We start from the raw sequence: 121,896 nt of genomic DNA on the forward strand, positions 1-121,896 counted from the left end.
AGTTAGAGTGTAATATATTTCTCCACTGAATACCCGTTTATCGTCTGCATTTCTTCTTGGTGTAACAATTTTAATGGCCAGTAGTGTAGTTCTACGAGGGTTGGATCTGTTATGTCCTTGGTACGTTTCAGGAAGTAGTGTCACCAAAGACCAATTCACAGGTTACGCAATTCCCGTAAGTTCGCCAGAAGATGATGGGTACGAAACTCGTCAAAACGTTGCGACAAGACGACGCCATCACTCAGCTGATAACCCGAGAAGAATTCATCAGCTGGAGTATGTCATCACCATCGGGGAAGACATTAAGCATGAAGCAGATGGTCTTCAGTAAACCTCAGGTAGTTCATAGCAGTCACTTTGCCTTCGATTACTGCCACAAGCTTCTTGGAAGCTCAGGGCAGTGTCCATCACAGCATAATCCTGCTCCCACCGACTTGTACCTGCGACGAGTTGCAAGATTAGTGACATCCGATCAGGCGATACTTTTCCATTGATTCTCTGTCCAATCTAGATGATCCTGTGCCCTCTGCAATCACAACTGACGATGTAGTTGGATCGACATATAAAGTAGCGGTCGTCTGCAACGGAGGTCCAAGTTCAACAATTTGCGCTGAACGCTGTGCTCCAAAACAGTTGTGCCTGCTCCTGCCTTGTACTCTGACGTCAGTTGTGACACAGATCTCGGCCTAAGCTACGAGGGCAGTTCAATAAGTAATGCAACACATTTTTTTTCTGAAACAGGGGTTGTTTTATTCAGCATTGAAATACACCAGGTTATTCCCCAATCTTTTAGCTACACAACACTATTTTTCAACCTAATCTCCATTCAATACTACGGCCTTACGCCACCTTGAAATGAGGGCCTGTATGCCTGCACGGTACCATTCCACTGGTCGATGTCGGAGCCAACGTCGTATTGCATCAATAACTTCTTCATCATCCGCGTAGTGCCTCCCACGGAGTGCGTCCTTCATTGGGCCAAACATATGGAAATCCGACGGTGCGAGATCGGGGCTGTAGGGTGCATGAGGAAGAACAGTCCACTGAAGTTTTGTGAGCTCCTTTCGGGTGCGAAGACTTGTGTGAGGTCTTGCGTTGTCATGAAGAAGGAGAAGTTCGTTCAGATTTTTGTGCCTACGAACACGCTGAAGTCGTTTCTTCAATTTCTGAAGAGTAGCACAATACACTTCAGAGTTGATCGTTTGACCATGGGGAAGGACGTCGAACAGAATAACCCCTTCAGCGTCCCAGAAGACTGTAACCATGACTTTACCGGCTGAGGGTATGACTTTAAACTTTTTCTTGGTAGGGGAGTGGGTGTGGCGCCATTCCATTGATTGCCGTTTTGTTTCAGGTTCGAAGTGATGAACCCATGTTTCATCGCCTGTAACAATCTTTGACAAGAAATTGTCACCCTCAGCCACATGACGAGCAAGCAATTCCGCACAGATGGTTCTCCTTTGCTCTTTATGGTGTTCGGTTAGACAACGAGAGACCCAGCGGGAACAAACCTTTGAATATCCCAACTGGTGAACAATTGTGACAGCACTACCAACAGAGATGTCAAGTTGAGCACTGAGTTGTTTGATGGTGATCCGTCGATCATCTCGAACGAGTGTGTTCGCACGCTCCGCCATTGCAGGAGTCACAGCCGCCCCGCACGCGGGAGATCAGACAGTCTTGCTTGACCTTGCGGCGATGATGACACACGCTTTGCCCAACGACTCACCGTGCTTTTGTCCACTGCCAGATCACCGTAGACATTCTGCAAGCGCCTATGAATATCTGAGATGCCCTGGTTTTCCGCCAAAAATAACTCGATCACTGCCCGTTGTTTGCAACGCACATCCGTTACAGACGCCATTTTAACAGCTCCGTACAGCGCTGCCACCTGTCGGAAGTCAATGAAACTATACGAGACGAAGCGGGAATGTTTGAAAATATTCCACAAGAAATTTCCGGTTTTTTCAACCAAAATTGGCCGAGAAAAAAAATGTGTTGCATTACTTATTGAACTGCCCTCATACTATATAAAACGCCCAAGCCTCCGATCTCCACGTTCTCTGATGAGGCATGGACCGCCAACATATTGTCGCCTACTCGTTGATTCACCGTTCTTCTTTTTATTTCGTATGGCATCAAGGATACATTACTCAGATTGAGGAGCAATGATGTTAGTGGTAATACAATATTAATAAAGTACAGACAGAATAAATTACATTCATCTTGATTAGAAAAGTTTTAAATTAATCGATAAGAAAATATTATCCATGCGAACACAAAAAATTAAAAATCACTTGGATTAATGTCATATGACAGAAACAAAGGAGATATTTATAATCAGACTAGATATCCCAAGTTTAAGATTGTAATGGATAGGAAAGTTGTTAAAATACTTGTAAGCTATTGGTTATTGGTGGATACATAAAGTTTCCATCAAGGAGACTACATCCTCTGATACCTCGTGTATGTTGGACAGAGTTCCAGCATATTTCTGCGGAGGACATTCGGTGACTATGTGGTGTGTTGTTTTTTGCACAGTGATTCCCTACTTGTGCTTAAAGTCCTGGCATCTTGCGTACTAGGTGCGTGTGCGGTTTAGGGTGGTCCGCAACCCCCTAGGAAAGTGGAATCCAGGAGGGGCTTGTTTAGGATCGACAATGAGACCTTCAGTGTCAGGGTGACTGCGAACCACTCATCACTCCGTGCTCTTCCTGGCTGGAATCCTTCAGAAGCGAGCTTTCTGCCAAGTCTCCATGTCGGTTTCTCAGACTTAAGTCATTGCCTTTGAGTGGCATCGCAGTTCTGGAATAGCGGCAGGTCGGAATTTCTGGAAAGTTTTTGCTACTCCCTTCTCATCGCAGCTTGACGTTGCATCTTCAGTGGTTCGATATTAGGCAGAACTGGTAGCAATTTGGTGGGCGTGAATTTTATTGTGCCAAATATACCTCTCATGGTCACATTCGGGCTGCGTATCATTCATGTCTGTATGTGCACTTCCTCGACTATGGAAAGTGGTTTTCCGGTGGCGGTGGCCGTGCGGTTCTAGGCGCTGCTGTCCGGAACCGCGGGACTGCTATGGTCGCAGGTTCGAATCCTGCCTCGGGTACCGATGTGTGCGATGTCCTTAGGTTAGTTAGGTTTAAGTAGTTCTAAGTTCTAGGGGACTGATGACCTAAGATATTAAGTCCCATAGTGCTCAGAGCCATTTGAACCATTTTTGAAAGTGGTTGGAAGCCCTGCGAAACCACGAATGGGTGGTAAGGTGTTGAATCTGAAGTCGGAGGCTTGCTTGCTCGCTCTGTGGCAGATCATACGAGTACAGTGCGGGTCAAGTATTTTGGAATACACCATTCAGCGAATATTGTCAAGTATGAGAATCCGCAGCAGACGACCCCTTAGTGTTTCCACGCAGTGGGCACAGGAGACTGAACGTGGGAGGAATGGAAACGTGTCGCTTGGTTGAATGAATGACGTTTCTTGTTACATCAGGCAGATGGTTGGGCCCAAATGTTCCGTCATCCAGGTGAATCGTTGCTCAAAACTGTTGGTAATGCAGGAGGATGGCGCAGGTTATCATCAATCAGAATGATTGCCAACAATCAAGAATTAAATTATATTTATTAAATATGAATAAATAGTCAACTTAAATGATGCTTCTTTTTGTGAAACATCCAGCAAAATTATATGTTTTAAATTATTACTAGTCCTCTAAAATATTAAAGTCAGTTCACTGCGCCTCTGAGTGATGCCTACGCAGAGTCCAGAGCTGGCCTACGATGCCTACGGAGGCTGTCTCGGAGACGATGAACGAACACTGCACCTTGTAGACTCGACGGTAACTGGAGACTGTACACGACGCAGCTCCCTGAAGAGAACTGTCCACCGTAGGTCAGCGCTCTGGTATATAACGAGGCATCAACTAGTCGCTATCCACACACATGATGCCCATGGATTGGCAACTGTGGCCCCTGGCGGACGTCGGTACACTTCGTACTGCCAACCTATACACCTACTGCGCTACGAGCGTTTCGAGCGCGGCTTGTCGACTGTGGTGAGGTACTCTCTGGAGTCGTGAGTGCCGTCACCCCGAAAACGTTCACCGTGACACGGACGCAGGCTAGTTTTATGTTATGCGAGACATTAAACGAGGTTCCCGTGGGACCTGATGCACTTATCGAGGGTACCGTCACAACTGTGGACAATGTGAACGTTATTGTGAACCATCTGCATCCCTTCATGCTTGATGCCTTCCTCACTGCCGATGGCATCTTCCAGCAGGATAATTTTCCGTGTCACAAGGCTAGAAATGTGTAATAGTGATTTGAGAAGCATAACGATGAACTGACAGTAATATCTTGACCGTATGGTTCACGTAATCTGAACCCAGTGAAGCACATTTAGCACCAGCTCCACGCCTATAAACCACCGGCCAGGAATTAAAGGGAATTGCGTGACGTTTGCATTGTCACGGGCTGATTAGTACAGGTATTCACAAACCATATACGCACCTGGTTGCTGTTCCGCCACTTGGGTACAAGTGTCAGGTATGTAATACCTATTCCGAAGTCGTATACATTGATGACTTTACCATTCTTATCTGTGTATGACATATGATAGCTGTTTTCTAATGCTCACAAGGATGAAATACCCGTATACACTTTGCACTTAAAAATGACCACTCATAGGAAATTGACTAGTTATGCTGAGTAAACTACTAATGTAAAATATCAACCAGGTGGATACAATGTCATTCTTTAAATTTGTCCAGTTGCCCTCCCAGATGAAGTCAAAGTGGTACGATGTTTAAAATTATTCGGAATACAAAACTTGGCTGTTAGTCACATCCTCTTACATCGCATGCTAGGTGGTTTTCACCGTATCCATACTTGCTGAAGTTATACGACCTGGAGTTCTTGAGTCACTCCCCTTCCTTGGATCCCATTAAACAGCCCAGCACCAAATCAGGCTGATATCCGTAATGGTCGACGGAATTTTGATACATTTAACTGCCAAATTCCCCTTCAGCTCCCATAAATCTGCTGGTGTCATTAGTAAAATTTTAATAAGATAATGTCGTGCGTTTTCCTACCGTGGGCCACGGCACCCATAACTTAAACTTAGTGTTTCCTACAACAAATATTTTAGCCATGGGTTTTCCAGCCGCCATGGGCAGCCTACTCAGTGGGGCAGGCTCTGCCGACCGTTTTATAATAAGAACGTACCTTTATATTTTATCTAGGCTGCGGACTGGCTATGCACATTTGTACAACATTTGCACATTCAAGTGATTTTTATTTTTACCTTGTTATCCTCCTACGACATTAATTCAGCAAGTGGTTAATCTTTTTGTCTCATTTTATGAATTTTAATTTCTCACTCAGTTTTTTGTAAGAAAGCCAGACATGTTTAATGTCTTCTTCGACCTTCCGAGTCGTTGTACGTGCTTATAATGTCTTTTAATCTTTGGCAAGATCTGTGTATCTTTTCCTCATTTTTGAAGAGCCGTGCGAATTGAATCTTTTATGATTTCAAATATAGTACTTTCTGCTTTCTCGTTCAGCTTTTCATCAAAAAGTGTGCGTTCGGAAATTTTTTATTTATTGGGGAGTTTAGCTTCCTTTGCCGACCTTTCGACAGCACTCGTGATCCTGCGCCATTGGTTAAAAACATTGAACATTGCAACTGGTGTACTGGGATTTTCCGTTCACTGCTTGATCATATAGTCAGCGAATTTCATGACCTTACATCTCCATTCAGCATTCCGTCTATTATTGCCAGCGACGCTTTAACACTGTTTGGCTGAAGCTAAGGTACTGCTGCGCACATGTGGCACAACACTCGTACTTCTTCTGCATTCCTGTGTTCCTCCGTTAATACCACTGATTGTATTTACTTCGACAGGCATAGGTCGGCGTGAAAATTGCAACCGGAAAGGTATATTTTCGGAAACACTGTTTTCATAACTTTAATCACAGCTGTTTCAAATACTAGCACTGCAATTTTCGGTGACCACACAGGACTCTTCTTTTTCAATCCATAAGAAAGCCTTTCATACATATTTTGACTTTTGTCTGGGAACAACGCAAGTAAAACAGAAAATACTCTGGTCTGTTCTCCTGTGCTTCCACTGTCAACGCGTATGGTCTACAGTTGCTTTAATTGTTTATAATAACTGTGAAGTGTCCCATCCACAAGAACAGTTCCATTTTCACACACGATTTTCTCCGTCTCTTCACAACTGAACCCCAGGATCCTTTTGCTAGAAAAAGGCCCATCGCCAGTTTTAAAAGAACTATTATGTTCACTTAATTTCAAAAGTCTTCGCCAAGCAGAATCTCTGATCTGCCAAGATTCTGGGTCATCCATCTACCTTTCCTTCTTGCTTTACACGGTGAAGCAGCCTTGGAGTTCTCATAATTAGGAATATTTGGGAACAAATATAAACCTTTAGCTTTCAGATCTTGAAATTCATCTTTAAAAATTTGTAAAACAGACTCTTCGTTTTCTTCGTGGACTCTTATACTACAGTTACGCATTATTTTCTTAACATGCACATCTGCTTCATCAGGTGGGCAAGAATATTGCTGTTCAGGCAAAATTCTGTCATTTGTAATTTTTAAATTGCCTCTACACTTACTTCGTTACGAGTTCACACACAACAAGTTCAAACACTCATTACATTTCCCTTGCACACGGTAGCGATGACCACTCTTGAGGAGACAAGGCTTCCCTTTCGTTGTAATTATTTTCATTGCTCACAGTGTATTGAAGTCAAGTAGCTTATATCAATGAAACTACAACATGGAAACTGAGGCTGTCAGCGAGGTCACTGACTGATCGATGGCGACAACACATCAGCTGCCGGTGAGCGAATGGCGTAAGTCAGCGGTGGAGGAGGCTTTAGTGGGAAAACCCAAGGTGTAGAACTGCTTGAATGGAAGTCTGACGATACGTGGAGCAATTGCAAAAGGGTCGAAGAGATCACAGTCGGAAAGCCAACGTAACCGCTGAGAGAGTGATCCACTGGCGTACGCCTGGACCTCTAAGTCCGAAGGCGAACAACAGAGTGATTAAAGAAAAAAAGAAGATTTCTCCGGCTTCACATTACATCTTCAACGATAATGAAGATGGAAACTTGGGCAAACCTGAGTTTCACTTAAGAATAAAAAATTGTTATTTTCAAAAGAACCATCCGACTTTAAAGGGTACGTCTTTTACATGTGTGTATATACAGCCACAGGATACGTTTTAAAATAAGTTAAGGTTCAAAATTTTTATTTGACTTTCACAGATGTTCCGTCGAACGACAACCGTGCAAACGATACTCAAACTCTTCCCGTAATTCTGCGAGCATTTCTGGAGTTACCGCACTGCCACGCACTGCAGTTAACGAGAAGTTATTGGAAAGAGAACAGGCGACTAGCAGGCTAATTGGTGCCAACACCCGTACGCTCCTTCCGGCCGACCCATCGTTGGGATACCTCATCGAATCACATACTCCCACATCTCCAACATACGTAGGTACGTAATACCTATAACCGCATTTTCCGTAAGACTGAATTGGCTCAAAATCTTTTGTCGGGAAACGGGCTTAAAGCATAACAGACATTGTAGAGTGTTTGTCGTGTTATACTGCAGTATGTGCCCAATACCCTGACGTTGTGGCGTTTCGTTTTCTCACATAAATGGAACGTAGCCTCATCACTGAATACTAAAAGCGAAAGGAAAATGTTGTCTTCAGTGTCCATTCCCGAAAAAGGATGCACAAAACTCTACACGTTGTAGGTTTTCCGTCAATAGTTTGTAACTACTGAAACGTGTATGGTTGGAAATACGAATTTCGCAGCAGAACACGTTAGACAGACACATGTGAAATAACTAATAATCGGCTAGCACGTCGAGTTTATGAACAACGTGAAGAAGCTCAGTCGAACACACTCTACGCCTTTAACGAGTTCTCAGGGACGATTTATGGATTATATAATGAAGGCTTTCACGACCGCATGTTTCAGCTGCTGAGACTTGTTCCGAGTTGTATGGCCGTGGTCCATGGAACTCTTCAATCCCTGACGTTTCGTCCGAGGCTACGTTGTACATCTTCGGACTCAGCACAACCAGGAGCACCACCGAAGATGTCAAATGTAGCCTTGGACGAAACGCCAGGGATTGAAGAGTTCCATGGACCACGGCCATACAACCAGGAAAAATTCTCAGCAGCTGGTATATGGATTCTCTCTTACGCAAACAAATAGTGCCTTGAAGCTGCTGACGCTGTCATGGATTAGTGACGTGAAGCTCAGAACTCACAACGAAAATGACGCTGCGCAGTTGTAACAAGAGTGTACCTGTTGAAAAGCAGAACACAAAACGTCGTTTGCTGCTGTGTTATCGCCATCTCGACTCTTCGCACATTTGGTAATGACTGAGCCGAGCGAGTGAGCGAGTTAGCTGCACCATGGACACGCGTACGGGCACCAGGAAGACTCATCAACTCATTAATACGCCAGCGTGAACTTTTAGTTTCGATGTGTAAGTTATAAACTTACACCTACTTTCAAACCGTTTTGAAACAACTTGTACTTCCACACCGATCAATGTTGCCATCATATGCAACTTGTAAGCTACGCCATGGAGACCCTTACAGGCAGCAAGAAGACTCGGAAATTACAATTGGCGCCAGGGTGAACCTTTAGTTTCGATGCGTAAGTCAGAAACTTACCACAGGTTTCAGTCATTTTTGTAACACCATATAATTCGGCAAGGATTCATGTTGCTGTCAAATGGATCGCCGATGAACTGACTGCCGGCAGGTGATTTCGGGGACTTCGTCTGGGATTGCTTTCCCCATCCACCTACCTCCAGTGGTCTATGGTGAACTCTCTGCCGTCCAGCCTGAAGTTCTCCTCGAGGGATGCGTCCATAGCGTGGCGATACCATGCATTACAACCGCAGAAAGGATTTGGTGCAGACTTCAAACTATCGCAAATGTGTGAACGAAGAATCGTTCTCTGAATGTGCAAGGTGATATTTAATCTACTAAGGTAGACTCCAATACCTACTTTGCAATAATTTGTCCTTTGTGAACTGAAGATTAAAACTGAAGAAATTATAAAATATAGGAAATTAAAGACATAGGACCTGGATACAGTGAAAGAAACAGTTAGCTGAGAGTTTCACGCGGAGTATTAGGCGAAGATTGACTGTAAGAGGGGGAAGTAATAAAATAGAAGACGTAGCTTTGAGACATAAAATGATGAAGGCAACAGAGGACGTTCTGTAGAAATCCTTGGACAAGACAGTAGACAATGAATTTACCTAACGAAGGAAGGTAATATAAAAATTCAGCGAATGAAACAAACGAAAGCAAATACAGACCCTTAGAAAATGAGATTCCCAGAAAGTGCCAAATGTCTAAGCAGGAATAGTTAGAGGCAAAAAATACTAGGCTGTAGAAGCTTGCATAAGTAGGAGAAAGATAGATGGTGTCTATAAGGAAATTAAAGAGCCCACTGAAAAAAAAAAGGAAGCAGTTGTATGAATATCAAGAGCTCACAAAGCAAGCCAGTTCTAAACAAAGAAAAGAAAGACGAAAGATGATAGGAATATACAGAAGGGCTATAGCCCTACAAGGGAAATGAAGACAATATTATGGAAAGTCCCGAGAAAGTGTATATTCAGAATGTATGAGACGGGCGAAATGCCCACAGACTTTGTGACTAACTTAATAATTAATATTCCAAAGAAGGCAGGCGTTGACCGGTGTGAATATTACCGAACTGCCTAATAAGCAATGGTTCCAAAAGGCTGGCACGAATTATGTACAGGAGAATGTTAAAACTGGTAGAAGTTGGCCATGTGGAAGGTTAGTCTCGGTTATTCAGAAATGTCGGAATACGGGTACTGACCCTACGACTTACCTTTGAAGAGAGCTTAAAGAAAGGCAAGTCTACGTTTACAGCACAAGTGGATTTACCAGAAGATTTAAGAGTGTTGGCTAGAATACTCTCTTCGAAATTATAAAGCTGGCAGGAATAAAATACATGCGGAAAAAGTTTATTTAAAATTTATACAGTGAGCAAACTGAAATTACAGAGTTGAATGACATGAAAGGGAAGCCGCAGCTACAAAGGAAGTGAGACATCGTTACAGACTGTCCTCAGCGATATTCGATCTGTGCATCGATTGAGCAGTAAGGCAAATCAAGGAGAAATTTGGATATTGAATTAAGGCTCATGGAGGACTAATAAAAAATTTTCGAGATTTGCCAACTATATTATAATTATGACAGAGGCAGCAAAGGACTTGGAAGAGTATCTGAATGGAACAGACAGAATCTTGAAAGGAGAATATAAGACAAAGAAGAGCAATAGAACGTAGAGGAATTAAAACAGGCGATGCTGAGGGACTTAGATTAGGAAATGAGTCACTAAAAGTAACAGGTGAGTTTGCTATTTGGTGGTGAGAGAAGTACAGAGGATATAAAATGGAGACAGGCAACAGCAAGAAATGAATTTCTGAAAAACAGAAATTTCTTAACTTCAGTACATTGTGGAGCATAGTAACTGATGATGTGCGAAGTAGAGAGGATATAAACAGCAGATAGACAACAACAAGAAAGAATATCTGAAAAAGAGGCATTTTTAAACATCAGTACACATTATAAAGTCCCCACCATGTTTCTCTGTCTGTATGCGTAGCTAATCGAAAGATCTTCTGTAGAAATTACGATACGGTTTTACTAATGAATAGAGGAATTCACAAGTTGGGTTAGTGCATACAATTAGTAATTATAGGAATAACGAGAGTAATATACACTCCCGGAAATTGAAATAAGAACACCGTGAATTCATTGTCCCAGGAAGGGGAAACTTTATTGACACATTCCTGGGGTCAGATACATCACATGATCACACTGACAGAACCACAGGCACATAGACACAGGCAACAGAGCATGCACAATGTCGGCACTAGTACAGTGTATATCCACCTTTCGCAGCAATGCAGGCTGCTATTCTCCCATGGAGACGATCGTAGAGATGCTGGATGCAGTCCTGTGGAACGGCTTGCCATGCCATTTCCACCTGGCGCCTCAGTTGGACCAGCGTTCGTGCTGGACGTGCAGACCGCGTGAGACGACGCATCATCCAGTCCCAAACATGCTCAATGGGGGACAGATCCGGAGATCCTGCTGGCCAGGGTAGTTGACTTACACCTTCTAGAGCACGTTGGGTGGCACGGGATACATGCGGACGTGCATTGTCCTGTTGGAACAGCAAGTTCCCTTGCCGGTCTAGGAATGGTAGAACGATGGGTTCGATGACGGTTTGGATGTACCGTGCACTATTCAGTGTCCCCTCGACGATCACCAGTGGTGTACGGCCAGTGTAGGAGATCGCTCCCCACACCGTGATGCCGGGTGTTGGCCCTGTGTGCCTCGGTCGTATGCAGTCCTGATTGTGGCGCTCACCTGCACGGCGCCAAACACGCATACGACCATCATTGGCACCAAGGCAGAAGCGACTCTCATCGCTGAAGACGACACGTCTCCATTCGTCCCTCCATTCACGCCTGTCGCGACACCACTGGAGGCGGGCTGCACGATGTTGGGGCGCGAGCGGAAGACGGCCTAACGGTGTGCGGGACCGTAGCCCAGCTTCATGGAGACGGTTGCGAATGGTCCTCGCCGATACCCCAGGAGCAACAGTGTCCCTAATTTGCTGGGAAGTGGCGGTGCGGTCCCCTACGGCACTGCGTAGGATCCTACGGTCTTGGCGTGCATCCGTGGGTCGCTGCGGTCCGGTCCCAGGTCGACGGGCACGTGCACCTTCCGCCGACCACTGGCGACAACATCGATGTACTGTGGAGACCTCACGCCCCACGTGTTGAGCAATTCGGCGGTACGTCCACCCGGCCTCCCGCATGCCCACTATACGCCCTCGCTCAAAGTCCGTCAACTGCACATACGGTTCACGTCCACGCTGTCGCGGCATGCTACCAGTGTTAAAGACTGCGATGGAGCTCCGTATGCCACGGCAAACTGGCTGACACTGACGGCGGCGGTGCACAAATGCTGCGCAGCTAGCGCCATTCGACGGCCAACACCGCGGTTCCTGGTGTGTCCGCTGTGCCGTGCGTGTGATCATTGCTTGTACAGCCCTCTCGCAGTGTCCGGAGCAAGTATGGTGGGTCTGACACACCGGTGTCAATGTGTTCTTTTTTCCATTTCCAGGAGTGTATATTTGGACATTTTTTGAAGACGATTTCCAACTGCTGTAACATTCTTCGAAATGAGTGGCAAGCAGTAGTTTTAATTGTCTTATATTTAGAACTATCGATTTTCGTATGAAACTATCATCATGATATAAAAGATGAATTAGCAGTAGCATGTCACTGCATCTGTCAATATGGGAACCTCTGTCTCTTCTGCATTGCTGAACACACACAGTAGTCCAACAGATATCTGTGCGTAAAAGGTTACGTGACCCACTAGAAATCACTGTTACTGCTCAACAACTCATCTTTTATACTGAAGTTACAAAAGTCGTGAGATACTTCCTAACATCGTGTCGGATCTCTCTTTGGCCGGCGTACTGCAGCAACTCGACGTGCTGTTAGCAAAGGCACTAGCGTTTGTCGTCTGCGCCAGATTTCGTCGCACTATCCTAGCGGATACGTTTATCGTAGGTCCCACATTGATTGCTCTGGTTCTTGTCTACTCTACACGAACCCTGCTGGTCTGGGTCATTAAGTGAAGGCCGTCGGCCACTGCGTTGCCGGTGGTGAGAGGCAATGCCTGCAATTTGGTATTCTCGGCACGCTATTCACATTGTGGATATCGGAATATTGAATTCCGTAACGATTCGCGAAATGGAATGTTCCATGTGCTTAGCTTCAACTACCATTACACGTGTTAAGTCTGTTAATTTCCGCAGTACAGCCATGATCACGTAGGTAACTTTTCACATGAATCACCTGTGAACAGCCCGAGAGAGGTGGCGCAGTGGTTAGCACACAGGACTCGCATTCGAGAGGGCAACGGTTCAATCCCGCGCCCGGCCATCCTGAGTTAGGCTTTCAGTTAAAGAGAGATAGGGCCCCTCCACGCCCGCACCAACTTGGTGACCAAACCAAAAGTTCTACTGTCACCTCCGTCAACCTGTTAGTTATCTAGTAAGTGGATCACAGGATGCTGGGCTGTGATGTTATCCATGCGTCTGGGTAAGAGTACGCATTAACACGGTCCATCAGGTGATAGAAAGTGGACGAAACGCGAGTGAGGGTAGCGATTTGAAGAGCAGAGGGAAAATGCCAAGGCTCGTGCCGTGGGAAAAAAACCTCTGCGACAGTCGGATGGGTAGTAAGAGCAGTAGTGGCTTACTAGCTGCGATAGTTTATGCAAGGTTGGATTTGTTAGTATGGGTATCATGCATCATTACCGTGGCAAGCGATGGCGATGTATCCCAGTTGCTGCAGCCGCTACATTCCTGGAACAATCAAGATCGTTATAGAATAGTGGGAGATCGGCCATAGATCATATCACTGTGTGGGGATGTGTGGAGCTTGTCTGCATGCAGTGTACGGTACGGCTTCCCTGCGTGGTGCCAGTTATTCGGCAGTGTATTCCAGCTGGATATCCAGTAATGGCGTCTGATTAACAGGGGCTCACCTGTAGTGATTTTCCTAAATCGCTTCAGGCAAATGCTGGGATGGTTCCTTTGAAAGGGCACGGCCGACTTCCTTCCCCACTCTTCACTAATCCGATGAGACCTTTTTTTTTCCTTTATTGAGTTTCGATTCCCCCTAAAGGGGGCGGGCTGGCGGCAGCTTATTACGCCGCTCTTCAGCCTACAGAATTTGTTTTAAAAAGATGAAGGTAATAAAAAAATAATAACAGTTGGCGATAAAATCGGTGACTTAAAGGTAAAATGGCAGAAAATTCTGGAGCGTAAAACATAAAACACAGGGTGGATGATGCTAATAAAATACACAGGAAGCAGAAAAATAATAGACAGACAATTAAAAAACACGGCGACAGTCTGGGTTCTGTTCGCAAGAGATATAAAAAGCACACCCAGCGACAGCATGATATCTGTTCGCAACACTGTGGAAGGACGCACAACACTGAACACTCACTTAAACACTGCGCTAAAAGTTGGCACAAATATGACATACTACACCCGAGAGCAGGTGGGGGGAAACTGGTCAGATGACGGGAAAAAGGAGGGGGGGAAAGGAGAGGAAAAGTGAAGGGGGAGGGGGGGAAAGGATCCAATGGAAGAGGAGGATCCATAAGAGGGGTGGGGGGTGCTGAGCAGACGTGCCAGGGAGTGGGGAAGGCAGAGGAGGGGAGTACAAAAGGACTCGGGGGGGGGGGGGGGGAGAAAGAGGGAGAGGATAGGCGGGGAGAAAACACAGGATGGAAGGGGGGAGGAAGAGGGAGCCCAGGGAAAGGACGGAGGAAAGGAGGGGGGTGAGGATCAGATTTTATAGGAAGGATAAATGGAGGGAGAGAGGCCATCATCCGGGAGGGGGAGTTGATGGAAGCCACCTTGGGAAAGGAAATGTAGGGTGTAGAGATGGAGGGTAGGGGGGACACAACGGTGAAGACGTAGCAGCGGGTGGGGATGGGAGAGGAGAGGAGCAACTAGGGGGTGAGGGGGTTCAAGACGGCGGGAGGTGTAGAGGATGGGGATATGTTCAAGGAATAGGAGCAGATGGGGGAAAGGAATGAGATCATAGAGGATCCGCGTGGGGGACGGGAGGGGTATACGGAAGGCGAGGTGGAGTGCATGACGCTCAAGGATCTGGAGGGACTTATAGAATTTGGGGGGGGGGGGGGGGGCAAGATATCCAGGCAGGACTGGCATAACAGAGGATGGGACAGATTAAGGATTTGTAGGTGTGGAGGATGGTAGAGGGGTGCAACCCCCTCCGATGAGACCGATGACCTCGCAGTTTGGTCTCCTCCCCAAATCAACCCATCCTGACGACATATGACAGCTCCGCCAATGCACTGATTTTCTTACGCGATACTGCAGACTTCTGTATACCTTGTCACATGACTTTTGTCATCTCGGTGTATACCGAAACAGGTAGTTGTAAATAAAAGTTTAGGAAAACAGCTGTGTGTCACGTACTTCAAATGGAAGTTCCATGCTTGATTAGCGTTTGGAGTGTCATCTCGTGACAATGACGGGAGCTACGAACTTGTAAGCTACAGAGGAGGCGCTATCTGGCGGGAGAAAGCAGCAAACTTTGACCACAACTCGAGAGAGCAGCGAATCTTGACCAGAAACTGTATATATGTAATCATAGGTGTTATAAACTGAAGTGCCCAGCTGCGTGCTTCTGTCCGTTTGTGACGGCTAATCTCAGGAATACTATGGGATTTTGATACAGTTTTCTCTAACAGATTGATTCATGGGGAAGACTTGTGTTTACAGTGTGTCCCAGGAAGAACGGTGAATATCAGCAGTAGGACAGGAATCATATTTGAAAAGAAAAAGGTGCAGTAAACATGGTCTCTAACGTGAATACTTTAGGAGCTATAAGCAGCTCTTCATATTTGATACTGTGACACCAAGCTCTTTGCTTTCCGTATCTTGAGAAGAGGTAGTATGGACGAAAAAGAAGAAAAAAATGTGAAATAGACGTGGGCTCTAAAGTGCATACCTTAAGAGCTGAGAGCACTTGTTCAAAAAAAAGTTGTCCGGCCGTAGACACATGGTGATATCCGTGTGAAGCCGGATGGTCGCTAATGTAATACAAATTTAAATGTTAGGAAATTGTTTTCCGAGTGTAGCCTTGTACAGAAGTAAAACATGAACGACAGGAAGAGTAAAGAAGTTGTACTGCTGAAGAACACCAATGTTTGAGTGTTTGATTGTGTAACTAATGGGGAGATACTGCATCAAATTGAGAGAAAATGAAATTTGTGGCACATAAGGGGTCGACTGATAGAACACATCCTGAGGCATTAAGGAATCGGCACTTTAGTAATGGTGGGCAGTGAACAGGGTAGGGGAGGTTAAAAATGTAGAAGGAACTGAGGGGTGAATACGATAAGGAGATTCTAATGGATGTATGTTGCAGTGGCTACGCTGAGGTGAAGAGAGTTACACAGGATCGATAAGCGTGGTGTTCAGCATCAAACCAGTCTTCAGATTGATGACCGAAACAGGAACAGACTACCAACCCCAGACGGACTCTGAGCGGACCCGCCACTGAGCACCTGTGACTGACAGGTGGAACGATGGGTGAAGGGAGGTAGCGGGGGAGCTCGAGGGCACGTCGAAACAAAAACTCCGATCTCACCTGTTTCCAGTGAGTGCATCAGCATACCTGATGATGGCAATATAGTGGGCCTTGCTAAAATACTGTTCCCGTTGGTCAGAGGGACATGACCATTTTCCTTCATCATCAACGTCGGGGGAAGCTACAGAGCCATTAACAAGTATACTATATGGTAACTCGCGTAGATGATATGTTGACTGATAATGAGCAGCCGGCCGGGGTGGCTGAACGGTTCTAGGCGCTACAGTGTGGAACCGCGCGACCGCTACGGTCGCAGGTTCGAATCCTCCCTCGGGCATGGACGTGTGTGATGATAGTTTTAAGTAGTTCTAAGTTCTAACCTCAGAAGTTAAGTCCCATAGCGCTCAGAGCCATTTAAACCATTTTTGACAATGAGCACAGGCCAGAGGTAGCGTTATTTTCGCTTCTCTTTGACCACAGAGTGTGTCTCAACAATGGTAATCAAATTAAACTTTAATTTTTACAGCTTATGGTAAGTTGTGTGTACTGGTTTAGTTGATACAGTTGTCTGCTGCATATACAGGGCTATTGCAAGTGATTGAAGCGATTTCATAAATTCACTGTAGCTCCATTCATTGACATATGGCCACGACACACTACAGATACGTAGAAAAACTCATAAAGTTTTGTTCGGCTGAAGCCGCACTTCAGGTTTCTGCCGCCAGAACGCTCGAGAGCGCAGTGAGACAAAATGGCGACAGGAGCCGAGAAGGCGTACGTCGTGCTTGAAATGCACTCACATCCGTCAGTCATAACAGTGCAACGACACTTCAGGACGAAGTTCGACAAAGATCCACCAACTGCTAACTCCATTCGGCGATGGTATGCGTTTAAAGCTTCTGGATGCCTCTGTAAGGGGAAATCAACGGGCCGGCCTGCAGTGAGTGAAGAAACGGTTGAACGCGTGCGGGCAAGTTTCACGCGTAGCCCGCGGAAGTCGACGAATAAAGCAAGCAGGGAGCTAAACGTACCACAGCCGACGGTTTGGAAAATCTTACGGAAAAGGCTAAAGCAGAAGCCTTACCGTTTACAATTGCTACAAGCCCTGACACCCGATGACAAAGTCAAACGCTTTGAATTTTCAGCGCGGTTGCAACAGCTCATGGAAGAGGATACGTTCAGTGCGAAACTTGTTTTCAGTGATGAAGCAACATTTTTTCTTAATGGTGAAGTGAACAGGCACAGTGTTCAAATCTGGGCGGTGGAGAATCCTCACGCATTCGCGCAGCAAATTCGCAATTCACCAAAAGTTACCGTGTTTTGTGCAATCTCACGGTTTAAAGTTTACAGGCGCATTTTTCTTCTGCGAAAAAAAAAGCGTTACAGGACACGTGCATCTGGACACGCTGGAAAATTGGCTCATGCCACAACTGGAGACCGACAGCGCCGACTTCATCCTTCAACAGGATGGTGCTCCACCGCACTTCCATCATGATGTTCGGCATTTCTTAAACAGGAGATTGGAAAACCGATGGATCGGTCGTGGTGGAGAACCTGATCAGCAATTCATGTCATGGCCTCCACGCTCTCCCGACTTAACCCCATGCGATTTCTTTCTGTGGGGTTATGTGAAAGATTCAGTGTTTAAACCTCCTCTACCAAGAAACGTGCCAGAACTGCGAGCTCGCATCAACGATGCTTTCGAACTCATTGATGGGGACATGCTGCGCCGAGTGTGGGAGGAACTTGATTATCGGCTTGATGTCTGCCGAATCACTAAAGCGGCACGTATCGAACATTTGTGAATGCCTAAAAAAACTTTTTGAGTTTTTGTACGTGTGTGTGCAAAGCATTGTGAAAATATCTCAAATAATAAAGTTATTGTAGAGCTGTGAAATCGCTTCAATCATTTGTAATAACCCTGTACTTCCTCAGGTGGTGTATCAACCAAAGCCTTAAATACTTAGTCACCGACTGCTAATGACTGTTGTACTTGTTTAAAAAGCGGGTATTAACGAGTCATGGCCTGATAATGCAGCATGAACATGTCAAATGCTCGTGTAGATTGTGGATGGCCGCAGCTTACCGCTCTCTATACTGCACGATAAGTGACTTTACCTGTACGTCTGATACGGCATTGTATTGGAAAACGTTGTTTTTCACAGCTGTTAGAAACTACATAACATTTTAATGCTGCAATATTCTGCGGCCGGCTGCTGTGGCCGAGCGGCTCTAGGCGCTTCAGTCCGGAACCGCGCTGCTGCTACGGTCGCAGATTCGAATCCTGCCTCGGGCATGGATCTGGGTGATATCCTTAGGTTAGTTAGGTTTAAGTAGTTCTAAGTCTATGGGGTAGAAGACCTCAGATGTTAAGTCCCATAGTGCTTAGAGCCATTTGAACCAATATTCTGCCATTTGAACATACTTATTCCACATTTCATTTACGGTTTCGACATTTTTTCATTTTGAAACATACTGAAAGGAAGCATTGCCACCAAATTATGTATGCTTCAGTTAAAAACAAGGTAAGAGAAGTCTAACACTGAAAACATAAGGCTACCTATGTGGGACAACGTAAACCTACTACTTAAAGTCATGAAATGCTAGAACATAGTTCACAGCAGTCTTAATTCACATACATATGGTGGTATAAGTACACATTACCTGCGCTTTCACACACCGTGTGAGGACTGCCATGTGGCAAGGATAATAACGGCAATCAGTTTGCATATAAAACTCTGTCATTTATTCCAAACAAAAGCACAATCTTTAACAGACACACATCTGCAAATCAGATGGTTAGACATAGTGCAGATAAGTAACAAATCATAGTGCACATCCGTGATGTATAATTCTCTGACTGGTTGAGGAACGTTAAGGCAATATTCGATAAATTGGATTGGCTGTTCAGTTATTCTTCCGACTACGTTTGCACTAAGCGAGTCAGTTACATGTAAGTTCATTTCCATTTATTCAACTTTTGTTTGCTATTTTTACGAACTTTTCATTCACCGCACTAGTCCACAGTAGAGATCGAATTTTTCCAACCACATTCCAGTACACTACGACTGGGGCAGTGGGATTACTAAGATGGAAAAGATTTATAGTTTCACTGTTTGTCTTAGTACAAAGGAAACACACTCTAAAACTTGTTTTAACCAGCAGATTGCAACTATTTTAATTTATTTCTATGGTAGTATTGCCTCAGTCGAAAATACGTAAGCCTTTTCTGTGTTCGCGTAGTTGTACTAAATTCTAAGTCGATCGCTTATTCAATATGTATCGAAGCATACTCACCAGATAATGTGATCATTTCAGTTCTTCAAAGTACGTTTCATTTTCTATCCGACTGCATGAGACTGGTGTTTAGGCTCGACCCATTATTGGGAGGAATTCCATTTCTGGAAGTTGGCTGCTTCCTGTTTCACAACAGTCCGTTATATAATCGAAGACTTGAGTTTTACATTTTAATTTAATGAAATTTCTTCAGGTAAGGGAATGATTCATTATTCTGACATTTTAGTCTCCATTCTGAAGAGCGTTTGAAGCTGTTCTCCTTGAAACTGCTCATTCTGCTAGGTAAATTATTTTACTGCATTCAAGTCTCGCTCTTCCTGTACGTCCACCTGGTTAGCTAAGTGGTGACGTATTTGCATACCATGCAGCGGGCCTGGGTTTGATTCACGAAGGGGTTGGAGATTTATCCACTCGTGGACTAGATCTTGTGTCGCCCTCACCGTCATCTCATCGTCAGCGACTCACAGGTCTCCCAATGTGGCGTCACCTGGATGAAGACTTGCAACCTGGCAGCCGAACTTCCCTGGATGGGACCTCACGGCCAACAGTGCCACACGATCATTTCGTTTCTCCCCACAGTTCTCTCCTTTACTTATTTACCTCTTTAATGAGGCCTCAGGACGTATATAACCAACGTATCCCTTCTTTCAGTGAAATTGAGCCAAGAAGACTTATCTTCCGGATCTGATTTAATACCTCTTCAAACGGTTCAAATGGCTCTGAGCACTATTGGACTTAACATCTGTCATCAGTCCCCTAGAACATAGAACCACTTAAAACTTAACTAACCTAAGGACATCACACACATCCATGCCCGAGGGTAGATTCGATCCTGGAACCGTAGCGGTCGCGCGGTTCCAGACTGAAGCGCCTAGAACCGCTCGGCCACACTTGCCGGCAATGCCTCTTCAATAGTTGCATCTTCCCTCTGATGTTTTGCATACTTCACTGTCACCATATTTCAAAAGTTTCCATTTTCTCGTTTCTAAGCTGTTTATGTTCTAAGTATCACTTTCATGTAAGTCTACAAAATAGTTTCAGAACAGACTAATACTTAAATGTACACTGTGAAAGAAAATAACGACGCTCCACGAAGGAATAATACGAATGGAACGGAAATCGCTAGATGTGATGTACATGTATAAACAAATGATTACAATTACAGAAAATTTTGAAGATATATTCAAGTGAAAGAGCTTCACAAACTTAGCAACGATTCATTGGTACATCTCTGACCTTTGTTCAAACAGTTACTTGGGTTGGCATTGACTGATAGAGATTCTGGATGTTCTCCCGAGGGATATCGGGCCACATTGTGTGCAACTGGCGCGTTACATCGTCAAAATCTCGAGCTAGTTTTAGGGTTATGGTCATAATGCTCCAAACGTTCTCAATTGGGGAGAGGTCCGGCGACCTTGCTGACCAACATAGTGTTTGATACACACAAAGGCAAGCCATAGAAACCCTTACATGTGCGGGCGGGCATTATCTTGCTGAGATGCAAGCCCAGGATTGTTTGCCAGGAAGGGCAACAAAACTGGGCGTCTTATCGTCGAGGTACCGCTGTGCTGTATAGGTGCCGCGGAAGACCAACAAAGAGTTTCTGCTGCGAAAAGAAGTGGGACTCAAATCAATCACTCCTGCTTGTCGCACCATATGGTGGGCGACAGCCACGTTGGTATCCTACCACTGACTGGGGCGTCGCCAGACAGATCTTCGGCCTGAATTCTCATTCACTGGAGTACAATAGTCTTCAGCGATCAATGCCTCTTCGAAATGAGCCCTGATGACCAACGAAAACGATGATACGAAAACCTGGCTTAAGCAGGTGTTGGCAAAGCTTTAGGAGGTGTCTCGCTGAGGGCGCGGGAATCATCAAAGGAGCCCGCTGCTAGCGCCACCGGTCTCGACGAGCTAGTAACCGAGACAAATGTGGGCAGGAGGGGGCGGAACAAGTGCTATAGTTGAAGCAATGACAGAGAGAGGCGCTTGCCGGCTAGAAGCTCAGCGGGAGAACGACACGGAGGTAACATTGCCGACTGCACGAAAGACGGACCGGTCGGGTTGTCCAGTTGCTTCACGAATGTGACTGGAATGCACGGGCAGTGTCGGTGCCTTGTGTTGTGCACGCCGGACTCAAAGACTCGCCAAGTGAAACTCTCAGATTTGACAGTCCTCTGCTTTATTGCTTTGACATTGAACTGCGTGAATGTTTCACCCGGAATTGTATGTACAATGCTGTGAACCATATGTAGTGTATTGCAGTGCATTTGTAGTTCAGTACAGGTTCCTGTTCAACTTACTGCTTCCACCATTTTTGTTTGAGGGTTTCTTTGCCTGTCGGCATACCTTTGAAAGGGTACAGTACCGCCCGACATTGAAAATAGGTACAACATACTTCATTATTTTTGTCAGAACAACACATTTTTTTGTAAAATAACTCAATTTCAATTAATACAGCGAAGCCGGATACCAGTGTGGGAAAGAATGACCATTTATTTATTTAATTGATCACATGTGCACTCCCACAAAATAAATCCCTACATCCAGTTTGGTGAGATCTGTGAAATGAATGAATGTATGGTCGTCTGCTAACCGCAGATAGTGAATGTGAATATATGATCATCTTTGAGACGATCCTTTGGCCACCTTTGGTGGGACCAAAGAGATGAAATTTACCTGAGCTTTGAGCGCCTGAAATGTGGCTGACCAATACGGTAGCAAGGTGCTCCCCCACTTCGGCAGAGGTGCGAGAGGACCTGAAGAACGGCCATGTTTCAGCACTCTGCCGCTGGATTTTGTGCTGTTAAGAATTGTGTTAGGTGTGCTCTGTAAAGACAAAAGAGTGGAGACATGGTATGCATGTGGAATACTTAAGAGTAGTTTGAAACAATAATTTCTCTATTTCAGGAACTTTTGTGGGGGGAATTAAATGTCAGGCAGGTAATATTAATGGGATCGTAGTAATCTTCGGAAGTGACCAACGGTCACAATGAAACCACGTGTAGCAATAAGTTGAAATACTTCCGTGTGCTTAAGTTAAGCTGAATTACTAGCGTGTGTACTATAAGTTGAAATATTTAAGAAATAGCGTGTGCAGGACTTGAAATTAGAGGCGAGTACTTCCACGTGGTGAGTACTGTGTGAGTCTCAATCTGTGAATGAGACAAAGGATAAAGAGAAGTACTCGTCCATGGTATCAGTTGAGGACTCGTGTGTGTGATGAATATGTTCTTAATATTACTTTGCGTGATATGTTTCCGTGTGACGCTTGATTCAAACTATAACACTCTGAGAGAGAAACAAGGTGAGTCAGCCGTCTATCCAGCAACGCCATTTGTCTTGCACTGCACAGGAAGACGTGCATATATCTCCAGAGCTCATAGTAGGAAAGTAGAATTACGAAGTGGGGCAGTGTCTTGTGAAACTGGGATAAATATTAATTGAAGTGGGAAAGCTGCAAGTGATAATGTTGTGACTATTCCCTGTGTTGTATTTCATGTTGTAGTGTGGTGTATGTCATGTAATTTAAGTATGTGTGGTTTGCATTGGAGAGTAGCAAGGTAGTTTCAGAGGTAGTGGGTTATGCGTGTTCCTTTTGTACCGCTCGGTCTGGAGGAAAGTTTCGTGATGATGGTTGTGAGAGTCGAAGTGTGAGATATATATAAAAAAAAAGATCCACCATCCTATCCAGAAAGTGCACGGTAGCGTTAAATAATTACGAGACCATAAGATAGAGGATCGCCAATGTAAAGCCATGCCCACTGGGCGGAATTTCTCATGTGTTATTGTTTTAGGTTATAGAAATTGTGTGTTTAGGTTATAGAATTTATCGGAATAAATAAGATAGTGAAAAGAAAAAGATTGGTGGCCTTTTCCTTCGAATTGTATGTTGTCATGATGTCCAGAATTTATAATGTGTGCGCCATTCATATTCAGTGCGATGGCCACGTGTTGATAAAAGCCGTTAAATAAGAGAAAAAAGAAAATGTGGTATTGCCAGTGCGTAGTGAACAATCTGAGTTCTGTAAATTACTGATAGTCAGGCATGCGTTTCCGTTGCGTATTATTCATACAGGAGGATAATTTGTAACTTAATTGTGAGTACGAGAGTTCATGTTACTCGATAAATAAGAATGAATCCACTCGCTTGGCAGACCACTCATCTTACAGGCCTGACTGCTTGATGCCACAGTATGAGCAAGGCATGTGGGTGCCTCTCACCTTGTCAATTTATTGTTGTTAGTTATTTATTTGTATTGCTGTTTATTACTTCATTGTTCTTTTATTGTCTTCCAGCAGCATTTCTTGAGCTACAGATCAGAGTTCTTGCTCCGCTATAGCCAATAGCCACTTACATTCCGCAGCTATTGCTGGTTCAAAATTTAGCGTTTCAGTAAGTGACCATGAAAATCAAACAGAAGATACTGCGCATGCTCCAAGTGTCTCCGCAGCGGCGAGCTTCGCCTGTCTCGCCTTGTAGGACGCGTAAGTTTGGCAGCACATTCAAGTCTCGCCAGTATGTGTTCCGTGGACCTGCAGTTGTAGGGCGGGGGTAGTTGTGATGCTTGTGCATTGCAGCTGTTACTTGTGTTATTGTCTAGTTCTTGTGTACGCTGGGTATATTGAGAATTCTTATTGTTGCAGAGAGAGCGTCTTTAGCGGAAGAGGTTTTACGTGCAGGTGGAAACCTTACGGAGGCTGTGAGGTGGGAATTTAGATTGAGTTTTCCTGCTTACAGTTGTCCACATCGTGTAACTGTATGTGATTTAATTAGCAAATTCCAGATAACAGGTTCAGTTCATGATGCACTTCGAACTGGTAGGATCACAATTTCAACAGAACAGAAGCTTGGCGACATCTCTGACATCATATTGCAGAGTCTAACAAAACCAGTGAGGAGATTATCAAAAGAGGCTGAAGTCCCTCGTACGACAGCACATAATTCCGTGATCAAATAACTGGGGATGTATCCGTATAAAATCACTGCTGTGCCACAGTTACATTCTACACTGACCTTGCCGGCCGCGGTGGCCGTGCGGTTCTAGGCGCTCCAGTCCGGAGCCGCGCTGTTGCTACGGTCGCAGGTTCCAATCCTGCCTCGGGCATGGGTGTATGTGATGTCCTTAGGTTAGTTAGGTTTAAGTAGTTCTAAGTTCTAGGGGACTGATGACCACAGCAGTTGAGTCCCATAGTGCTCAGAGCCATTAGACCCATTACACTGACGTTGCGAAATGAATAACGTATTGCGAATGGTTTCAGCAGTTTGTTAACCGACATGGAGTTGATGTTTTACAGTGAATATTTTTCAGTGATAAGGCTTGGTTTCACCTGTCTGGCTACATTAATTCACAAAATTCATGAATTTGGTCATCAGAAAATCCTAGCGCCGTAAAAGAAACGCCATTGAACATAGAGAAAAATCGGAGTGTGGATTGCAATAATGCGAGTGCGAGTTATAGGACCAATCTTTTTCGATACTACTGTCACTTCCAGTGTCTATTGTTCCCACCAAGTAATTTATCCATTTATTGCCAAACTGAATCAAAATGAGATCAGTCATTCATTTTTACAGAAAAATGAAATCTTTGGAGACAGTCTAATTACATAAGGTCTCTGGCCCCCACACCCACCGGATCTGTCTGCGCCCGACTATTTCCTTTCGAGTGCGGCTACAATACATTTATGTATCAAAATAACGCAAAGACAATAGATCAGCTGAAGAGACCGGTAATTGATTATCTGCATATCTTATACAGTGACATGAGTGTTCTGCCAACCTTACACACCCCCAAGGTAAGACACGCGGAGCTCGCCACTTGGGACTTCACGGACGCACTTTTCTTTAACCACTGATTTTACATGAACGAGCTTTTTGCTTAACCTGAACACATTATTGTTCATTGTAAAACTTTATTTGTATTTGTTGGAAGATGACGTAACTCTCAGTGTATCGCAAGTGTTATAACTTCTCGCAGAAAGAACCCTTATTATCCACATTGATGGTAGCTACGGTAGATACTGATTACAAAGCGTGCTTCCTCAGCACAGTTCCTCTTCTTACTGACACTTGCTTCAGTCACACCCTGTAACCCTTGTATTACAACAACAAAAGATAAAATTTAGATATAAAGGCACGTACCTACTTATACACACATCAAAAAAAGGTTTGCATCACCTCGGTTCTGAGAGTTCCGAATCCCGTACAGAAAATTGGAACAGAGTTCAACATAAACGTAATTTCTTCCCTTTTTATTATTCATGAAAACCACACATACAGCGAGACCTTCAGATGTGGTGGTTCAGATTGCTGTACACACCGGTGCTTCTAATACCCAGTAGCACGTCCTCTTGTATTGATGCATGCCTGTAGTCATCGTGGCATACTATCCACAAGTTCATCAAGGCACTGTTGGTCCAGGTTGTCCCACTACTCAACGGCGATTCGGCGTAGATCCGTCAGAGTGATTGGTGGGTCACGTTGTCCACAAACATCCCTTTTAGTTCTAGCCCAGGCATGTTCGATAGGGTTCATGTCTGGAGAACATGCTGGCCACTCTAGTCGAGAGATGTCATTATCCTGAAGGAAGTCATTCACAATATGTGCACGATGGGGGCGCGAATTGTCGTCCATGAAGACGAATGACTCGCCAATATGCTGCTTCACCGCGGGAATAAGGCACATGTGAAATCAATTACATTTCAAATTAAATTCTGGTTATTGTGTTTCTTTGCAGACCACAGCACAGAAACTTTGTCACACATTTTTTAAAATTTTCTTCGCTGTAGCTAATGCTTTCTTAAGTGCAATAAAGTCTGTATCGTTAGAGAGAATCGATTTCAGTTTGTCTTCCAGCAGTCTTTCCGTGTAGGTTCCAACTGACTTTGTTTATGTTCCATTTCCGGTTGACTGCGTTTTTCACAGTCTCCCTAGGTTATTCGTTTATTATAATTTGCAATGGAAAATCATCCAGATCTAAAGTATCCAGTATCACTTCCCATGTAGTTCCGGTAGACAGTGCTGAGGATGTTATGCTCAAATCTACTGTCGTTGGGACTTCACTTGGTGGGACTATTCGTATTGGTGACCCATCATTTAGTACTAGATGTTTTTTCGGATCTAGTATATCAACTAGTATTTTTCCCATTGTGTTGACATTTCTGCAGCCCGACAATGCAAGGTGTCCGTTAACAGCTGAAGAGTGGATATCTTCTTTTACCACCAGAGCTGAACCTCCGAAGCCATCATCTCTGTCTTCTCTAATGACAGAGTATACCAGGAATGTGAACAGTTCGTTCCGTTTTAACTATGTTTCGGTGATGGCACAGATTAGTTTCCAGCAGCAAGTGCCGCAGGCTTTCTTTGTTGACCTCGAACGATCTTGCATTCCATTCGACGATTTTATACACCATTTTGGGCTGTAAGGAGTGGACGAAACATATTTTGGATTTACATCCAAATCGAATCGGTTTGTAGTACTGAATTGGGCGCATTTGTATCCCGCTGGTACGATATTTAATTCACCACAGCTATTATAATACTTGAAATGTAATTCATGAGGTAGTTCCCAACATTGTTATTTCAGTCTGTGAAATTGTGGTGGATGAAAGTTGCGACCTATTGGAGCAAGAAGAAGGCAGAGTTCTGGTTGGTACAATTCGTACACACATGCATTTTTACATATACGTCCTCTGGACGGCAAACTCCGTGAATACAAACAAACTGTGGGAGCCGATGAGATCTAAATGTCACAACACTAACAGCACACGGCGTTGTTACCATTTGTCTGTTCAGAATTATAATTTTGTTAAATCTCCTGATGGTAATAAAGTCGCAGCAACACGCCAGTTCTGTTAGCAATTCATCTTCTGTGAAGGATATTGCAGCTTTGTTGGTGACGCTTTGTTTAGTACTGAATAACTTCGGAACATAGGCCTCCAAATTTGAATTCTCTAATTCAAGGCATTGGCCATTAATAATGGCACAGTCTTAATTTTCACACAGTTTTACCCTGCCGCAGTAACACTGATCTTATGTTTGAATGATGACTCACATTCCCGTCTAATCAGTTTGCCTAGCGCCATAGGACGAAGCCCGCCTATGTTTCTGGCTCAAATTTAAACAGATAACTTGAAAGCATTGCAGCTTACATGTTGGTAGGCAATGATGCCTTCTCGGGTGGCGTCCATGCGTAACACTTTCTCCATTTTGTTTCGTTGGTCGTCGTGTCCTTCCTACTCCGTGCGGTCCTGTGGACGTTCGTGCATGGGCTACAGCTGCTTTGACAGGAGGAACATAATAGTGTGTGTCTGCGTTGTGGAGAACGATATTTGCGTCACTAATCGCTTCGCTGATTGATACATGATGTGCATCGGTATCCACTGCGACAATGTGCAGCTGGATTGACGAAGTTTATGGAGCAAGGGGGCTGGGAGCTGCAATCCCCACCGTCCATGATGATGACCGCAGTTTTAACGATATGGTAGTGCTTATGGAAGTATACCGAATATAGGTTCGAACTATCACTGTTTACACAACTCCAACACTAGCAGAAAAGGAATTGTTTACACTGTCGTAGCTTGCTAATGTTTTCCCTTTCATCTCTTGGAAAGAACTGATGAGGAATGGTTGCCAAGTTTCGACGGAGTCCTATCCAGAGAGATTCACCCTATGATACACGAATTGCAAAGCATCCACATCACTTCCTGTAGAGTGATTGTCTGCGAGTAAAGGTATCCAGTTCCTTTTCAGAAGGTACAGGCACATTCGGAGTTGGACTTTTCCAGCATGTGGAATTTTTGTAGGTGTTGCATTAGTGTTATGCCACGGAAACGTGTTACTATTTGTTTGTACCTCTGACGGACCAGACATTCTCGAACCGTGAAGGTTTGTCCAACTCTCGCAACGACCGTACGTAAGTTGACGCAAAACGCCACGCCACCTACGAACAATGTGATAGGGATATATGGACAGCAAATTTATAGAATGTCATGGTGCGCTTGATAAAGAGAACGGACACGCCAGCGTCAGTGAAAGTAAAGAAGTATTAAAGGACCTGCTGCCTAAAATCACTCTGTAGTTCATGTGAACCTAACCTACATTAGCTTTATGTAAGAGGACAACCGCATTCCGTCGCGTTATCGGTTGTCTCATTGATCAAAGATAATTACCAAATGAGGCATTTCAAAGCACATCCCGTGTGATAACAACAAATTTTGCTTCTGGCGACAAAGTGAGCAGAGTCGTCGGAGTGGAGTGGCGTCTCGAGGGTCCAGGCTGATTTAGTCCACCTGAACATTTACTTCTAGGTAAGTCAGTAAGAATTAATCGTGGTAACTATCATGTTCTTGCTGTTCCGTTCGTGTGGCACTATACGGTCTTCTCTTGAGGTATGTGGGTCACGGATTAGAGGTAAGAAATGATACTGGTAGGCAAGAAATTTTCTAGTCTTCTCTAAAAAACTTTGAGTCAGTCGTTAACCAGACCGCGGTTACCTACATAAAATTTTTACATTTTCTCAGCATCCCGAAATGTTTCTACCATGCAGCATATGACGCATCCCTCGAACTGCTTTTGAGGGGTTTTGTTCAAATACCTGCTGTAACATTATGATTAAAATATCACTTAATTTCTCGCAGCCACTACAACCGAATGCTGGAATGGTTTCTTCAACGTCATGACCAGTTTTGTTGCCTTCTTCTATGTCCAAAAGACCTGTGGCACCTTGTGTAAGGATTTGGATTGAATTCAATTTTTTTCTTCTTGCTAATTCAGAGTACGCATGCTTTAGAACGGTATAGCCAAATTTAGTGTCTAATGCTTATCAATTTCAATCTGTTTTTTATTACTCGCTATCGAATCGTCACGAAGAAAGGTTCCCATTGTGCTATGAAACTAGAGCTATTGCAGTGTTCTAAGAAAGCGAGACTAAATATACTATCAACATGAAGCACATTGTCGGAAGTTCATTGGCTCTGTTCATCGGTGATGTACGCAGGGATGTCGCGAAGCGTACACAGGGTGTGCTCTTTCGGACGTATCTGAAAGACCAGGCATAATTTTGATCCTGCAGTCACCATGAATAAAGGTTCACCGTGACTACTGGGTTCTAATGCTGTCTGTTTTTTCAAACATATCCGAAAGAACAAACTGCACTTACATAATTAAGGCGATGACTATCAATGATCCCTTCGCCGGAGATGCACACCAAGTTCCAGCTCTTAAGGGAATCACCGAGAAGCAGCGAGTAGTGAGAGTAATGAAGAGGGACACTACATCAGTAATGTGTGCCGGAAGTTGAGAATGTTGGTGTGCCTGGGGTGTGCTAGGCTACTCTGCGCGGTTGTGGTGACCAGTGTGGTCGGTTGGCGTAATGATCAGCGCATCTGCCTAGTAAGCAGGGGACCTGACTTCGAATCACCATCTTGCATAAATTTTGAACTTGCCCCCCTGATATACACTGAGGTAACGAAAGTCATCGGATACCTTCTTTGGGTGGTAGTAGTGCAGAAACTCGACGTGGCATGGACTCGAAAAGACTGTGAGAGTCCACTGTAAAAAAAATTATGAGTTATGCTGCCTCTATAGCCGTCCATAAATGGAAACGTATTGCTGGCGCAGGATGTTGCGCACGAACTGACATCTAAATTATGTCTCATGAATGTTCTATGGGATTCATGTCAGCGATATGGGTCGCCAAATCATTCGTCCGAATTGTCCAGGATGTTCTGCAATTGTGGTCCAGTGACACGACACTGGGGAACATGAAGTCGATGAATCGCGGCAAATGGTCTCCAAGTAGCCAAACATAACTATTTACAGTCAATGATAAGTTCAGCTGGACCAGAGGAACCAGTCCATTCCATGTAAACACCACCACAACAGAACCACCATCATCTTGCACAGCGCCTTGTTGATAACCTGGGTCCATGGCTTCGTGGTGTCAGCGCCACACTCGAAACCTACCATCAGCTCTTACCAATTGAAATTGGCCAGGCAACGGATTTCCAGTTCTCTAGGGTCCAACCGATACGGTCACGAGCCTACAAAGGCAGTCGTGTTGGTCGTCTGGTGCCTTAGCCCATTAACGTCAGATTTCGCCGCTCTGTCCTAACGGACACGTTCGTAGTAAGTCCCACATTGATTGCTGTCGTTATTTCACGCAGTGTTGCTGGCAACTCCACAGCAAAGCCGCTGGTCTTGGTCGATAAGGGGACATTTTATGTCTTAAGCCGCCAACGTTAAATTATCGAATTTTGTGACCAATTACTTTTCAAGATAGGAACTTACAATTTTCCATAATTATTGAATGCACCTTTCTAGATACATTGAACTAGAATTATTACTAAAATTGTATTGTGAGGCATGTTATCTTTCTTTTTCAGACAATTTTTGACAGAATTTTGTAAATAAGTGAACATAAAAACAAACCAACTCCGGATATTTTAATTATTCTGGTTCCATATGTGTTGAATCTCACTCTTGGCATGCTGTGAACATTTCATGTATCTACCATAAGTACTTTTTTAGAAAACGGATCATTTATTGCAAGAAATTTAGTTCAGAGATATTGAGGTTGAAAATATTTTTATTACAAATTCTTATACAGACTTACATATTTGCATCTTTTATGCACTAGAATTGCCCTGGCCCATTGTCTGCGTCTTCTTCAGCGTCACAACAGCCCAGTGCTTGCCTCCTCCTTTACTTTCTTGCTCCTTTTGTCATTTGCTGAGTAGCTAACTCTGCTTGACGTACGCGAAGCTTATTCAGTTCCCACAGTCCTTTAGCTGTGTTCCGTCAAAATCTTACCCCTTACTTCCTCATAACCTTAAGTCTTTCGTAGTTCCCACCATTAAAAGCTTTTACAGCATCAGACAATGCTAACTTTAGAGTCATACGGCCAACACATATTTATCCACATGGCACCACAGAACATTATTGAAGGACTCATTCACTTCCTGGGTCTTCCCATGTAAACAATTCTTTAGCAGCTGAGAATTTGCCTAATCTCGGTAAATGCATTGCCTCCATTACTGCCAAAGGATGAGAATTTTTATGTGTTATTTCATGAAGGGTGCCAGAAAAATCAGCTTCCCTATATTTACACCAAGTAATGGTGGACACAATGCATGACATGGCTTTTCATTGGTTGATGTTCGATGAAAGAAAGTGCTCCACACAGCTCTTCTCATCTTCTCTAAATTGTCACAGTTATCTCTAAAGGACTTCCGATAATATTCCTGTAGTTCAATTACTTTGTGCGTTAGTCTTCCAGCACATTTTATTGTCTTACTGTCAGACAGTTTTGTGTTACCCAGCTTGGTTTTGCAGATCAATAATGACGTTGTCCATAATATTATTACTTTTCCCACTGTCACTGCACTAGGGGCTAGTCGCTTCTGAAATATTATCGTGGTTTCCTTCACTGCTAGCACACGTATTTCAAGTACTTTAGAAGAAAATGCAGGTCTCACATATCTGTTACCCGCAAATTTACGATTCTTGAAGTTCCTTTTCGCTTAGTCATTTTATTTATGTATAAAAAGCATTAGAAGTTAGCTTACTACAAAAGTAGCCAATAATCACTCTACTTTCAACCACAACTAGTTTCAGAAACAAAGGACTGATTTGTTTATTCGTAATGCCAGCTTCTGAGACGTAGCAGTCGGCTCAAAACAAAGCAATTCACAGCCTTCTAGACTGTGTAGTTGCAAGATATGACTGCTCATCTGTGGCAGTATATGCATAGCCGCGAAATTTCAGTCACACATCAACATTCAAAATATTATTTGAAGGTCTCACAATTGTCTGCTTTTAATGTATTATATACCAAAATGTTCAGGAAAGTCCAAAGTACATTATGGAGTAGAAAACAGAAAATGTCAAATTTCAATGAACTTCACTTATAATTAGATTAGTTTTTCGTTCCATAGATCCGTTCTGTGGAGATCCTCGTGAATTTGGAACATGTCATTTTTTTAAAGCTGAAATAACAGTACTGATAGTATGAATATGTACAATACATCGTTTGATTCTATTAAAAAATTCGTCAATGGAGTAGAAGGAGTTGGCCACTAGTAAGTCTTTCAGGCTCCTTTTAAACTGATCTTTATTTGTAACTAAATTTTTTATGTTTGCTGGCAAATGATTGAAGATGAGTGTTCCTGAGTAGTGGACCCCTTTTTGAACTAAAGTGCTTTTAAGTCATTGTGCGGATAATTTTTGTTCCTGGTATTGTACGTATGAACTGAGCTGTTTGTTGGAAAAAGAGATATATTATTTACGACAAATTTCATTAAGGAGTAAATATCCTGAGAGGCAGTATTTAGTATACCCAGTTCTTTGAAGAGATTTCTACAGGACGTCTGTGAATTTACTCCACAAATAATACATATTACACGCTTTTGAACTCTGAAAACTTTTGTTTGACTTGAAGAGTTACCCCAAAATATTATACCATATGACATGGAATGAAAGTAGGCAAAGTATGCAATCTTCTTCATTTTTATGTCGCCTATGTCTGCTAACACTCGAATTGCAAATACAGATTTGTTAAGGCATTTCTGCAGTTCTGCGGTGTGCTCCTCCCAACTGAATTTATTATCAAGTTGTAATCCCAGGAGTTTAAGACTGTCAGCCTCTTCTATCTGCTCTTCTTCATACTTTATGCATATGCTGGGTGGAAACCTCTTACAGGTTCTGAATTGCATATAGTGAGTCTTTTCAAAGTTTAATGTCAGTGAGTTGGCCTTAAACCATGTCTTAATATCCATGAAAATATCATTAGGAGAGCTTTCTAGAACTACACTCGATGTACTATTTATTGCAATACTTGTTTCATCTGCAAACAAAACGAACTCTGCTTCTGGCAGTGTAACTGATGAGAGATCATTAATGTACACAAGAAAAAGCAATGGTCCTAAGATGGATCCTTGTGGGACACCAAAATGTAATTTCTTCCCATTCTGATAATGACTGATGACTTAATTCACTAGTCCCTTGCACTGACACCCTTTGTTTCCTGTTACTGAGGTACGACTTGAACCATTTTGCAGCACTGCCCATGACACCATAGAACTCTAATTTATTTAAAAGGATGTTGTGGTTCACACAATCGAATGCCTTTGACAAATCACAGATAATACCTGCTGCTTGTAACTTGTTATTTAATGAATTAAGTACATTTTCACTGTAGGTGTAAATAGCCTTCTCAATATGAGAACCCTTTAGAAATCCAAACTGTGTTATTGATAATATGTAATTTGTGGTCAGATGGTTGAGAAGCTGCCTGTACATTAATTTTTCTAAAATTTTTGAAAACGCTGGGAAAAGTGAAATCGGTCTGCAGTTTGATGGCATCTCTTTATCCTCCTTTCTTGAATAGAGGCTTAACATCTGTATATTTTAACCAGTCAGGAAATGCCCCAGTTATAATTGACTGGTTACACAAGTAACTTAGAAAACTCACAAGAACATGCCTTAATTAACTTTGTTGATATTTCATCATAGCCACTAGAATGCTTTGTTTAAAAAATTTTATTATGGAAGTTATTTCTTTAGGTGAAGTGAGTGACATATTCATGTACATAAAGCTATTTGTAAAGGCTAGTTTCAGATATTCAAGGGCATTATTTACTGATCCTGACAATCCCATTCTATCAGTAACGGGTATAAAGTACTTGTTAAATAGATTTGCCACACTGCTTTGTCTGTGAGAGATAATGTCTGAAATTCGGTATTCTTGGCACACTGTTGACATTGTGGATCTCGGAAATAGAGTTCCATAATGATTTCCGAAATGGACTGTCCCGTACATGTAGCTCCAACTTCCATTCCGCTTTCATAGTCCCGTCATGCGGCCATAATCATTTCGGAAACCTTTCGACATGAGTGATCTGAGTAGAAATGACAGCTCCGCCAATGCGCTGCACTTTTACACATCCCATTGTATACACGATACTACCGCCAACTGCGTATCGCGAGTCCATGACTTTTGTTACCTCAGTGTAAATCAGTGCCCACTGGCTAATAATGTCTTTAATTCCTTTGTGTGTCTATATAATCGTGTTGAATTATAGGAAATCCTAACAGGATCGGCGCTTAATTCAGGGGAATTGACCATCGGTCTAGACATATGTGACACATTGTGCATAAAACGCTAGAAAGCTCATTATTATTATAGTAATTATATTACTACTGTTCGTTTCCAGATACCATAAGCTGCGTAGAACTATGCATAGGAAGTGAGCGGTACGACAACATATAGTTATGGGAAAGGCAGATGCCTGACTGAGCTAATATCTCTATTTATTTACGTATTTACGCGTCTAGTTCCGTAGGACCAAATAAAGGTGCAAATCTTTAAGGTCATGGAACGTGTCAGTACATGAGATTACAACATGAAAGTAATAACGGGTAAAATAAATTGTTTGTGAACCTAAAAGATTTCAAACCATAAGTTTAAGTAAACGCTATCAACGACATAAGATAGGAATCAGCTTAATGTTTCAAAGAAGGAGTGACCCATGAGGAAATTCTTCATTTTCGAATTGAAAACGCGTAGATTAACGTTAAGATTTTTGAATTCTTGTGGTAGCTTATTGAAAATGGATGCAGCAGTATACCGCACACCTTTCTGCACAAGAGTTAAGGAAGTGCGATCCAAATGCATTTTGGATTGCTGCCTGGTGTAACTGAGTGAAAGCTGCTAATTCTTGGGAATAAACTGATATTGTCATCAAGAAACGACAGTAAAGAATATACCAGGGTCGTTCAATAATTAATGTCCCACATTTGTTTCTCAAAACATATTTATTGTTAAAAGTCAGAATTTGGTGACAATATATATCAACATTTATGTTCATGGTCTATTTTTGTACGTAGTATCCATCACGTTCTATGGCCGTACGCCAACGTTGTGGAAGAGCAAATATTCGCTGCTGGTAAAAGCTCTTGTCCTGTAGGGGTAGCCATGTTTTCATTGCATGGTTGATACTCTTCTCATCTTCAAAGTGAGTTCCCCGTTGAGAATGTTTAAGCGGCTCAGAGAGATGTAAGTACGTAGACACCAGGTCTGGACTGTAGGGTGGATGAGGCAATTACGTCAAAACCAATTTGGCGATGTGTTCCCGGGCTCTCAGACTTGTGTGTGGGTGTGCATTACCTTGTTGGAGCAAGATTACTGCTGGCCACTTGTCCGAACGAACACGTCGGAAACAGTTCTAGAGTTTTCACGTATGCCTCTGAATTGATAGTTGGTTCTCTTGGCATCACATCCGCGAGACTGACGCCATCACAATCCCAGAAGATTGTTACCATGACTTTTCAGACAGAGGTGGTTGTCTTGAATTTCTTCTTTTGTGGTGAATGAGGAAGATGCCACTCTATGGATTGCCTATTTGTTTCCGGGGCAAAGTAGTGCACTCAGCTTTCATCCTCCTGTACGTTCCATGACAGAAGGGCCTCTCCGTCGGTCTCAAAACGTTCCAACAATTCAGATGAAATGGCCTTTCTTTGAGTCTTGGGCCCACTGTGAGCATTCATCGAACCCATCGTGAGCACCTTTTTGATTATCCGATAGTCTCGATCATTGCAGACACACTTACAATGCTGACTGACAACTGAAGAGCCGATTGTCCAGTTGTGATGCGCCGGTCGGCACGAATAATGGTATCCGCACGATTCAGCGTGTCTGGAGCAGTGGCTGTGACAGGACGTCCCGAGCGTGGCTGATCATGGAGCTCTGTTTCTGCATTTCCTGAGGCTCTAACTTACTTTATCGATCGCCGAACTGTGCTCTCTTCAACTGCAGCATCGCCATACACTACACACAAACGTTTATGGATGTTCACACCGGTTTCATTTTCTGCACACAAGAACTCGATAACAGCACGCTGATTGTAACGTGAGTCGTATGTAGACGCCATTTTGACGCTGTATTACGGCTCTGCGATCAGCCAGAAAAGTTCGAAACTTTACCAGCGCACACAAGAAACATCAAATGTGGGGCACCAACAAGGACGTTTGTCTATGTATATTAACAGCTTCTTAAAAAAAAATGCGGGGCATTACTTATTGAACGACCCTCATATATATTGAGAGGCCAATGTCAGAATATCCAGACTAGTGAACAGGAGTCAACACGAGGGTCGCTAAATTACACCACTTATTGCCCCAACTTTCCGTTTCTGAGCCTAAAATATTCTTTGAGAGTGGGAAGAGTTACCGCAAAATATAATACCAAACGACATAAGCAAATGAAAATAAGGAAAGTAAAATAATTTTCGTGTCGAACGATCACTTACCGTTGCGTGTTAGAAGCTGCCAAAACTGAGTCTTACTGTGATTTAGCGTTAGTTTATTTTTATGCCACGAACTGCACTATTTGAAACAGACCCAATGTTGCACAGAATATAGTTTACTACCTAGCTAGTGTTATCAGCAAACAGAAGGGCCGGCCGAAGTGGCCGTGCGGTTAAAGGCGCTGCAGTCTGGAACCGCAAGACCGCTACGGTCGCAGGTTCGAATCCTGCCTCGGGCATGGGTGTTTGTGATGTCCTTAGGTTAGTTAGGTTTAACTAGTTCTAAGTTCTAGGGGACTAATGACCTCAGCAGTTGAGTCCCATAGTGCTCAGAGCCATTTGAACCATTTTAAAATAAACAGAAGGAATTGTAATCCACCGATGAAGCAGGTAACTTCCTTCTACCGATCCTGGTCTGCTATTTGGGATTCTTACCAAACTGGATTAACGCAAAATTCACAAAAGATCACAGGCGAGTTTTCTCGTGCTTACGACTTTCACTTCAATTTGAACATTGCTTCTGGCCAGCCACCCACTTTGTGAACTCTACCATCAGGCGTCAAATTGGAAGACTTGCACCCTTGTGAACGGTCTACCTGACGGGAAGCCTAGTCACACAACATTTTCATTTACACATGAATCACCTATTTGTTCCAGCGGTCTCTATGCCGTTTAGGGAAGACAAATGGACACAATCAAAAGATTAAACTGTGACGGGATCAAGGTAGTGACCAACAGTTAATATTTCTTGAACATATTAACAGGCATTAATACATGTTCTTTGCTGTGTATTATGATACATCTGGTGTAGACCAACACTGTATAAATACCACACCTTAGAAGAACAATTCAAATGAATGAAAACTTAGCGTGTAGAACATTTGTCCGCAATAGTTCATTAAAATTATTGATAGAAGGCATACATACATTCCTTGCAGCAGCTAGGATGATAGCATAGGAAATAATAAGATCCAAATAACAACAGCATATTTTGTCAGTGTTTGGTTTAGTAAGAGAGGAGGCGCAATTGTCATCCAATTCACTTTTCCGACGCTGAAGAGTTGTATTGCTCGAAACGGAGTTGTTTATTGTTACGATTCTGAGACAGTACGTTCCAATAAGAAAAGCAACATGTTACACTCTCACACACAGCTTGTGAAATGACCACGACAGGAAAATCGGACAGTGCGAGCTTATTCGGAGCCTTATAACACTTTCGTCTCATTAGTAAATGGGACAGGACAGTGACCCGGTCATAGCAGCAGACGAAGCACTCTCAGTAACACATACTATGCCAGTGTGTGGTCTAGGTCAGCATTCATTGCTGGGCTCTGTGACCTTATACATGTAATATTGCTGACATAATACTGCGGCAGAAATGTAGGAGGCAAGCACGCATTTACTCATACCAGATAAATACAACAGAAAAGTCACACATAGTTAGTAAAAATGCCAGCGGTGTAATGTTTATTCGACAAATGACGGAGACCACCAGTGTGTAGACCTCGCTGCAGACAAATTATCTGAAACTGGAAGGTATTACGAATTTATCATCGTCCGTAATCGTGTGTAAAGTAAACTGCTACTTGTTTCTGATCACCTTAAGATAGGATCTTCGTCGGCCTTCGATAGCGCATCAGCGATATTTCTGAGAGCACACGTAACAGGAAGCCCGACGTAACAGTACGCACTGAGATCTAGTAATCATATAATGCGACTTTTTGATTGAAATTTCCGCCATTTGACTATAAATAACTATTCTTTCCATAAAATCGCGATTTCTACTTTCTAGCCATTTTCAAGTGCGAGATGAAATATCGCAAAATGTCTGCCATGCCGGCATGACATACCATCGTGGAAATCACGTATATACGGTCTTATAAACCAGTGGTCGTATTACAGGATAACAAAGCTGACATTGTGCACAGCCGTATTATGTATTTTTTTTACAATACTCATATGTAACACGACTGTTGGTTTGAAGCACCAGATATGCTGTTTAGACGACTCTGTGTCACGCACGCATATCAGATATTTTTAATGTTTCGCCTTGCACTTCAAAAGGGCTACAAAGACGGAATCGCGATTGTGTGAAGTACATGAATAGTAATTTACAGTCAAACAGCGGAAATTTCATTCAAAAATCCCTAAATGACTGTGGCCCTCAAGTAAGGGAGAAATCATTATTATGCTACTATTTGCAGCACAATAGCCATCATCAGCAGCCATTTCAAATCTACTGTTGAATAATGGACTGCTCAAGACTTTCCAGCATGCTTTTCAATGTCATCAACTCACCTTCCACCACACTTTTTTCTCATCTCTTGGAACCCATCAAAGAACCTTTGTACATCATGAACCATCAATTCCCTTGGTTACATATCCCTCAGACCTCATATTATTTTCATGACGACATTTCACCATACTCTTTTCTCATATCTTGCAACCCATCAAAGCGTTTGTATGTACCACCAGTTCTCTTGGTTACATATCCCTAGCACCTCCGTATTATTTTCGTTACATTCATAATGGCTTAGTCCACCACAATATGTTCGCTGAGGCACTTGTTTGTTTTCCCATTGCTGTTAGTATTTACGAACATGCAACGCTCCATTGCACAGTTTTAATGGTTTTTGTATAAAACGTTTATGGTTAACTCCCTTGATTAAAAATTGATAATACACATTCTTTATAAATTTTTCGTTTCAGATAGATCGTAAACTTCCATTCATAAACTCTGTTTTGTTGACCGAAACCTTCCAGACCAATTTTACTCTTATGTTTATGTCTCTTGCATGTCAGTCGTCTGGTTGTCTTCAGATCTAAAGCAAATTTTATGTCTACTCTGAAATCATTTCCTCTGGACGCCTTCTGATCTACATAAACATTCCATTTTTCATTTTTAAGTTCTGGCTTCTGCAAAACATAATAGATTCTTGTTTTTGTTTACACAAACTTGTTTCAACACTTCTGTGTCATTTTCTGTGGCATCGAAATTACACTGCATCTGAAAGCCCGTTTGCGGCATTGTACGGCATGTCATTTTTTTCTGTCCTGTTGTGGTCATTGATGCCTGTTGTTGACTGATTTAAGTATTCACACTTATTCAAACCTTCAGGGATTCACACTCACCTTTAATCACACGTTTCCATACACAGAACGAGATGATACACCTAATGATTTCTTGAAGGAACGTGATTGGATCACCATTGGAACGTTGTACACGTGGTGGTCGAGACGTTGACACTCAGACCTGTCCCACTCTTTGACGATGGCTCTCTGTAGTTCATTCTTTGTGTATAAAGGATTCCCATTGTGCACTTAAAGTGTCAGTCAACATTAGAAATGGTAAGTCGGGTGCATAGCAACAGCAATTGCAGGCTGTTCCATTAATCTTATTTCTGCCTCCTGGATGAATGTGTTTGCGAGTTGTACACCTAGCGCTTGAGGATTTTCGTTTTGAAAGACGAGCCTTTCGTCAACACGTTGAATGTAGAACTGAGCAGTCGGTTGGAGGATCGTACAGCATTCAACTGAATCTCGACAGACGATGTGAGACACTGGGCATAAATAAATAATGCTGCTGAACCTATGAGACTGGATGCTTGAAACATGCATTGGTATGTGACCGTCATCACACCCTTCTACGACGATCATCAAAAGCAAGGTACACCCTGCATTCGTCACTGATCCAGATTTTTCATTCAAGACTTTTGCTCATCAACATTTTTCGTGCAGAGCAGAGTAACGGATAAATCCCGTGGTTCGTAATAGACGCTTAGGTGTCAAACTGATCGCGTGGAAACCATTGTGTGTCATCTAGTTCAACACAACTCCAGCTGTCTCACCACAAGGTAGCTCTTCAGTGTGGTGAGTCTCACGGTACCAGTCGCTAGAATTTTCCGTGCTGACAACCCTTCCTGTAAAGTTACAATGCATGCATGACCTAAGCTTGAAATGACCCTTGAAGGCATGTCGACAGACTCAACAGTGTACACAAGGAAAGTTGGCCCGTTCACACTTGGTGGGAAAGATAGTCACGATAGTAAAAATACATATTTTTCAAGTCGTGGGGTAGGTGCAAAACTCTTTCCAACAGACGAAATCTTCAATCCGAATGACTTTATTGAAATTTCTTGACCTTCCAATGAGTGTCACTCTCATTATCATTTTGTGAAGCGTCGACATTACGCGGGAATCCCATATATACACCAAATCGGCGACAGCTTCTCCCTCCCCCTTCCCCCTGGTGTAGGATCGGAGCCCCGCGGCGGAGGGCGAATCGCCATTCATCGAGAGTGGAACGGCAGTCCATGTCCCAACCACGGGGCTCCGACAACGCACCAGGGGGAAGCCATCAGTATCTGGATTCCATGTATTCGTACGTGGAGTGTTTACTTTGAAGACTTGATAAGACTGTTGTCAAGTCTTCAAAGTAAACATTCCAAAAACGATTTTACGGAATCCTGATACTGATGGTCTATTTATGCAAGTAACGATATACCTAATTGTCTATACATGGAATGTATAAGGGCCTGAAGACGGGAGTAATGAGATGCCGAAACTGTCGTCTAAATAAAATAAGTTCTGAAAACATGTGGCAGATATTCGACTGGCTTCCGTCCGTGTCTGATTGGTACGTAATTACTAGACGTGATGTGAAGATGTGTTGAATGAACAAGAGACGTTCAATAGGTAATGCAACACTTTTTTCTTCTGCCAGTTTCCATTTAAAAAAATGCGAACTGTTTTGTGGAACATTCCCGCTTCAGCCCCGACAATTTCATGGAGTTCTCATAATTGGCGGAGCTATGCGTAGAAGAAGAATATCAGAATGATGTGTGTAATACAGATGCATTCCAAGCACAGATCTGTTTTTGAATTTCTCTTGGCGGAAAACCAGAACATTGCAGATATTCATAGGCGCTTGCAGGATGTCTATGGAAACCTGGCTGTGACCAAAAGCATAGTGAGGTGTCGGTCAAGGCGTCGTAACAAGGTCGCGCAAACCCGTCGAATATCCCATGTGCCTATTGGCAGCATTCATGCTCTTTCAGGGTGATCGACAGACTACAATAGAACACCACGATGCTCAGCTGGACGTCTCTGTTGGTAGTGCTGCCACACTCGTCACAGTTGAGGTACTCGTCTGGTGAAGGTGTTTGCCCGCTAGGTTGCCTGCCTCCTAATGGAAGACTACTAAGAGCAACAGAGGATCATATAAGCAGAACAGCATGCACGTTATGAGGCTGATCACGGCAATTTTTTGTGGAACATCGTCACAGATGATGAAACATGGGCTTTTCACTTGGAACCTGAAACAAAATGACAGTGCATGGAATGGCACCACAAAACCTTTCCTCCTCTGAAGAAGTTCAAAGCCTCACCCTCAGTTGGTAAAGTCCTGACAACGATCTTCTGGGACTTTGAAGGAGTTATTCTGTTCGATGTCCTCCCTCATGGTGCCACGATCAACTACAAAGTGTGTTGTGCTGCCCTCAGGAAACTGAGGAAACGACTCAGGTTGCTCGTCTCTTCATAAATGCAAGCGAATTTCCCATTCTTCATGAAAACATAAGGCCTCACACAAGTCTCCGCAACTGAGAGGAGCTGACAAAACTTGAAATGTCCTTCCTCGGCCACCATGCAGTCCGGATCTCAACAACTCCCGATTTCTGTTTGGCAGAATCACGTTTCTTGTTACACCAGGAAGCAGTACGCGAATGATGGGGAGGTTATAGATGCAGCAAGATGTTGGCTCTGACGTCGACAAGCAGAATGGCTCTGTGCGAGTATGCTGGCCCTCCGAGTTAGGTAAATAAGGCCGTTGTATCGGACGGGGATTGTGTTCAAACAGAGGGTTTCGTAGGCATAAGAGTGGGGAATAATATATTGAATTGGAATCGTGAATAAAACCAACCAGCTTTCAGGAAACAATGTGTTGCCTTTCTTATTGAAGGTCCCTCGTAGTTAGGATGTCACCAAATAAAGTTATCGCCATAAATTGGGAACATATGTTCTAGAAAAAGATGATTTCAATCAAAATTTGAAAATTTACTTTAGCCTGTGTATAGGCTGGCTCATCTGCTAGACTTAATGAAATAACCTCCCCTGTCTCACCTAGTAGAATCCTGTATGAGACAAGAAGGACTCAATTGAAATTTACATATCATCTATTTTTCTTTTTCCTTAATCAAAACTTAAAGTAACCAACTATGTTCCATAAAAAGAAGACTACTGATATTTCTTTGTAACAAAGCCTGGGTGCAGGACAGATTGTGTAATTTACGTAATAAAAAATAGCACATGTTTATAAATAGAGCGTATGTTTTGGGAGATTCAAAAAGAAGATTTGTGAGGCATAGACATTTCACCTCATTTTGCTTTTCTCAGATAAAATTTAAAATTGAGCGTCTGGCTACTTGAAACCGGGAGGAGAAGCTTGCTCAAACCAATTGGCAGAGGATGAGAATAACAATACGATGTTAAAAAAACACTGTTTACTTGTCAGCCAACCAAAAAGCAATTTTACATTGTGTGAAGGATATGGAACACTACATCTTCTCCATGCACCTGCTTAAGCTTCCAGACAGATGGGTAAATGTACGATTCCAAGTTTCAAATTGAAACTACTTGCAAAGATTATGCATCCATGAATCCTACACACTGCCTTTGACATACACCATTATTGTATATGTTTAATAATGCGAAGCAATGTCGTCATATCTTTGCAAGCCATTCCAGGGTAATACCAGCATATTCCATGATAATTAAACGTAAGCTACAATTCAGATTTTCGTGCCTTGCCACGCTTCTTGTCTCTGAATGGTTTCACTGATACAACGCTTGTGCGGAACGTTGTGATTGCACATACAGCATCAGTGAGTGGCAATATCTTTAAATACAAACTGCCGGTATTCATTGTAGAAGCCTTGAGTGTTTATAACGACGTTCATTCTTACAAGTTTTTAAATGAACCCACCGCCATTTACTGTAACAATACAGTCAAATGGCAGTATGTTCATTTAAAAATTATTGTACCACTGTTGCCCAGCAACATCATAAACACTTGGAAGTGTCATCGAGAAATGCTCTACATGTGTTGCAGCATCTGTTATTTTATACACTTTGTTGCACTGTTCCTGTGAGTGTTGAATAATTAATCACATGATAATGTAGTAATAATGCATATGCTGCAGTTTCCTTGGCGAATTTTCTCACGATGCAAAATCTATTCACACGCCTATCGACCTCAATTTCACAGTTCCATTTTCCTTTGAGCAGTCTATCACGATAATGGACGCAAATTCCTTGTATTTTGGGTGGGTTGAATGTGCGTCATCCTTATAGTAAAAGTAGTCATAACTGGTACACATGTCAAACAACGGATTCCACATGTTATTGCCTTGGGCATGGACGTGTGTGATGTCCTTAGGTTAGTTAGGTTTAGGTAGTTATAAGTTCTAGGGGACTGATGACCTCAGATGTTAAGTCCCAGAGTGCTCATAGCCATTTGAATCATTTGTTTGTGTACCATTTTTGGAGCTACACTATAATCAACATAAGTTGCTTCCATTATTATTGTTTAATGTATGATACGTTTTCATGGTTCTGTTCAAATCTTCCACAATACTTGCTTCCAATTGGGAGAAGGTTGAATAGTGGCGTACACCATACCAGTCCATTTGTGTCCGGAAGGTTCTATTATCAAATTCACCAACATTATCAGTTTGAAGGTTTACAGGACAGCGATTCATCCCTGTTTGCAAAATTTTTTCAGACATCTGTGTTACTCTCTTCCGAGTCTTTGCTTTCACTTGCAGGACCCAAACAAATTTTGAGTATGTATCAGTGACCATTAAAATATAGCCATACTTTTATTTGTCTACGAGATCTGGCTTCCCCAAGTCATCCAAACCTTGAATTATAATGCGTCTGCAGGAAAATGTTTTGCATGCAGGTCTGTAAAGGTCTTGAACTACTATCTCCATTATTACTATTCAGCAATGCGTCTTTCTCAAAGTGCTGATATGGACGATATGATTTAATTCATGAAGCCATACTCGGGGCAGTGGCTGATGCCATGAACATTTGGACCATTGTAAGGTATATGTAGCAGAAAAACTGTCCATTCTTTTGTGCTGAATGTCGATACCTTTTCCAGAACTATCTATACTGGCTAATATGCGATTAATAAAAGTTCTGGTATTCCTGCTGTTCAATTTTTTATTTATTTTTCCATCTGAGGTGTTGTCTTTCCTATGACTTTAGCACATATTAGTATCTCTTTCGCAAAATATTTGTGGAGTTTTGAAGTTTTTGAGGTTACTCGATCCACTAAACCAGGTAGTCTTTCAAATTCTTCATTCCAAACCTGTATTGCATTATTTATTAAACTTGTGTAACCAGCATATACTGAGTTGCTTCCTGCTGATCCTCTGTGTTTCATCTATGTCACTCTCTCTGTGATAGTTAATAAAGTCAGTAGTAGCACCTTCTTCTTCTTTTTCTTCTTCTTCTCCTCTTCCGCCTCCACCCATCGCATGAAGTGTTTGTGGAAACCATTCAAAACTTTCAGACAGTTATGTATTGGTACACTATGTTTTAAAACCTCGTGGAAATTGTATGTATAATGTCCATCATTCTGTTTTCTTGATTTACTCAATAGCCAGATACCTGCACTGAATGTTATTCCAGCAGTCTCTGCATATGGTTATAAGTTCACTGAATGTCATGTCAGTTCCTGTGATTGATAAATACTGTTTAAATTCATATTGTCTTACTTGAAAGCTAATCAAGGTTTGCATTAGCCTTTACCAACTGCTTCAGAAACCTAGATTGTGTTTGGCTCGGGTAAAAGAGATCAACCTCCATATGCTACATGAAACAGAAATATGTCCTTATTTGAAGCTGGTTTTGCATAGCAATATCGTCAAATATAAACAAAGTGTTGAGCTTTACTCTCTCTAGTTACCGTATATCAATGCTTTTGCTGAATATCGTGTACAACACACTATCAGTGCCAAACAGTATCTTCTGTAACATCTGGTATTTCGGTTGAAGTAATGTTTTTGATAATACATGCCCATGTTTAGAAAGTGATCCATCACAATGTGTTAGCAATGACAAAATAATAGGCATCTTGCAGCAATCTGATGGACCAACACTTATCGCTTATATGTTATTGGGAAGGAGTGATTAATTCTTCTTCTTCTTCTTTTTCTTCTTGTGTTCAGTTTCATTGCAGGAACAGCTGGTTACTACAAAGTCCTCGAGATGCGGGTGTTTTGTCCAGTCAGCCATGGTGATGACGATATGTTTACCAGGAAATTTTATAGAGAACAAAAAACATATATTGGTGGTTCTTCCACTTATTTACTTATAAACTTTTACATATAGTTGGATTTATGTACATGCTTAAATAATAGTTCAGTGTCTACACCAGGAATGTCCGGTTCATACATATTTCCGTGTATAAATGCGCAGCATATGTCATAGACTGAGTGATGGTTCCTCCTGATAGATGCCGAGATTGGTGCATATTTTTCCATAGAATCTTTACACACAAGGCTGCCACATAGCCAGTTATCTAGAGCATGCCAGATTATGTGTCTTGTATACATTAAATTTTTAAGTGTTTGCTTCTGCAGATGAGTACACCCTCTCTTATTAAAAAGTTTAACTATTCATAGAAAGTCCCCTACAGATAATTTGAATTCAACAGAATTTTTTCATGTCAAGTGCCTATGCTGTCTTTTCTAGAATTGCACAAAAATATTCCACTAAGTTACATATATATGGATGACTATAGTCAACTGCTGCCATTCTCACTGCTAAAAATTAATTGCTGTCTCCATTGAGGAGGAGAGCTGCGCTGCAGATTTAGATGTGTTCACAGTGAACGTTCTTACAGGACTGGGAGAGCGCTTATTCAGCTGTTGTTAATATGTAACGTATACAAATTTTAAAAACAGAAAAAAATGTATCATCTCCGATTTCTTATATAAAAGAAGCACATACTGGATTCTACAGCCAGTGCACGACTATTCCTCATGCTAGTAACATAGCTAGGGTTTAAAAAATGAATAAGGTTATGGTATTCAATGCTAATGTATTAAACGAAGAACGATAGTGTTAGTTGCTAATATAAGGCATAGTGATAAGTGTATACTGCAAGATCTAGACACTGAAGCACTTTTCAGTACTTTGAAATCGTCCACTAAGTCACGGCTTAAAGTGAATCATGAATGCAAGACTTTTTTGTTTTCGAGAAATGTGCTAAGCTCAGTCATCCTAAATACTATGGAAAAATGCCTTCCCCAAAATGTCACGATGCAGCAACTGGAAGACGGCAGATATTATGAGAAGGAGAGTTTTAAAGCTTATTACAAGTTGAAGTGGCTTAAATCTAAAAATGTTTCTAGGCTGCTTCCTGAAATTTAGAAGAAACATGGAAGAATACGATAATTGGAACATATTTGACTTATTTGTTTCTTTAACAGCTGATGCCTTTTATTACGTAATATTTCATAGAGATTTCACAACGGGCATTAATTGTTTCAGAGGGATACATTTATTTTCAAGTGTCATTATTGTGATAAGCATTTACAGTTGGATGGAGAATGTCAACCTGATGGACCTTCTCCTATTAAACTCCACTATGAGGGTTGTATAAGGAAATACATAAAGTAATATTTCTGTAAGTGAATTACTTTTTCTCTCTAAAAATGCCATTGCCATATAGTTGGGGATACAATAGTAATGGAATAACTGTTTTTAGCGCAAGGACCTTACTTACTGACCTACAATGACTGCACATCTTTTTCCTATTATAGATGGTCTACATATGCAGATGTTTTAATGAACATGTACAGATATTTTAGTTGCAGTTTGGCTTCTGGTGATATGAAACACAATTTGGAGAGATCGATATTTATTTTTCACTTTCTCAATATCTGAGCTAACATTGTAATGTGTACAAATAAGTACAAATATACACGTAATTCTCATGCACATGCTCCCACTATCTAAGATGCTCGTACACTGCAAAGTGGATACTGAATATAGATTCTTGAAAGTGAGTGTGTGGTATTTTTGTTGTTGAACATTTTAACTGTTCTATTTTCACGCCATTGAGTTGAGGATTTTGAAATATTACCGTTATGTTGAACTCACGACGCGAGGACATGCCTACAGCCACACATTTATTAGAACTTACTTTTAACTTGTGCTTTACAGAGAACAACATCACTTTCATAGGTGAGCTGTATGATGGTAGTGGTTTGACAATCAGTCCAGACAATGGTACCAGTGGGAAGTCACAGCTTGGGAGCAGTTGTTGTTTGTCCTGCTGCTGCACTAGTTTATCAAGTAGACCCCTGATGTGCTGCTGAAGTAGTGTAGACAATGGATACTAAAACAGTTGCAGAGTGTCCTGCAACACTGCGTCAGGAATCCGTTGGAGTGGGGGAGAAATAATAATTATAAATAAGTTTAATTTTATTTATTTATTGTTTTTGGTGGTGGCTGGTGTCTGCTGATGCTTCATGATGAAGTTGAGCGACCGACATACAGAGAACAAATAATTAGTCCAGCTCAAAATGATGGTTAAGCTGTGTGTATAAGTAGTGAGAATAGACGACTGCAGTGCCACAACTACTCATTTGGACTAAGTGTGGGGCATAATATTTGGCCGCCATCATTGATGGTGATTTCGTATTGGGGTCATAAGTTACACTAATGAAGATAAAACAACGATGCAGGCCCCACTACTATACCTCGGACCATAGGACAATGCCCTTTTGAATTTCCCATCATTTATGCCTCATCCAGTTGGTGTGGGGAGAGGGGAATGGGGTGCTTTTAAAGTGAGTGGAAAAGGAATGAAACGACCCTTACGGGTCATAAATTATATAGTTATTAATATAAGGTTAAATATAAAGGTGGTAATTATTTAACCATAAATTAAAACCGTTAAGATAAGAGTGAGGCAGCCATGTTATGATAGTAGGTCGCAAATCACAACCACTGTGATAACTGGATTATAAATGCGGCTTAAATAAGTAATGGATCAGAGCATATGTTATATGTAAGGGTCACAGATTAGACTCCTGATAAACAGGCCAACTGGCTGGTCTGCTTGCATACCAGAACAAGTGGCTCTGCTCCACTACTATCCTGTTCTGCAAGTTGTAGAGCCTCGTATAATATTATATGTTATACACTCCTGGAAATGGAAAAAAGAACACATTGACACCGCTGTGTCAGACCCACCATACTTGCTCCGGACACTGCGAGAGGGCTGTACAAGCAATGATCACACGCACGGCACAGCGGACACACCAGGAACCGCGGTGTTGGCCGTCGAATGGCGCTAGCTGCGCAGCATTTGTGCACCGCCGCCGTCAGTGTCAGCCAGTTTGCCGTGGCATACGGAGCTCCATCGCAGTCTTTAACACTGGTAGCATGCCGCGACAGCGTGGACGTGAACCGTATGTGCAGTTGACGGACTTTGAGCGAGGGCGTATAGTGGGCATGCGGGAGGCCGGGTGGACGTACCACCGAATTGCTCAACACGTGGGGCGTGAGGTCTCCACAGTACATCGATGTTGTCGCCAGTGGTCGGCGGAAGGTGCACGTGCCCGTCGACCTGGGACCGGACCGCAGCGACGCACGGATGCACGCCAAGACCGTAGGATCCTACACAGTGCCGTAGGGGACCGCACCGCCACTTCCCAGCAAATTAGGGACACTGTTGCTCCTGGGGTATCGGCGAGGACCATTCGCAACCGTCTCCATGAAGCTGGGCTACGGTCCCGCACACCGTTAGGCCGTCTTCCGCTCACGCCCCAACATCGTGCAGCCCGCCTCCAGTGGTGTCGCGACAGGCGTGAATGGAGGGACGAATGGAGACGTGTCGTCTTCAGCGATGAGAGTCGCTTCTGCCTTGGTGCCAATGATGGTCGTATGCGTGTTTGGCGCCGTGCAGGTGAGCGCCACAATCAGGACTGCATACGACCGAGGCACACAGGGCCAACACCCGGCATCATGGTGTGGGGAGCGATCTCCTACACTGGCCGTACACCACTGGTGATCGTCGAGGGGACACTGAATAGTGCACGGTACATCCAAACCGTCATCGAACCCATCGTTCTACCATTCCTAGACCGGCAAGGGAACTTGCTGTTCCAACAGGACAATGCACGTCCGCACGTATCCCGTGCTACCCAACGTGCTCTAGAAGGTGTAAGTCAACTACCCTGGCCAGCAAGATCTCCGGATCTGTCCCCCATTGAGCATGTTTGGGACTGGATGAAGCGTCGTCTCACGCGGTCTGCACGTTCAGCACGAACGCTGGTCCAACTGAGGCGCCAGGTGGAAATGGCATGGCAAGCCGTTCCACAGGACTACATCCAGCATCTCTACGATCGTCTCCATGGGAGAATAGCAGCCTGCATTGCTGCGAAAGGTGGATATACACTGTACTAGTGCCGACGTTGTGCATGCTCTGTTGCCTGTGTCTATGTGCCTGTGGTTCTGTCAGTGTGATCATGTGATGTATCTGACCCCAGGAATGTGTCAATAAAGTTTCCCCTTCCTGGGACAATGAATTCACGGTGTTCTTATTTCAATTTCCAGGAGTGTAGTTGCACATGTACCTATCAGTGTAGGTAAAACGTAACAGGCAAAAATATCATGATGAACTTAGAAAACAGTTCTCACACCACGAAGCATGAAAATTCAGATAGACAGCTGTTAATCAAAACATTCTTAGCTAGCAGAAGGAAAATGTGTGAAGACTGCTAGGTAACTATTTGCAAAACACTAGCGTGGCCCACGGTGGTATTCTGATCAGGTTTGTGGAATGCATATCACGTCTGTTTAACAGGGAGGTCGAGTGTGTATACAGACGATCTGCGCAACATTGCTTGCAGACAGTCTGAAAACACCGACGCATTATCGAATATACCTTCAAAAGTTACGAAGTGTTTTTACGATGGAATTTGTGGTTATTTTCAACTATCTGTTTGTCGGTCTCGTAGACAGTAGTAACGAAAAATTTGTGCAATAACTTTCAGCACAGCCACATGCGAAAATACTTGTTAATTTCGATAACAATTTCAAAATTACAGAACTTTCTATAATAACTTTATAAATAACTTGCAGTACCATATAATGCAGCATGATCAGTCGATATAAAAGGGGTAACTGAATAAAAAAGAAGGGGAAAATACCAGTTTGAGGTAGCTGAGGTTAAACTTGTTAATCATTTTTTTGTCTTTCTGTTCTGTTTTTGCATTTCTGAAACGTGAAAACGAATTAAATGTCAAACTATGGATTGTTCTGGCAAATGCATGTAAGTGACCTTTCCCCCACTATTTCCCCGAATTGAATGGTAAGAAATTTTAAAAGATGATTTAATGAAATACACCTTCTACTACTTACTTCGTAACAATCAACGGATTATGGCTGTAGGTTTATACAGCAAATGTTTCGGCAATTCGAACTTAGAGCTGAAGGGTATATGGAGTACCTTAGGGAGTCCGTTTAACTTGGTACTGCAGTGACGGACTTTTCACCTAACTGTTTCTGTTCTTATTTTCAGATGCAGAGATGGCGGGAGCAGAGACTGTGGAGTATGAATTAGTTCCACCTGATGGAGGGTGGGGCTGGATGATTGTATTAGGGGTCGCGCTCGGAAATGTAAGTCGGAAGACAATGTGTTGCATACATCGAACATCTTTCAGAGTAATCAGATTTACTGTTAAGCTGTGTGAGAAGGTCTGTAAAAAGAGTTATGAAATATTCCACACACAAGCTCGTAAACCAACCATTCTACCGAAGGAAGGCTAACACTTCATCCTCTAGATTTCCAACTTGACCAATTGACCAATAATCAACCATTAATTCCACTTTAAGTTTCCTGAGTACTTTGGTTATTGTTACGCATCGAGCAAACCAAGACGCTCTGAATTCGCTTTAGTCACTTTCACTACAATAGATCACAAGAAAAAGTACAAGCGTCTTGTCAGTGACGTATTCAGTAAATACACTGCACTTGCGTTATCCTCCTACCAAAAGCCTTTCATTCGCAAACAACTTTACGTCGCTTTGCAACGTGACTACCGCACGCACACACACACACACACACACACACACACACACACACACACTACGTGATCTATGCCTTTGTACACAACACTGAAGCCGAAGTGTATTTCGCTACAAGATGCACTCGATTATGAGAGTTCAGGCACAAGACACTGATTTACACCACTGGCCATTAAAATTGCTACACCACGACGTGATACAGACGCGAAATTTAACCGACGGGAAGAACAAGCTGTGATATGCAAATGATTAGCTTTTCAGACCATTCACACAAGGTTGGCGCCGGTGGCGACACTTAAAACGTGCTGACATGAGGAAAGTTTCCAACCGATTTTTCACACACAAACAGTAGTTGACCGGCGTTGCCTGGTGAAACGTTGTTGTGATGCCTCGTGTAAGGTAGATAAATGCGTACCATCGCGTTTCCGACTTTGATAAAGGTCGGAGTGTAGCCTATCGCGATTGCGGTTTATCGTACCGTGACATTGCTGGTCGTGTTGGTCGAGATCCAATGACTGTTAGCAGAATACGGAATCGGTGGGTTCAGGAGGGTAATACGGAACGCCGTGCTGGATCCCAACGGCCTCGTATCACTAGCAGTCGAAATGACAGGCATCTTATACGCATGGCTGTAACGGATCGTGCAGCCACGTCTCAATCCCTGAGTCAACAGATGGGTACGTTTGCAAGACAACAACCATCTGCACGAACAGTTCGACGACGTTCGTTGCAGCATGGACTATCAGCTCGGAGACCATGGCTGCGGTTACCCTTGAGGCTGCATCACTGGCAGGAGCGCCTGCGATGGTGTACTCAACGACGAACCTGGGTGAACGAATGGCAAAATGTAATTTTTGGGGATGAATCCAGGTTCTGTTTACAGCATCATGATGGTCGTATCCGTGTTTGGCGACATCGCGGTGAACGCACATTGGAAGCGTGTATTCGTCATCGCCATAGTGGCGTATCACCCGGCGTGATGGTATTGGGTGCCTTTGGTTACACGTCTCGGTCACCTCTTGAACAGTGGACGTTACATTTAAGATGTGTTACGACCCGTGGCTCTACCCGTCATTCGATTCCTGCGAAACCCTACATTTCAGCAGGATAATGCACGACCGCATCTTGCAGGTCCCGTACAGGCCTTTCTGGATACAGAAAATGTTCGACTGCTGCCCTGCCAGCACATTCTCCAGATCTCTCGCGAAGTGAAAACGTCTGGTCAATGGTGGCCGAGCAACTGGCTCGTCACATTACGCCAGTCACTACTCTTGATGAACTGTGGTATCGTGTTGAAGCTGTATAGGCAGCTGCACCTGTACACGCCATCCAAGCTCTGTTTGACTCAATGCCCAGGCGTATCAAGGCCGTTATTACGGCCAGAGGTGGTTGTTCTGGGTACTGTTTTCTCAGGATCTATGCACCCAAATTGCATGAAGATGTAATCACATGTCAGTTCTAGTATAATATATTTGTCCAATGAATACCCGTTTATCATCTGCATTTCTTCTTGGTGTAGCAATTTTAATGGCCAGCAGTGTAGAAATGTTAGCCGTCACAATTAGTGAACTGATTTTAAAAAACGTTAAGACTATGTTATCTCTGGCATTACTTCTTCACTGAAATCTGTGGCCAGATTGCTATCACGTTTAATGATGTTATATTGCAGCGCAATATTCAACTATTCCGACACTCCAAATGGTGTTAATGTAAGCCGTTTCCGTTCGTTTTCGGTGTATTTGTACGATTTTCGAATCTAGTTTAAAGTTTACCAGTACTTACAGTGTATCTGTAGAATGTGTCAAAGCCTATGTGGACGACTATGCTGCAAGCTATGCCATTGGCAGAAGGGGGATCCCCCAAGCGTCTTATAGAAGTACCGAAAACTATTCAAAATCAGATACAGACGTACAATGAGAAGAGGCCAGAAAAATCCGTTTAGGAATACAGGGTGATTCAAAAAGAATACCACAACTTTAAAAATGTGTATTTAATAAAAGAAACATAATATAACCTTCTGTTATACATCATTACAAAGAGTATTTAAAAAGGTTTTTTTTCACTCAAAAACAAGTTCAGAGATGTTCAATATGGCCCCCTCCAGACACTCAAGCAATATCAACCCGATACTCCAACTCGTTCCACACTCTCTGTAGCATATCAGGCGTAACAGTTTGGATAGCTGCTGTTATTTCTCGTTTCAAATCATCAATGGTGGCTGGGAGAGGTGGCCGAAACACCATATCGTTAACATACCCCATAAGAAAAAATCGCAGGGGGTAAGATCAGGGCTTCTTGGAGGCCAGTGATGAAGTGCTCTGTCACGGGCTGCCTGGCGGCCGATCCATCGCCTCGCGTAGTTGACGTTCAGGTAGTTACGGACAGATAAGTGCCAATGTGGTGGCGCTCCATCCTGCTGAAATATGAATTGTTGTGCTTCTTGTTCGAGCTGAGGGAACAGCCAATTCTCTAACATCTCCAGATACTGTAGTCCAGTAACAGTAGCACCTTCGAAGAAAAAGGGACCAAAAACTTTATTGGCTGAAATGGCACAGAAAACGTTCATCTTAGGCGAGTCACGTTCATACTGAGTTGTTTCCCGCGGATTCTCAGTGCCCCATATACAGACATTGTGAGGGTTGACTTTCCCGTTAGTGTGGAAAGTTGCTTCATCACTAAACACAATCTTTGAAACGAAAGATTCATCTGTTTCCATTTGAGCAAGGATAAAATCACAGAAATCGATTCTTTTAATCTTATCAGCTGCAGACAGTGTTTGAACCAATTTCAGACGATAAGGTTTCATAACTAACCTTTTTCGTAGGACTCTCCATACAGTTGATTGTGGAATTTGCAGCTCTCTGCTAGCTCTGCGAGTCGATTTTCCTGGGCTGCGAACAAATGCTTGTTGGATGCGTGCTACATTTTCATCACTCGTTCTCGGCCGTCCAGAACTTTTCCCTTTGCACAAACACCCATTCTCTGTAAACTGTTCATACCAACGTTTAATACACCACCTATCAGGAGGTTTAACACCATACTTCGTTCGAAATGCACGCTGAACAACTGTTGTCGATTCACTTCTGCCGTACTCAATAACACAAAAAGCTTTCTGTTGAGCGGTCGCCATCTTAGCATCAACTGACGCTGACGCCTAGTCAACAGCGCCTCAAGCGAACAAATGTACAACTAAATGAAACTTTATAGCTCCCTTAATTCGCCGAGAGATAGTGCTTAGCTCTGCCTTTTGTCGTTGCAGAGTTTTAAATTCCTAAAGTTTTTGAATCACCCTGTATATTAAAATGAGCATTGGCTTCCCTCTGTCGCCTATTTTATTTAGATGCAGAGATGACGGGAGCAGGGACTGTGTAGTATGACGGAGGGTGGCTCCGGTCGAGTTAGGAGTCGCGCATGGCATCGAAAGTCGAAAGAAAACGTGCTGAATCCATGCAACATCTTTCAAATTAATCAGATTTACTCTTAGACTCCATAACCGATAAAAGCAATTACCTTTCGGGAGCTTGTGCACTAATTCTGTCCTTTCTAGTTGTAGCCCGACCTTCAGATCCATATAAGCGTGCTTACTGCGTGATAGTCAAGAATGACATCAGCATTGTTTTGTTCCTCACATTCTTTCATAGCGTTTCACGAATTGCACTATACCTGCAATTTAATCTTAAAAAAGTTTTCCAGTATTAAACTCTCCAAACGGTGAGAGTGCTACCAAGGTAAGTAAATTAAGTAATCTGTTTGATGAATTTGTTAGTAATAACCAAATTTCAACGGACGTGAGATGGACCTTAAGATGCTACTAATTAAAAATGCAAAATTACTTTGGCCTGTTACATTATTCAGTTCAAGAACAACTTCTGAGTTTGGAACTATTACCTTATCTTCGGAAAAAACAGCCCCAGTATAAAGATATTCCTATTTATGTCGTAGTTGAAATCTAACTGTAAAATATTTCTTGAATGATCGCAAAAACGCCCAAAAAGGACTTGAAGTGTTTTGTGATGCGTTTGGCGTCTGTGAGTATTTAGTTTGGTACAGCCGTCCTGCCTCACAACCGTTTCCATCAGCTTGGCCGTATACAAACACCGTCTCGGCTTGTTCCAGACATGAATACCGGACCAGTCTAATGCTTACAGTAAGCTGCAACAATCACGCAGCCTGCAACATACAAGGAACACATGGCATATGGCAGAGGAACTTTCATTCGGTAGCGCCGTCTACCGTAGCAACAGTGCATTTCCAGACACATGTTCATAGGACCTTTTTTCCTCCATTTCCAGTCATAAATTTGTCCCAGCAATTAGCCGGTTTTATTAATGTTCATACTGTATATCATTATAATAGAAAACTAACATAAAAAAAAGCAAAAATTTTAAATTTCAGAGAACTTGAATGGAAAATGGATGGAAATAATTACAAAATCAACAAAAAGATCGAAATCAAACTGAAATTACACGTACAGATTAGTTACCGGAAGCTTTGAAGCATACGATATTATCCGTTTGCTTTGACCCAAAACATCATTGAAATGGTGGAAATAAACCACTAATCAAAATCGAATAACCGTAAAACTCGTGCCACAGCAAGTAGTTATTTTATTAATACACCAGTCCATACCTCTGCCAATTCACGATCAAAGCGTCACCTTCCAACCGAACATGGATCTCGGGCTTCCCTACATGTCAGTCTGTTATCACTACTTATACTTCAAAAAATTATATCGCGACCTAAAAAATACTTTCTGGATACGCTCATCACTCTGTTTACGCACCTCTGACGTCACACACCACATCCTTGCGTACATTACTATTCAAATCCAACATCCAAGATCGGTAGGTTCAATACACGATACTTAGCGATTCCGTCACCACACTCTGGGAATTTCAAGGCAATATATTTGGGACATACGTGCTACATGCAGTATTTGACGTCAAATATAAGTTATTTGCGCGGCTGTTCCTCCCTGCCTAAAATTCTTCTACCGGTCCCTAAAACCTCCATGTAAAAATTTAGAAGACAGTATGTTACAGGCTAGACACGAAGCCTATGCCTACTACATTAGTACAAGTTTATATGCCAACTAGCTCTGCAGATGATGAAGAAATTGATGAAATGTATGATGAGATAAAGGAAATTATTCAGGTAGTGAAGGGAGACGAAAATTCAATAGCCATGGGCGACTGGAATTCGAGAGTAGGAAAAGAGAGAGAAGGAAACATAGTGGGTGAATATGGATTGGGGGAGAGAAATGAAAGAAGAAGCCGTCTGGTAGAATTCTGCACAGAGCATAACTTAATCATAGCTAACACTTGGTTCAAGAATCATAAAAGAAGGTTGTATACATAGAAGAATCCTGGAGAAACTAGAAGCTATCAGATAGATTATATAATGGGAAGACAGAGATTTAGGAACCAGGTTTTAAATTGTAAGACATTTCCAGGGGCAGATGTGGACTCTGGCCACAATCTATTCGTTATGAACTGTAGATTAAAACTGAAGAAACTGCAAAACGGTGGGAATTTAAGGAGATGGGACCTGGATAAACTGACTAAACCAGAGGTTGTACAGAGTTTCAGGGAGAGCATAAGGGAACAATTGATAGGAATAGGGGAAAGAAATACAGTAGAAGAAGAATGGGTAGCTCTGAGGAATGAAGTCGTGAAGGCAGCAGATGATCAAGCAGGTAAAAAGACGAGGGCTAGTAGAAATCCTTGGGTAACAGAAGAAATATTGAATTTAATTGATGAAAGGAGAAAATATAAAAACGCAGTAAACGAAGCAGGCAAAAGGGAGTACAAACATCTCAAAAATGAGATAGGCAGGAAGTGCAAAATGGCTAAGCAGGGATGGCTAGAGGAGAAATGTAAGGATGTAGAGGCTTATCTCACTAGGTGTAAGATAGATACTGCCTACAGGAAAATTAAAGAGACCTTTGGAGGAAAGAGAACCACTTGTATGAATATCAAGAGCTCAGATGTAAACCCAGTTCTAAGCAAAGAAGGGAAAGCAGAAAGGTGGAAGGAGTATATAGAGCGTCTATACAAGGGCTATGTACTTGAGGACAATATTATGGAAATGGAAGAGGATGTAGATGAAGATGAAATGGGAGATACGATACTGCGTGAAGAGTTTGACAGATCACTGAAAGACCTGAGTCGAAACAAGGCCCCGGGAGTAGACAACATTCCATTGGAACTACTGACGGCCTTGGGAGAGCCAGCCCTGACAAAACTCTACCATCTGGTGAGCTAGATCTATGAGACAGGCGAAATACCCTCAGACTTCAAGAAGAATATAGTAATTCCAATCCCAAAGAAAGCAGGTGTTGACAGATGTGAAAATTACCGAACAATCAGTTTGATAAGTCACAGCTGCAAAATACTAACGCGAATTCTTTACAGACGAATGGAAAAACTGGTAGAAGCCGACCTCGGCGAAGATCAATTCGGATTCCGCAGAAATGTTGCAACACGTGAGGCAATACTGACCCTACGACTTATCTTAGAAAATAGATTATGGAAAGGCAAACCTACAATTGTAGCATTTGTGGACGTAGAGAAAGCTTTTGAAAATGTTGACTGGAATACTCTCTTTCAAATTCTAAAGGTGGCAGGGGTAAAATACAGGGAGCGAAGGGCTATTCACAATTTGTACAGAAACCAGATGGCAGTTATAAGAGTCGAAGGGCATGAAAGGAAAGCGGCGGTTGGGAAGGGAGTGAGACAGGATTTTAGCCTGTCCCCGATGTTATTGAATCTGTATATTGAGCAAGCAGTAAAGGAAACAAAAGAAAAATTCGGAGTAGGTATTAAAGTCCATGGAGAAGAAATAAAAACTTTGAGGTTCGTCGATGACATTGTAATTCTGTCAGAGACAGCAAAGGACTTGGAAGAGCAGTTGAACGGAATGGACAGTGTCTTGAAAGGAGGATATAAGATGAACATCAACAAAAGCAAAACGAGGGTAATGGAATGTAGTCGAATTAAGTCGGGTGATGCTAAGGGAATTAGATTAGGAAATGAGACACTTAGAGTGGTAAAGGAGTTTTGCTATTTCGGGAGCAAAATAACTGATGATGGTCGAAGTAGAGAGGATATAAAATGTAGACTGGCAATGGCAAGGAAAGCGTTTCTGAAGATGAGAAATTTGTTAACATCGAGTATAGATTTAAGTGTCAGGACGTCGTTTCTGAAAGTATTTGTATGGAGTGTAGCCATGTATGGAAGTGAAACATGGACGATAAATAGTTTGGACAAGAAGAGAATAGAAGCTTTCGAAATGTGGTGCTACAGAAGAATGCTGAAGATTAGACGGGTAGATCATATAACTAATGAGGAAGTATTGAATAGGATTGGGGAGAAGTTTGTGGCACAATTTGACTAGAAGAAGGGATCGGTTGGTAGGACATGTTCTGAGGCATCAAGGGATCACAAATTTAGTATTGGAGGGCAGCTTGGAGGGTAAAAATCGTAGAGGGAGACCAAGAGATGTATACACTAATCAGATTCAGAAGGATGTAGGTTGCAGTAAGTACTGGGAGATGAAGAAGCTTGCACAGGATAGAGTAGCATGGAGAACTGCATCAAACCAGTCTCAGGACTGAAGACAACAACATCAACAACATGTTACAGGCAGATACATTCTTAACGTGTAAAAGAATGGATCATAATATTTGAAACTTTTTGTTCCCTTCTAGACGGTTTCTTCTCACAAACCACTGTGGGGTTTATATAGTTTCACCTTACTGTCATGCTGATGCGGTTGCAGTTGTGACAGGATACTGAAACAATCTACTATTAATCAAACAGTTGAGAACAAGTAACGTTAGTACCTTAAACGAGGCTTAGGTATAAAAATGAAAGTATGATTCCTTCAGTTATGTTGTTACAAAGCCATACCATTTCTCATTTCACCAGCTATCAATGGCCCTTCAAAGAATAACATTACTTTAATGAAAAACAAGTGTAGTGTCTCGTGCATCACAGTAGATAAAAAAAATTCACATGTTACGTACGTGGAAAAATGTTTTGCGCCTTGCATACCATCATTTGCCAAAAATTCCTTTCAATGTCTCAAACCATGTGTGTGACAGGAGAGATGTTATGAATATTTGACTTCCACTCTATCGTTTGCGCGCACCGTCTGAAGTCAGTGCAATAGATAACGCGCTTTTCTCGAGAGTGGCGTTGGATATACATCTCAAGTTCAAAGAAAAATGCAGTATGTTAGCTCCATCTCGTATGCAGAAATATGTGATACAACATACACCTGACGCAAAATCATGACGGTCCCCATTTTTCATTGAGATTTGAATTTCGCGCAGTACCTCACTGAATATAGGAACGTCAGAATAACTATGACCGCTAACAAAAGGACAGGCAGTTCATCATGAAGCTAAATGGTGCTAAGAGATCAGTGACAATTAATTTATTTTACAAAACAGTTTCTGTAAAACCACTAGAGAACATTGCAGGGCAACCAGCGTGCGCACGCCTCCATTTCCATGACGTGGCGGAGGTGGGCGGAGAATGTTTCTTTTGCAATTTACGAAGCTCGCGGCTCAGTAGGTGACAGGTAAATGAAGCGGCCACCCCTTGGGAACAGATGGCTACTTACCCAGCGCTGAGAAGGAGAACGCGCGATCTCTAACTCAGATGTGGTCCAAGTGTGTACCTGTGCACTAGCAGCCCATTTGTCTGTGCGCTGTTGTGACAATCATGTGACCTGCTTGTGTAGCTATTCAGACTTCCACAATTTATAGACAGTTGAAAAGGGATATTTGGATTCCATGGCAAATATCGCCAACTTTTAGAGCAGTTCTGTATTGTACTCTAACACATAACCTGACGAAATATCTTTATAAACACGAAGACATTTCAAGAACCGGGAAGTGAGAGTAAATCACATCGTCTTTCTCGTAAACGAACTCTCTCCCCACCTGGATTCTTTCGTTCTCCACGTCACGGTTCTTTTCGACCAATAGGAGCGTTCCTCTTATTTTGTGGAAACTCTCTCTACTAATTGCTAGGACCCTACCACTGAACTGCGTCGAAATACCGGCACTTTATCCTTTCCTATTTCGTTTCCGCCAATCGGACATTTTGTGCGTCCCGGGGTGCAGTCACTGAATTCCATGCATAACGTTTCCTCTCGCAGCTTCTTTCACCTTCTGCTCATTGACACAAATTATATGGGAGTGGTGTGTTAATACCGTCGATTGAGTGTCATCCCTTTTGCATTACCTACTTATAGGCAAATGCTCATTACTACCAAAGTAAGTTATGTGTCATATTCATCTTCTCGTTACGATGTATAGTACTCTTATGTAAGGTGCGAAATTGACCTTCATTTATTCTGCCGCCTTACAAGCGCGTAAAGAGAGATGAAAATTCAATAGCCATGGTGGCTTGGAATGCGGTTGTAGGGGGAAGGATTAGAAGAAAGGATTATAGAGAATATAGGGCTGGTTGAAGGAATGAGAGAGGAGAAAGTCTAACTGAGTTTTGCAACAAACATCATTGCTAACAGTGTATATTCTGACTGTAGGCTTTCCCGGCGTAAACTATTGATGAAGGTTTCTCGGCTCTGCAGCTGGGTGGTAGCGCTGATATCTCGCGACGTTTCGGGAAGTGTCATACTATCCATCTTTCGGCGAAGTGTCGAGATTCGAGGAGAGCGGGCTGTTTATATGGGCGGTCACCCCCCTCCGCTAGACCTCGGGTGGCTGCGGTGGACCAGCGGCGTGCGCGCGGAGGTGGGGATGGCGGTCGCCCCCGGCGGCCGCGTTCGGTTCTCGGTGTAAGCCTTCTGTCTGCGTCCGCGGCGGAGGACGTTGACGGGCGCGCTCCCGACGGATTGCCACTGTCGCAGGGTTCCATGCTGCGCTGAGTTGGTATCCCTCATCTCTGTTGACCAGATTGTCGTGAATCCTTATTTCTATGGATTCTTTGATAACACTTTCCCAGAAGCCAAATGCTGGGCACACTACCTTCGTGTTTTCGAAGTTGAAGGTGTTCTTCAGTTAAGCTGTGTTCTGCCATGGCCGATTTTTCTGTTTGATCTAGTCGCACACATGTGATATGTTCTTCACAGCGTTTAGATATGAAACGCTATATTTCCCCAATGTATTGGTTTCCGCATTCGTGTGGTATGCTGTATACTCCTGTATATGCTAAGGTTCAGTGCGTCTTTGGCAGTACCTAGGAGCTCCCTCGTTTTCGGTGGTGGTCGGGGAACGGTTTTGATGTTGTATTTGCCCAGAAGGCATGCAATTTTGGCCGAGAGCAGACCCACATACGGAAGGAACGCGGGTCGTTTGTCTTCTTCATCTTCATTTTTATCTTTTGGGGTTCTCACTGCTTCCTTCGTCCTTTTAAGCGCCCTGTTGATCTGCGTTTCACTGTAGCCATTTTGGTGTAAGACTTCACTCAGGTGTTGCAGCTTGGATGGTAGGCTGTCTTTGTTGCAGGCGGTGCGTGCCCTATGTACCAGAGTGGTCAGTACTGTTTGTCTTTGTGCTGGATGGTGGCAACTTGTTGTATGAAGGTAGTGGCCTGTGTGTGTCTTCTTCTTATGTACAGCATGGCCTAGTGAACCATCTGCCTTCCTCTTAATTAAAATATCTAGGAAGGGTAGGCATCCATTTTCCTCCATTTCCATTGTAAGTTTGATGTTCGGATGGATGCTATGGAGGTGTTCCAGAAACTCATCTAGTAGCTGTTTGCCATGTCCCCACACAACTAGAAGAGTTTCTGGAACACCTCCACAGCATCCATCCGAACATCAAATTTACAATGGAAATCGAGGAAAATGGAGGAAGGCAGATGGTTCACTAGGCCATGCAGTACCTAGGAAGAAGACACACACAGACCTGTACCTTCATACAACAAGCTGCCACCATCCAGCACAAAGACCAACAGTACTGACCACTCTGGTACATAGGGCGCGCACCGTCTGCCACAAAGACAGCCTACCATCCAAGCTGCAACACCTGAGTGAAGTCTTACACCAAAATGGCTACAGTGAAACGCAGATCAATAGGGCGCTTATAAGGAAGAAGGAAGCAGGGAGAACCCCACAAGAAGATGATGAAGAAGAAGAGAAACGACTCGCGCTTCTTCCGTACGTGGGTCCGCTCTCGGCCAAAATTGCACGACTTCTGGGCAAATACAGTATCAGAAACGTTCTCCGACCATCACCGAGGACGAGGGAGCTCATAGGTTCTGCCAAAGGCGCACTGGGAAAGTGTTATCAAAGAATCCATAGAAATAAGGATTCACGACAATCTGGTCAACAGAGATGGGGGATACCAACTCAGCGCAGCAAGGAACCCTGCGACAGTGGCAATCCGTCGGGAGCGCGCCCGTTAACGTCCCCCGCCGCGAACGTAGACAGAAGGCTTACACCCAGAACCGAACGCGGCCGCCGGGGGCGACCGCCATCCCCACCTCTGCCCGCACGCCGCTGGTCCACCGCAGCCACCCGAGATCTAGTGGAGGGGGGGTGACCGCGCATATAAATAGCCCGCTTTCCTCGAATCTCGACACTTCTCCAGAAGATGGCTAGTATGACAAGTCCGGAAACGTTGCGAGATATCAACGCTATCACCCGGCTGGGGACCCGAGAAACTATTCAAGGGTTGCAAGAGGAGACACAGGAAGATTTCAGTTAGATTACGTCATGGCCAGGTAGATATAGACGCAGATTACTATTTAGTAACGATGAAGAGTAGACTGAAGTTTAAGAGACTAGTCAGAAGAATAAGTGAGCAAACACGTGTGATACGTAAGTACTAAGCAATGAACAGATACATTTGAAGTTCTCTGAGGCTATGGATACTGTGACAATCAGTATCTAAGTATGCAGTTCATTTGAAGAGGAATGGACATCTCTAAAAACTGCAACCACAGAAGCCGCAGAGAAAAACGTGGGTACGAGGAAAGTAGCTGTTAAGAAATCATGGGTAACAGAAGAATATTTTAACTGATCGACGAAAGAACGAAGTACAAAAACATTCAAAGAAATTCAGGAATATAGAAATGCAAGTGATTTAGGAATTAAATAAGTAGTGAATGAAGGGAAGCTAAGGCGAAATGGCTGTATGAGTAATATGAGTAATGTGAAGAAATAGAAAAAGAAATGAGTGTCGGAAGGACTGACTCAGCAAACAGAAAAGTCAAAACAACCATCAGTGAAATTAGAAGCACGGCGGTAACATTAAAAGTGCAATGTGAATTTCGCTGTTATATGCAAAGCAGACTACCATTCGAAAAAGGGCATTTCGGGCCAGGAGAAGTCTCTTAGTACTAAACATAGGTCTTAATTTGAGGAAGAAATTTATGGGAACGTACGCCTGGAGCATAGCATTGTATAGTAGTGACTAATGACTGTGGGAAAACCAGAGCATGAGTGAACAGAAGCATTTGACATGTGTTGGTACTGAAGAATTTTGGAAATTAGGTGAACTGATAAGGTAAGTAATGAGGAGATTCTCCGCAGAATCGAAGAATAAAGGAAAACTCTGACAAGAAGAAGGGACCGATGATGGGACAGCTGTTAGGACATCGGCGAATAACTATCATGGCGCAAGAAAGGGCTGTAGAGGATGAAAATTATAGTGGAAGACAGAGATCGGGATACATTCAGCAGTTAATTGGGGACGTAGGTTACAGGCGCCACGCTGAGATGAAAAGGTTGGCCGACGAGAGGAATTCGTGACGAACCGCAGCAAACTAGTCAAGAGAGTGATGATTCAGAAGAAAAATATGAGGTATGTAAACAAAAAAAAAATATCATATTATTTCGAAATTTTATTTCCTATACTTAATATGTTTAACCACAGAATGAGTGAACAACATATAATGCCTCGCCTCAGCTCAGTGACATATATATTAATTGTACATCATATGTGAACTAGTGTAAGTTATTTGACACCTAAAAATTGCTCATTTTACCGATGATTCATATAACCTGCACAAGATGTTAACGCAAAATAATTTTTTTAGAGAGAAAATAAAGATTTCACTGAAGATACATAAAATGCTGAAACCTATTTCGGTAATAATAAATCTATAAAATGTTGTTTTGCATAAGGTGATTTATCTCATGGACCTTGGTATCCATCTCGCATTGATGTCGTCTCCAAAGCTCCTTTCTGGGACTTTTATATGAAAAAGACCTACACATTTCGCCTTTTGATGTCTGTTACTGGTCCTTGTTCACCTTGACTGGTTTTACTTCGGTCTCAGTGTGGCAATATTTCCGTCCATCTTCTAGCAGTAGCACTTCTTTGTAACTGTAGGTTGTCTGGTGAAATCATCGTAGGTTCGCTTTTGTTCCTGTGTTGTTGCTTCCCGTCTTGGGTTATTTTTTTCATGTTATTCACTGCCCTTCCAATATTTGATGTTTGTTGTCAGCCATACTTCACCCATTTCATGACGGTCTGTTACGTATTTGTGCATATCTCGCTTTGGAAGTTAATCAGACAATGTTCATATACATCTATTAATTTTAAACTCTGTTATTTAACGTTGATATTTTGTCATTGGTATACCGAAATTTGGATTTAAAATACTTCAGAACCATATGTTCACGCATTCCCTTCTAGCCTTCTAGCCACAACCACACTCATTTGTGAAAGCTGTAATACCACAGAGCTCAGGTTGATATGTTTCTTGACTTGCAGAAAGCTTTCGGTACATCGTCTAGAAAAACACAACATGTGCATACAGAATAACGTAATGTTAATAGAAAGAGCCGTATGTCGTTTGACGACTCAAACAGTGACCAGTCACTGGGTCAGACCTAACATTCGAAAAAGAGTAAATTAAGGCAGAGCGACAGCCTAAATCTACATATAGTAAACCCAGATTAATTGGAAGAATCATAATGAAGAGTAATTCTTGCACGAAAGAGATCACTCACATTAGTATGGATCGATCAATTTTTAAATATTGTTCGGCGGCCTGTGATAACTTTCCAAATTGTGTCAATGTAAGTGAAGAGAATATCCTAAGAAGAGCTGTGAGTTCAATTGCGCGTTCGCTTAGTATACCGTAAGCAGGAAGGGACATGAGAAAGACCTTATGTTCTAACACGGGAAACTGGTTACTTCTAACATTCGTACTTCATCCATTTCATCAGGATCTGTTACATGTTTGTGCATATCTCGCTTTGAAATTTGATCAGACAGTTGTTCATATACATATATTAATTTTAAAGTTAATGCCACTACAACAAAAATTAACTGCATTTCGATTTAAACATAGCGATGTTCCCTTTCCAAGAACCAGCCGCAAAAAGGCAGGAAAGAACTAATGGAAGGGATGATTCGGATAAACTGTTACAGTACGTACCCTTCTCCACTCACCATATGTACAGTGGCTTCCCAAGAACGGACGTAGATTTAAATATCGCTCATCTCCTTATATTCAATAAGAAACTCGTATGAAGTTGCCCACAACCCGTTCAACAGTTCTGTTGACGGACTGGTATTTCGGGAACCAAGGAATTATCACTACTTGTGATACTACACCGAAGTACTTTCGGTGGTATAAAACAGAATACATCGTGAGTTATAAAATGCGCAGGAACAGAGCATAGAGAGAGCTATTAGCATATGTTAATTAATTTTTAGTTACATGCACGTCTGAAAGGACACATAGTGGTGAATATCCACAGCCGGCCGCTTTGGCCGAGAGGTTCTAGGCGCATCAGTCCGGAACCGCCCTGCTGCTGCGGTCGCAGGTTCGAATCCTGCCTCGGGCATGGATGTGTGTGATGTCCTTAGGTTAGTTAGGTTTAAGTAGTTCTAAGTTCTAGGGGACTGATGACCTCAGATGTTAACTCCCATAGTGATTAGAGCCATTTTTTGAAGCTCCACAGACATACGAAACACTTCCAAATTGGTTCTCTGAATGCGAATTTTATAGACATTATCAGTATTGGGTATAGATCTACTACCTACTAGCGAGATAAGAAATTCAGTGTATTACAATGCAAGGATGTAGACACTGTGACGTACGGTCCAGAGAGCGTGCACAGACAGCCGAAGATGTAAAGGTGACTGCTTGTAATAAGTGGGAAATCCAGGACCGGGTCAAGTTCCGGCTCAAAAATTTCGTATGTTTCTGTTGGGTAGTAGATACAGTATATACTTAACACAGCTGGTGTCAAGAACATTGTGTTTAACTAATTAATTTCGAATTAATTTTTTATCTTATACAAGTTGTTGTAAAGTAATACATAAGTAATGTTTGAGTTTTCATAATGCCAATGCATAGCTAACCAACAATGAGCATTACGCAAGAGACTAAACTCTGCTGCTAGTTGTCAAATGTCCCAGTCAGGGTGTTACACTTGCAGTTTTAATTTTTATAGTCCCTGCCTGGCTACCCTTACCTATCTCACCTTTTGTATTGTACATCATTGTCACTCTCAGCATCACTGTGTTTTCTGTGTCACACACCAGATGACCGGCCAGTGCCTCGTCTCCATATTCAGCCTGCTCTTTGGTGACAAGATGCTGTCCCTGGGCCTTAACACGACCAGCGCTGCCGTCGTCATGAACACCATGATGGCAGTCATGCAGTTCTCTGGTGAGTGTATTACTTGCTTCGAACACTACTGCAGATCTTACTTGCCGACTACGTCTGCAGACTATCCATCCCAAAGACGATACCTAAATACAGAATTCTTGAAATTACAAATCATCAAATCTATAATCTTCAAAATTCAGCTGTTATAGGTGTGAATTTCTTTACACAGTTCGTTCAGAATAATTCTCACCCCTCACTGGTGAATATTTGGCTTTTTGGAACAATTAATGCTTTGTCATTGGGTTCTTGCTGAATAAGCATGGCAAGCTGCCCAACATCACGTGTTTTGTGATGTAGCCATTAAAAGAGGAATGTACACTGAAGATATTTACTGGTAGGGTATTCTAGAAATGAAGAAGTGTAGCGCAGTGGAACACCTTCGGCTGGGACCACTGACAGGAACAGCCAGCAAGTTTATTTGCGGCTGCAGCCATGTCACATACCGTGAGCTTGATGCACAACCAAGACTTTTCTCTCTGTCATGTAGAAAATAATGAAAATTAGGTCAGCGTTTGAGACGTAGCCTGAATGGGACAATGGGACGGACAGAAAGACATGTGAAAACCTGCCTAAGGTTTTCAAAGCCCTTAAAGACTCGTCTGCATCGGATATCGTGACCGGAGATAACATGCATGGTATCTTTGACGTCTGGAAACAAAGAATCGATCCGTAGAATGGCGTTGCTTGTTTTCTACGAGGCTTATCACCACTGAAAACCGTGACAAATACTTTTCAGGATGACGAAGAGGCTATTCTGTGCGGTTTTCTGGAACTCTACCATACCGTCAATAGAGAGCGATTCACTGAAGCATTGCAGAACCCAGAGAAGCTGTCAGGGGAAAGAAGCAGCACTATTTCTATGCGTTCTTGCGGTTCATATCTGAAATATTATGAGGATACTTACCAACATGTACAGTGATTGATAACAATAGTAGTAATTGCAGACGTTAAGAAACCAATATAGTTAATAAGTTACATGATGGACACTTTTGTGTGATCCAGTAGGATACCATGATCTCACTCAGCTACTACCAGTTTGTAGTTGTGACCATCACGCAACATAATCAATGTTGTCTCTGCATACTTATTGTCATCGTTTCCTAATCCCTACACATATAATTAACAACGAAAACATACAGGGCAGTCACCATTCAGAGTACATACATTAGTGGAGGGCCGATGTACTTCTTAGTTACACCATAACATCTCCAGTTACACTATTTTCTGATGTTTTCAGATAAATAATGGCAGTCATACTTCTACGGCCCTTTCTCGCGACAGCATCCTATGCAACACTTTAAGTCCTGCTGACTTTATCAAACGTTCAAATGAAACTCGTTGTTAAATAAACTGTTTCGATATAGCCACAAATAATGGACAGACAACAAGTGAATCATATACGGCTGACGATTATCAAAAGTATGTAATGGCAAAAGCCAGGAACATGTACGTTTCAAGCAAGAACGGATCCTAATGTTACATATATTAAATATTTTTCTATTAAACAATTAATTTATCACAGCCAGAAACAACTTGGTGAAACATTTTTGTATAATACCTTTTCGGCCGTAAGTACAGAGGCGTTATTCAATATTTAAATAATACCATTTTTACTCGTTTCATTGTACTGCGGAGGCAAAAATCGGAATGTGTCCTTTCTTAAGCTTATGTAAATTCGTACCAGCGCACAACTTAACTTACGTATATTGTGAACAGTCAAAATCAGCTGATGTGTAACATTTCCATTGATGGGATGGCTGTAAGGGTACGTTGCGCAAGCTAGGGAAAAATTACCATGTCATGTACTTCAGCTATTTTAAGTATGTTCTGCTTAAGAGAGCGTATGGAGTACATGAAATGATTACATTTACAGATCAAAAGCACAAGGGGTTCGGAAGTACCAGGTATCGATCCATGCCGAAACACCCATTTTAGTATGCGGTGCAGCTTCCACAGGTGGCAATGCAGGTGCAGACTCTGGTATGAAGTACACTACTGGCCATTAAAATTGCTACATCACGAAGATGACGTGCTACAGACGCGAAATTTAACAGACAGGAAGAAGATGCTGTGATTAGCTTTTCAGAGCATTCACACAAGGTTCGCGCCGGTGGCGACACCTGCAACGTGCTGACATGAGGAAAGTTTCCAACCGATTTCTCATACACAAACAGCACTTGACCGGCGTTGCCTGGCGAAACGTTGTCGTGATGCCTCGTGTAAGGAGGAGAAATGCGTACCATCATGTTTCCGACTTTGATAAAGGTGGGATTGTAGCCTATCGCGATTGCGGTTTATCGTATCGCGACATTGCTGCTCGCGTTGGCCGAGATCCAATGACTGTTAGCAGAATATGGGATCGGTGGGTTGAGGAGGGTAATACGGAACGCCGTGCTGCATCCCAACGGCCTCGTATCACTAGCAGTCGAGATGACAGGCATCTTATCCGCATTACTGCAACGGATCGTGCAGCCAAGTCTCGATCCCTGAGTCAACAGATGGGGACGTTTGCAAGACAACAACCATCTGCACGAACAGTTCGACGAAGGTTGTAGCCGCATGGACTATCAGCTCAGAGGCCATGGCTGCGGTTACCCTTGACGCTGCATCACAGATGCCTGCGATGGTGTACTCAGCGTCGAACCTGGGTGCACGAATGGCAAAACCTTATTTTTTCGGATGAATTCAGGTTCTGTTTCCAGCGTCATGATGGTCGCATCCATGTCTGGCGAAATCGCGGTGAACTCACATTGGAGGCGTGTATTCGTCATCGCCATACTGGCGTATCACCCGGCGTGATGATATGGGGTGCCATTGGTTACACGTCTCGGTCACCTCTTCTTCGCATTGACGATACTTTGAACAGTGGACGTTACAGTTCAGATGTGTTACGACCCGTGGCTCTACCCTTCATTCGATCCGTGTGAAACCCTACATTTCAGCAGGATAATGCACGACCGCATGTTGCAGGTCCTGTACGGGCCTTTCTGGGTACTGAAAATGTTCGACTGCTGCCCTGGCCAGCACATTCTCCAGATCTATCACCAACTGAAAACGTCTGGTCAATGGTGGCCGAGCAACTGGCTCGTCACAATACTCCAATCATTACTCTTGATGAACTGTGGTATCATGTTGAAGCTGCATGGGCAGCTGTACCTGTACGTGCCATCCAAGCTCTGTTTGACTCAATGCCCAGGCGTATCAAGGCCGTTACTACGGCCAGAGGATGATGTTCTGAGTACTGATTTCTCAGGACCTATGCACCCAAACTGCGTGAAAACGTAATCACATGTCAGTTCTAGTATGATATATTTGTCCAATGAATACCCGTATATCATCTGCATTTCTTCTTGGTGTAGCAATTTTAATGGCCAGTAGAGTAGATCGTGCAGACTGTGAATACTGTCCTGGGTTACTTTATTCCACACCTGATCGACCTGCTCACATAGTTCAGTTAGAGTTGTTGGTTGACGAGTCGCACGAGTAACTTCTCGTCCCATCCTATCCCACATGTGCTGGTTGGAGACAAGTCCGGAGACGTTGCTGGCCAGAGAAGTTGCCGCACATCATGAAAAGCACGTTTAGTTTCATGAACAGTGTGTGGGTAAGCATTATCCTCGTGGAACAACATATTACCTTCTTGTTGCAAGAACGGCTAAAGAACTGGTCTAATAACATTCTGCACTTACCGAAAGCTGATTAATGTCCCATCCAGAAACGCCAAAGGTGAACGAGAGCTGTAACTTATCACACGCCAGACCATAAGACCTGGGTTGGGACCAGTGTGTCTTGGAAAAGTGCACTTTAAGAGATATCGCTCACTATGCTTCTTGTGGTACATGCAAGGGATCATCAGTTGCGCGTAACTGTCTGCTTTCATCGGTGAACACCATGGCACGCCAATACAGCCTTGCACGTCGATGCTGTGGCGTGAGTGGAAGACTGGCTAGAGGTGTCTGTGCCCATGGTTCCACTGCTAATAACCGGTTTCTAACAGCTCGTGTTGACACGTCTGGGCTCACAAGCCCTCTTATCTGTGCTGTGACAGCTGTACCATCTGCCACCGCTGACTTTACAATACGACGATCCTGGCGGCGTCTGTGGTACGTGGACGTCCAGAACCTTGTCTATGGGTGTCAGAATGTTCACGTGACCACTGATCATTGCATCGTCGCACAACTGTCGCAGCACGTCCACCTTGTGTGGAAGTTCTCCGAATGGACCATCCTGCCACTCGGACAGCCACAATTTGACACCTTTCAAACTCTCTCAGTTGTCTGTAGGAAGCACGAGAGTGTCTCTTTGACATGATTGCCCGCTTGCTTCACATTTGCAGCACGCTGATTCTTGTGGCTATGAGCATTCCTTATTATAGGATACACACAGGCTGTACTCTGGTAGCTTTTCCACTACGCTATCTGTTGGTGGACTGCATTGAAACCATTATCAGTACATCTGCTATCTCCCAGGTGGCGCATGCTGTCATTGGATCAAAATCGACGTCATCTTTCCAGGTGTACTAATTTTTTTCCGGCACTGTGTATCTGAAGATGAGGTATGAATTTCGAAATAAGCTGTATGAACATTTTTGACATTGACTGGTAGTGGACTATAGTTGCCTTTTCTTAAAACTGTTTATTCTGCAGGTATGGCAAACCTAATCCTAAACATTTAATATTCTTGGCAACACAGAAGACATTTCGAAAGCGAAATAATAGTTGAAGCGTTGGACTCTATTTAGCTCCAAGAAACTTAACTGACGCTTAAAGTAATTCAGTGAAACAATGGATTCATGAAATTGTATCACCACATACGTTTATGAGCGTTGAATTGTTCGAGTTGCTTAGAAATTCGTTTCTTATTTGTGGTATTCCCGCATCCCTCATGAAACCCAAAATTAAGGCTGGTGTTTCGTTTTGGATTATCATATTTCAGGCTTCTTTAAATATAGCCCTCCGAAGTGTTGTCCTCTGTGTCTCGTGTGTCACTTACTGATAATAAGTAAAAAAACTGAGACTGTGATATAATCTAAAAATTCAGATCTAATTTTTAGCAGAATGACAAATGAGGACATCATGAAAGCACTGCGTAACACAATTTTGATTCTTTTATGGGAGGAGAGTTAATCGTCTCATTTGTTAAAGGAAATTTTCCTGCCAACAGTCACGAGAGCCAGGTCCAAGAAGCAAAATGAGTCGATATTTCAGCGGTCCACCTGTTCACCATTTTCAGGAGAAAGCTGCTGCTGAGTCACGCTGTAAACTGATGCTAAGGCTGAAAATCGACGTTCCATATATTGTTGCACATACCGTACACGGCACATGCATCGCCCATCACAATTACGCCACAAAACTGGGCTGCTGGCGCCACCCCTACCAGAACACCGGCCCCGACGCTGTGTTTTGATGCGTGATACTACAGGTTTCCACGCCATACTAGAAGGAAAACCCTTGCCTTTATTAACCAGAGTTCCTCACAACCTAATTTTAATTGCTTCTTCATAATCATTGTTGTAAAAACCGGAATTACAGCAACTATTAGAGGGACATCAAATTTTATCCTGTATCTCTTGTTTAAACAATTTTTCAGCCTCGTATGACGGCCATGTTTCACGTCCCTGTCCCAAACTTTGCGAATGTGACGGTTATGTAAATATTCCCACAATGACACTGAATGTCGTAAATGTCAGGCTTCCTAAGTTCCAAACTATCTTTCACAGATACATTCAGTTCTGTAGTGACTTTTGCAGCTGCCGTCACAATCCTCTTCAATGACCGTCAGTCACAACCATTTCACACAGTTTTGTTTGCGTTGTGAGTCAGCATATGACGTTTCTCTGCTTTCCTTCTACGTGGTATAAATCTTCGGTATGGTGCCTCTTGCAATATCAGATACTTCGGCTACCTTGGTAACGGAAGCAGCCATCATTCGAGCACCAACTATTTGGTCACGTTCGAATTCAAGTAGCTCTGATATAATGCACTGAAAACTACACAGAACGCTCTTCTAACACTGACGATTGACACTTGGAACGTATTGAGGACTTTTGACAGGAGCAGTCCGTGATCAAATACTACAGCGCGACCTGCAGGCTCGGCTAGCATTTATATTTATGTATTTCTCGCCGAATTTGCAATTTTTTGTCCACCATCTGTAAGCTCCTCCCCATGCACCTCCGGGAATAGATCGCGAAAATTCCGAATCGTGTTGAACTTAGGATCATGCAGCAACCCGAGAAGACGACCAACAATGTTTGTGATAGTTTTAGACATTGTGTTTGCCTGTTACAAAATAAATTTTGTTGCTGCTTGTCACCTGTAACGATTTTCTTTTATTTATTTCCTAGAGGACGCGTTTTTGGAAGTGATTCTCATTTCAAGTGCGTTCCTCGTGTTTTATGCAGTTATACATGATGATGTGTGAGCTGCTGCATTAATCTGTTCATAAATAATTATAGATCTTTACTAATAACTAATGACGAATTTGGAAAACAAACAGTTCTTACTTACTGTTTTCTTGCAGTTATGTTAAGCAGAAACTGACATATTTTAAACATCAGTCACACATTTTGCGGAGCACTGTGCACGTTGCAAAACAGAACAGTGCGATAACCATCACAAAGATATTTTATACATAGTCAATGCAGATAATGGAGTCAGCAAGGCATACGGCCACCACCTACAAATGGCAATGCCACAACTCATATAAAAATGCTGACGACATACAACAATGGGTAAAGGAGAGGAAGTACAAGAGTCAACAGAGATGATGCTACATATCGTCTACAGAACCCTACAATAGGACTTAACAGATACCAATGATTCGCCATATTATCCTGTTTCCTTCTCTTTGCTTTTTCCTTCCCTCCTGTTGATTCATAATTTCTCCCCCCGCCTTCCCCCGCCCCCCAAGCTCTTGCCCCTTCCACGGAAAAGTTGGGTCACATGAGGCGACTTGTTCACGTCCCCCTTAAATGTCCGAATTTGGCTTATGTGGGTTATCGATGGGTGGGTGGGGTGCTGCAATTTAACATTAACTGGCGATTTCATCTCTATTACCTGGTAAGAGCCATTATACCGCGACCAAAACTTCTTCGTTTTCCCCTTCTGCACATAAGGAGTCGGTAACATAGCCCATTAACCCACAAGGTACTTGGATCCTTTCCTTTTTCTCTAAAGTCTTCATATTCATTTTTTGTACTTGCCTCGAGGTAAGTTTCACTCACCTAGCGAAATCCTTTAATGATGAGATGTCTACTTGTGGTGGGGATTTGCAAAACTCCAAGGGCGACTGCATCTTGAGTTCAAGAATTACTGCATCCAAGGATAATCCTTGGTCAAAAACGGGTAATACGTAACGATTCCTTGCTGATGTTTGTGTCAGGGTTCTAGGATGTGCAACCCTACCATTTGGGAGGGTTTATCAGCTTCTGGTAACCTCTGTAGTTTAACTTTCTGGTGGTTAAGATCTGCTCACAGAACACTTTTTTTGTGTAACGATCCACTTCCTGTCTATGCGTCATCACCAATGATTCTGTGCTATGCTTCTATCCATTCCCTTTGATTCAGGTGTCTCACTAAAATCGAATCATATGCTTGCAACAACATTTCATTACTCAAGCTCTGCAGTACCACTAACTGTGGTACAATTCTTGTCGTTCGTTACAATACTCCATCCTCTGTAGAGAACTGCTGTTGTTTAGCAATCCGCTGACAGTCCAGGCAACACTTTGTGTTGCCCTCCATTCACTTATACTGTGCATTCCAAACCATATATCTTATGGCTGAGTCCATCTGCATTAGTGTGCGACATTCCCATTTGATGTACTACCTCGTAATCAAATTTTCTTAACCACACAGCCCATCTCGACAATCTACTCGTTGGATCTTTAAGTTCTAAAAGCCGCTTAAGACTGCGTGATCAGTTATCATGTTAAATCCTCTGCTATACAGATAAGAACGAAAGTACCCAATTCCAAAAATCACTGTGAGCATTTCCTTCTCTGTAATGGTGTAATTTCGTTCAGCATTACTGAGCTGCCATGAAGTGTAGCCAGTAGTGTGTTCCTATCCATCTACGTCCTGACTCAAAAGAACTCCTAGCGCAAAATCGCTCGAATCACGAGAAAGAATAATTTTTACAAAATCGAGATAGAACAAAACGGGACGACATGTTAGTAGATCTTTCCACTTCTGGAACTCCGCCTCACACTCTGCTGTCCAATGAAACCTCACACGTTTCCGTAGCAACTGAGTGAGAGGTATTATAATATCTGCAAATTGTGGAACATAAGTACAGCAAAAATTTGCGAGTACCAAATAAGATTGCAATTCGTTTACCTTGATGGGTGTTGGAAAATTTTGAATGGCCTCAAGTAGCTTTGTATCTGTACGAATTCCGTCCTGCCCTATATTGTAACCCAAATACCAAATTTCTTTCATTACAGAATGACATTCCTCTAAACTCTACCGTAATCGTACTGTGTGCAGACGATCAAACACTTCATGCAACATCTCCACAACTTCTGGAATATCCTTTGAATACACAATTAAGTGGTCCAGGTACAAAATGGACTGTTTTGGTTTTAATCCGTGCAAAACATTATCTAAAATACGCTGAAAGTTTACCAGAGCTTGTTAAGTCCAAGAGGCTTGCAGCAAAACTAAAAGTGTCCAGTCGGCACTGAGATTGCAGTTTTCGATCGGCCCTCCGGCATTTCTTCTAACTGGTGGTAACCACTACTGGAATCCAGTGTTGCGAAATACCAATGCTGACTCAAGTTGTCCAATCTGTCTCTTATATTAGGCATGGGATACATTTCTGACAACACTTTCTGGTTCTGAAACCTGTAGTCACAACAGAAACGATATGCTTTTCCACCATCTCGTGACTTTTTCTTACAATTACTATGGGAACAGGCTAGGGACTACAGCTAGATTGTATGATGCCATTCTCAATAGCTGACCTATGAACTCTTTCATAATCAGCTGTAAATGCCTTAGAACTCAATACGGTCGTTTGCAGTCAGGTGCTTCACTTCCAGAGGGAATTTCATGCTGAACAAGCGGTGTTGTGGGTAATGGACGCGACGGATTAAATAATACCACATACTCACTCAATAGTTTTTCCTCTAATGCTCTATCCTGGGTTTCAACATGCGCTATCTTGCTCCTTAGCATTGACTAGTCGACAGAACCCCCCCCCCCCCCCCCCGGCACTGTGTGACGTGCTGTAAGATTTGTTCTCATGTAACACTCCTAAATTCGCAGCCAGGTTACCCTGTGGCAACTTTATTTCCTCAGGGCCAATATTGTCAATACTGCCAGGCACAGCCCTCATACCGTCTACCTCCCGAACGTAGGATGTGCTACATCACAGAAAACAACTGACTGCATCTAGTACTTCGTTGTCCACCAAAGGTTCAACGGTACACACCGAGTTCACTGGCAGGTCAATACCAAATTCAACCCGGACTATCTTTCCTGTACCTTTCGGCATGCTACTCCACGAGCTGACCTTAAGGGAACCTGTACGCAGTTTAATTGGTTTCTCTTGGCCATAGGGCGTACTTTGCGACAGTGAAGGTATTCCGAATGCAGAGCCTAGCTGAAACAAAGTTCCATCCAGTTCTACCGTATGCCGCTACATATCAATTATGACGCGATGTGCAGCCAGGAAATCGAGTCCAAGAATAACGTCATACCTACTGCGAACCACGGGGAGAACTTCTGCATCCATTTGGAAGTTAACCTCCCCCACTCGGAACTTCAGCACTACAGAACTGAGTGAAATTACGCGCCCTCCACCTACGGCTCTTAACGTCCAGCGTGGTTCACTTAACCTGTTTGCCGAAAATGCTTGCTTACTTGCAACCAATACCTGACAACTGGTATCCAACATCATTTTACTTAATTTATCCCCCACACAGCCGGTCATAAAAAATGTCGGACACAGCTTTCTTTCATGCGCTAACTCTCAGTGGGGGCGTGACGCAGTGAACACCCTGCTCCCTGCGCCGTTTAACTGCTACGCATAGGATTTACCCTGTGACTGAAACTTCCATTGTTGCTCCATTGTTGCCAGTCCGAGTGACCAAATTTCTTACAACACCTGCAACGTTGCTGTCTGTAATTTCTTTGTACACGACCCCTTAGTCCACACCGAAAACAATTTATGTCCATACTAAACACTGTCCAATGTTCATGTGATCTAGCCAATGACTCAGTTTTCTCTAATGATAATGCAGTATCCATTGCTTCAGAACTTAAGAAATTCCAACCGAACATTTCTTGGCATTTCTGGTTGTAACCCCATCTGCTCTGCTCTGCGTCTCACAAAATTACCTAGCTAACTCTATCATCATCCACGAGCTCGTTGGTACATACATTGATTTTACGAATATGGTCAGCAGAACATGCGATCGAAACATCCTGCTTACGAAAAATTCTAATAAGTTGATCTCGACAATATCTTGCCAAGTTCTTGTTCCGATATCTCTCTGTTACCCCTTCCTGAAAATCCTCAAATGGTTTTGCCTCCCTCAGATTCTCACTACAAATAACATTTGCTCTAACATCTCGTGTTAACTTCAATCTAGCAACACGTAATAATTGCTCCTTTACTCCATCCTCCCAATTTGGCCGCTGTAGCCATATTGTCAAATGGTTCAAATGGCTCTGAGCACTATGGGACTCAACATCTGAGGTCATCAGTCCCCTAGAACTTAGGACTACTTAAACCTAACTAACCTAAAGACATCACACACATCCATGCCCGAGGCAGAATTCGAAGCTGCGACCGTAGCAGTCACGCGGTTCCGGACTGAAGTGCCTAGAACCGCACAGCCACCGCGGCCGGCGCCAAATTGTCAAAAAACGTTAAATCATCTTGTCCCTGTTTCCCCGAGAATGGGATAACCAATTCCACAGCAGTACCATCCAGAATGAGTGACTATTCCCTCTCTGCTAATCTGAGTTCATTTGCGTCTATCTGTAATTTACCTGCCTGAACCCTAAGTTGATCAGTATCGTCGGCGGCTAAAAGTTCCTTTGCCACGACTATAATTTAATCAAGAGAAAAGAGTACCCAAGGAATACAAAAGTGATCGAGGCGAAAGACAGAAAACGGACAACCCAACTGGCTCGAAATCAAAATAATTGAAATGGGCAGTTACTTTCTCTGTTGCGTGGCACACGGTCGCTGTAAGTGTTCCACCGTGCTGACTCCTAACAGGACTGGAGAGTAGGTCGGTCCTCCACGATGCCTCAGCAGCCTTCCTGACACCTATGTAAACAGGCACAGGATTCCAGTGCCAGTCGCCAGATTCTAACATAGGTTCTCTGCTGGGCGTGAGGAAGGGGATAGCGGGGGTGCGTCTACGGATGGCCCTTGATGACAGGATAACAGCGTTTATTGACCTGCTGCAGTATATTGGTTGTTGGCCCACTTGGAGAGGTACGCCTCTGTTCGTAATAATCTCGGCAGTGAAGAAGGTGGCCGGCGGACACTCACTTGTGGACTCGTTGATGAGACTGTAGCTGCGCTGCCGTAGCTGTAATCTGCTGCTTCCCCAGCTACGGCTTTCGTGGGTCGTACTGCGGCGGCTGGAACCACGCGCCAAGAGCTTCTGCTGTGATCGCGGATGGGGGCCTGGGCGGCGGCGGCAGTGGGGGAGTTATATGCCATGTGTCAGCGACCCCTAGCCCCAGCGGCTCTAGCCCCAGTTGTGGAGGCACCGTTCCAGGATGATGGCGATAGAGTGTTACCACAACACACCCCAGACGATGACTCCTATTGCAGGTGGCTGCCTGCTGACGGCGTCCGACGATAGTGACGGTGATGACTGCAGCGGCGACGTCACTCTAGAAATATTATACACATACGAGGTGCATTCGAGTTCTAAGGCCTCCGATTTTTTTCTCTGGACTGGAAAGAGATAGAGACATGCGCATTGTTTTAAAATGAGGCCGCGGTCATTCTCAATACGTCCCAGAGATGGCAGCACCGTACGGCAGATGGAATTTTACCGCCAGCGGCGAGAATGAGAACTGTTTTAAATACTTAAAATGGCGACGTTTTCCTTACTTGAACAGCGTGCAATCATTCGTTTTCTGAATTTGCGTGGTGTGAAACCAATTGAAATTCATCGACAGTTGATGGAGACATGTGGTGATGGAGTTATGGATGTGTCGAAAGTGCGTTCGTGGGTGCGACAGTTTAATGAAGGCAGAACATCGTGTGACAACAAACCGAAACAACCTCAGGCTCGCACAAGCCGGTCTGATGACGTGATCGAGAAAGTGGAGAGAATTGTTTTGGGGGATCGCCGAATTACTGTTGAACAAATCGCCTCCAGAGTTGGCATTTCTGTGGGTTCTGTGCACACAGTCCTGGATGACGACCTGAAAACGCGAAAAGTGTCATCCAGGTGGGTGCCACGAATGCTGACGGACGACCACATGGCTGCCCGTGTGGCATGTTGCCAAGCAATGTTGACGCGCAACACAGCATGAATGGGACTTTCTTTCGTCGGTTGTGACAATGGATGAGACGTGGATGCCATTTTTCAATCCAGAAACAAAGCGCCAGTCAGATCAATGGAAGCACACAGGTTCATCACCACCAAAAAAATTTCGGGTAACCGCCAGTGCTGAAAAAATGATGGTGTCCATGTTCTGGGACAGCGAGGGCGTAATCCTTACCCATTGCTTTCCAAAGGGCACTACGGAAACAGGTGCATCCTACGAAAATGTTTTGAAGAACAAATTCCTTCCTGCACTGCAACAAAAACGTCCGGGAAGGGCTGAGCGTGTGCTGTTTCACCAAGTCAACGCACCCGCACATCGAGCTTACGTTACGCAACAGTTTCTTCGTGATAACAACTTTGAAGTGCTTCCTCATGCTCCCTACTCACCTGACCTGGCTCCTAGTGACTTTTGGCTTTTTCTAACAATGAAAGACACTCTCCGTGGCACATTCACCAGCCGTGCTGCTATTGCCTCAGCGATTTTCCAGTGGTCAAAACAGACTGCTAAAGAAGCCTTCGCCGCTGCCATGGAATCAAGGCGTCAGCGTTGTGAAAAATGTGTACGTCTGCAGGGCGATTACGTCGAGAAGTAACGCCAGTTTTATCGATTTCGGGAGAGTAGTTAATCAGAAAAAAAATTGGAGGCCTTAGAACTTGAATGCACCTCGTATATAGTTTTCGGCCAGAGGCGCTCGATCGCCTGAAAGCCCCAAACTGATCAGGCTACATAAAACAATAACTAAAAGTGACACCTTGATCACGCACAACGGCCCCCTGTGTTGTCGCTGTAAAGGGATTAACTTGAGCACCGGAACAAAACTGAAGTGATAAGTCACAACTGTCGATTGCCAAAATAACACAGTCCAAATAGCAGTTCATAAAAAGCCCAAATACCAGTAAGGTCGTAATCCGTTAATAGTTACACGGTGCTTGGCGACACAGCTTCCTGTAAAGTGAACAGACGCCAGCTGTACGGCCGCGGCTCTACCGCTGACAACGTCTATTGGATAGCGACGCTTCTGCGCATCTCTTTCTTCGAGCCCAGGGACGATACTAAATAAGCACTGTCAACAAAATTGCTTGTGGAGTTTAATCAGAATTCTTCACTGTTTCAACATACTTGTTGATGAATACCGCCACAAACTGAGTAGTATGTACACTTCTTACGTAGAAATTTTTAAATGTATCTTTATCTTTTTCAGGTCTTATGATGGGGCCATTACTGAAGAAATTCAGCACGCGTCGAGTAGCTTTCAGCGGGGGCTGCCTTATAGTGGCTGGAGTCCTTCTCACCAGTTTCGCCAACTCTTTCATCCACATCATTATCACCTACAGCATCTTCATAGGTCAGTGACTCCTTCTGTGTACTTTGTTAAAACTCCTTCTGTACTGTTATCCTCATTCTTTGCAGTCATTTCTGCCCGTTCATCTTTGCTTGTCTCCCTTTGTCTTTGTCTGTTTAATTTCTTATTTCCTGTCTTTTCTGTCAGCCTAATTTCTCAGTGTTTGCCTGTACTATCCTGAAGTAACTGTTAACCACGCCATTTGAAATACAATACGCTGTAATGAGTGTCATTGTACGTGCTGCGATTTCGTATGACTAGCAAACCAAAACCAGAAGAACAAAATACTAAGTGTGTTGGACCACTTTTAATCTTGCATATGTGAACCCACCTTTAGTCTGTCGACTGTTTCAGATTCACTTACCGGAGGGATTCGTCAACAGATACACAGAAGTGCCAAAGAAACTGGTATTGGCAACCTTATTCAAGTGCAGAGATACGTAAACAGGCAGAATACGGCACTGCGGTTTGCAACGCCCATATAAGACAACATGTGTCTGACGCAGTTGTTCGATAGGTTACTGCTATTAGAATGCCAGGTTATCAAGACATAAGCGAGTTTGAAGGTGGTGTTACGGTTGACGCACAAGTGATGGCACACAGCACCTCCAAGGTAGCGATGAAGTGGAGATTTTCCCGTACGACAATTTCACTAGTTTACCGTGAATATTAGGAATCCGATAATACATCAAATCTCCGACGTAGCTGTGGCCCTAAAACGGTCCTGCAAGAACGTGACTAACGACGGCAGAAGAAAATCGTTCAACGTAACAGAAATACAACCCTTTCGCAAAATGCTGCGTGTTTCAATGCAGGGCCATCGACAACTGTCATCGTGCGAGCCATTCAACGAAACATTATCAGTATGAGCTTTCGGAGCCGAAGGCACATTCATGTACCCTTGATGACTGCACGCCATAAAGCTTCACGCCTCGCCTCGGCCCGCCAACACCGGCATTGGATGGTTGATGTCTGGACACATGTTGCCTGGTCGGACGAGTCTCGCTACAAACAGTATCGAAAGGATGAGCGACATCCTTAGAGCATAACTGTACGGCGACGATATTCTACTCGCCGTTTAGTTCCCTTTCACCGAAACCCATCGTGAGCTTACATTTCACCAAGATAATGCTCCCTCGCACACGGCGAGAACTTTGACTGCATATCTTCGTGCTTGCCAAACTCTACCTTGGCCAGCAAGCTCGCCGTATCTCTCCCTAACTGAGGGCTTTTCGAAGGCCCTCCATCCAGCTGAAGATTTTGACGATATAACTCTCCAATTGGATATATTCTGGCACGATATCCATCACGAGGATATCCGCCAACTCTTGTCAATAAATGTCAACCCGAATAGCGCCTTGTACATGGACCGGAGGTGGACCAAAGCATACTGACTTTCTCAATTTCTAAAGCTCTTTCTCTTTAAGAAATAATCTGATTTTTATGAAATTATAATACTGTGTTTGTCTGTACATGTAAGTCACATCTACCAATTTCTGACCCATTCGGGTAATTCCTTTCTTGTGTGTCGTTATCATTTTTTGAAAATGTACTTTGTTCACCCCCAAATCGCGTGAGCTCAACAGAGCAACGGAAAACCTTCAAACCCATTCTTGCTACAAGACTGTACCCTCCATTTCGCATATCTAACGCTGGTCTTGGTATACTGTTCTTTTGCACATGTGCGTGATTTCCACCGATCTTGCAAGTCCTTTACTTACATAAAAAAATGGTACGTAAATCTTTGTTCTTAGTACTGGCGTGTTTGTCCAGTGTGTACGATACTTTTCCGGTATTTTACACTCATGAACAATGTGAGGGTGTGTTCAAGAGTGAGCCAGGATAGTTCCTCTGAAAGGGCGCGGCATATTTCCTTCCCCATCCTTCCGTAATCCGAGCTTGTGTTCCGTCTCTAATGACCTTGTTGTCGACGGCACGTGAAACACAAACCTCCTGTCTCTCCCTTCAATAGTGAGCATTATTAATCCAAAGGCGAATCGATTAGTTCATTTTTTTAGGTGACTGTGATTTCGACACGACGTATTGTACGTTAAGGTTACAATTGACTGCAGGAAGTGCGAGTTGCGCGTGAAGAGTAAATCTGAATGAGGCCACATCGGGATGCTTGGCGTGCGGGGTACTACATCTCTTGTAGCTTCATGGATTTTCACGTGCCTCCGGATCAAAGTTATGCCTGTATGATGAGTACGTTAATACGGTGTAAACCATCGCCCATAGTGTCAACTGCCTTGAGGAACACGTTCTTCATCTCCATCGTCTACACGCACACTCCGAGAGCCACCATACATTGCGTGAGCACTACTAACTGTTCTCGTTCCTGTTCCATTCGGCAAAAGCAACGAGGAAAAACCGCCTGTCTGTATGCCTCGGAATGAGCCTAATTTTTCTTGTGTTCATTGACAGCAGTAGAATCGTTATGCAGTCAGCCACAGATACCAAATGGTTCATATGGCTCTGAGCACTATGGGACTTAGCATCTGAGGCCATCAGGCCCCTTGACTTAGAGCTATTTAAACCTAACTAACCTAAGGACATCCCACACATCCATGCCCGAGGCAGGATTCGAACCTGCGACCGTTGCAGCAGCTCGGTTTCAGACTGAAGTGCCTAGAACCGCTCGGCCACAAATACCAGATCTCCAAATTTTCTTAACAGTGTTTCTCGAAAAGAACGTTGTCTATTCTCTAAGGATTCTCATTTGAGTTCAGGGAGCATTTCCGTTGTACTCGCGTGTTGATCGAACCTACCGCTGACAACTTTAGCATCACGCTTTTAAACTGCTTCGATGTCCTCCTTTAATCCGATCTGTCTGTCTGCGAATCACTCGAGAAGTACTCAAGAGTGCGTCATACTAGTGTCTTATCGGCGGTTTCTTTGATGGACTTTCCTAGAATTCTCCCAATAAATGTAAGTGGACCATTCGCCTTCACCACTCCATATCACTTTGCAACGTTATTCCTAGACATTTAATCGATGTGGCTGTATCAGTCAGCAAACAAGGGACACTATATTCCAACAGGACTGTTTTTCCTGCCTACCAGCTTTACCGCATATTTTTCTTACTCTTAGAGCAAGCTTCCATTCATCCAACCAAATACATATTCTGTCTATGTCACAGGGTATCCACCTATAGTTCATGACGACACTTCCCTGTACACTGCAGCATCATCAGCAAACAATCGCAATTTTATGCTCACCCTATCCGTCAGATCATTTATGTATGCAGAGAAAAGGAGCGGTCCTGTCTTATTTCCCTGAGTCATACATAACGAGACCTTTGCTTCTAATCAAGACTCGCCGTCTGTTACGTAAGGCATTTTGGAGCCACTCACGTATTTAAGAGCCTATTCCGTGAGTCAGCAGTGCAGTGCCATGTCAAACGCTTTCTGGAGATCTAGGAATTTGCATTCTACCTGTTGCCCTTCATAATTTGTTAGCAGGTTATCGCACGAGCAAAGCACAAGCTGACTTTCACACAACGGATGCTCTCTAAATCCGTGTTGATTTGTGGCAAGAAGCTTTTCTCCCTTTCTCAAGGAAACCTGCTCAGGAATCTGCACCAAACCAGCGTCTTAGTCTGTAATTTTGCGGGTCCGCTCTTTTTCCCTCCACACAGAAGTCACCTGCACTTTTATCCAGTCTCTTTGCACTTCGCACTGTGAGACAGATTCACAATAAATATAAGCCGACTAAGGGGACAATGCCTTAAAGGTCTCTCTGTGAAAACGATTTAGGATTACATCGAAGCTGGCGACTTCTTTCTTTACAACTATGTAAGCAAGTTCCCAACGCCTGGGAAGTCTATTCGTATGACCTCTATACGGGAGACCAAGCGACGGCAAAACAATGGTATTCTGCAGGACCCTCCTTCATGACTGATTTTTTAAATGTGATATTTAAAACTCCAGCTTTCTCTTTGCTGCCTTCTATGGCCAAAATACACTGGTCTATGAGTGACTGAACAGAAGCCTTCGATCCGCTTAGTGATTTTACGTAGGACTAGAGTTGTACCTCGTTCTCGGTAAGACCCCTAGGCCACCCTTAACTACCATGGGTTTGCAACAGATGATAAAAGGGTCACTCTGCAGAACTACTCGCCAACCAGTGCTGTTCAACTAAAAGTCGGGCAAGGAATGCCTTATTATCCAGAAAAATCTCATAACTATACAGAGCCAAGGAGCTAAGACAGGATGATGATGAAAAAGTACCCAGGCACAAATGAATGCACATTAATATGGAATTATTATTATTCTCGTGACAGAAACATACATAGAGGCTCAGTTACCATGTAATTTAGTCTTTGAACGAAATTGGGCAATTTACAGTCTATTTTGTGTCACTTGAGGGAGACTTTCTGCAATACATGAGGCTGGACACAGTCGACTCTGAAGCATGTGCTTGGACAGCCTGGACTTCTCCAGAATCACACTTAATACTGTTTTGTGTACTGTTGCTCCATCTTGCCAAATTAATACCCACGCCTGACCTCAGCGTATTCAAAGATTTTCAGGTCATTCATTCCTCCTCATGTCCTGGAGGCAGAATTCCAGAAACTTTTTCCCAATCAGAGGGAAGGGGAGTTTTACCACTCCAAACTTCCAGCCTGAGATTTTCATCACTGGTAGTAAGTACCTTTGATATTCTAAGGAACCTCTTCCTTGACTTTAGTCGCTGCGAATGCGGTTTATGCCCATAAAGGCGATGGGTTTGTTCTTCTTCCACTTTCTTTCGTTTCTTATTCACAGGAGTTTCTCTTTTTGAGAATATTCTTGAAACGCTGTAAATCCATTCGACGGGAGTAGAACTCAAACAACCTGCTATTTTTCTGCAGGTGTCGTTGAGACCTACGTCTAACTGTTTGGCATGTGATGAATTATACTAAACAGGACAAGCCTACTCTGCTGCAGAATAGGCTAATGTAAGGGAAAGGTTGATTGCCCCACTGTGATCTAACCAATTTTCTTAGCAAATTCTTTCTGGTGAAAACTTTCAACTTGTTATTCCTGCAGTGTCTCTTGAAAGTAAGCGATCTGCCTAGCGTCACTCCTAGGTATGTGGTATTGTAGCTGTGTTGTAACTTATCTACTGACCATACTGTATCAATTGGAGCTAACACGCTTCGTTGAGGAAGACCGTTTTTCTGTAGTTTCCATCGACGGCACTGCCCTTGAAAGTCAACGAAGAACCTACTGTTTTGCACAATTGCTGCCACTAGCCTAGTTGGGCTAAAGCCCTTGGTCATATTGTATACCTTGAGTAGCAGTAGCTGGTGGTTGACAGTGTCATAGGCCGCTAATAACTCGACAAATATCATCCATGTCATCTTAAGAGCTTCAAACCCATCTTCAGTGAACTGCGTAAGATTCAGCAGTTGTCTAGTGCAGATTATACAAGGACGAGAACCATCTTATTGAGGTATTAGCAGGGGGTGAAATACAGGCAAGAAGTAATTCAAGATCATTCTTTCCAGCAGTTTGTACAGATGGCAGAGTAACGAAACTGAAATTCTTTGCATTGTTTCCTTCTTTACCAGGTTTCAGCAAAACAATATTGAATGTGTGCAACCATCACCTTTATAGCGGACTGAAATCTGTTTGGGACACTTTCAGTGAGATGTCTCAATGTTAACCGCAACCAAATATTTTTCAAGAGCCGAAACGAGAGAAGATTGTGATGTTGGACGCTAGGGTATGCTGGAGCGAAGTTGACGTTATCACTGTTTCGGGGGATTATCATTGGGTGCAAATTAGGATTATTGGAAGGCCAGTCAGTTTCAGGAATGTTGTTTCCACATACCATTTCCTCACAGATGCTTTATGACAGGGTGCACTGTCATGCTGACAAAGACCATCATCGTCTCTGAACTGTTCCTCCGCTGCAATCAATACACAGTGCTGTTAAATGTACACATACCATTCTTCAATCAGCATTTTCTTAAGAGCATTAAGGGACTACATATTTACCACTAAAATCATCCCCAATGCGTAACGCCCCCTCCTATATTCACCATTGTTAGTACATGACAGTGACTAACGCTCTCCAGGCATTCTTCAAAGCCAAACCATTCCATTGGAATGCGACAGGGTATAGCGTGATTCATTACTTAAAATCACTAGTTTCAAGTCATTCACTGTCGAAACGCACCGTTCTTAGAACACCTCAGCTTGTCTTAGCACTGAGTACAGAAATGTTGACTTATGAGGAGCTGCTCGACCATTCTTACCTATTTTTTAAACTCCCTACAAACAGTCATTGTGCTAGCTATACTACTGGTAGCGCTTCGGAACTCACGAGTGATTCCTGCGACTAATTCATGCCCTTTTTTTACAACCGTCTTTCGCAGCGCTTGATGCTTCCTGTACGTCAGTAAATGAGGTCTTCCTGGTCTTCGCTTAACTATAGTTTATCCATCGCGTGCCCACTTGACAATCACGTCATGAACAGTCGACTTGGAGAACTTCACTTGTGGACCGTTCCAAGTGTAGAAATGTCCATGATGGATTTGTTACTAAGGTGATATCCAATAACAAGTCAACATTCGAATTCACTGTTCTTATCTGCCAACTCACTCTGCCCTTACTGCATCTACGTTGACAACATACTACTCCCGCCACTCTTACACTGGCGGGTCTTTCTCTCGCGACATCTAGTGGTCAATCCCCCATTACGTAGCGGAGTCCTAATACTATTATCAGATATTGTACACTTAGGTGACAAAATGCTTGCTCTACCTCCTAATACCGTGTCGGCTCTCCTTTCGCTGGGCGTAGTGCATAAACTCGACGTGGTATGTGCTCAACAAGTCGTTGGAAGTCCCCAGCAGAAATACGGAGCCATGTTGGCTCTATAGCCGTTCTTAATTGCGGAAGTGTTGCCGGTGCAGGATTTTGTTCACGAACTACCTTTCGATTATGTCTGATATATGTTCGATGGGGTTCATGTCGTACGGTTTGGGTAACCAAATCATTCGCTCGAATTCTCCAGAATGTTCTTGAAACCTATCACGACCAGTTTTGGACTGGGGACATGGGGCATTGACACCCATAAAAATTACATCGTGGTTTCGGAACGTGACATCCACTAATGGATACATAAGGTCTGCAAGCAGCGGAACATAACCATTTCCACTTGGACCATAGGACCAAATTCATTCCATGTAAACACAGCCTGAACCATTGCGCAGCCACGTTGACAGGTCCATGGCTCTTACCAACTGAAATCTGGACTCATCTGTTCGAGCCACGGTTTCCCAGTTGTCTAGGGTCCAACAGGTATGATCACGAGCCTAGGAGAGGCGCAGCAGCTGGTGCCACGCTGTTAACAAATACTCGGGTCGGTGGTCTGCTGCCATAGGGGATCACCGCCAAATTTCGCTCCATTGTCCGAAAGGATACGTTCGTGGTACGTTCCACATTGATTTCTGCCATTATTTCACAGTGTTGCTTGAATGTTAGCACTGACAACTGTGCGCAAACGCCGTTGGGTGAAGGCCGTCAGCCGCTGAATTGTCCATGGTGAGAAGTAATGCCTGAAAATTTGCTAATCTCGGCACACTCTTGACACTGTGGACCTCTGAATACTGAATTGCCTAACAATTTCCAAAATGGAATGTCCCATGTGTTAGCTCCAACTACCATTCCAACTCTGTTAATTCCCGTCGTGTGGCCACAACCGCGTCGGAAACCTTTTCACATGAATCACCCGAGTACAAATGACAGTTCCACTAATGCACTGTCCTCTTTTACCTTGCGTACCGCCATCTGTATTTGTCCACATCGCTATCCCATGACATAATAGTTTTGCATGAATCGTTAGTGTTCAGTCCTATCTTCTGTGTGTGTTCAATAAGTAATTGTGCTGGTATATAACATTGTTTCAAGCGGTTGCTAATGTGGCATCAATGATGAGAATCCTTTGTTATGTTAGCGAATTCGTGTACTCCTTCTCCCTTCTACGCTGGTGGAGCTCACTTGTGCCCAGCAAGACTAAAGTGGCGAGATAACTGTTACAGAGGCAGTGATGGAGACTAGCGACTTGAGTCACCTAGCATACGGCGATTGCGAGCTGGGAAATTACGTCATAGGAACCTCTGGCGAGATGAAAGCGAGTTATCTGTTTGTGTATGTCGTAAAATTCGATACAATGAGCGATATGAGTCGGTGAAAACAGCACTTAGATATGTTTACTCGTTCTGGTAATATTTTTGGTAACTTGTTTTAGCTCCACAGCTTACGGAGTACACGAGTAGTCGCCTAGCAATTGCCGAAGGCAGCAATATTGTCGTGGGCGCAGTAACACAGGCACGAGTCTTTCGCAACATGGGAAAAGCCTCCTTGAACAGATGGTACATTGGTACATACGTCAAGACCCAAACTCGAAGAGGTAACTGACAGAGAAAGATTGTTGTGTATAAGAGTTGTTAACATGTGATGAAATGGAGTTCCTGGAATGCCTGCAATCTGCTGTCACGAACTAACGATACAGGAAACTATTGTCCAATAATGATTATCTGTATTATCTGTTGCTTCATCTATGGCACACCATAGGCGTCCTGTTGCTTCAACAAGACACAGCGTCATGCTACTGCCCCCCCCCCCCCCCCCTATAGTATTTTAGAACACGCCATTGCTCCTGAGACGTTTCAGAATACTTAATGAAAGGCTCCATCGTCTGACGGTAACTGTGCTATCACTGTCAAATGATTTGAGTCGCATTGACAGATATTGTTTATGTCATAGACGCGATGTTCATGCCTTGGACCCCGACTCGACTGATCTATTCGAGTTACTATGGGTGGTTGAGTGGTCATGGATCACAATCGTTCTCCAACATCTGTCAGTGTACAGAAGACATTAGGTGCTATATTTCTACAGACGGATGTCTGCAATTTTATTGCTCTTTTCTTTCCATCGGTTGAGGATTTCATCAGTCCTCTGAATAGACTGATATGGCCTGATACGACTCATTGCCTTATATCAGTCACTCAGAATAGCACACAATGTCCTTAGTTATGTGTTGAATATATTACAGTCACTGGCTTTTCCGTAACTTTTTGTATCTGCAGCTCCCACTAATATAATGGACGTTATTATTGACATCCAAACAGACGTCAATCCATCACATCCCTTTCATTAGTCAAGTTTCCCACCTGATTTTTACCTCGTAAATTTTGCATTGGGCTTCCTCATTCCACGACCAATCAATTCACCTAAATATTTATGACACCACATCTTAAATGTTTCAAATTTCTTCGTTTCTGTTTTCTGACAGTCACTGGTTCACTTCTGTATAATGCTGTGCTCCAGGCGTACATTCTCAGAATCTTATTCATTAAATTAAAGCCTGTGACTGACAGCAGTAGACATTTTTAGCGATAAAGTCCCCCATTCCCTACGCTAGTCTGCTCCATTCGTCCACTTTTCTCCTTGCGAGGGCCGCGCGGGTTTAGCCGAGCGGTCTAGGGCACTGCAGTCATGGACTGTGCGGCTGGTCCCAGCGGAGGTTCGAGTCCTCCCTCGGGCATGGGTGTGTGTGTTTGTCCATAGGATAATTTAGGTTATGTAGTGTGTAAGCTTAGGGACTGATGACTTTGGCAGTTAAGTCCCATATGATTTCACACACCTCCTTGCGAGCAACTGAAAATGTACCATGACTAATTAACCTAACTGTTAGTGTTTAATCTTAAGAACTACATAACTGTCTTTCTAGTTGCGGGTTTTCAATAAAAGTTTCGTGGAAACTAATACGAAACGATAATGATTGCTCCCATCTCCGGATGCGTGGAAATTGTATGTTGAAGACACGTCTAGTTCAGCGTGACTTATCCTCATCTCACTTTGGACAGGTCTGGGCAGTGGGCTAGTCTCGCCCTCTGGCTTCATTGCAGTCAAATCGTACTTCGTGAAGGCACGAGGGCGCGCAGTCGGCATGTCCATGGCGGGCGGCAACCTGGGTCAGATGGCGATGCCGCACCTGGTGCGTTTCCTGCTGGAGAACTACGGCTTCAGCGGCGCCATGCTCGTTCTAGGAGGTGTGGCCATGCACGGTCCAATGGGCAGCCTCCTCTTCCACCCTCTGGAATGGCACGCCGAGCGCCGACCCGTCGCCAGTGAGCTGAAGCCGCTCAAGGACGATGGCGCTGCGGCGAATGAGCAGCCGACCAAGGTTCTAAAGCCGAGGCGCTTCGCGTCTGTGGCGTCACTAGCCACCTCCGAGTTGGGCGACATGAGCGAAGCCATACCTGTCGATCACAGCAAGTGTCTGCCGCCCACTAGCGAGGAGGACCCAAGCCCCGTCCAACAGAGTGAGTATTGGCGAACATGTTCCAATCTGTGAATTACTAAAACCCTTACGAGCATCCAGCCACATATGGTAGCTGCAATCCTGTCAGATATCGCATAGAACTGCTTGTCAGCTATTGCTTTAGGCGAAGTCGTACTTATATAGTCATTCTGCCAGCTATGATATCGCAGGTCCCCAGTCCGTTACCAAATTAAGCAATATATACGTCATTTCTTCATCATGCTTGCTTCACTGTCGCGAGGGCCAGGTACTGTAGTGAACTGAATGTTGTCGTTATTACAGAGAATGGATTCCAGCCGCCGTGTTCTTTACGTGACCCCTCCGTCCATGTGGTGACAGAATTGTGATGTAATGCAATTATTTATCCAGTTTCGAAAGTGTGATCCGCCATGGCTGATTTCTCTGTATATTCTAGGTCCAAATCCTGTTCGTATTCTTTCCAGTGTTGTTCTACAACGTGCACTGTCTATCTTAAGTAATAGTAACAACTCTCACAAGTAGTGTAATGCATGTAGGACAATCCTCATCTCACTTTGGACAGGTCTGGGCAGTGGGCTAGTCTCGCCCTCTGGCTTCATTGCAGTCAAATCGTACTTCGTGAAGTACGATCATCTTTCACAGACCTCATCAGTTACTGCATTTTACATGTCTCCCTGACGATTAACTTTGTCTCCCTTCTGCAGACAGCTATGCGGCCCTTTCAGACAGTAGGACAAGCATATACACAGTGAACTACAAAAAGTAGCAGTTTAGATATTACCTACTATAACATATGTTTTCTAATTAGAAAAACTATTGTATAGGAAAATCCATACCGACAAATACATAATCAAATATTAGGTTACCATCACTATTAAGATTGATTTCTTACGATGTGATGAAATCCAGATTTGTAATTATATATTTGTAACAATGGAATTGGTTGCGTAAGCACTGGTTAGAATGACTACGTGTATCTGCCAAACAATAACCAAAAGACATAGAGAACGGAAATTTTTGTATATCTGCGAGGTTTCGGCAAATGATGATGAAATTTCTTATATGGAATTGCTATTTTAGTTTATCTTGTGGACCTGCTTTTATTCATTACGAATAACTCTTTATAGTCGGGCTTTCTTAACCATGAAAGATCGTGAAATTATTATTTTTTATTTCGTGCGAACGTCATGTATGTTTTTATCTTAAACTACTAATATTTTTGTATAAAATTATATCTCGTATTTAATCCATCTTAGCTAATGAAAATATCGTGTTTCTACCGGTTCCTTGATCGATTCATTACTTTCATCAACTAGATCATCATCTTGGGAGTCATTTCCCAATGAGCCCATTTGCAACGGGGCTATAGGTACGAAACATACTTCATTTTGAGAAAACTTCACCTCCAGAAACCTAATGATAAAGGAACTGTACGTTGTGAAGAATCTTGTATGTGACTTATACTGAAACTAACTTATAAAAATATAACTTCATAAGCCTCTAACATTCAATATTTCTCGTAAAATGTGCTTCTTTTGCATCTTTTATAGATCTAATAGTGGTTCTTAGAATATGAAATGGTAACATTCATCACAATTTCTTCATCATCATCATCATCATCATCATCATCATAATTTAAGACTGATTATGCCTTTCAGCGTTCAGTCTGGAGCATAGCCCCCTTATAAAATTCCTCCACGATCCCCTATTCAGTGCTAACATTGGTGCCTCTTCTGATGTTAAACCTATTACTTCAAAATCATTCTTAACCGAATCCAGGTACCTTCTCCTTGGTCTGCCCCGACTCCTCCTACCCTCTACTGCTGAACCCATGAGTCTCTTGGGTAACCTTGCTTCTCCCATGCGTGTAACATGATCCCACCAGCTAAGCCAGTTCGCCCTGACTGCTACATCTACAGAGTTCATTCCCAGTTTTTCTTTGATTTCCTCATTGTGGACACCCTCCTGCCATTCTTCCCATCTACTAGTACCTGCAATCATCCTAGCTACTTTCATATCCGTAACCTCAACCTTGTTGATAAGGTAACCTGAATCCACCCAGCTTTCGCTCCCATACAACAAAGTTGGTCGAATGATTGAACGGTGCACAGATAACTTAGTCTTGGTACTGACTTCCTTCTTGCAGAAGAGAGTAGATCGTAGCTGAGCGCTCACTGCATTAGCTTTGCTACACCTCGCTTCCAGTTCTTTCACTATGTTGCCATCCTGTGAGAATATGCATCCTAAGTACTTGAAAACATATCTTAATCTCACCCAGCCAGTCTATTGTTTTCAACATATGTTCCATAAATAATATGAACAACAGTGGCGACAGGTTGCAGCCTTATCTTACCCCTGAAACTACTCTGAACCATGAACTCAGTCTACCGTCAACTCTAACTGCTGCCTGACTATCCATGTAAAGACCTTTAATTGCTTGCAAAAGTTTGCCTCCTATTCCATAATCTCGTAGAACAGACAATAACTTCCTCCTAGGAACCCGGTCATATGCCTTTTCTAGATCTATAAAGCATAGATACAATTCCCTGTTCCACTCATAACACTTCTCCATTATTTGCCGTAAGCTAAAGATCTGGTCCTGACAACCTCTAAGAGGCCTAAACCCACACTGATTTTCATCCAATTGGTCCTCAAATAATACTCGCACTTACCTTTCAACAATACCTGAGAAGATTTCACCCACAACGCCGATTAAAGAGATACCTCTGTAGTTGTTACAATCTTTTCTGTTTCCATGTTTAAAGATTGGTGTGATTACTGCTTTTGTCCAGTCTTATGGAACCTGCCCCGACTCCCAGGCCATTTCAGTTATCCTGTGTAGCCATTTAAGACCTGACATTTCACTGTATTTGATGAGTTCCGACTTAATTTCATCCACCACAGCTGCTTTATTGCACTGCAATCTATTGACCATTTTCTCCACTTCCTCAAATGTGATCCTATTTCCATCATCATTCCTATTCCATTCTACCTCGAAATCTGAAACATTACTGATCGTATTTTCACTTACGTTGAGCAACTCTTCAAAATATTCCCTCCATCTGCCCAAGGCATCCACAGGATTCACCAGCAGCTTTCCTGACCTGTCCAAAATACTTGTCATTTCCTTCTTACCTCCCTTTCGAAGACTGCTAATTACACTCCAGAATGGTTTTCCAGCAGCTTGACCCAGTGTCTCCAACCTGTTTCCAAAGTCTTCCCAAGATTTCTTCTTTGGTGCTGCAATTATCTGTTTGGCTTTGTTTCTTTCTTCAACATAACTTTCTCTCTCTACCTGAGTTCTAGTATGCAGCCATTTTTGATACGCCTTCTTTTTCCTTTTACAGGCTGCCTTGACTGCGTCATTCCACCAAGCTGTTTGCTTCATCCTACTTTTACACACTACTGTTCCAAGGCATTCTTTAGCCACTTCTAGTACTGTGTCCCTGTACCTTGTCCATTCCTTTTCCAATGACTGTAATTGACTAAATTCAACTAACTGGTACCTTTCTGAGATCGCTGTTATGTACTTGTGCCTGATTTCCTTATCCTGAAGTTTCTCCACTCTTATCCTCCTACGTATGGACGTGACCACCTGCACTTTCGGCCTCACAATCCCAATTTCACTGCGGATTAAATAATGATCAGTGTCATCAAAGAATCCCCTGAATACACGTGTGTCCCTCACAGCCTTCCTGAATTCCTGATCTGTTATTATATAGTCAATGACAGATCTGGTTCCCCTGCCTTCCCAAGTATACCGGTGAATGTTCTTATGTTTAAAAAAGGAGTTTGTGATTACTAAGCCCATACTGGCACAGAATTCCAAGAGTTGTTTCCCGTTCCTGTTGGCCTCCATATCCTCTCCAAATTTACCCATAACCTTTTCATACCCTTCTGTTCGAACGCTTACTTGTTAGAAATTGTCAACGGAGTAGCATTGGTTTTCTTTGAAACAATAAAACCTCATACACACTGAAACTGGAAGGAATAATATTTCATAGATCTCTATGTTGTAAATAATGTTTCAAAAATTGGTGGACATGCTTTAATTTTCAATATTAAGTAGGCAGTACTTTTCAAAATGGGTCCACTCACTATCCTTGAAAAACTGAAACATTATGCGTTTTGCTTCTGTGAAAGCAGTTCATAATACGTGATAAATAATTCAGTTTACCCTAGTATCAGATTACTTGTGTTTCCACAGTCATCCATTGTTGTTGTTGCAGCTGTTATGGTCTTCAGTCTGAAGAATTGGTCTGATACAGCTCTCCAGGTCATACAATACACCTGCTGTCCATATAGTATGGCTATCTGTTTCATAATGCAGATTTTATTTGCAGCCAATATTCAACAGCAGTTGTCTCTTTTACGATATGTATGACACAGAACTGTATTAGTACATCCATATTATTGTCATGAATTCCTGTGGTGTAGCCTCTTATTGGTATCTGTATCAACCAAAAGAGAGCAAAACCAGCTGTACGAGTAGATAAATACAGACATAAAATGTTTGGTTAATTACTGTACATAAAGTGATTCTCATGAAAAAGATTTATATTGCTTATATGTCACCCCACTTTCTGACTTGAAAAACCACATATTACATGTAAACTATTAACAACTGTGCATATATAGAATGTCAATAAGTGCTTTATCACAAAAGAGGGCATGAGCCATTACAGCAGCAGGTGATAACTGCCATCACATAATAAACAGTTGAACAAATTAGATACCACAGATGCCTCATCAAGGTAGTCAATGAAGAAAAACTAAATATATTATGTAATTTCCAAACAGTGAGAAATAGGTAATTCTATGCGAAAACTGCCTATCTTATGTACCAGCTAATACATAAGTACTAATGTCTTATCATATTTTATGACTCAATCAGCACAGTTACAAAAAACACCTAAGATATCACAGATTTCTTTCTGAAAACATGACAATTATAACACATAGAAAAATCTATAGAATTGTTTTCAATAACCATCAATGGGATACAAAACAGGCCTCGATCAAAGAAACTAATAATGACCAAAGCAACAGTTGCATGACCTAAAGACCTCAATGTCAAGGCAACAAAAAAAATTTGTAATATGAGGAATGACAATTATGCACATGTTACACAGTAAGGATGTACCTATTCTGTATTTGCTGTTATATAAAATAGCTGGTTTGGCAAAGAATTATCTATTCATCCATGCCTAGAAATTACATAATATAACTAGCTCCTCTTAAACCTAGCACAGGCACGCTGTTGTATTTTATGCACCAGACTCACATTTGCCTCTGATGGGAAAATGCCAACCTTATAGCCATATAACTGCTGATACCTTTCTAGTCATTGTTTAGCTTTTGCTTCGTTATGTCAGAGTCACTACAGCATTAACTCGTCAAGGGCAACGACAAGTTATTCCCGAAACTGCAGCAGTGGTTTGCTGCATATCTGACTTGCCTGCTCAAATAAGTACTATTGCAAAACGTCAACACTATCTCTTGTGTAGAGATTGAGAGGGGAAGTAACATTACTGAATGATCATGATAGTGGCTCTGTAAGTGAATGTGATGAAAGATCTTCCTTTGATACTGAAGAAGACATTTATTGCTAGGGCCAAATAAACAAAAATGGATGGAAACTGATATGCATGAAAAGACATCATGTGTACCGACAAAGTATATTATAAAGGTCTTTCCAGTCCCGAAAACTGCAGCAAAACGCATTGTGGAGGAAACTGAATCGTTCTATAAAACCAAGTGTATTGGTATGATAGGTGAAACTGTGCATTTTACAAACATATACATTTCCAGTAAACTGCAGGAAAAAAAATTATTCTAGGGATAGGGATGCTAAATTAAAAGTTCGTAATGAAGTTTATTAGGCAGTCTTAATTTGACTGGCCTCAAAGGTGGAACCCCACAAATGTTTTGGAACTTTTGACAAGTGATGGAAAGGGAATGATGATTTTGAGATCCTGCAGAGTTGCAAGAGATATTTATTATTTTTCAGGTGTAGTAGATATGGTAATAAGGAAACTACAGATTGGTTAGCACCTAGGTTAGGAGCTTCCTTGATGCATTTGTGAAAACTAGCATGAATATTCACAATCTTGAAGAATTTGTTACTATTGACAAGAAACTAGAAGCAGTCAATTGTCGTTACAGATTCGTGCAATACATTCATAACAAACCAGCTAAATTTGGCATCGGTATATCTGCTCTGCAGTGGGTTTTTGGAAGTATATTGTGGCATGCAGTCATAAGGACGGTTTTGTGTTTCTAGTAAGCCATTCGATATTGTATGTAAACTAACTGAGGTGACAAAAGGGACAAATGGAAATGTAACAAAAGGTAGCTGGTATATTAGCTATCTGCTGGTTCTCTCTCTCAGCTGCAGAACAAAGTCATTTGAATAGCAACCCCAATATAGGATAATAGCAAATCTGATCTTCTTATTTGTCCAATAACAATAGAGAAATCTGTCTGGCAGTTTTTGTGTACCAGGAAGACATTAGTATGGTATCGCATGTACCTGAACTTAACAAATCTGTAGCACTCATTCCCATGATGCACAACGAGGTAACAGTAGATGAGACCACTAAGATACCTCACTTTATACTACATTATGATAACACAAGAGTGTGATTGACACTGTTAACCAAAAGTGCAATAAATATCATGTAATGCAAATGACAAGAAGATGGACAAAGACTATTTGGTACATAGTGTTGACAGTTGCTGATATAAATATACAGGTGCTATTTCAAGTGAATATAAAGAACTAGAAACATCCACATCGAGTTTTTCTAAAGGACTTTTCTTTTCAACTAGTGAAATAACATCTTATTAAAATATTTTTGATACCAAGTATACCACCTAATGTTAGCATGTATCTGCGTTGTTGCGAAGTGCAAAAGGAGCACATACAAGAGCAACCAATGAAGAACAAAGGTAGATATGGCACAGCTCCACAGCAGTAATTCTTCTAATGATTTCATCTGTGAAAGTAATTCTCAAACAACAGCTCTGTGTGAAAAATGCAGTGTTCATTCGCCAGAGACTGAAGACACTTAATTTGCTTTTACATTACTCCAATGTAACAAATTTGCATCTGTAACATGTGTGGCACTATTGTTAAGGATAAGTCTATGGTAAATGTTCCTTGTAACCACTATATGATGTAATGTAAATTACTACCATACATGACAAATCGAAGGCCACTTACCATCAATCGATACATAATGTTGAGTGGTACTTACGATAAGTAAATAAATTTGGAAATCAATGTGAAGTGAAGTAGAAATTAGAAAATAAATGAAAAACTTAGTTTAGTTTAGAGAGTTACATACTGGCAAACAGCGGGCAGGGCAGAAGAGACAATGACTGTGAAGTCAGCAAGTTCAGGAGAAGCCATCGCCCTAAGAAGATTCTTCGAGAAGCTTTTCAACGTGACAGAAGAGGCAATGACCGTGAAGTCGTTCACCTCCAGTGAACTGAAGTGAAGAAATACGCGAGACGCAGTGGGCCCGACAAGAAAGTAGCAGTAGTTTTCAGTCAGTTTTGATGCTGCAGACCGTCATGCAAGAAGAGACTACATCATACACAGACGCACGAAGTCCGCCGCTGTAATGGAATAGCAAGCAGCAGCCTCGGCGCCAGAAGACAGAAGTTAAAAGGTATTTGAAGTCTGATTTTTACGTACCCGGCTGACTCGTGAGGACGGGAAAAACGGTTCAAATGGCTCTGAGCACTATGGGACTCAACTGCTGTGGTCATCAGTCCCCTAGAACTTAGAACTACTTAAACCTAACTAACCTAAGGACATCACGCACATCCACGCCCGAGGCAGGATTCGAACCTGCGACCGTAGCAGTCGCACGGTTCCGGACTGCGCGCCTAGAACCGCGAGACCACCGCGGCCGGCGAGGACGGGAAGGAGACGGCTTCACATCAGCAGTCACCTGTGAGCTGGGATGAAGATCTGACAGCCGAAGACTGGCAAGCGGGAGTCCGTTGTTCGAGTCCGGGACACTGGCCTTCCCCCGCCGCGCCGCTCCGCTGGCCGACGCGCAACACTGACACACGCGGCCGCTTAGAGAAGAGAAACACTGGGACGCCACGTCCAAGGTATCACCATCCGATGCACGACTTCGTTCTCAATAATTAAACGGGCCACCGCACGAGGCGCGTCTCCAGTCAACTGGGCGAGACGGCGACACGAGATACACACCGCCGGGCGTAATCAGATGCCGCCGCTCACGCAGCGGAAGGCTTCGCAAACGACACAGCTGCCGCTCTCTCATCCAGAAGATCGAGTAAGGGAACAGTTGTACAAATCTTCAGTAAAAGTTATCTTATGTAAAAATGCCCCCCCATGAACCATGGACCTTGCCGTTGGTGGGGAGGCTTGCGTGCCTCAGCGATACAGATAGCCGTACCGTAGGTGCAACCACAACGGAGGGTTATCTGTTGAGATGCCAGACAAACGTGTGGTTCCTGAAGAGGGGCAGCAGCCTTTTCAGTTGTTGCAAGGGCAACAGTCTGGATGATTGACTGATCTGGCCTTGTAACAATAACCAAAACGGCCTTGCTGTGCTGGTACTGCGAACGGCTGAAAGCAAGGGGAAACTACAGCCGTAATTTTTCCCGAGGGCATGCAGCTTTACTGTATGATTACATGATGATGGCGTCCTCTTGGGTAAAATATTCCGGAGGTAAAATAGTCCCCCATTCGGATCTCCGGGCGGGGACTACTCAAGAGGATGTCGTTATCAGGAGAAAGAAAACTGGCGTTCTACGGATCGGAGCGTGGAATGTCAGATCCCTTAATCGGGCAGATAGGTTAGAAAATTTAAAAAGGGAAATGGATAGGTTGAAGTTAGATATAGTGGGAATTAGTGAAGTTCGGTGGCAGGAGGAACAAGACTTCTGGTCAGGTGACTACAGGGTTATAAACACAAAATCAAATAGGGGTAATGCAGGAGTAGGTTTAATAATGAATAGGAAAATAGGAATGCGGGTAAGCTACTACAAACAGCATAGTGAACGCATTATTGTGGCCAAGATAGATACGAAGCCCACGCCTACTACCGTAGTACAAGTTTATATGCCAACTAGCTCTGCAGATGACGAAGAAATTGAAGAAATGTATGATGAAATAAAAGAAATTATTCAGATTGTGAATGGAGACGAAAATTTAATAGTCATGGGTGACTGGAATTCGAGTGTAGGAAAAGGGAGAGAAGGAAACATAGTAGGTGAATATGGATTGGGGGACAGAAATGAAAGAGGAAGCCGCCTGGTCGAATTTTGCACAGAGCACAACATAATCATAACTAACACTTGGTTTAAGAATCATGAAAGAAGGTTGTATACATGGAAGAACCCTGGAGATACTAAAAGGTATCAGATAGATTATATAATGGTAAGACAGAGATTTAGGAACCAGGTTTTAAATTGTAAGACATTTCCAGGGGCAGATGTGGATTCTGACCACAATCTATTGGTTATGACCTGTAGATTAAAACTGAAGAAACTGCAAAAAGGTGGGAATTTAAGGAGATGGGACCTGGATAAACTAAAAGAACCAGAGGTTGTACAGAGATTCAGGGAGAGCATAAGGGAGCAATTGACAGGAATGGGGGAAATAAATACAGTAGAAGAAGAATGGGTAGCTTTGAGGGATGAAGTAGTGAAGGCAGCAGAGGATCAAGTAGGTAAAAAGACGAGGGCTAGTAGAAATCCTTGGGTAACAGAAGAAATATTGAATTTAATTGATGAAAGGAGAAAATATAAAAATGCAGTAAATGAACCAGGCAAAAAGGAATACAAACGTCTCAAAAATGAGATCGACAGGAAGTGCAAAATGGCTAAGCAGGGATGGCTAGAGGACAAATGTAAGGATGTAGAGGCTTGTCTCACTAGGGGTAAAATAGATACTGCCTACAGGAAAATTAAAGAGACCTTTGGAGAGAAGAGTATCACATGTATGAATATCAAGAACTCAGATGGAAACCCAGTTCTAAGCAAAGAAGGGAAAGCAGAAAGGTGGAAGGAGTATATAGAGGGTCTATACAAGGGCGATGTACTTGAGGACAATATTATGGAAATGGAAGAGGATGTAGATGAAGTTGAAATGGGAGATATGATACTGCGTGAAGAGTTTGACAGAGCACTGAAAGACCTGAGTCAAAACAAGGCCCCCGGAGTAGACAATATTCCACTGGAACTACTGACGGCCGTGGGAGAGCCAGTCCTGACAAAACTCTACCATCTGGTGAGCAAGATGTATGAAACAGGCGAAATACCCTCAGACTTCAAGAAGAATATAATAATTCCAATCCCAAAGAAAGCAGGTGTTGACAGATGTGAAAATCACCGAACTATCAGCTTAATAAGTCACAGCTGCAAAATACTAACACGAATTCTTTACAGACGAATGGAAAAACTAGTAGAAGCCAACCTCGGGGAAGATCAGTTTGGATTCCGTAGAAACACTGGAACACGTGAGGCAATACTGACCTTACGACTTATCTTAGAAGAAAGATTAAGGAAAGGCAAACCTACGTTTCTAGCATTTGTAGACTTAGAGAAAGCTTTTGACAATGTTGACTGGAATACTCTCTTTCAAATTCTAAAGGTGGCAGGGGTAAAATACAGGGAGCGAAAGGCTATTTACAATTTGTACAGAAACCAGATGGCAGTTATAAGAGTCGAGGGACATGAAAGGGAAGCAGTGGTTGGGAAGGGAGTAAGACAGGGTTGTAGCCTCTCCCCGATGTTGTTCAGTCTGTATATTGAGCAAGCGGTAAAGGAAACAAAAGAAAAATTCGGAGTAGGTATTAAAATTCATGGAGAAGAAATAAAAACTTTGAGGTTCGCCGATGACGTTGTAATTCTGTCAGAGACAGCAAAGGACTTGGAAGAGCAGTTGAATGGAATGGACAGTGTCTTGAAAGGAGGATATAAGATGAACATCAACAAAAGCAAAACAAGGATAATGGAATGTAGTCTAATTAAGTCGGGTGATGCTGAGGGAATTAGATTAGGAAATGAGGCACTTAAAGTAGTAAAGGAGTTTTGCTATTTGGGGAGCAAAATAACTGATGATGGTCGAAGTAGAGAGGATATAAAATGTAGGCTGGCAATGGCAAGGAAAGCGTTTCTGAAGAAGAGAAATTTGTTAACATCCAGTATAGATTTAAGTGTCAGGAAGTCATTTCTGAAAGTATTCGTATGGAGTGTAGCCATGTATGGAAGTGAAACATGGACGATAAATAGTTTGGACAAGAAGAGAATAGAAGCTTTCGAAATGTGGTGCTACAGAAGAATGCTGAAGATTAGATGGGTAGATCACATAACTAATGAGGAAGTATTGAATAGGATTGGGGAGAAGAGAAGTTTGTGGCACAACTTGACCAGAAGAAGGGATCGGTTGGTAGGACATGTTCTGAGGTATCAAGGGATCACCAATTTAGTATTGGAGGGCAGCGTGGAGGGTAAAAATCGTAGAGGGAGACCAAGAGATGAATACACTAAGCAGATTCAGAAGGATGTAGGTTGCAGTAGGTACTGGGAGATGAAAAAGCTTGCACAGGATAGAGTAGCATGGAGAGCTGCATCAAACCAGTCTCAGGACTGAAGACCACAACAACAACAACAAACATGTAAAAATGCTGTTTAATTCTACCTCATACTCGAGCCCAGGAAGAACCCACCCTGCCCACATGTTGTTAAGAGAGAAAAATTAATTTATTTAGTATTTTCGCCCTGACATAATGCTTTAGAATTAAATGCCCATTGCAGTAATGCTCATCCTCACAATTGACTAGCATCAAAAGAGAAAACCCAGTTACATTTTGTAGCAGAAGTGTTACATTTAGCGTCAGAACTTTTACTATAATGCATCATGCAGTTGCTCTTGTAACATTGCCTGATCTATGGTCAAGATAATATTACTTCTCAGGTTTAGGTTGAACATTTGAATATCATGCTCATGGTTTTTATGTACGTTTCTCAGATCATGCTTTCATGATGTTGGTTCTTACTATCTGACGTTTTTTGGCAGTTGGCAATAGTGATTTATGTATCTATAATTTCTATCAGCTAATACAGAAATAAATACTATATGTCCACAAAGCACACTTACATGAAATTCCAACCTCCCGTAACATGTGGTTATTATTATACTTTACTTGTGATTTACTTATCTCTACCCATAGGAAAAATTTACTTCCACTGAATCCAGATGTGTTACAAATTTACTGTTCGATTACATTTGCATGTTTCGCTACTGACTTGGAATTAGCACAGTAACAGTTGCCATTCTGAAATGATGTTTGTCAAGGAATATCAGTTAAGTCGATTTTTGGTTCAATTCTTCTGTTTCACAAATGACTTGGTTCGTATGTTTTACAACTGACTTAGAATTATCGTAGTAACAGACGTCGTGCTGCAATTATGTATGTAAAAGAACATCGGATGCATCGATTATATGAAGCGTTTTGAGTGTCATTTCTATTTCGTTGACTGCTTGTTCAATTATCTTTGGTATATTCTTCGTCCATGTGTTTACTATGTGATGATCAGTTATCACTTTCTATTGTAACAGCTCATACCCTATTCTGTACTAAAGCATTCATTACGCTGCTATATATGCATTGCTGTGAGGAGTTTCTATGTAGTATGTTGTTTTTCATGTCGGGAATTGTAGTGACATGTGAACAACAATAACCTTTTCATAAATATTACTTTGTATACAGCCATTAACAAAATGATGTACATTCATACATTTCTCTAGTTGATTTTGCTCTCTTTTGGTTGATAAGCAACAAAGAGAAGATGGTATACATCAACACTGGTGGTAACAATAAAAGAATATTAATGCAATACTATGGCACACATTTCATAAAATTAGTAGGATGCATCGTAGTGGCACACAAAACACCAGATACCGGCAAGGTCTACGGCTCATGAGGGTCACCTAAGCCAATAAATTTAATTAAATCTATTCCAAAGCTACTTTAGCTATATACATTACAGTATAAAGGAAGACTAGCAATGAAAATGAGCTTCAAAATATTGCCTGCTGACATATTTATACAAAAACACAAAAACTCTCAGTATCCACTGTAATATTCGGGGTTGTAATGGGTATCAGTGGAGATATTTTTATGTGTGGTGCCTTAATTTGTACACACATCAGTGTGGCGGCTGTTTTTTCTCTGCTTGGAACAGTGTTCACACTAACAGGTCATAAACTTTATGACCTGACATTTTCTCCTCTAAGTGGACTACAACTGCCAGTACAAACTGACTGTTTTGCATCCATGCATCAGACTTCAGCATCTGATCTGCTGCTCAGGGAAGAAGAGCTTGTTCTTACCACTTGTTCTTGGAGGTACTAACTAACCTAAAAAAAAAAATGACTTAAAGCACCTGTACTGATTATTCTGAAAATGATGGAAATTCTGATGTAATGTTGTTAAGCGTATGTCCTTAATCACCCAAAGAAATATCTGGAATTATATCCATTTTTAAGGTTTAAAATATAAAATGGAATAAATTTTTCAAGAAATTGATTAAATGTGCTGTAATATTAGCAATGATCTTCTCAGTAAGAATTAAAGTAATTTCAACATAAAAACAATACACAGTAGGAATTCAAATTACATCTATAGTTTCCCCTCTCCTCTGATGATAGTCTTAACCATATAAAAAGAGGACTATTTAAACTACGATCTGAATGTGCTAAATACCACAGCTACATTGCACCTGACAGTCAAAATGTTAGAAAATGGTGTGTTCTGTAAAGACTGAATAAACTTTGGAACTTTTTACAGTGATTGCATTTGTCATAATTTTTTTAGAGTGATTGCATTTCTCATAATTACGTACACACAAATCTTCGGAAAACCACACACAATTGACATTGTCATATGTAGAACATTAAATATCCCAGAGCATTTAAAGGTCTAGAGAGTTTTTCTCTGATGGTGATACAAACGTTTTGGGATGATGGAGAATGTGACATGTTACGTTTGAGTCAGGAAACTCCTAGATCTATCAGCGAATGTGTCAACAGTAATGAACAAAACTGCATTGTTAGATATCTGTAACAGGAGAAAAGGAAAACCTACAATGTATTTTTATATAAGGTATTAAACTGATTTTTATGGTTGTAGTAGCTTTAAGGTAGGCAAGAAACTACTGCTCCCTTTCAGATAGTATCACGTATCACTCACATCTTTATGGACATTTACGAAGACACATGCTTTTTACTGGCTGAGTGGTGGTTTAAGAGGAAGGCGATTCATCTTAGAGTTTCGTTATAAGCTCAATCACTTCATTACTTCGATCTAGAGAATTTAACAAACGGGTCTTCAGTTTACATCAAAGTTTTGAAGTAACATATTCTTTTGCTACTGCAACGGTGCATTTTGTGAGTTTGCGATGTGCATAGGTGATTTTTTTGTAATAGATTCGTTTATCTGGAAGATAGGTGATTTGTATTGAGTTGATTTCTTAGCACTCTGTCGAATTTATCCAATGTGTGTGGTAGTGACTGACTTGTGTGTTGTAATGAGTGACATCAAGCTCTATAATACTTCTTTTCCGACCGTTTCTCTGTACTGGTGTTAGCTTGGCGCTGTGCCTCTTCAGAGACAGCTCTAAATGTTTGTGTGCTGGGAATAACATCACTTTAGTGCATTCACATGCATCAATAGGACGTTGAATAGCAGTCTGTGGCAGCATATATCGATCTGACTGCGTGCCAGAAACAGCATTCCTTTATTGATTTCCTGTGTTGCAGAGAGATGCCATCGCATTCCTGACAATAGAAAATAACTTATTATCAGTATGATCTATATGATCCTAGCGTCACTTAATGGTCACACATTCGCTGCAGGCATTTCATGCAGCGGGATGGACTTATGGCATATGCTCTACAGTGGGTCAGGTGTGTCTGGCAATCACCCTGTGCAAGAACTTCTAGGCGACATATCACATTCGAGCTCTGCTATTGCCAGCTATGGTGGCTGGTAAATAAACTGTGGCAGTTGGGGCTGTCATCACAGTGCGTGCTGGTTCATGTCAATGTAGTGGCCAACAGTGTGGAGGGATTTGCTGCCAGTCTGCAGCTATCCATATGCTGCCCACGTCATTTCAATAGCTTCGAGGCCTGTGGATGTCCACAATTGATTACATAAAAAATAAAAGCATTCCTATTGTACTGCACACACACACACACACACACACACACACAATAGTGGCGCAGAACCTCTCATGTGTGTTGCCCATGTCAGTGCGATGGCTAACATGTGAGGTTCTTCAGCCAGCAGCTGCCAAAATAAAACATTGTTCTGCAGGAGAAACAACAAAAACAACTATTACTACTACTACTGCTAGTACAAGTGGAATTTTTTTACATCTTACCATTTTCAACTCAGTATAACTGGGGTAGTTCCGCCGTCTTGAATTATTGAGTAACCCACTATTTTAAAATTAGGACAATAGTCGTAGTTCCGCCATCTTGGTGTCTGACATCACAATGATGGATGGTGGGGAGAAGAGTAGAGGAGGGAATCAGACAACACTATGTGATTGGAAATCTGCCAACAATGAATCCTGGGCTACTAGACCCTTATACGCAGTGCAACTGTTAGAAGTGACCTTTTTGATGATGTCCGCATTGAAACTGGTATCAGTGAACATGAGGAAGTCGTAGTAACAACGATTACCAAAGCACAAAATACAACTGAAACATTGAGAGAGATTTATACGTTAAGAAAGTAGGTAAAGAAGTAATATGGATAGTAACGCACTCGAAACATTGAAGAACTATGGCTTGGGTTCAAGGAAATAGTTGATCACGCACTTGATAGATACGTACTTAGCAGATCCGTTCATAATGGGACATTCCATGTTATACAGTTATTTTTTAAAAGAAGACAGAGACTCTGCAAAATAAGTGCAAAGCAAGTCATATGCCTTTAGACAGGGAGATTCTGAACGAAACGCATTTAGCTGTGAAGAGGGCAAACTCTTAAGCCTTCAACGACTACCGTAGGTGAATATTATCGAAATATCTCTTACAGAAGATAAAGAAGTTTTGGTTAGATGTAATGGTTATTAAAGGTAGTGTTCAGAACTCATGGGCAAGACAGGAAGTGAAATTGAAGGTAGAAATTGAAGGTAGCAAAACAAAAGCGAAAATGACGAACTCCATTTTCAAATTATCCTTCACAAAGGAAAATCTTCGAATACTGCTCCAGTTTAGGAATATAGATAAAGCGTAAGGCGCGCTGAGTAACAACTGAAATCGCTAAAATCAAACAAAGGTCAGGGGCGTAATGGAATCCCTAACAGAGTCTATATTCAATTTGTTGGTGAGATAGTCCCTCTGTTAATCGTAATCTACTGGAGACCACTCGATCAAAAACCGTGCCCTGTAGTTGCAAGAAAGCACAGGTACACCAGTATACACGTGATCCGCGTAACTACCGCAAAATCTTCTTAAAATTTACTTATTGTGAAGTCTTGCAACATATACTAAACTAAAAAGTAATCAGGTACTCGAACAAAATGGTCTCCTCTTTGCCTACCAGCATGGATTCCGGAGACACATCATTTGCAAGCAGCTAGCACTTTTCTCACAATGCATTCAAAAGGCCATGGATCGAGGCGCGTAGATGCAGTATTTCTTGATTTTCAAAAGTATTTGTTCAGTAGCACACCTACACTTATTATCTAAAGTACAGTCATATGGTATACCAAGCGTAATTTGTAACAGGTTGGAGGATTATTTGTTAGTAAGGATAGATACATATTTTTTATTGGTGATCTTACAGTAAATATTAAGAGCAAACTCAGATTTTTTGCAGCTGATGTGGTTATCTCTAAAGAAGTACTGTTTGAAAAAATCTGCACAAATATTCAGTAGGACTATCATAGGATTTAGAAGTGGTGCAATAATCGGCAATTTGCTTTTAAGGGCTAGAAATGTAAAATTCTTCACCTCAAAAAAACGAGAAACACGTAGTATCCTATGACTACAATATTATGGAGTTAACTCAAAATAATACCTGGGCACAACTATTAGTAGGGACATGAAATGGAGTGGTCAAATAGGGTCAGTCGTAGATAAAGCAGATGGTAGACACTGGTACGTTTGTAGAATACTAGGGAAATACGGCCAGTCTACAAAGGAGACTGCTTACAAACAGCTCACGTGAACCACCTTAGGGTACTGCTCAGAAGTGTGGAACCTGTATCAAATAGGACTAACAGGGGAACACTGAACGTACACAGAGAGGGGAAGCACGAAAAGTCACACGTTTGTTTTACCCTTAGGAGAGCGTCACAGAAATGGTGAAGAAACAACATCTGAAGATAGCTGCAAACGATCCCATCAAAGCCTACTTAGAAAGTTGCAAGAAATGGCATTAAATGAAACTCTATAAAAATACTGCAAACCCCTAGATATCGCTCCCACACTGCTAATGACGACAAGATCAGGCTATTTACATCATGCACTGAGTCATTTAAACGATCGTCCATTCCACAATCCATTTGTGAATGGAATGGGAATACGTCATAGCAATTGATACTACCCTCTGGCATGCACTTCATAGCTGCTGCCACAGTATGGATGTAAAAGATGTAAATGTGGACTGTTCTATTTGTCTGCAGGGAATGGTGTACGACTGACAGCCATGTAATGCAGTATAAGAACACTGGTAGTAAAGAAATCGTGACAGTAACCATAAATGGATATCCAGTCTTGTCAACGACAATTGGTTTCAAATGCGACAAGAATTTCACTGAATACAGGTCTACTTCGTTCAGTTTCATGATGTGCAGCACACTGAGGTGAGAAAAGTCATTGGATACACCCTAACATCGTGTCGGACCTCCTTTTGACCGGCCTAGTGCAGATACTCGACGTGGCATGGACTCAATAAGCTGTTGAAAGTCCCATGCAAAAATACTGAACCATGTTGCCTCTGTAGCCGTCCCTAATTAAGAAAGTGTTGTCTGTGCAGGATTTTAGGCACGAACTGACCTCTCGGTTATATCTCATAAATGGTTGATGGGATTCACGCTAGGGGATTTGGGTGGCCAAATCACTTGCTCGAATTGTCCAGATTGTTCTTCAAACCAAACAACTGTGGGTCATTGACATGGTGCACTGTCATTCCTAAAAATTCCATCGTTCATTAGGAACATTAAGTACATAACCAGCGCAGATGGTCTCCAAGGAGTTGCACATAACCATTTCTAGTCCATAATCGGTTCAATTGGACCAGAGGGTCCAGTAGATTCCATTATGGAGTCACCACCAGCTTGCAAACTGCATTGTTGACAACTTAGATCCATGGCTTCACGACGTCTGCTCCACACTCGAACTCTACCAGCAGCTCTTACCAGCTGAAATCGGAACTCATCTGACGAATAGTCTAGGGTCCAACCGACATAGTAACAAGCCCATGAGAGGTGCGGCAGGCGGTGTCGCGCTGTTAGCAAAGACTCTCGCGTCGGTCGTTTGCTGCCATAGCTCATTAATGACAAATTTCGCTTCACTGTGCTAACGGATACATTCGTTGCACGTCCCACATTGATTTCTGCGGTTTCTCACACAGTGCTGCTCGTCTGTTATCACTGACAGCTCTACACAAACGCCGCTGCTGTTGGCCGTTGAGCGATGTTCGTCGGCCACTGCATTATCCGTGGTGAGAGGTAATACCTGAAATACGATATTCTTGGCAAATACTTGACACTGTGGGTCTCGGGATATTGAATTCCCCAACGATTTCGCAATTGCAATTCCCCATGCCTATATCTCGGACTACCATTCCACGTACAAAGTCTATCGATTCCCATTTGGAAACCATTCATATGAATGACCTAAGTTCAAGTGCCAGTTCCGTCAATGCACTATCCTTTTATACTTTTTGCACGCGATGCCACCGCCATCTGTGTATGTGCATATCATTATCGCACTGCTTTTGTCATCTCAGTGTATCACAGGAACTGCATGCAACGGGCATATAGCGTCACGTACTTAACAAAAGGCCTTTGCTGAAATTGGCACATAGAGCTGCGGTTCCTCAGTGGGTCAAACTTGGAAGGTAGACCGTTGTCTGGGAACGCATAGTGTAGTGGCAGTTTACTGACCTTCCAAGTGATTCAACTCATCAGGTGCACTGAAACCTCTACCAGACGTTGAACCTTTAGTCTGTAGATGATGCATTTCTGGCCGGTAGTGTTTTTTTTGATGTTTTTGTGGACATCTTCATGCCATGATGCGTATTTCAACATTTTCGACATCCAAGTGTTGGCCTCTTGTCTATATCTTGGTGACGAGCATGCTGTGGGATTTCCCATCTTTAAAGATGACACTAGTCGCTCTCACAGAGCTGCATGTATACTTTTCTTTTTTGGAAAATGATAAGTAATTTTACTAAACTGATGTCATTACATTTTCCTGGGGACGTATTCAGCCTCAACCTTATCTCTGATAAGCTGAAGTAATGAATTAAAACTTTGTCCAAGGATGGGATTTCAACCCAGGTCTCCAAAGTAGGGGGCAGATGTGCTATCCACAATACCACTCTGGCACTATGGAATATCCAGCTGCACGGAATACTCTAGTCCAGTGCCCTCTACGAACCAAACTTCAGTTCTCATCTCAGACTATCTTGATTTTCCCCATTTTAAATTGACAGTATTACCGAGGTTGTCTCATACTGGAACGGCTCCCCAGATTTGTATGTAATGGGGAAATCCTGACTGTTCCTCAGGAGTAGGTGATATACTGACGTGATGGAATTACATTTTTTTGAATACATGTGAGTCTCAACTGTATCTTCGATAAGGATAAAAGTTGAAGTAATGAATTAAAATTTGGACTAAGGCTGGGTCTTGAACACAGGTCTTCTGGCACTGTGGCTAACACAGCACCATGGTTGACCCACGAAATAAACCACATCTCAGTCCCAAAGAAAGTGGTTAAAGCAGTCTGGAATATCGGATGAAATGTAGCAATCAACATCCCCACACTTTGGTAGCTCTGTGGGACCTAATCAGCAGTGCATCGATTCAGGTGAAGAAACTAGTGAACGTTCACTGCCTAACTGAGGCCTTTAACAAGGCTAAAGGTGGTGTTAATTATTAGACTGATTTCTCGTGAGGGTGCCTAAATTTTTGTTCAGAGTGCTTACTTTTGTATTTGCTGTAACTTCAAAGGACCCTTTACTCCAGGGGCTAAATGCCTTGTCATTATCTCAGTTTTCATTTCATCAATTGTAGACATTATCCTTCTTTTCCTTGTAATCCTAGACAACACTAACTTCATTTTCAACGCGTGTGAAGACTGGAGAAGATTTTTGTCCACCCGAAATGACGTCTGTAATTTTTTTGGTAGAATAATCCCCATTTAAATTTAGACTAAATCTTGAACTTCACAGAGCACCAATCAGTGTGGCGTCGTGTGATCGCCTTCATGGACCTGGACCTGCTACAGAACTGGGTGTTCCTGAACGTGATGTTTGGCACAGCGTGCATGGTCGCGGCGGCCATCAACTTCTCGCTGCTGCTGCCCTTGTACCTGCAGCGCCACCTCCACCTCTCCCTGTCCGACACGGCGCTCTGCCTCACCATGATAGCCGGCGGCGACTTCGTGGGCAGGCTCACCGTGCCTTCCTTCACAGACCGCTTCAAGATCAAGCCGCGACTCACCTTCTTCGTCGGCGCGATCGTCACTGGCCTCACCCGCTCAGGTCAGCAACCCAGACTTTTTTAAAAACAACACTAGCAACGAACATTAATTTTTTCGTATTTCTACTACGAGAGTTTCGATCAACAGAAAGGTCTGGCGAAACCCTGCATTTTATCTGATGTGACCGAAATATTATCGTGGAACCAACAGTCACTACTGATGCTCAAAGCAGTATCGAGCAGAACATTGCTGAATCCAAACATCGAAATTTCTGCAACTCAGCCATTTCACTGTAGGCTACGCTAGTGTGCACGTTTATAAGGCGATACATGTATACCTGCACTCATTCTCATTAATTAAGGGTAATTGCAGAATGTGGTGCCACACAACGTGGCACTACACTAAACTGGCGCTAATAGCACAGGCACATTGGGAACACACACGACACAGATCTGTAAGTCCACGGTAGTGCTGATAAGTTGAGAAAACCATCCCGAAACACATGTGCTACAAAACGCCACTGTTTCCTGCGCATGTACCCCGACATCAATGTGGGATACGTTCACCATGCACGCGTACACAGGACGCACAACGGGTTGGCATACTTTGGATCAGGTGGTCGAGCTGCTGCTAGGGTATAGCCTCCCATTCTTGCACCATTGCCTATCGGAGCTCTTGAAGTGTCGTAGGGGTTTGAAGACGTGCAGCGATAGGGGGCCTGCATTATCATCCATCAGGAGGAAGGTGGGACCCACTGCACCCCGGAAAAGTTGGACATACTGGTGCAAAATGACATCCCGATACACCTGACCTGTTACGGTTCCTCTGTCAAATACATGCAGGGGTGTACGTGGACCAATCATAATCCTACCCCACACCGTCAAACCATGACCTCCATACAGGTCCCTCTCAAGGACAGTAAGGGGTTAGTATCTGGTTCCTGGTTCACGCCAGATGAAAACCCGACGAGAATCACTGTTCAGACTGTACCTGAACTCGTCAGTGAACATAACTGGGACCACTGTTCCAATGATCATGTACTGTGTTCTCGGCACCAGGCTTTACGGGCTCTCCCGTGACCAGGGGTCAGTGGAATGCACCTTGTAGGTCGCCGGGCGAATAAATCATGTCTGTTCAGTCGTCTGTAGACTGTGTGTCTGGAGACAATTGTTCCAGGTCCCGTGGAAGGCTGTCTGCAGTACTCCCGTGGTCGTATACGGGCAATGATGGTGAGATATCGGTCGTCTTGTGGTGTTGTACACTGTGGACGTCCCGTACTGTAGCGCCTGGACGCGTTTCCTGTCTGCTGGAATCGTTGCCATAATCTTGAAATCATACTTTGCGGCACACGGAGGGCCCGTGCTAGGACCTACTGTGTTTGACCAGCCTCCAATCACCCTAGTATTCTACCCCTCATAACGTCATAAATACGTGTTCTTTGAGCCATTTTCAACACACAGTCACCATTAGCACGTCTGTACACTCACTCGCTGCACCGTACTCTGACATGCACCATCTCTGCGTATGTGGACTGCTGCTAGCGCCACTGTGCAACGACTGATTGTCAGATGAACCGCATGGTCATACCCTGAGGTGATTTAAACCCGCAAACCGCCAACCAGAGCCTTGTTTCACCATGTATCAGCATTATCCCTAAGTTATGAGAATGAGTGTACTATTCCTTATATTTTGTGTACGATTCGAGATACAGAAACGAGGCTTTCAGCAAATGTCAGTAATTAGAGGGGCATGTAATTCTTCACTTGGCGATTGTTTTGACTCTGTATCAACTGTGATGTAGAAACACGTTTACTTAACAGAACTATGTGCCTTTCTTAACAGAATTTAAAAGCTCTTGCAAACAGAAGTACAGTAATATAACGCTTATTGAGGACAGTCCATTGGGAGTGGCAGTACCACATGATGAGTTATCAATAGCTGCCAAGTCTCACATTATATTACTGTAGGACTATATTCTGCATCATTTGAATACAGCTTATTGTGAAATTCATTTCCTTGCTAGAAAACGATATTCTGTGTTTTTAAACAGGTATTATGTAGGCCTACGGTTTATGTTTCGTGATTGAATTTAGAACTGTATGATAAACAATTTTTAATGTTTTTCCTTCGCTTTAGCTTTGAGTTTGATTGAGTGACAGTAGTTTTGACAGCAGTTTTTTGGACTTTCCAGTTTATCCAACAATCACATTTTCAGTCCTTGGGCCCAATTTGTATGCTTTTTCAACTACAAGCTCTGATGGTGTGTCAATTATTACAAAGTTGCTGTTATCGAGGAAGATAATGTGCACCCAGTTGTGAAATTCTATGAAATCATTTATATAAAAAAGAGCAATACTTACAACAGTAAGAAACGTCAAGGCACTGCTGTGCTTCGTCAAGAATGTTAAATACTTTTGAGAGGTTCAAAAATATGCGTATGACTTCTCCACCCTTTTCAAGTGCATCAAGTCCCATTTCTTTCTTCTCTAATGTGGCTTATGCAGTAATACTACCCCTTTCTAAACTAAACTGGGTAACGTTGAGAAGGTCATTTTTATTTATTATTACTTTGTCTCTTATCACTCAGCTGTTCCCTAGAAGAAAAAACAGTGGCTTGTAGTTTCGTATGTATTTCGCGTTCTGTATAGTTCTTTAGTGATAACCGAACGCTATCCCACTTGGATATTGTGGTAACGTAAGAGATCAAAATAAACGCTTTAATTTGTTTGGTGACGGAACTTTGAGTAAAAGAGACACTTCAAGAATGTAGAGTGGTTCAAGTAGATAGGTAGTGTGACTGTGGAAGATGACAGCAACAAAAAGATAAATGAAATCTGTAGAATAACGGCAGAACTTTAAAAGTTATTAGAGGCCAAACACAGATGTGCCCCAAAGACAGAAAAATGTAACATGGAGCACTGCTATAGTCAAAGTTTATCTTATACAACATGAATACGGATAATGAAGGACGAGTCGAATTGAAAGGACGAGAGTGTGCTTTAGACACATGTGACATCTTTGAGGATTCCAAATTAATGTTTCTGGGAAGGAGACAAAAACTGAGGCTGAAAGGAATAGAGGAAAGTTACCAGGTGTTGGGAAACAACCGGCATACGATCGAGAAAAAAATAGAGTGAAAAGATATTTCAGAAGCTTCTGTTTCAAGTTGACTCGTTCCGTGTCTTTAAACCGTATTACAGATTGTTGTGGTGATGACAGTGGTGATGTTGATAGCGGTGGTTCTTTCAGCGCTGACTGACAGTCCATGCTTACTTGTGTACTTTCAGTTTTTCGGCTGTGGTATTTTTCCTTACTTCATTCTATATCAAGGGCAAATATACACTTAGTGCACAATGTTTTACGTTTGTTGTGTTCGTTATGGGGTGTTTGTAACCTCGTAGCAATAACGAAAAATTGGGTTTCTAATATAAGTGATGTCCATTACTTCTGTTTTTGATCCAAAAGTTATTTCGTTTTTACTTACCTTTGGAAATTTTCACTGTATCACATTCCCTTCCACGTTATATTTATTTTCCTGTTAAACGTAATATTAGCACTTAGTCACTAGTTTTATATCAGAATGCGCCACTGCCACTGACTTAGCTTTGCTACTGGCCACTGTTCTTCTGCGCAGCGATAGCGATGTCTTCCGGCATGGTGGCGCTGTGCGTGTGGAACGCTGTGTCTGGATTCTCTCGAGGCGCCGCCGTCGTCAACGTAAACCTGTGTGTCACCGAGGTGTGCCCCGAGCACAAGCTGCCGGCCGCCATAGGCTTCAATATGGTCTCCTGCGGCATCCTGCTACTCACTATCGGACCAGCTATAGGTAAGGAAATCATCATCACACACACGAAAACAGGACCAAACACATTGGAAATAGGCCTGATCAATATTCTTTTTCAAATATTTGTGAACCGACATTACTTCTGAAACTGTACGGTATACAATGGCCATTCCTATTAGCTGAGGAATAGTGAAATTGGCATGGGTTATGTTATGAATGCTTATTTAAGTACTTTACGTATGTTTTTCTCCAGTCTTATATGACAGCATACGCGTTAATCATTCTTCGCTATATCCGCCACTTCGTTATGTGACCATTAGGTTGGCTCTTACGTCTCAGGTTCAACGAAACAAGTTACAAAGCATACCGAACGACCATGAAATTTGGAAATTTCCACCCTTAAGTTGTCTTCCAGATAAATCTCTTTAATTATTTCACTTATACTCTCTTTTAAGGACTAGACCAGTTAATTATTGCCAGTATTCAGTAACAGACATTAAACCTTCAGTTCCAGTGTCGTGTGATTTATTATTGCTAAATTATGAATAAAAGTGAATCTTTCCATATGGGTTATATTATACGATTTTACACAAATACTATTAGATAAACTCAGAAACTTTCAAAATATATATTTGATTAAACCGCACATACAGAGAAACTAGTGGACAGCTGGAACAACAAATGTAAGAATATGTGGTAGCACTATATCTTTTTAATACAACTCGGTGATGACCAGCTGCTCATGGCGCAAAATGAAGAAGGAAATTAATAGAGAAATGTAAGAAATGGGCTTTCATGTCAGCATTAATTTATAAAAATATGTGGTATCAGGGGGAACAAACAAAGACTTGCTAAATACCTTGAGTAAAAAATCAGACAGGATAGCACACAAGGTAAGGAAATTAATTAAAGAATAAATTCTGTAAAGTTCAATATTGGGCTATTAGATGGTATTTTACGGAAGCAACATATTAGAAAGGAAACAAAAACCTTCAAAACAATTGTTATAAGCTTTATAACTTATGGATGAGGTCTATGGACAGTTAAATTCCAATTCATTAAAATCCTGATGGCAGCTGAGATAGATGTACGGGGTCTGTGTACCCAGGCGGGAAATGGCAACAAATGAAGTCATCAGTAACAAAACGGGCTTCACAAGTTCGATTGTCGATTTGGTCATATGCAATGTACATATGAGAAGCGTATCCGCCACGACGGATTGTGGAAGGGGTACGAACAGGAAGGAAGAAAAGAGCGTGCCCACCGACCACATGGCTACCAGAGATTCAGACATTAAGTACAAGAAGAAATATCTAAGACAATGTACGATCTTGTGTTACTGGAAAATGTAAATACATTGTAAAGCTGGGAGTAATATTAATATTATAGTAATAAAGTTATAATGTTATCATTAGAATTGGTGCCGTACTATTATTATTTCATACATTTATTTTATAATGTCTGTATTTTTACAACTTCATTTTCATGGTTTACCTATTCTATTACCAAAAATGAAGTCTTCTTTCAGGCACGAATTTTCAGTAGATGTCATTCCGTTGTCGAATCGTCGAGATGTTGAAGTTTTTTGGACAATTTATGAGCCTTGGAGTTTAGAACAAAGGTGAACACAGCGTTGTTGATTCAAAAAGTTTCCAGTTTTTGGTAAACGCATGTTTTCCTGCTAGGAGAACTGAGAACGGTGATGATAAGCTATTCAAACTATGCGATGAATGGACACATTTACAGAAAAAATGATCAGAACTGTATACAAGAAAAACGTAGCGAAAGACGCGTGGCTGACAGTGTGTTAACAACGGCTCTACTTCACAAACCACGAGTGTTTATTTCGATGTTATCATATTCTTATATTATGCGACGACAGTAGTCTTAGCTACAAATTTGAGTTTAAGGAGACAGATAAATCTGATGATGGTCATAATGATCGAAACCTCTCACTAAATGAAATAAATTTGCGATTACACATTTTTTTGTTTTCCATATATTCTTAAGCAATAACAGTCTAGGCGCATCCACTCTTTGGGCATTAATACCTGGAAATGGCGTAAATGAAGAAAATCTGTTAAGCATGTGACAATGCATGAATGGTATAAGTAGAAGAAGTCAGATATCACTGTTGGGCTGCGAAGAGATTTGCATTTATATGGGCAAAATTAAAAGGAATTCCATTTGATGCTCTCTGGGACATTCTGGCGGTCGAAAGGTGGATTGGATGCTATAGAAACCGGCCACTCGAAGAAGATGGTATCTGCGTATTCGACGCGATCCAGTCGGTCCTCGCCAATAAACTTCATAACGACAGCGAAGACCCTGTAAGCAATTTCTGCCTTACATTTTCATGACGCTTGCGACGTCCAGTCCACCTTCATTCTTATTTGAAATAACTAATTTTACGTAACTAATTTAATTTTTCAATTTTCCTAGTTTTCTCTAAGAAGCGGGTCGGTCCCGATGCAAATGAAGACTGAAGCAACACACTATTTTTAAAGGGACTCAGATGACTTCGTTGCGCTCAAGTGTTACAGAAATTGTTTATGTGAACTATGTGGTTAGTTCTGTTTCCTCAGAAGTAAAATGGAGTCGTTATCACATTCTTTACTTGTCTTCCATTTTCAGGTTACGTCCGTGACGTGACAGGAGACTACCCTCTGTGTATTCACCTGCTGACTGTGTTGTTGCTCGTCGCCATGGTATCTTGGCTCATAGAGGGCGCGGTGCATTGGTGCCGCCGAAAGAGATGACTCAACACTTAAGTTAATAATGAAGAGGGCCATACGAAGAAGGATGGTGTTTCTCTCAGCATCCGAAGAGGAATCTTATATAAGAAGCTTTCTTGCACGTCGATATCTATGTGAAATCTCATACTGCAGTGAAGCTATAAACAGGGTGTCGTTTTGACTATTGTTAAGTTGTACTAAAAATACTGATTTCTCAGTATCTACGACGGAATATGAGTTGTGGGACAATGTGGTAATGTGACCACGTACATAATAAATACTTGTTGAGTTCTCGAAGACCTGTGAAACTGTATAATATGGAAACGGAGCTCTTAGCAAAATGAGTCTCTTTCGTCAGTGAGATGATACTATATAAAATGGAAATGGAGCTAATGCCAGCAGAAAAAAAGTGTTTCCTTACTAATAAATACTTCTTTTACAACTTTGTAATCCAGGTATTTTCACGCTCCATAATATAAAGAATCTATTGAACGATAGAGTTACATTGCTGTCGCGTGTCTACATTTATTCGCTATTTTCTTTTAGTCTGCTATCTAGATACGAGAACAGACCAAATGTTGCATATGAGTTGGCATGAATATACCACGTAATATTTTAACGTAATTCCCAATGTGATAGTATAACGAAGCATTGAGGTGTTTAAGGGACAAAAATCTACACAAGATATCTTCATACATAATAATTTTTAAAAATGCTACACACTACCCTTCGGTCATCTGGCGCGACAGAAATATGTTCATCCGGAATCCAGAAGGCACATGCTACTGATCTATTGTACTATGCTGCACTGTTACACCATAGACGTAGTAATTTATAATTCTGGAGTACATCACTGTACAAACCTACGTTACAATACACTGTTGTACCTAGTATCAGAACTAAGCTAGATTTTTCTCATTTGTCTGAATAGTTAGCCACTGGCGCGCTGGGCATGACTTCGGATTCACAGACGTTGTGCCGCTGCGCCGCTTCAAGGTGTAGAAAGTGGGAGATGGCTGTCATGGTCTCAGAAATTGCACCCTAGTCTCCCCCACGTATCATGTTGCTGGTTGCAGAACGTTGTTGTAGATAGACATTCTGCCGTGATGAGTCTCGTTGTCATGATATACGAGGTGCGATAATAAAGTAATGAGACTGATGTGAAAAAAAAATTGCTTACGATTTTAGTCAAGTTTAGTGTTGTCCCTTCAAAGTAGTTCCCTTCTGATTGCATACACTTTTTCCAGCGCTTCTGCTATTGATGGGAACATTTCTGGAACTAATCTGCTGCAATACCCTCCAAGATCCTTGTCACAGCTTTTTGGACATCCTGAGTTGTTTGAAAATGGTGTCCCGTGACTGCCGTTTTGACTCTTGGAAATAGAAAAGAGTCGCACGGAGCGTTATCTGGTGGATAAGGTGGCTATGGTAGTGCTGAAATTTGTTTTGAGGTTAAAAATTGCTGTACTGACAGAGCAATATAGGACGGCGCGTTATCGTGATGCAGAATCCAATTATCAGCAATGTTGGCACGGACATGAAGAACTCTTTTACGAAGTCTTTCTAAAATCTCTTTGCAGTACTATTGGTTAACTGTTTGCCCAAGAGGCACCAACTTTTTATGAACAATTCCGTTGGCATCAAAGAAGCACACAAGCATGCATATCACTTTTGACTTTTATATGCGAGCTTCTTTTGGTCTGGGTGATCCCTTTGAGCACCATTGCGAACTTTGCCTTTTGTCCATGGATCGTACTGAAAAAACCAACTTTCATCAGCAGTGATAACACGGCTCAACAATTCTGGGTTGATATCCATTTGCTCTAACAGATCGGCTGCCACATTTTCCGTGTTTCTCGCTGTTGTGGTGTGAGATTTTTGAGGACCATTTTTGTACAAATCTTTCTCATACCAAGATCTTCAGTTATTATTAGACGAATCGTTTCTCGATTGATTTCTTCTGCAATCATTTTCACGGATAATCTTCGATCAGATCGTACGAGTTTACGCACCCAGGCCAAGTTTTACATCCGTCCGTGAGGTTGATGGTCGTCCACTGCGGTCTTCAAAAATGGTTCAAATGGCTCTGAGCACTATGCAACTTAACTTCTGAGGTCATCAGTCGCCTAGAACTTAGGACTAATTAAACCTAGCTAACCTAAGGACATCACACACATCCATGCCCGAGGCAGGATTCGAACCTGCGACCGTAGCGGTCGCTCCAGCGGTCTTCACCCTTCAACATTCATTCTGCCTTCACTAAACATATTATGGCAACGAAAACCTGTATTATCCGCTTTACGTGTGCGATAGCCTTAACCGCCTTGACTACCAGTGCGCGAATCACAGCCAGACGCAAGCTTTCATATGTCGTCCATGTGTCACAACCTGCACCGCTCATTGTTCTCGTCCAGAAAGTAGGTATTTATTGATAGTCGAGGGCCTGGTGCTGACAAATAAATACGAAACAGTGGTGTCTTTGTCGCTGAGAATCAGAAAACTTTACATCGTACATCTTAATAAAACGGGCACTGATATTTCTAAGCAATATTTTCTCCGTTGAACTTAGTTACTGTAGTAAAGCAGATGATGTGTGCACAAAGATTCCTGCTTCTACGTGTAAAGTTGTGCAAGTACACTGTAGCCTTACTTCGTCAGGTCTGAGTTAAATAGATGTTTTAACGATCGTAAAACGACCCGATTTGAAGAGGACAGATAGGAGAATTCAGACGCCATTCCATCCAGAAGCGTTCACCCTACGATACAAGAATTGCAAAGCTGCAGTATTTCGTCCTGGAGAGTTGTGCTTGAGGAGGGAAGGAAATCATTTCCTTTTAAGAAAGTGCAAGCACATTCGGTTTTTTCTCCGGGCATGATTATTGGGCAGTTGTTGTATGAGCGTTGCACCAT

The 121,896-nt window shown here is 42.6% G+C and overlaps 1 protein-coding gene across 1 annotated transcript; it reads left to right on the forward strand.

The window, feature by feature from the left end:
• Positions 1-51,471: 51,471 nt before the first annotated feature.
• On the forward strand, positions 51,472-119,010 carry LOC124616558 (monocarboxylate transporter 1-like). Its single transcript, XM_047144877.1, has 7 exons — positions 51,472-51,561; positions 67,451-67,577; positions 81,306-81,449; positions 91,312-91,770; positions 112,217-112,528; positions 116,102-116,293; positions 118,886-119,010. The coding sequence occupies exons 1-7, from the start codon at positions 51,472-51,474 to the stop codon at positions 119,008-119,010; spliced, it is 1,449 nt and encodes a 482-aa protein (XP_047000833.1).
• The last annotated feature ends 2,886 nt before the right edge of the window (positions 119,011-121,896 follow it).

The sequence above is a fragment of the Schistocerca americana genome, chromosome 5, assembly GCF_021461395.2.
Source record: "Schistocerca americana isolate TAMUIC-IGC-003095 chromosome 5, iqSchAmer2.1, whole genome shotgun sequence".
In the NCBI taxonomy this organism is placed as follows: Eukaryota; Metazoa; Arthropoda; class Insecta; order Orthoptera; family Acrididae; genus Schistocerca; species Schistocerca americana.

Bases quoted from the DNA above. Each gene is read 5' to 3' on its own strand.
- LOC124616558 (XM_047144877.1), top strand. From the start codon at position 51,472: ATGGCGGGAGCAGAGACTGTGGAGTATGAATTAGTTCCACCTGATGGA. The intron at 51,562-67,450 runs GTAAGTCGGAAG...GTCACACACCAG, and splicing joins TAGGGGTCGCGCTCGGAAAT to ATGACCGGCCAGTGCCTCGT. The intron at 116,294-118,885 runs GTAAGGAAATCA...TTCCATTTTCAG, and splicing joins CACTATCGGACCAGCTATAG to GTTACGTCCGTGACGTGACA.